Source organism: Barbatula barbatula (assembly GCF_947034865.1).
Source record: "Barbatula barbatula genome assembly, chromosome: 1".
Lineage (NCBI taxonomy): Eukaryota > Metazoa > Chordata > Actinopteri > Cypriniformes > Nemacheilidae > Barbatula > Barbatula barbatula.
The window spans coordinates 17,886,855-18,002,976 of record NC_136766.1 but is presented as its reverse complement, the minus strand read 5'-3'; the positions used below and the strand labels follow the sequence as shown (position 1 = coordinate 18,002,976).

Here is a 116,122-nt window from a genome sequence, read left to right as displayed (position 1 = left end):
TTTAGTCTGATTTATTCTACATGTGGATTTTTGCTATTTCTGTTTGGGCTATAAAGGTAACAGCCATGTCAAACATATATATTTCAGTAGCAGACCCTGGATTGAATGTCATTTTGTACACAAATGTACTTTTCTTATGAGCACTGTTATGAAGTTAATCATAGTGGCTGTTAAGTGCAGTTCATTCACAAATTCAGTTACACATTTGTTTCTTATTGGTTACATTCCCAAACACAATGAGAAGCAAGACACAGTTGTGCATTTATTCTCTTTATTGATACACTACCTCAGAAGATCCTATGCCGCACGCTGTTCTCTTTGAATAATTTCAAAAAGCACTGCAGTCTTAAAAATTACAAAATGTTACATACAAAATGTACATGAAATAATAATACAAGGCTCCGTAAACATCATTTGAACCTGTACGTTTATCTTACAAACCATCCAACCTACCCAAACTTGAGGAATGACATCCATTTCAAAGTATCAAAAATAGAGTTCTGGTGTCTGTGTTGTCAAAAATGGGAACACATTGTTCAATCTTTGGTTTATAGAAGAGAACAAAAATAGGTGCTTACCCAGGGGCCCTGCTTTATCCCATAACCCCCCAATTTTATTTGACTTAATACTCTAAAAGCTATTCCTTAAACAAACCCACAATTTCATGACACACATTTTCTAAAATGGTTTTTAAACACAAGTTAAGGCTTTCCTACTTTATATTTGATAGTTTCAATTAAATAGTTTTACATACAGTGACATACTCCTGTCACTGTATGCAAAGGTTTACATACAACTTACATACCGAATATATGCAAGAGTAACAAACAAACCTGCTATTTGTATGTTTGAAAAAGTCAAAAATTCCATTTGTCCTTGCATAGCCTAATATTTATCAATGTGCTTTTACACCATTCAAATTCAGAGTTGTTTAAAGATACAAAAACAAATATCTACAATTCATTGAATACAAACTGACATAAGCGCATACGCACAAAAACGTTAAGACGCTTGTTTTGTGCATAAACAGATACACATGTTGAAAAACAACTCTCTCTGGCATACTACTCTATGAAACAAGCATCTCTACAGCATCTAGTCTAGAGGCATCAAGGTTTTTTTTTCTTTTTTTTTCTTAAAGGCAAAAGGCAGGTTTATAGTGCATAGCATCAAACGTGTACATAACAGTCAGCATTGCAGCTGTAAGTCTCGGAATTTATAGCAAAAAAGGGTTTCATCGATTTCGCCAGTTTGTAAGAATTAGAACAATAAAAAACGTTCAAATCCAAAGCAACTGCCTCAGCGTCCACAGAATCACATTCAGGACCAGAGTCAATCTCATTGTGTTGACAAAAACAGTTTAGGACAAAATGAAAGAATAGCTATTTCTCAAACTGTGAACAAAAACACTGGCTGTAATAGTCTAACATGGTTTGGATTTTGATTTGCTTAAGCAGAGGAAATAAATATTAGAATGTTATATTAAAGTCTACTTGTTGATTATCATGAGGCAAAGGCCTAATGGCCCAAAAATGTATAAACAACCGGTTTTATATTGTTTCTAAGGTAGAAGTAATTTTCAAGACTTTCAACTTGCAATGCATATGTTCACGCATAACTGTTTCTTTAACAAAAGGCACATTGCCACATCTCAGCATAGTCAACATATTATTATGTTTGAGTTCAACGGACATAAAACTCATGACTGTTCGGTCTTCAGTCATCTTGGAGTTCATGCACCTGTACAAAACATCTTTTTTGTACATCAGACTCTGAGAACAACTCCTTTGAAAGCACAGCACTGTGAAATCTTTTACAAACACAATTCACAGCACTCAAGAACACAAGATGTAGATCTGCTACTTCTAAGTATAAAATACACAAACATGATTTGACCGTGTCCTTGTCAAAAACAGAAGAAACATGTCAGCCGAAAGCCTTTTCCATCACAATCACAGCTAGTACGTAAGGCATTTGTTCAACCTGAAGAGGAACTGGGCCAATCATTAAACAGATTATCTACAGCTCAAAAAGGTCACTAGACATGTGGAATGTTGCATATTATTATTCCTACAGACTCAGCGGAGCGCCCGAGGGCCTCTCCTCTAGGGGGCAGCACTGGGAGAAGGTGTACTTAAAAAGGCGGTGTTTACGCTGGTAAGGCGGCGTCTTATTCTGCAATGCATATTCTGTTCAGGCATGAGGGAATTGCATAGCTAGCCGATACGAAGGGTTAATCTGCAAACTACATGTATTGTTTTTTTTCCAGATGAAGCTTGTGCGCCCGGCACAAATCCAAATTTACTCCCACCTAACCACACCTGCATATGTATAATACATTACGTGCATAGACAGCCCTACTCGCTGTGTTGTTACCATATTCATCACCAGCAGATGTGGTAATTGTACATGAAGCAGTAACTGTAGGTGAAGGTTTTGACCGCTTCTGGATCCTGGTCTTTCAGGACTTGGTCTGAACAGGGCACATGGCGGGTTTAGGTGAAAGCTCCTTGCTTGGGTTCTCTGACGATCGTCTGAGCATCTGATGTGGGCTAGGACTGACTGTGTGCTGCCGGAGAACCCCCATGAGCCCCAGGGGCTTGAGACATGTCTCTGCCTATTATCTCATTCACTAAAACACACAAGAAAAAAAAGACATTCTTTAGATTTTCGAGTAAAAACTGTCTAGCATTTATGTTACCAACAAAGAGTTTTTGTACATTTTATTTCTAAAAAGCTAGGGCTGCCGATTATAACAAAAATTACAATCAACATTTTTTGCCCAATAACGACAACTCATTGACTTTAGAAACAAAGTCAATATTAGATAAATTAACAATAAATAAATATGATAAATATGGTAAATTTAACACAGGATTCAACTTAATAATGAAAATAAATATAAAAATCGATACTTATTGTATAAAATAAATGTAAAAAAAATTGATCAAGTAAAATATAAATGCATACATTTAAAAAAAGCAATATAAAAATAATAAAAAAGAAATAAGACAATCCTTGCTAAACAAAATGCAGCACAATCCTTCATCTCGGTTATTTTTTAGTATGCTGTATGTAACCATTGAAGGGCAGTATTGAGCTACAGTATGAACAACATCATCCTCAAGAGCTGATGAAAATAAAAGACAGATAGTGGTGGGCAGAAAGAAACCCGAAATAAATAAACTCAAGACTTTGGTATGTGACACGCTCAGCCAATGGAAAGAGAGTCAGAGAGAATTGCTGTGGATATCTGGGACAAGTGTGAGTGTACATGAGTTTGTGAGTGTCAGGATGTCAGTTCTGTCAGCGGCAGTCTTATTAAATTGACCACAACACAAAGGCTATAAAACCATCCTGCATTTCTGTAAAATCTAGGCTTTGCTACAGGCAGTTGCATCAGTTCATTATAAGTTTAATGGCCTTTGACTGCATTTCCTTCAGCTTGTTGGCTTGCCTTTTTTAAAGCACTATGAAAGCTTAGTATAAAATTGATCCATTGTTAAAACATATGTTCCATATCCCAGAAGGCACTGGAGCGAGTGCAGTAATTACTTTAGCAGGCCGGGAGACTGATGTTAAACACGCAGCCAAACATTTTCTTTTAACGGGACGCCCAGCAGGGTTCAGATTAATGCAATGAACGTCTCTCTACGTGCTCTAGTGGATAAGCATGTTTCCTCAAAGCTGTGTAATGACTAAGATGTAGCAGGCACAACAGCCTGATACTGTTGAACATACAGCTATGATAAAAATCAATAACAGTTCACAACAGTTCACAGATCAGCTGCTCAAATAGCGGGAGAGGGAACTAGCGCAAAGTTAAATCCCCACTTTTCATTGCTTTGTGGAAAAAATGCTCAACACATGGCAAGTTTTGACACAGCACGACATTCAATCATCAGATTTCCAAGCCTGTCATCAAAATAAAAAAACACATCTATAAAAGGCGATTACAAATCAGACATGTAACGCTGAGGAGAAATCTGAAGAGCAGGTATGATTGTTGAAATGGGGGAACCTGGGGCCACAGGTATCATTCATGCTAAACGGGTACCTGCCTCTGCAAGTGACTTAATAATCCCTGCATTCCTCATCCAGACAGCCTATGAACGGCGAGGCCGTGCCCGACTGGGATGGACCAAGGTTTCATATTTTCCAGTAGAACTAAAAAAAGGTGAGTTCAGTCAAAGAGAACAAAGAAGTTGGTCCGTTCCCACTCAACACAGGATTAAAGCTAAGCTTTTTTTAAACCACCATCAATAGCCATGTATAGCGACATGAACAGTCATTTGCTTACAAGACCTCAAAAGATCGAGAGCTGGATTGATACTAAAAATAGCATAAAAGCGAAATTAAAGAATACATGTTTACATGCGAATGATGACTGTGGTGCTAAAGGTGACAGAACACCCTATAAAGAACTATACTATGGAATAATATTTCAACTGTTTAGAATCACTTACACTGTAAATATAAAGCAACTGAAGCTCTAAACATTTAAATGTCACAAGAAAGTAATTTTAGCATTGCTGTGTCCAGTATCATTTAGGTTAAGCGTTCTCTACACTACTCATACTTCCTTACAAATTGTGAGTATTTGTGTATTGAAGATTTTATCTTGTGGTGATATTTGGGAAACTTAGCGTATTTGTTAGGTTTAGGTTTTTTCTTTTATTGCAGTACGTGTACGTGCGTCGGCTTCACGTGGTGATTCAATTTTTTTATTTTGGTGTGTTTGCCGTTAAGAGTTGTTTTGGTACATACATACGTATTTGTGATGGGTTTGTGTGCAAAAGATGTTTGAGTGTGTGTGTATGTTTCAAATGCCCAGCCTCTGTTACAGATCATCCTGTTGGCGTAGGCGGCTCTTCCTCTTGCATGAACACACTTCACACATACAGACCTGCTTTGTGCCGATTGTGACTTCTGCTTTAAAACCCACTCAACGAACCACTTGCCTCTCACACTTCATAAGCATACACTTAATTTACACACAAGCACACACACACACGCACACTCTCTGCGCAAACCGGCGTTGCACAACCTCACAAACATTCAAAGGGCAGCACAAATAATACATACACAACACGCACACACAACCAAAGTGTATATAAAGTAATACGAGATATACTGTAAGGATGTGCAGAGTATTTGAGACATTATTCTTTGGTTCACATTTTACCACTCTCTGGCAGAATATTGTAAGTCCTTAAATGAATGGAGAAAGTCCCTCTATACGGGTTATTTTCTTGTCAGTTAGATCAACACAGATGGGTCTTTTCCCAAAACAAAGTCAATTACAGTCTTCGCATGGTGAATGTAAAAATACACTCGCTGAAACGAGAAGTTGGAAACTAAAAACTTTTTCAAGAAACAGAAATAATATACAATGTTATGAAATAAATGTACACAAATGTATATGAAATTACATTATATTTGTATTATATTTCAAGTGCAACATTTAAAATATTATTCATTCAATGTGTCAAAAATGTAAGTGTTTTTATTTAAAGCAATAATAATATTTCACAAAAAAGCACAAATTAAAAAATTAAGTCAAATGAAATGGGTGCACACTTTACACAAGAATAAACAACTAAGGCAACACCATAGGCAAACATTTTAGCTTGTATATAGCTTTTAAATAGCACAGCTCAAGCTATTTCATCAGTGCCTGTGGTATTGGCAAATTTTTACGGCCGTTGAATTTAAGCAAAGTACATTTAGAACGCCCTCTGTGTTTACTCTGCTTCGAAGAGGACTTTCTTATTTCATACATTATGTACTTTTCTCCCCTTAAATGTATACTTTACTAGCAAATCAAAATGTCCCCATGTAACTCCCCCTCAAGGCATCCTAACTGAATATGGGTTTTCTACTTGAAGCATACTGCAGTCGGAGTTATAATACCACGTATCAGTTAGGATGCCTTGAGAGTATGTAAAACATGGGGACATTTTGATTTGCTAATAAAGTATCCATTTAAATCAAATGCTTTCTCTGCTTCGCCTTTTCCAATTTTATGTGACATAAGAACACTCTACTTCCTCACATTCATTGAAACATAAACATACACACTGCAGTGTGAATGCATGCTCTCTTTACTCGACATCTGGACCGTTTCGACAGCAAGTCACGTCAGGACAGAAAGGCCAAAACAAAACTCTGGACTCGGCAGTTGCATTCACGTTACAGCGGCTTACTGTAGACAATTTAAAAAGTTATGGTATATAAATCTCTACAACATAGTATACTCAGAGAGCGAGTGTCTGAGACTGGTGCTCTGTTGATATTAGCGAAGCATCTGACTCAATTAAATACGGGAAGTTACTGAGCAATATATCACAATATAGCAGCAACAGACTTCAGAGGTTTCAGCGTTGTCTTTCCCCACATGTAAGAAAGCATGATTCATCTTGATCTCTTTCACATAATGCCTGAGACACTCAGAGCAGAGCGTTTAAACAGGGGATCCTCTCTGTATGAGTATTGGGGGGCATCCCTTATCAACATATAACACACAGAGTCTGAGCCTGAAAGCTCAAAGTTAGTGATATTGGTGTATGGTGCTGCCCCGAATCTGTGAATCACTGGACTACTCGCGGCTCTGGCTGACCGTTAGCAGAGATAAAAAGAGCCGACAATCGTCAGACAACTTGCGTTAACAATGACTAACCAATTACCATCAGTTTTCACTGCTTCATTATGAAAGCTTTTAGAGAAACAAAATCTGATTTATTAGTGGGAATATTACAGTTGCATCTTCAAACATTAAATATAAAACTTTATTTCACTGTAGGTGAATTCTGATAATGAAACAAAGTGCAGCGGGTGCGATGTGATATAATGGAAAGTATTAAAGCCGGCAACATTGACCTCATCAGAGAATCTTTGTTTCCATTAAAAGAAAAACTTGAGTTGACTTGATGAAGGGACTTTAGATCTACAAAGTCTAATATATCAAATCTATTTTAAATGCTCTTGTAATATGCTCATCGTCAATGACACGAGCAACGAGAAATCTCTGGATTTAATTTGTATTATTAGCAGCGCTTAACAACTACGACCTGAGCAACGCTTTGCAGACCACTACACCACAAATCTTAATGAACTTGTTTGAAAATAAAGGCAGAAGAAAGAGAGAATAAGAGAAGCAGAGGGAGCACAAGGGAGCAGTTAGTTAGGTTGGTCTGTGAATCATATGTGGATTCCCCATTTTAAGAGTCAGTCAGTGATTCATCCCCCAATCTTTGACCTGAGGCATAAGTTAACTCTTTACCATGTTTAGTCACTGGTTTTAATGACCAGCACAGCATAGCTAGGGGCAAAGGGATTTTTTAGCAAAACTTTATGGTAATTCAGATGCTATTTTACAGAATCAGCCTTTATTTTGTGTGTCTAAACCTGTGTTCATACTGTAGATTCAATATGTATCTGTTAGAGCCATGCACTGCAGTTTTCTCATCTATACATGTTCAAAGTCTAACGGCATCTATTGTGGCTAAATACAAAACCAAAATATTAATCTTTACTTGTTTTAATGTATCGTTTCGGTTCAGAAAACGTATATTAATCCCTGAGGCCAGTTGTTTAAAAGTAATCTGATTTCATCGGATTGGATCAAATCTTCAAAATGTGTTTTGCAAAGGCAAGTGTGATTGCGAATTTGGATTAGATCACAAAATCCAATCTACTGTTCAGTTTGTGTTGTGAATTTTTTTTTAGTGAGATTTGCATATGTTTGAGCCAAAAAAATCCCGATTACACTGAGCCCAGCAGAATTTTAGGAGTATTTCCAGATTTCAGGAACAAAAAAAAGTAATACAACTTTAAAACTGCTTTTTATTAAATGCAACTAGAATAGCCTACTTTAAAAAATATAGTTATTATATAAATACATAATAGTTATATAATTAAATAAAATAGCCTATTTTTTACACTCCTCACTTACAAAACAGTATTTATTTTGCCTGCTGGGGGAACGCTATTACGTTGTGTGCAGAGTGATGTTAACATTTCAGCTAGCTAGACGGTGAGAGAAAGTGTCACTATCAAAGAGTCTAAAGAGGAAAGTTGACAGCGAAAATAGGGCATACACAGAGGAATGGAAAGACAACTATGCATTTATCCTACCTAGTTTTGTGAATGGAAAGCTGGTGTGTCTTATCTGCAACGAAGTTGTTGCTGTTTGCAAAAAGATATAATATTAGACTGCACCACGAGACGAAGCATGGCACCTCCAAAGAAAGATGAATTTGCTTTGTGATTGTTCACATGTTGGTGCTGAGGCACTTATTTATAAGAAAACGTTACAATGCTTCACTGTTAGTTTGTTCATACCCCATATTTCATGATGGCTATTTTAGACAGACTTCTAATTAAAAGCTCTCAATTCACTTAAAAACAAATTGGTGCAAAAACATTCTCATACTTTTATTTTGAAGGTAAGAATTAACAAAAAAATGTATTGTGACAGATCTATTTCAGAACCAGCTGCAGGCAAAATTATCAAAATAATGCTGCTGGCATGGGCCAGATATTATTGCTGGCGGGCAAGTTTTGGTCCGCGGGCCGCTTGTTGCCAACCCCTGGTTTAGGGCCTCCGTAGAGTATGAGCAATTCGGAAAAAGTGCGTATTTGGACCAGGATTTTCAATTTCAGTTTTGTCAAAGAAACAGGACAAGAGTAAAACGGATTACCTGATCCTAGAAAGCAAAACATTGGATTTCTAAATCCTGATCATTCTAATCCAGATAACATTTTTTGAACAACTGGCCTTTGGTTGTATGAATTAGTTTCACGACAGATATGTGCTTTTTGGAGCTTCAAAAAATGTGTCACTCTCCAATCCAAAAGTCCTGGGAAGAGCCAGGACATCTTTCAAAATTACACAGATCGTCTCCAGTTGAAGAAACCTAGGATGGCATGAAGGTGAATAAATTATGCTATAAAAAACTCATTCTTGGGTGAACTGTTACTTTAAATTACATCTAGCAGATACTTTCTTGAAAAATGATATTTAAAAAACAGGCAATTTATTCTCTATAATAATAACTATACAAAATTTGTGAATTACAAGCGTAAGCAGAAGCAGCTCATACGCTAGAGAAAAGGTGTTACTACAAAAAAATACAAAGAAAAGTAAAATAAAAGAATACTTATTAAATATACACAACAGTGAATTTAATGCATGGCAGAGAATTAATAAATCTGAGTTAGAGTTTCCTGGTTTAGAGAGCACAGTCCCGTCACATAAGTTCCCAGGGATCTTTGCACAATAATGCAACATACCTACAGCCAAACACCACAGCAATGCAAACTGGACAGCCCATAGCGCCACTGCCCGCCTTCTCCAAGACCTCAAAACAACGTTCCAGATTCAGTAATTGTACGGAAAGATGACACAAAACCAGGTTTCCACTAGTTTGCAAAGAGTTTGTTGATTATGTTTAACAAGCTACATTGAGCCTAGAGCTCTGTTTTTTCCCTTCCGCACTCTTTTCCCCTCTGAGATGAGAGCAGTTGTGTTATTCATTTGACACAGTCGTTTAGCACTGGCAAAAGACCACAGACCTGGAATATGTTGCACGACGGAGTTTCCGTACCCACAAACGGAAAGAGGGAACCATGAAGAAACAGACGGATCAGATCATTGCAGAAGGTTCTTTAAAGGACTGATTATCACACCATTGACAAATGGAGTTGTTACTCTGGTAAGGCCCATCACTTCTCAAAAAGAAGACACTGTCATCTACTGAGGGGAAATTCAAGAATCAAGCTAAGATATACACTCAGAGAAACAGTGTTTACAGGAGGATGAGATACAGGACCCAAAGACAGCAGGCTTTGCCTATTATTAACCCAGATCAGTGCACTCACGCCGGGGTGGCAGCTGCACACAGACATGGAGAACAAAGGAGCACAAGCACACGCCTGCGTACACCATAGGCCTGATCTCAAACACAGACCGCCGAGACAACATTCATTATATTAACTTAAACCGACACGATGACAGAGAGAAAAAAAAACAAGGAAGAGGGGATGAAACCGAGTAGAAAAAGAGAGGAGACAAGTCAAGATGAGAAGAGTGAAAAGAGGAGACAAGATGAGTAAAAAGGAAGAGAAGAGGAAAGAAAGAAAGAAGACTCCTGTAAGTGGTGACACACTGCTCGATCTGCTCAGCACAACCAAACCGGTCCAAACTCATCAGGGAAAATATGGCATCCAATCTCCTTATGCTCATCTCTCTCACACACACATACCCACACAATATCGCTCGCCAAATATGTGGTCTAACAACCCATATCAAGCTTTAAATAATTTAATCTTTTTCTTAACTCTTTAATGCCGTTCTTTTCTTCTATATTCTAGTCCTTCTTTGACCTTTCTGTAAGCGTGTGTATGTTTGCTTGTGTTGGATCCCTGCATTTGTTGTCCATCTGTCAGTCTGTCTGTAGCCCCTCCCCAACACCTCCTGCAAAGAGTCTTTGACATCACCTGAGCCATCTGTTCGCACACACACAAATACACCCCACCGTACGACTGAATCTTATTCGTCGAAAAACAACCCCTGAAAAAGTTCCATCAGGTTTCATAGCTCTCCTTATATTTTGTATCGTATTATTATTATTAACAAATAAAACATAAATGTGTCATATGGTGCGACAGCAAAGATTTTGAAAACAAACTATTAATAATATATATTCTTTTATATGACTGATATTTATTCTTATAATATAAAATAGCATAACATTGTGCTGTCCTTCTTAAACCTTGTTTCTCCATTTCGTGCTCTTTTGCCATAAATCATTATTATTAATCGGTTTGTCACTGGGTTTTGCAAATATCTAACCAATATAAAGTATTAAAAAATGCTTGTCAATTTTGGCAACACTGTATTTAATAATTTAAATTATAGTGTTTATTCCATTTCCTGAAAAACATAAGGACAGAGACGATAAGAGAGAGTTATCTTCATTGTATGTTGCTCTAAATGTTTCCGGTATGTCACACTTAGGACACATGTAAGGTTTATTTGTCAACTACCCAAATACATTTATATCACCTCGTCATAAGCACAGCTCCATGAGGAGATCAAATAAAAACAAAAGGACCGCAATGTCAAGTGGGATCTCCACCTACACTACCACATGCTGCTAGTCAGCACTATAAAATCCAGTTTAACCAGAATTAAAACTGCGATTGATGTGAAAGACCATGTAAACATCTGTGTCATATTGCATTACATCGCGATCTATACTGACACAAGATCACACAACTCCCAGAATGCAGTGCAACGAATAGACAAAAAAACACTGAATTCTGATGAAAAGTGATTCATCAAATGGAGCTCAAGTATCTGGGGCTATAAAAGTGCCGGAAAAGTGTGATTAAGAACTGCAGAGTCTGACTGATACGTCAACTTATATTTAAATGTAGTGAAACTTTCTGCCAGCTGCAGAGTGCTTACAGTTAACTGTGAAGAGTGATTCATGATGCTCTCGTGAAGCGACAGAGCAAGAAAGAAGAATTCACATGATGTATAGAGGTGTGTATATCTAAATATAACCAGTATAAAGGACAACAATGACATTTTGGATGTTGATAACATCAATAGGTCTACTGGTTTAATCCCTGTAGCTACTGGTCAACAGCAGCGACTGCTGTACTGTATGTGAAAGGCGGTTGACTGGAGACACTGGTGCTCTATTCTATTTGCAGTTCATTTCTGACCTCCTTAAAAACTCACAAAGCTGAAGAGCTTTAGACAGAGTGACACAGACCCTATTTATAGTGCGTGCTTTGGGGAGGACACAATCCCCGGTGGAATCAGTTCAAAACTTCATTTTAAGCAGGCTCAAATCCATCCAATCTCACACGTTGAATACATGAGAATGCCTGCAAGAGTCTAATCCTGCAGTATATATGTGCAACATGCATATGCATCGCTGCACTTGTAGGCGTTTCGTTAACTTGGGGCACCATTATTCTTATGTACTTGACACCAAACCACTTTTCTCACATTCACGACAGTCCCTTATTTCAATCTGACCAGTAACAATGGATCACAGGAGAATTTTTTATGGTTTTCAGAAAAACTGAAAATGCTGTAAAAGACTAAGTGCAGATCTAGAATATGCATCCTAAAGACAAAATAAAAATATTTCACACCTTTTGAATAGTTTAACAGATTACAGTTGGATTATCAATTTCAAAGAAAAAAACATAAAAAAATATATTGATCATGTTTTGTCACACATCACTTTTTATATTTGAAGCATATTCTTTTTTTTTTTTAAACAAACTTAAAAACGTATAGAGGTGAAACTTGTTCGTTGTAACAGAGATTATGCCACAATTCGGGGAAATTTGCGTAAAAATATTATAATGTATGTCAATATTGAAATATCTGTGTGACCAGGTTCAATAAAAGGAAGGAAGGAGGCGGAAACCGGCGAACGTAACACAACATTTAATCAAATAACCAAACAATAAAACAAACTTAAAATGCCATACAACCATACAAACATAATAAAGCACAACATTAAGGCCTCCCACCAGGCCTGGTCCTCTCTCACACTTCACTGTTGTCGCTTGTCTCTTATGCTTCCGGAGCTCCTCCGTGAGAGATGCGAGACCGGTGCACGCAGAGCTGACGCTCATTATCACTCACGTGACCGGCCTCACGCCTTTCCCTCACGGCTCTCGTGCCGCCCTGCTTGCAACAGTATGCTTATTAAAATCTATCATTAAAAACCAATAATTATATAGTGATAAAATTATGAACGAATAATACAACTTTCCGATGAAAGATCGAATTTAATCTTCAAACAACAAGCGTAAAAATAAAAACAACTTCTAGACCACAACAATAACTAAAGTTACAGTAACACCTTGCAATAGACTTCTTTAAATATTAAATGTGGGTGAATTAATTAAACATTAGTGAATTAGTCCATGAATTAGTATGTACCTAAGAGTGTGGTTTTGTGTGTTTTACACATGGCTACATACAGTGGGGGCAGTTTAGATTTTCAGACAAATACTGGATGCTTCTGGACTCACACATCACTAAACACACACTTGTCTAATTTGAGAGACTCAAGCTGTTCATTAACTACATCACTGCACATTTGAATGCGTAAACCGAAGTAAGACAGAAAGCAGAAGTGACTCCAAAGTTATTAAACTCTGATCCAGGATCTATATCTCATAAACGTGACAACATCGCTGGATCCTGTGCTGCTAAACTACAGCAGTGGCCTGAACTTACCTCTCATAAGTCAGGAACTAACAATAATCTACTATGATGCAGTGCCAGGCATCGGCTTCAATACAATACAGACTACACAGATATTTAACATAGTAAATTGCTGAGATTTCTTTTTAATAGGAAACCATTGTTTTCTGTTGTCTGTAGTTTTCACATAAACATACCGTCAGCAAGAAATATCCACATTAACACATAACATGACACTATAGCAGTCTCTCTCTCAACACGCTCTAAACTACCATTTATCTTTTAATGCAGTCTATTAAATAAACACACAAACCAATGCACGATTCAATGCTAAATACTTCCAAGCTGTACAGCTTATGATGTTGAATGATTGTTGTACATGAATGTTTAATTCTGTGAGTGCCATTTACTTATCTCTTAAATAAATAAAACTATTTTGAATTTGTATCGCAATCTCTTGTAAAAATGTCTCAGCATAATGATCACACAGCGAGTCATGTTAAATTTGGGGTTATTTCACTTGACTAGAAATGAATAATAGAAATGGATGGTCAAACATAGCACATTGCATTGTGGGATGCTCTGTTGTGTACTCTATATTATGGAATACTGCCCAACTTAGTACTGCAAGTCTGAGTATGCAGAAAACGTTGAAGGAAAAGTCTGTTTGAAAAGTTCAGTTAAACAAATTTAAGTTTACAATCATGCAAAATGTGAAAAGCGCAATAGAAATACATTTCACGAGTTCGCCCTCGCCGATAAACAGCTCCTTGTTGGGATAGACGGTAAAGCATGGGAATGCAGGTTATGCGTATTTGGCGTGTTGTACAGGGAGTGGGCTCCGAGCTCGCCGGATCTATCAGAACCCGGAGCACTCTACCCTGCTCAGAGCAAGTGCTCCGGGCTCGGAACCGGCTCGAGCCCAGAACACACCCCCCCCGGGGGTCCTGCGGGACTTTAGAGAAAATGAGAGGAGCTGGGGTGGAGGAGGGATGCTTATCTGGCAAGATGCAACAGGTAAGATTGTTTGTCCATTTATGATAGAGCTTGCAGGAGCTGATAGGGTAGATACAGTGATTGCTGATGGTGAACCAGCCTAGATAATCAAGTAAAGATAGCGTGCTCGGCTGATAGGTGATTGCTGCTGATGGAACATCGGGCTGATTTATATGGTTCGGTTCCTCCCGAACTTTGTTAATAAAACATCATGACTACACTTTTTAATAAAGCCTCGCTCTCTTTCCCTCCCCCACCGTACAGCGATATTAGATTTCACAGTTTGCTAATAAGGATTACCAGCGTAAATAATCCATAGTCATGACACTATTATCAAACAGAGTTAAGTCCTCAGGCATTTTCTACATGCAAATGCAACCATGAAGACACACAACTTCTGTTTACTCAGAAAGCATTTTCTTGTTTATTCATTACACAGTTCTGTTATATTGTAGAAAAAGCACTTACCATCATCAAGTGTAATGTCCTGCAGGCCGATGGTACGAAAGGTAGGCTCTCTATCCTCCGGCTCCTGTTTGATGTTCAGCCTCTCTCCCTGTTGGGCAAGCGGGTTCACCACAGACCCTACTGGGGACAACCCAGCCATTACAGGACTGCTAGCTTGAGGAGAAGGTTGTCCAGAGAGTGGTAAAGGTCCTAAGGGGCTGTTAGATGTGGGAGAAGTTGAGGTGGGTGAATGATAGGGGAGAGAATGGAGCTGGGGTGAAGAGGGCCCGGAGTGTGGAGATGGCACCATATGGACAGGAGCACTGGAGGGTGTCGGACAGGAAGCTGACCGCTGCCCTGCTGGATGGTACACCAGAGGATGCTGGAGCTGTGGCGCTGGCTGGCCCAGTGTGTGAGTGGGTGAGGGGACCTGCCCTGGAGTGGGGCAATGGTAACCTAGAGAGTGCAGGTGTGAGGCAGAGTGTGCCATGACCTGGCTGCTACTGGCACAGGAGGCATGGCTGGGACTGGAGCTGGGCCCTGCCGCTACTCCAGTGGTGGGTGTTGAAGAAGCAGGGCCGTACACCATCCCCAAACCCAGGGTGTGACACCCAGCTGGGTCAGCCTGGAAGGGCATTCGCTCGTAGGCCTGTGGGGAGCCTGCAGTCATAGGAATGCCGTGCTGGCCGTTGAAGGGCATGTTGTGCTGTAGGGGTGGGTATGAAGGTCTGCCGGTGGCAGCAGTGCCTGTGTGGAAGGGCATCTGGCATTCAGGAGGCGCATTCAGCCCTTGAGCCTGAAGGTGGGGCAGGTGGGGAAGAGTGGGTGAGCCCATGGGGGCGCAGGGGGCCTGGAGTGGGTGCAGGCCTGGAGCCAGGCCACGTGGGGAGTTGGACAGAAGGCCGTCTGGTGGGTGGGAGTGCTCTGGGGAGGACAGCGGCTGAGCGCAGACCAAACTGGCACCATGGACCAGAGGCATGGACATGGGTGGCATGGCAGGGGAGTCGAGATCTTCTCTATGTTCTTGCTTGACCAGGACTGGAAAGTGAAGAGAGTGAGGAAACAAACATGATGTGAATTAATTACTTATCATTTCACTTTGGCATATCGATATTTTTATCTATTCCAGTTTGACTTTTTTATTCAAAGCATTAATATCCAATAAAACTGACAGCAATGTAACACAAGGAACAAGAACGTTCAAGAATTTTGCCAAGTGCAAGTGTTCTCCTCCTTTCTTCCACAAAGACATCCAAACTCGACATGCACAAACAATGAGAAACAGCCACATAGTGTTCAGTAACCTACTTCCCGATCTGCCGTTTCTCTGGCCCGCATGTGTGGGGGATATTTTTACATGTTGTGGACGCTGCGAAAGCATATGTTGCCTGCTTGAGTGCCATGTAAACCAGTGAATTTGTTCGGGAACTGAATAAGTCTGCCCTCCAGCACTGCTCCAAATGGGAACCAAAATTTAGTTCAAGGCCCTGTTTGCTGCTACAAGGCCATTACTGCAGTTAAGGCATGGCTTTATCATATAGAGAGCAAGTGACGGCCATGTGTGGGAGAGAGAGCGAGTGCGTTTCAGTCTGGTGTCACTAACTGTGTATTCTCAATGTACTCGGAAACAAAATAACGAGTTTAGTTTCGACTGATAACTGCAATTTAGAGCATACATTTCCAGATGTGTTTTGAAAAAAGGCAGGTGGATTTGTCTGTATCTAAAAGACTTTTAATAAAGTTTATAATTCACATAAAACACCATTCACAGTGTGTGTAGTTTGAATGAAGACCATATCATCTGTCTGTCGCGTCTGGTTTATTATTTATAACTCATGAAGAGTCTGGCTCTGTTCTAAACAGCACCTCAGCCCTTCCCCCTGTCATGCCACTTTCTCAGCAGGCCGATGCCATGACAACCACAGTCGCTATGGCCCGTTCACAATATTGGCTGCATGTGCTGTCATCTGATTGGCTGAGGCTTGACGGGTTAGTGTGGAAAACAGGAAACCCTAATTTGAGTGGGTGCTTTGTGGAGCGAAGAGGGTGGGCGGGAGGTTGGCCTCAAACAGTCTCGCTCTCCCTCTCTCTCGGTCTTTATCTCTTCAACAATAAACTCAGGTTAGCATGCAACGTGGTGAAAGAGACACAGAAAAAAAAAGATGCTCACGTGTGATTTAATTACGCCGACACAGTTTTTCGGTTTGACAAGCTTTGAGAAAATAATAACAAACCAGATCATGGCTATGAGAACCACACACGACTGCACTTTATTGGAACTCTCAAAGCCATGAATAGACCAGCATCCAGGGTGCAGCATTGTTTTTTTTCATTGTATGGCAAATGTTGATTTTAGAAGCAAAATGTGCGCATGCAATGCATGTCAACCCAACATGTCACACAAATCATTATTAAAATATAACAATGTGAATCATCAACCTCAAAGTCATGATTAAAAAAACGTATGAGGAACATTTTCTTAAAATGCGCAACAATTCTATATAACATGACTAGTCAATTGTTCCAAATCTGTATAAATGTATTTGTTCTGATGAACATAGAGAAAGGAATTTGAAAGAATGTCAGTAACTAAACAGATCTAATCCCCCATTTACTGCCATACTATTTATTTTCCCTACTATGGCAGTAAATGGGGGATGAGATCTGTTTGAGTACTGACATTTTTCAAAACATCTCCCTTTGTGTTCCGCAGAACATCCAAATGTATACAGGTTTGGATGACAGGATTTTCATTTTTGGGTGAACTATCCCTTTACGAGTCCAAAGTATTCTATACACTTGCCTTCAGCCACATGTAAATCATGCTGAATCTTGTTTTATGGTGTTTTACATGAGCGGTTACCAGGTGCTTAACTGTTACTGGAACAACCTCATCCCTAACCACACTGCTGCACTGTGCACACGGGCATCATCAAACGGGAGAACCCACAAGTGTGCCATTGTGTCACTGTTAAGTGAAGTTAGTAAGAAAAATGTTTTGCATGAAATCATACAATTGCCCTGAGGCCAGACTTAATGTGAGCTCTATGCAACGTGGGTAGTTATGATGCCAGTCAGCAAAAAACATGATTTTGAAGTAAGACAATTTTTATATTGTTATTTTTGTATTTTGTTATACCAAGTATATTTAATTTTCCGGTAACATCATAGCATTTGAATGTGGATTTCAATAACATTTAAAAAGGATTCAAAAAGCTATATAAGTACAATGATGTAATAAAGATACATGTACAAGATACAAGTATAATGTACCTGGCAGATAGGTAAAACGTTGTGATTGGCTCCTTTTCCGTTTGCCGTTGCACACGTTAAACTGCACCTGCACGGCTGAGGTGACCGTCTTGCTGTGATATTGAGGCACCTCCACCACTATGTTTGACTGCAGATGAAGACATGAAACATGATTTTGTATGTTTTACTGCATCTCTGGAGGATCAAATGTACATTGTTTTTCTAGTATGAATTTAAAGCATCATAATTTGAGGACACCATCATTTTGCAAGTAAAATATATAATTTTTTGTCTGAAGCTCAGCTCAAAATTGCACCACAGAAATAATACAAAGCACAGTGAATAAACTCATAAATGACTACAATGTGTTTCACATGTATCTTGTGTTGAACATTTAAAAGAGCAAGATTCTTAATGGAGGTTGTCTTATGATAGTCAAGAGACTGGAAATAATTTTGCTCGGGAGGATCTCCAAACATATTTATTTTGTGTACTGTCTGTGTTTTAGCTGGCAAGTAAGATATGTGTTAAAAAATAAAGTATTTCCTTACTCCTTGACTCTTCTCTCGGATGACCTTTGCCTCAACCTCCCACTGCGGTCGTCCATCTGAAGAAAGAAAAGCATTAGCTACATTAGCACGACTTCTTATGGCACTAGTAAACACACACACTGACCTGAACTATGTATCACTATTTAGGGGAGCAAATTAGCTAAACTCACTCTCTCATCACCATCCCATCACTGTGGCCATTTCTCAATTGCAAGAACGCAAAGAACAGACTTGTGTTCTTGTGGAGAATCCTGCCTCGCAAGAACGAACTTGGATAGACACACTGCAGTGACTTCTGGGACTTCAAGCGGATTCCTTAGGCGCGCAAGGCTGCATACGTTGCATCCTTGATATCAACAACAAATATGGGTACTTTCATGCGTTCTCTTTTCTTGTGTTCTTGAGTATTGGAACCAGACTTTGATGGTTATTGATGACGCAGAGCGAGAACACAAGACCGCTGAAAAACGCAAACTGAGAAACGGCCCATGTCTTTGAGCATGTGAACTAGGGATTTGGATTACAAATAGCCAATTAGTATTAAACTCATAAGATTGACTCCCTTTTTCTACAGATGAATCCACAGAGAACCTTGACAAAGTGTGCCTCACGCTGAGAAAATGACACTGAGAAATTGCATTAGCTTGCAAACTACACGCTTTTCCCACACAGGGAAAGAGGCACAATTGCTTGAATAGATCAAAATGTCAGCCTAATTCGAGAAGCCTGGAAACACTGCACAGAGTCAGCCTACCAAAACAAAAGTTATTTTAAATACTACAATGAAAGAAGAGTGCTAGTTGAAATAGTAGAACGCTACAAAGAGAAGCAATTTCTTTACAACGGGCAACTAAAGAGTAACAGAAAATCAGATCAGTCTCACACTGACCAAAAATGAGAATACGCTTGGGCCTCTAACAGGTAATGAGATCGTAAGAGACCAGTTTACAAACAGAGATGAGAGATGTGTGTAATACATGTTATTAATTGTTATCAACTGTATAATGTGGAAAACATTCTGTCACAGCTGTATGGACTATTAAAAAGAGAGAGAAAGCAGAGGAAACTTGTTAACAATGATCAAGCGTGGTAAAAACGTATTAACCTAACCATTAACCTAACCTATTATTAATTGCATGTTATAGTTGAGTCAAAAAGTAGAAAAATCCCAACAACGTATAAGTATGTTGCATGTGTAATAATAACATTTGTTGTTATTATTTGCATGTATAATATTTCCGAGCATGCTTGTTTACTCCAGATGGGTGTGCCCTATATATTTATTAAGACTCACCTTTCAAAGGAGGAAAACGAAGTGTGTAATGTCTGAGGACAGTTATCAAACCCAAGAAGATACTGCCGTGAGCAGTTTTCATAATCACCTAGCATATTACTCTCCAGAGACTGTTCTGCTTATGCGAGAATGACCTTGGATGCCTGTGACTTCAGCAGTTGTAGTATTGCAGCACATGTTGACATTCAAAACACACTGGAGAGACACTGGAGAGGGCCCCACATGCGCATCATGAGGGCAGGTTCAAACAGGAACCAGACGCTAGCGCCTGGTGACAAGCATGCGAGTAAACCTCCCACCACCCTACTGAGAAATGCAGCTGTTCTGTTATTACTATTATGGTAAGCAAAGTCAAGAAAAATAAACTTTCGGCAAAATCGTACAAAGCATTAATGTGCAATTATGTGGAAATGAAATGTCCGCCTGCCAAGCGTAAACTAGCATCACCTGAAACAGATGTTTAATGTCGCTTTCTTTCTTATAATTGCATGAATCATTAATGATAAAAACATGTTTTTTCTAACTTTCTTGGGTTTGATTTTTTTAGGTGTATCATAAATCAATCATTAGGAACTTGTTTTTGACAATGCATTTGTTAAATGAACACTGTGCACTTCTGTTTGCTTTTTCACACAAAATCATACAAATAATCTATGAAATAAATTACACTTTACAATAAGGCTGTGTTTGTAAAAAATTTGTTAAGGCATTAGGTAACATGAACTAATATTAAACGATACATCTAGACTCTAGAGCATTTATTAATCTTAACATTCACTACTATACTTTTAAATCAAACATTGTTAATGTTAATATTAGTTAATAGGCCATAAACAACATGACCAATTGTATTGACATTAACTAACATTAACAAGTATGAATACATTATAATAAAACTATATTGCTAATTGCTAGTTTATGTTAGTTAAAGGGACAGTTCACACAAAAATGAAAATTCTGTCATCATTTACTCATATTGTTGCAAATCTGTATCCATTTCTATGTGATACTATGGGAGTCAATGGGGGATGTAGAGGTTGACAGAGTTTTTCTCTGGCCGATTTTTAGAAATCAGGCCAGTCGATGGCCGATGCTATAAGTCAAATGGTCATAATCTAAGTAAAAAAAAAAACTTTTAAAAGTTGGAGCGCAACAGTACCGTTAGTTTACAAGGCCATGCTACTAGGAGGATCAAAGCTGGAGTAAGCAAGGGAGAGAATGAACAACAAGATTTTTTTACATAGACAGTTATTGGTTAGTCAAATAAATGCGGAACAGGTGTGTTTTGAGCTGTTTTTGGAAAGTTGTGAAGGATGCTGCAGTTAGGGTGGAGGCTGGCAGTTCATTCCACCACAGAGGAACCGAATGAGTAAAGGTTTTTGCAAGTGACAACCTAGAAATATTAGTTTTAGTTATATTTAGCTTCGAGTCTTTTTCTATTTTATAGGACAGTAGAAAGCCTGACAGGAAAGTAGACGCTCTTGTTGTCAAATGTGTTTAAACAGCCACAAAGGACCGCCTACGGACATAATGCGTAAATGAGAGGAAACAACAAGTCAGGACCTAAACTTTGGCTGAAGACCTAAAAGTTTGGTTTAATGATGAAAACTGTACAAAGCAAGCAGAATATTTTCTCTAGATTTCAGATTTCGAACACACACTTCCAGCGTTCAGCGTGTCTCGTGGCTGTCAGAGAATTAAAAAACCCGCTTCTCTCTGCATGTTTATCTGCCCCGGTCGTTTGTAAATTGTGTGCACTTATTTCGTCCATTTGATAGAAAAATCTACCAGCAAGCATCTTAATACCAACCCTAAACAGAGTCCGACCCACAGACACATTTAAGCAGGAAAGTTAACCAGCATGTTTTAGCCAAAAGTTGTGCAGTTTAATGTGCAGTATATTTTCAGATATTTTTTAATTGATATTCATAAAGATGTTTTGTAGCTATGCCATTTGTATATGAAACCTTTTCAGCTACTGAATAAAAAAATAAAAAGGCAATTGCGACTATTTGTCTCTCAGTTCTGACTTTGTTTCGCTGCTATTCACACTTCATAACAGCCAATTTTTATCTCACATTTCTGAGAAAAACTTCCTTATTGCAAACTTATGTCACGTAATTCTGAAAAAAGAAATACTGACTTGATTTAATTTAAAAAAAGAAGGAAAACTATATTCAGGCGTACACAGTATCTCAATTATTGTCACTACAACCCACCAACATAAAAGGATAATAAGCTAATAAATTATAATTATAAACACACAATTTGATTATAATCACACAATTGTATGTGTGTTAATTGTAACAGTAATAATCTGCTGAGCAGCACTGTTTGCTCAAATTAAATAAATACAAGTAATTACTACTCCATCTTATTTCCTCATGAATTATTTGTCAAATATTGAATTGTCAATGTTTTGTGTCTTTATTCGACTACCACAGTGTATGATAATAAATTTGTATTAAAATCCAGTAATATTCAAACGAAACACTGATATGATTGTGAAATAGCACAACAATCCGTCAATCACTTCATTTACTGTCATCATTTACTCAAGTTGTTCCAAACCTGTATGAGTTTATTTCTTGTGCACAAGAAGATATTTTAAAGAATGTGGGTAACCAAAACATTTCTTGTGCTTTTTTTCTTTTTAACATTTCTTTGAAAGTCAAAGGGGACCAGAAACAGTTTGCTTTCCCATATTGTTCAAAATATCTTGTTTTGTGTAAATCAGAAGAAAGACACTAAATAATGACAGTAAATGATGGGAGAATTTTCATTTGGGGTGAATCATCTCTTTATTGTAATGAATAATCTTGAAATTATAATCTTCCTCATTTTAATGTTTGTGTTTATAAGAGCTATTTGCCAGTCTTGCTACTGTTGATTTATGAAAGCTTTTAAGGTAGATTACTTAAGGTGTAAATTATGACCCACTGTTTGCAAGTTTAAGTGGTATTTATGTGATTTAAATTGAAATGTGTTTCTGTTTAACAAATTGTAGTAAGCACTGTTTTAGTTATTTGTTTTAGTTAGAGAATAAATTGCTGTATGGGATCCCTGGCCACATAAACGTTGAGAACCCCTGATCTATACAATACGGACAACTGTAATAATTTAGCTGCCGGGGTCGTCACCAGGTTTTGGTACCCATGCATACATGTAGCCTGAACTATGTGGTGGAAGGCTCGCAAACAACAGATTTCCAAAAAGTTACTTGCACTCTCAAGTAGCATCCTTATTAATCAATGAAATATACAAGGCTAGATTAAGAACGAAGGATAACAATAAATTAAGTTTTACTGTTTTCTTGTGAAGTTATCAGGTAGTTAAAAATTTAGTAGGCAGGAGGGGACATCACAATGTTATGCTGCAAGAGACAGCGTTGTGTGTTCCACAACAACACATAGCTGCTCACAGATGCACTTGCCTGTTAATCGGCCAAATTTGCGGCACAATCGGCAGATGCCAATAAATTAAAAGATAAAAGAAATTGGCCCGATCAATCAGTCGAGGTATGACATCTGTTTGGTTACTTGCATTCTTCCAAATATTTTCCTTTGTGTTGAGCAAATGGTGACAGAATTTTCTTTTTTTAGGTAAACTATCCCTTTAATGGATTTACTAATGTTAACAAACCTTAATGTAAAGTGTTACCAAATTAACCAATATTTCTTTCAAATCCTGAATAAAAGGGCAGAGCAACCTTACAATTTAGATGTGTGGCTTTACTTATTTGACTACTTGACAACATTGTATTTATTTACTGTATCCAACATTGTTAAATACCAGATTCAACTGCTCAAGAATAAGTCAATATGTCAGTCAATTCCATTAGATACAACCTGTCAAAATAAGACCTATAATTATCAGTCGTCTTCTCCTATGTCCTCTTTCATGGCCCCTAGGAACAAATGCCTCTAAAACACACAGCCTAGTACCAGCCTACAGAAAGATCCATCTTCTCCATTTATCTACTGTACCCATAGCAGATTGGAATAAAATGGGCATAATTTTATGTATTCCAGACTTAATCAACACTCAGCCCAAGAACGCATGCCAGCTTTGACTTATTTTCCAATCTCTATAAACTCTGACTGGGCCCAGCATGGGTTAGTTCAATGTTTGCTTTTTTATTTGATTCTGTCAGCATCGACGCAAATTGATGTCAGTATAGGTCCAAGACAACTTTCATATCAGCCAGCACAAAAATTACTGAAAGCGCCTTTAACTGCCATATTCCACTGATATAAAACACAACTGGATGAGCGATGGAAAATCTACAATCAGTAATGCAGAACACATCTCACAAATCACACAGAGGCTGTCTGATGATCACCTACTCGAAAAGATATGAATTTTTCCCCGAGTTGCTCAAGGCAAGATGTGAGGGCCAATTTTCCAGCCTGCTTGTTCTAACATTTCAGAACTTTCCATTTTTATACATCGCAACAAAAGTGTGGGCAAACACCGTACAGGTCCCCTTTAGCACTTTCCTGTGGGCACGCTGTGCCAATTAGAGGAGAGGTGAGTTATAAAGAGTGTCTTTCTGACTGAGTGGGTTTGTGTTCATGTGTAAACTGCTATTGAATGAGTCACACAAATAGGCTCAAGGCAGGCCAGGACTCATATTCCCAGAATGCCTTTCATTCATTGCCTTCATCTGAGGCTGGTCCTAACTTGTGCTCCATTACTGAAGAACGAGTGTCTCCATGAGCAATGGAAAAAATGAGCAGGAAAGAAATGCAGAGACAGAAGACAAAGTGTAAGAGACAGAGTTGCTTATCAAAGTATTTCAGTACACAAATCATACTGGAACGAGTCAGGGACAAAATGATATTTCTCCACCAGATCTGTTGAATATTATAGAAATAGGAAAGTGAAGTGAATACCAAGTCTTGTGGAGATGTTTGTAAGGGTTTTGTTCAGTGATTTCAGATCACAGTGAGACTCAAAGGATCAACACAAATCTATAAAGACGGACAACTGCTGGGAGCTTGTGATAGTCTAACCCCAAAAAGTCACAGTCTAATAAAGCCTCTTGACTACTGTGACTGTGAAAGCATACTACTTTACTACAACCAAGTTAATGTTATATATCATGTGATAAATTCTCAAACAACAGCTCGCACTGGGACAGTACACTCAAAAATGTGTGCGCTGTAGTATACCCTTGTATGGTGTTCATGTTTTTGTTATTCAGCCAAATTCGTGGGTCTAGTGAACCCACAGCTTTAGATTTTCCAATCAATAGTCACAAAAAATTAACTTTAATTTATCCCAATTACAAGCTAAATATACTGCATGGCCTTAACTCTGTAAAATCACATTCATGAAAAAGCTGCTATTTGTTTTTTGAATTTTTCTTATATATGTAATGGGCAAAACAAACATATTTATCTTGAATAAATATTAACATCAATTTTTTTGTAAACGACACCCAGCGATAATGTACAGTAATAAGCATCCTTTAATGGGAATAAAGTTAGACACAATCAAATTAGCTGTCAAAATCGAGATTACATTGAATTGACTTAAATTATATTGCACTGACTAAACATTTTTTTGATTTAATAAAAAAAATTCACCACCAGAACAAACGTACACTTCAGGTGTACTGTTTAATATTAAAACTGTGGGTTGAAATAGTTTATGAAGTAGAACAAAATTGTGATGTGTATTATGAAGAATTACGGATCCTCATGAATGTTTATAAGCACGTTACTATACTCAGTTCTCATTCAGTCTTTTCAAGTCTTTTCTTGAGCTAGTGTGTGAGACTGTGAGCGATCAGCAGCCTCCCTGCAGATGCTGAGGACTACAGGTGATCTCCAGAAGATCAGTGACATGCTACTACACGGCCAACCATAAATCTACCTTGTGTGGAAAAACAAAGTTCATAAATATAAGGAAATTATGGTGTGTTTTTGTTTGTGCATCTTTTTGCCAATGTGCACGATTGCATAGGCCTAGCATGTTGTGCATGTAGGTGCGTGCAGACTGCATTTATGTGTGCATGTATATCTGTGTCTGCATGTGTATGGAGTGCGTGAAAAGTTTGTATTTGAGCGCAGTGGTATTTGTGTGTATGTAGGTGTGTTTAGTTGCATACATTCACACGCATGCACGCACACGTACACACACTCACGCACACACAATGCCTTCAGAGGAGAAGGGAAATCGTGGGAGGTCAAGACGATGATAAAGCAAAGATAAACCTTTTGAAGAAAAACAATCAAATCCTACTGTGAACCGGGAAGAGAGAAATCGGCACGGTTTCACATTTAAACCATAGCTCTAGCTTTCCAGGCAAACAGAGCTGGCTTTCTTCTCTTTAACACCAAGAATATTTTAGATTTTGTTAAAATATTCATAATTTCAACTATGTAAACTCTGTACGGTAACACCTCAGTATAAAGTCCACATTCCGATACTTCTCGCAATAATAAAAATGACAAATTAGAAACGTGGCCTAAGCAACCTCTTTTCTTTAACTCATATCTCTAAGCAACAGTTATGATTAGAGGATATAGTATGAGATGGGTCAAATGACCTAAAAATCCCTTTTTAAAAGAATATTATTGCACCACATGGACCTTGCCAAAGGTCTATTATTTTTTTCTAACATTCTCTATGATAGGCCTGGAGGACCTATCGTTTGATACACTCATGTGACCACTATAATATTGAGACAATTTTGCTATTGCGATAACACGATATCAATAATATCGTTACCAGAGCCGATTCTTCCTATACGCAGACTACGCAGCTTGCCTAGGGCCTCCAAACCCCCAGGGGGCCCCTTGAGTACCGAATCCAAAACCCTTTTGTAAACAATTAAGACGCTATTTTTATGACTCGCGGATCCAACTTTAGGTATCATTTAGAAATTTCCTTTTAGTACTTAATTTATTAAGTGACTGTGACATTCTCGGACATCTGTGAGCGGCAGGTAATGCCATTCTTATTTTGTTTTTGCCAAATTATGCAAGAACGTTTTTACAAATACACGGAAGTAAAAGACCGGCAGCCACCTCACAGTACACTGCCGGCCATAAACCATAAACACAAACTAAACATGTCCGGGCCCGGTCCTCTCTCACTGACGGTCCGGTTGCTTGTCCTCTTATGCTCCACAATCTCCTCCGTGATACGAGACCGAAGCCTCGCATCCCGGCTCTCGTCCCGCCTACCTCGCTACAATATAATTTTTAGTTTGTGCAATCAAATTTAGAGAATTATTGATGTGTTTTCGTACACTTTGCTTTATTAAGTAAACTATATTTATCGTGCTTTATTTTTGTTAATCACTCATTTAGTTGGGAAAACACACCACATTTGCATTATAGTTTTTCTTACAGCTAGATGGTTCCAAGCCACGTATTCATTAAGGAAAATAATCATTTACATGTTAAACAAAATGTGAACTTTATTTTAGAATGAATTGTTCTCACTGTCTCTTTAATGTTTTTTTTTTTTATTTGTTTAAGTGTGTAAATTGATTTATTCTTTTTTACTTCTTACAGTGTACAGTTATGTTTATATCTAGTTTAAACTATTATGTCAAGGGCCCTTCAAAAAGGTTTTCTTAGGGTCCCCAGATGTCTAGGATCGGCACTGATTGTTTCATCCTTAGAGGTTAGTGCAGGCATAACTGCAAATTCACTTTTTTAACACTGTAATGCATCAAAAAATTGTATAATGCTCCATATAATTACTGTAGCTGTATATTGTGAATAACTGTAAAAACATGGCATTATATAACACTAAAATATTTAGTATTTTGGAAGTGTCACCCTCCATAATGCTATGGTGTTAAGAGTTGCACTCTCTGCTATACAGTTTCAAGGGCACTGCTAGCAGGGGCGGACTTGTCATCTGGCGATCTGGGCGTTTTTATGATAATGACTTGCCAATGGTGTATAATGCCATTTAGCACATGGCTTCTTACCAAATAAAAAAAGTGACATATTGATTAGAAATAAAAAATTATAATATGAGAAGAAAGAGCTCACGGTGATACCAAGAGATATTATAATACAGTTTTGTATGACATCACTTGTCGGTTATTTAAACAGTTTGACCACAAAATGCTGTAAAATAAGCTGCTATTATAGTTACAGTAATAAACTCTTACCAGGACCTTTCTCCAGAAAGATGACCTTTGAGTCAGGGAAAAAGTTGGAGCCAGTGATGGCCATTTCCTCTCCTCCACTCACAGAACAGCTGCTAATACTGGCCTTCTCAACCTGAGGTAACTCCTGCGCTGAGCGCTGAGCTATATATTGACACATACAAAAAATCGAATTTACACATGGGACAATAATGTGCGTTTCTTTTGTGCACTTAAGGGTGTGTGTGCACATTAGTGTATCGGTCTGTGCGAAACCTACAGCACTCCACTGGAATAGATGCAGCCTGCAAGGAGACCACTTTTCCGTTGGGATGTGGGATGTGAACCCTAAACACCACACGAACCCGAGTGTTTTTCCGTCCAATATCTGTCTCTCCTTTCCTCAGCTCGATGTCAGAGTTCCTCAACTTCAGGATTCCAGCACAATCAATACTGAAAAACACAGCAAGAAGAAACCTCAGAGAAGACGAGTATCATAAACATATCCATCATCCAACATTCGTTACTTTTGGGATTCATTTTTTGGGACTGATAGCAATCAGATAGCAATAGGAGCATATGTGCACCATTTAACAAAAAGAGTCCAGATCTTATTTGACTAAAATGAAAACTTTCTGTTTATTGAAATCAAATCAAATATTGGCTTAAAAGCTTAAACTAAACTTTAAATGAACTGAAACCTCAAGAATGAACTGAAACAAGTTTAAAGCACTACATTTATAATAAACAAACAAGAACAAAACTAAAAGAAAAAAAAGCATGTAACAAAATTGCTAAAAAAAAGTAATATAAATTAACATAAAAATCTTAAAATATATAATTTGAAATATTAATTCAATGAATGAAAACTAACAACAAAACTATAATAACTCAGAGCTGAATAATACATTTAAATCTGTTGTTATATCAACAGATATGGTTTAGTGGCAAAATATAGTAAATATTATTTTACCAAACAGAGGTTTATCTGTAGGTTTTGCAAATATTTAACCAATAAAACGTATTGAGGAGAGCTTATCAAATTATACATTAACAAATGATCTGCTGCTTTAATTCTAACAATGTCAGCAAGTATTTAAGTGGTCTGAGAGAATCCGATTGATGTCAAAGATCTACCTGGCAGACATGTTGTTTTCAGGAAGTAGAGGAATCTCCAGAACCTTTGTGCTGGCAATGATAATTTCCTGGCTTGCTGTAGCGACGGTTTTTCCTGTGATGCGGTGAACCTGGTAGAAAACGTGCGGCCTCAGATAGCGGTCATCCGCCGTCCCGATGAACATCTGCAGATTTACAGGCTTCTCATTGTAGCCAATAAGCTGTTGGGAGAGACAATTCACAATCAGCATTTATATTTTTATTTCTGCAAGATGAGCAGCATCTTAAAAATTCCAAACCACAATTAAAAATGGTTGACATTCTGGTTGTACATAAGACTGTAAGAATACTCCAACGAACCCAAATAAACAGATAATATATAACTGCAATGAAAGTACAGCAGAGAGAGAGGGGTCACTATGCAATCATGTATATGTTTGAAAGCACTGAAAATCTACTAAATCACAATTCTCCATTCACATTACATAAATTTTCCTCTATGGGTTCACAAAAATCCTGCATGTGTGAAACTGCTTCCCATTCTTTCTCTGTGGACGTTAATATCAGACATTAGCCCACATTTTCCAATGCAAATACAAAACACTGGAGCTGGTCATTACAATCCAGACAAAAACATAAAGACAAGTTTTCAAGTCATGAGTAAGGAAAAATATAAAAGCAGAATTGAAAAGCTTGCGGGAAAAAGAGTGAGAAAAGAAAAACAAATCCTGAAAGACGTTCTATTTCTGCTGCTAAAAAAGTATAAACAGACTTTTAACATGTGAAAACGGAAATGGGAAGTGAAACCCATTAAAAAGTGAATGATTAAATGTAACACATCATTCTCTGAGGTCTCTTTCCAGAACAAAAAACGTTCACAGAAGCTTTTCCTTCCTCTTGATGCACACCAGGGTATCCAATCATACGTCAACTGGTGACTGATCCACAGCGAGCCGCTGCGACAGCATCCTGCCCTGCCCAGAACTATGTATTTTCTGTACACCCAACCTGCCAATAAACTTCCTGGACAGGTGAGAAGTTCCCAACTGGAGAGAAGCTTTTCCGCTGACATGCGTGTGTGGTTGGGTGTAGGTCGAGCACACAAGCTGCTCCTAACAATCTCTCCACTGTTGTTATGAAATGTTATGGTTGGCAAACTATACATACCAGTGGAATGAAAGAGAGAAACGTAATGGAAGCAAAAGAAGAAGGGAGGAAGAGAGAGAGAGAGAGACCATTCACAGGTAAGATGACCAAGCCAACCACAGCAAAACAATAATGAGGAAAGCATGCATTTAGATCACATAAACTGACAAATCTAGACAACCGAGCCAGATATGTGCGCAAAGGGGTAAAGACGTAGATGGTGGGGAAAATCAAAAGGCAGAATAGAATGGAAGAATTGGACACTGGTGGGATTTGGTTTGTGTGGTTGCCCAGGCAGCATAGTGTTATTACACTTAAAGACATAACTACCTGAATAATTTAAAAAAGCAAAGCCATGCTATGACTATGTTTCTAAAGGAAATTAAATGGCAGCAGTTCCAAAGAAAAGGGTATGAGCTAGATTGGACATTCACTTTCCAAAAAATAAAATGAAGCTATATGGGTAGTTCTTCACAAGAGCACCGTTTAATCTCTCTCTATAAAGCACTCTTGCTTCTTTGACCATTACAGAAGATAAACAGAACATCAGAGATAAACAGGTCTCTCTAGACAGGGACGTCCAAGCACAAGGATGGAGGATGAATATAGTGTACACATTGTTGAACTCTCGCTCTTGGTTAGGGCAGTCAGGCACTGGGGAATTCAGGAGCAAAGGCCATGTTTATGCTCAAAGACCTGAAGATGGTAGAGGGCTCGAATGAGATGAGCCATGACCTCACCAACATCATGTACATGTGGGATTTATTTCAGCAGTGGGACTCCTGCAACCCACGGTAACAGCAGCAAACTATACTGGACAATTCATTTTCGTCGTGTGTGTATTTGTGTGTGCAAGGAAAAACTAAATGAGATCTTGATGTGTATGTAAAAGTGCCCCAGAACTGTTTGCTGTCCTATATAACATTTTATTGAAATTTTTAAAAGAAAATACATGGCATTATGAAACACATATTATTGCAAATGTTTCATAACCTGTACATAAATGCCACAAACTGTACAATATATTTGTGGAATTAAGTCATTATTAAGCAGGTATGTGTGTCAAATAATGCCTCTTCAAAAGCCACTGTTGTTGGGCTATGACCGAGGTCAATCAAATGGCACTCACATCCCACATTATTTCCATTATGTGACCTATTTAAATGTTAAATAAAGCATTTGATGACACCAGATGTTAGTATGTGGAGTAGATAGATCTGTAAAGATTGAGAATTCCATAGCATAACGGATCCAGTTATATCACCAACAAAATGGATATAAAGATAAACTATGTAAATTAACCAGCCCAGAAGTACATCGTTATTTCACGTTGGCTTAAATGTCACAAAGAGGTCCTTTAAAAAGAATAATTCACACATACATTAATTTATGACTTACAAATTCAATAAAACTGTCCATTCTTTAGGTTAAAGCAGACAGAAAAAGTGCAAAACCAAAAAGTCCCTCGACTTGACAACATGATCTTTTTGTTTTGAGTCAATTTCGTATGGTAAAATGTTTTCCACAGGTCATTAAGATTCATACCGACTACCAAATTAGTTTAGAATAATTTTTCAAGTGTAAGAAAACAAGTCATTCGTTTTTTATATGACAACACTGTTTGTAATGCAAGAACTTTTTTTACATTCTTGGTGTTGCTAGACCCTACTGAAGAAGGCAGCCCCCCTAATCTGTGTTTAATACAGCTGCTAAAATCTTTCTATCAGTGAGGTCAACTGAGGTCATTTCACTCTTTATTACCAGTCTACAAAAAAACCCTACTCAAAGGTGGGAATGTTCAGCATGAAGCTCCGGCCTGAACACATCTGTCACAGCTTGACCCGTATCAGCACCTGTTCAGATAGATGACCGAGACTGAAATGCTGGAATCACTCCTTTTCACAAACCTCCTCTCTCCTACTTGTTTTCTTCTTACTAATCCCAAAGAAAAGCTTAAAGGCTTCATGTCGAGAGGAAAGAAGAAAGGAATGAAACGTCAACAACACAACAAACATGCTTAAAAACAAGAACCAGGAGAGGTGATGTGGCATCAGCAGCCACAGGAAACATCCTCTCGTTCATCCTCTCATTAGCTCACGTCATGTCGGCAGGCCTAATGAAATCCTCAGTGTGTTTGTGTGAAATTTCACAAGAGGACGGTCTCTGCACTCTTGTAACCTCCTTTCCTGACACAGGTTATATTAAACTGCTGACATTAAGAACAGTCACATGTCCCATAGCTGGAATAAACCTAACAGGAGCGAAAATAGCCTCCATGGGTTGCCTTTCAAATCCAGAGCTAAATAACCACGTCTCGCCTCCACTGTTGTGTTGCTGGGTTGAAAGATTCTGTGAGATTTTAAATACATTATGAAGACAAGGCCTATGTACAAACGAACAGCATGTGTAGGGTGTGGAGTATTAAACATTCTCTTGTTGGTGTACTTTAGGATACATGTTACCAACTCACCTTTTGCACCTTGACTTTCTCCCCAATTAAAAAAAAGTCTCCTTCCTTTATATTGTCTCTTTCTTTCACCACCCCTCCCTCTTTCTTCATCTCTCTATCTCTTGCTTTCCTATCCGCTGCTGCCAGGTTGTTTCCCTATGTTGCTCTTTGGTTGCTATGGTGAGGCCAGCCGGTGCGAGTGCATGCATGCACGAGTATGATCATGTGTGTGTGTGTGTGTTTGTGGGTAAACCCGAGCCTGAGGGGGAGGGGAGGAAACTCAAGGTCACAAATAAACATAGTCGCACACACAGTGGCCCCTGGCCCCAAAACGTGGACTCGTGCTGACATGCTCTCTGTACTTACTGGACACACTGAGAGGTCTGTTCGCATGTTTACACAACGTATGCCTGCGTCTGTTTGTGTGTGACAGAGAAAGAGAGAGAAAGAAAGAAAGAAAGAAAGAAGAATAAATACGGCACTCAGACCCATGAGGCTGGACAGCCAGTTGTTTAAATAAGGTCAATACACATATATCCCCTCTCTCTCTCCAAATAATGTATAGTGTATGTAAAAGGCTACACCAAAACTCACGGTCTCACACAAAAACAAAGACATACACACATATATATGCAAAGATCACATCCACATCATACACAGCCTCAGGCTACTGTCCATCAAAAGCCACAAACAAACAAGTATAAAGCTACCAAGACTGCTATCCAAGAAAAGATAAAAAGACAACAGTAAAACTCAGCATGACGTCATCAAATCTAAACACCTCTGATCAGCACAGAATATCAGTCACCGGGACCATGAAGGTGGTGTTTTTCCATAATGATGTTATGTGGAACTAATCCAAGTTTTATAAAACAATAAAGCTACTGCCAAAGATAAAAAGTTGATGTTTGCTGTTCTATTTAAATTTTAAGTTTCTTTTTTTGTAACGCAACACTGATGACGTAGGTACGCATAACCAGAAGGTTGGAAGCAAAGTGGAAGCCAAACAACCTTGATTGTTTACATCCAACAAGACCAAAAGCAGAGACTCCAAACCACCAATTTCTGTTCTGGTAGTCGGTCTTCATACTGTAAGCAGTAGACCATAAGAAACGTTACACATACTGTGTATTTTCACTCTTTAGTACTTATTTGCTGTGGATCGTTTCAGCGGCAACAATATAAACAAACGTAACTTCCCGTAAACCTACGCAAAGAATCAATAAGTGTTGAGAAGTTTTAAATTAAAATGTATAACTATAATATACAATTTTATATTAATATGAATGAATATTTACATACAATTAAAATAAAATAAATTGTTATACCACTAAACACAGACCGGAAGTTAACTTGGGGCCAGCATCTGCGTCTGATGAAACTGTCTTAATATGATTACTGGTACGTACATATGTAAAGGTTAATGGTCCAGTCAGTGAAATCTAGCGGAAAGATTGTAAATTGCAATCAACCGCTCACTCCACCCTCCCTTTCGAAACACTTCGACGTCTGACAGAACATGGCGAATTACGTGCAAGGGGACCCGCGGTGTATGTAGATAGAAATAGCTCATTCTAAAGTAATAAAAACATAACGTTTCATTGTAAGTACAAGTACTCTTTATACACCTCTGAAGGCGATTATCCCAAGAATTACACACTGGACATTTAATAATCAGCTGCTTATTTGTGTTCCACTGTATTATAATAGGATTTGGAAAAACGAATTATATTGCATATTATATTATTCATACTGTAAATTCATATAAAAAGTAACCTCCCCTCAAAGAGACAATCTAGACTAATGTTAAACATAAAATGTTTCTTGAACAATGAATAACTGAAATTTTAGTGAATAACTGATGTAAGTTAAAACAGGGCCTTCCATTTTCTCTGGTGACTGACCACCAGCTACATATGTTGTTGACAGCTTAAGCTGTATCTAAGCCTAAATAAGATACTGCTTTTACAAAACAGACTAATTTATTTTTCATAAAGATAATTTACACCTTATGTGGATCCAATGAGCCTTTTCATCCACATAAAAGCTTTGACTGAAAGGATAAAAATATGTAAACCGATCATACATGCAAACACTTCTGTCTTTTGTGTGTGTGTCTTTGTGTTTAACTAGTTCAATTGTGCTCTGTCCCTAAACACATACACACTGTTCACACATTCAGGAAAGTTTATGCCAGATGGGCTAACAACTTGTGCATGTCTCCTAGCAACAAGCATACTGATTTTAGTCAGTCCCCTCTAGTAATGAACCCACAGAGAGAGAGAAACCTGAGCAAGGATTGTAGGGCATTACATAGCATTCCTCGCAGACCTCAGTTCTGTGAATTAACCCAGTCCAAACACTAGCAGTAAACACTGTCACTTTGTTTCGCTGGTGTTTGTCTGGCTACTGTACTCTGCAAACCTCAGTCTTCTGTTATGGCAGCTTGACTTACTATACGCATACACACATTTCTCTTGTTTTCACCACACAGTCTCTCCTTCTCACATCTTATACATATTAACTTGTTGCATGGTAGAGGGCTTGAGGGTGTGCGTGTCTGTTACTTGTTGTAAGATTAGGCTATTTATGCACCTTTAATGCAAATTGCGTGACCTTCTCTCAACCCAACCTTACGACCTTGCCGTGTTTGATCCACCATCCGCTTAACAGACCCATTTTTTATTATACACACACAAACTTTACATTGTAAATGAGAGTGTGGGTAAACACACACACCATCACTGGCCTATGCCAATGATGAAGGCAGGTACAGGTTCACATGTTTGATCACAGCTACAATACAGAGGGGCTGGGGATAAACATCGTCCACATGCACGCACAAACGCACTTGCTCACATTTACTCATACAAACACAGACTTTTTTCACACGTAAGGCGCTTTTACAACAGTCTGTCTGCGGGTCTATGGAAAGTCAAGCCACCCACGGACTACCCACAGACTATCTAATACATACTGCACAGAAAAATGGCAACAAGCTTTTTAAAGTCTATCACCAATAATGTCCAGATCTAGTGACCAACATCAAAAACAACAACAAAAACACTTATAGTCTTTAAACCAAGGTTGGTACAGACATTGTACATTTTTCATGTTGTCATTTTTCATCAATATAATATTAGTGGTTCAGATCAAGTACCACATCTAATAAAATTAGACATCACATGCATATCACAATAACATTTAAAGTACAGCTGTAAATCTTCACAATGCCCCACAATTTGTGACTTGGAAGCACCTGCCATTGAGATGTTGCTATTCATTGTCCACAACAACATGCTCCGCAGTTCTAGTTGGGCTAGATTATGCATTCATTTATGAAAGGAACAGATGAACAGAGACAAAAACAATAGCCATTAAAATTAGAAAAATAACATGAAACGCATTTCAGAGTACTTAAACAAGTTTCTGTGTGGACTCAAAGTCTCAAACCTGGTTTCTCATAAACTGTACGCTGACCGGTGTGTAATCAAATGCATGAAGTCAGCCTGATGCAGAGGCAGCTCTCTTCCGATTTAGTGTTTTGTCTCGACCGACGACTTCTTGTGGCAGTTAAAATGTTGAGCCTGTTACTGCACTCTAGTAGTGGTGCACTTTTGTGGACATCAAACTAACGCGAGAGCAATTCAAAAGATGTGCTCTTGCTGTTACATTTCTGTAAAGATTTGTCATTTATCAAAATGATTTTGGAATTTAATTTATATTGACTTTCAATACTTTTCAAGTACCCCAAAAAGTTTCCAGAGCTTAGATTTAGACATTCCAGACATTTTCAAGTCCGTTTTTTCAAGGATTTTCCATTGCTTAAATATAACAATTCAAGCATTTTTTTATTTCAGCACCTTTACATTTGGCTTTTTTATCATTCAAGCACATTTCAAGTGCCTCTTTTCAAGGGTTTTCCAAAATGTGTGATGTACTGTACATGTCCAAATGAATCATTTCTGTAACAAATAATTTTGTATAATAGGAATTAATTCTCAATCCATTCATTTTAAAACAAGCAGATTTGCTAAAACACACGCAGTCACAGAAAGCACTTATTTATGTATTAAAAGTCACAAAAACACCAACTAAAGAACCACCCCCCTGACGGTTTTCATACTATTACCCACCAAACATACAATAAATCTACTGCTTTTAATATTAGAATTTTATTTAGAAAATATTAAAAGGCTAAATATTAACATTTGACCTGAGTTTAACCCTCAGTATTTATTCATTTATAATCAGCCTTGACTATGTGATACTGACACAAAAAAGCCTAGCAGGGTATAAGTCACTGTCCAGCTCTTTGTATCATTCTTTATAGTCACATAAATGTATACATAAAAAACAGTGTCTGTGTTCGATTACAACTGACACACAGGTGTGTATGAGTCTGTCTTTCTGGCTAATTGGCAGCGTTAAGTGATGCTGACGGCAATATGACTCGATGAAGTCTGTTCCCTGTCACTAAGATCCAGTCACCGCAGAGAGCTTTACTCCCAGGACAGATGGAGTCTGTGGTGTTGCACACTGACGTCACAAATAACAGACACTCCACAGTAGCGTACTAGGGTTCCCACAGCGCCCGCCCCAGAAAGCTTTATGGGAAACATTATGGTAAACAGCTGTTCGCTTAAAGATCTGAAGGTTTTGAAGATTTTATGTGTGTCTAAAATTTCTCGAATGGAATCAGGGATCGCAGATCAAAAATAAAGCAAAGTAGTTGAAATTAGCACCTGTACTTGCATGGATAAGCTGATTCAACTAAACGTTTTCTTCCTAAAGCTGTTTGGATCATGAATTAGCAGTATATTGACTGAACCCATTTATTATTTCTATTCAGTTTATCAGTGACAACAAAACACACTTGTGTCTATGAGCTCTCTGCAGTTTGCTAGCTCAGTATTTCCCTGGAGGTGAGCCGGTGTATGTCTAACACTGAAGAGACGTCATTATGTAAGGTAATTATGCATCCTCAGTCATAGTGTGAGGGGAAGTGAGGCCATGATGTTAAAAAGTTAGTCATTAATACTCTGAAATAGTAAAGAAAGCACGCTCACACAACACTGATTCTCATATGCATGTGAGTGGTTTAGCATGACAGGTTGGGAAAAACTAGAACCAGCCTTTTGCAAACGACAATTAGTTGTTTGTATTTTAACTCAATCTTGTTACATTTTTTCTAGACCATGAGTCAACGTTTATTCTGTCAAACTTTAGAAAGAATATCAATATTCTGAATGAACATCTGACACCTATATATTTCAAGTCATTTTTATACTAAAACCAAGCTTCTGATTTAGCATATTAATTAGGTTTAACACCCGTCTCTTGAAAAACTTCTTCTGACAAACCAAACTGCAATTAAAATAAATAGCTTCCAACTTATTACATGTTGTTTATCAAATAAAAAAATGAAAATAATATGTTTCCAAGGAAAACAAAAATTAAACAATGTGTTGTAAAATACTAATATTGGTGTGGTTGATTTACGGTGTTAATGTATATAAAAATCACATCAAATATTTTCTTCTGTTTATTTCATGCAACCTGTGGTCTGTCTGAAACCAGCTAACATCCAGCATAACCTCTGCCACACGGAAACATTTATTTTTAATAACACATAACCGATCACACAAATGTCAAAGGTCTATTAATACGACCACATGCTTACCTACAACAACGACATCTATTAAGACAAAAAAGTCCCTCTTAACCTTCATAGGTTTACCCTGATGGAGCAATCACTGATTTGAAACTATTTTTAAACTAAATTCTAATTCACAAAAGCTTTGAATTTCTAGAAAAAAAACTTTAATCCGTTTCATCAACCTTTTTAACTGAACTGCATAATTTCATCATTCAGAACTAATTTTGAATAGAATAGCTAACAGCATGCACAAATGTAATTCTAATGTCAATTTAAGAATAAATAAAACGGTTGCTGTCAGTTGATTTGCAGTTTGTTTTACAAAAAACATGTTATTTTTAAGCAAGAATTAGGCCCTATCCTTGAATGTTATGATACACATAACATATAAACTTAATATGTATCTATTAAGATTTGATGTTAGTTCAAATAGATTTAATTATATTGATCAATTTCATTTTCGGTGTACTGTCGTCTTGTGTTTTATCTTATATCAAATTAGAATTTACTTCTTGTTTTTTTATATTTATGAATCATCATAAGCCTTAAAATGGTCAGCTCTCTTTTAATACATTTCTAACTGCTTCAGAAATCTTGCTAGAGTACAATAATGAACCTAACAAAATGATTTTAACATTTTATATAATTAAACAAAAACAACAATGTACAGTAAATTACAGTGGGGAAATGCTATACCAGCCACAAACAGAGACTACGGCACAGACATTTGAACTCCTCTATTATTTGACATGTTTTGATGAAATTGTGGATAGTGTGCATGTGATTGGCTGTGATCGTTTCAAAATTCCTGACCATATAAAGGAAACTACATCAGAAGGTCAAAGACCCACAAGTATTAACTGTAAAACACATTTCAAATGCAGTCCTATAAAAATAACAAGACTTCTGTTCATGAAAGCTGATAACACTAGTAACCTAACAAAGGTCATAGACAAGAAATGATGGCCAATTAACAGTTCCCCAGATGCTAGGCTGACGTGTGATGTGGCAGAAACCCCAGGCTTGTAATTGTGATTATCTACCGGACTGTTCAAAGCCAAAGGTTAAGCCTTTAGAGGTAAGGCCTTCTTCTATTCCTTACCTTTACATTGATCTCAGTTCCAGAGTTGTGCATGTGCTTCATTATGGCTGCCACAAAAGAGGCCACTGCTCTCTGACCATAAAATATTTACCAACAAGCTCTTTCTCTCTCAGGCTCTATAGGAGAGTTAGCCTCAGTGCAGTGCCAGGTAAGCTTACCTATCTGATCAGGACAACCACATGATACAGCAGGATACTAATTGGGCGTCATTTTACATAAATGATGGCATCGCCTCCACTCAAGCGTGCTTCTGATCTCTCACAGGTAAACAACTAGCGCCTTTGCACAGAAGCAGTCAGTATGAAATTAAAGCTTTAATCAGACTTCAACACTGTTTACTCAGATCTAGCTGACACCATAACACTCACTCACGCAGTAAAAGGAATTTTACGACCAGTAATGAGGTTACTAGGCCACACGGCAGACTCTTTCTGTGTGGTCTCGCTTCTCAAGTTCTGCTTCCAGAACGTATGGTCTTATGCTCCATTCCTGCTTTTGCGGCGAACGTTAATAGTACAGAGAGAAATCAAGGCCATAAGGGTTTATGCCGCCAGAGAAACAAGTGTATTTAGTACCACTGCGGATACTCACCTTGACAACAGGGTGTCCACCGGACGCGGCTTTAACGGCCCCTCGGCTGCCTTCGGTCTCATAATGGGCTCTGTGGTGAGCTTTGGGATGAACCTCGATTTTCAACTCAAACTGTCCGTACTGATTTGGCAAGGGCCAGTCCAGGGGAGGAAGGGATGACGCCCTGCCAACAGAAACGTAAACAGAGTATGTACACAATGCATAATGAACAACTTTTTTAGTAACAACACAGGAGTCTTAGATTCACTTGTTGTTATAAGTAACACAAACCTAAAAGCAAAGATGTTAATGGCTGAGAAAATCATGAGAATCATTTCATTTATCAAAAACATAACAGGCTTGAAAAGATGTAAGCCAGAACTTAAAATACTTATCAATATCCAATATTATATCATATACAGCTGCAGAAAATTTTCTGGTTTGATATGCTAAGACTTCAACAGACACTGGACTGGAATGGCCACGGCTGTATACAAAATATCATATATAATATTTTGTTTCAAAGCTATGATACGGCTTTTGAGCACTTGGAAAGTAGCAGCATTAGGTTGCAAATTCCTTCTCTTTCACTTAACTTAAAATTCCCCCCAAACATTAAAGTTAAATCATGTAAGGATGCGTAAATAATGACTCATACGTTTCATTTTTAGGTGACATTTTGTGAACTCATTTTCATGCCTAGCTGTTTTCTTAATCTTAAAAGCTCTATGCACTTCCTCTACTTCACCTGGGCACCCCTCTCCTACAGGATTACATATTCATGCGCCGCTGTCATAGTTACATGAGCAGGAAACCTGAGATAGCTGAAAGTGAGACCTTAGTGGCCTTGTGGCCTGTGGACATCAAACAGCTTTATTTGATGGATCTTTACACTTACCTACAGTTCACCCAAAAATGAAAATACTTTCATCATTTACTCGCCCTCAAGTTCCAAACCTGTATAAATCACTTTGTTATGATGAACACATAGGAAGATAGCAATTTTCAGTTCAGTGAAATCATTGACTTCCATGGTAGAAAAAAATTAAATGTTATTCAAAGACAGGTGCGTAGCTACGGGTGGGCCCGAGTGGACCTGGGTCCACTCAACTGTCAGTCGACCCATCCAGTCAACTGCCTTGTAGGGTAGCCTTACAAGTGAATTATATGGCAATTATCACAAAACTTGACCTATAAATAAAAATGGTATGTATTCTTGATTGCCATATAAACAAATCTATCGATCTATGTACTGAAATAAATAAGCAAGCTCAGCACGAAGTGCTGTTTATAATGACATACAGGCTTATGCTCTGATTAAACTGTGGAATATTCAAGCAGGTGAAGTTGTGTAGCCTATATTAGATGTATTTTATGCTCTGCCCACCTGATTTTCTCTAGGCCCACCTAAATTGTGATTCCTGGCTACCCCACTGGTCAAAGGTGCCCCAGAACTGTTTCCTTTGCTAAATTCTTCAAAATATAAATTTTTTTTTTCAACAGAACAAAAAAAGATATATATTTATATTTATACAATGGTGTTGAATGATGTCCCAGATCTGAAAATTTATATTACCAATATAGCCTTGTTTTACATAGTCAGAAAAATTCTAGCAAACACATCATGAATATTTGATCCTGTCCAGTGAATGTGTCTTCATCTGAAGGTGTGTTATGTTTAGCTGGCTCTCCCCACTATACATTACAGCTTAATGCACTGCCATACTTTACCAGCCCTACCACAGCACACTCATCTGTTAACCAGACAAGCTTCTAGATATTTCTGTTGCTGCTGACAGATAGAGCAGCCTGCACACACACCCAGGTCCGATGGCAGACAGCATGAGATGTCGGATCATATAACAGGTATCAAGTATCATGTCTCTGTTGTATTAGGGTATGGCTGTAAAGATGTTAGTCAACACTGCGTGCTGTTTTCACTGGAGGTTTCATGGCGTGTTTGTGAAAGAGAGAGCGAGAGCAGGTCACAAGGGTGCTTGCGAGTTTATTTCTTATGTGACAAGCGAGCCAGTGCGCTTGCTATACATTGTGTTTTATTAATGATTATGAATGGGTCCGGACAGACTTACAAAGTGTGTGCATGCGTGGTCAATATCAGAATCACTGTGGGTAGGGTAACGTTTGCGGCCCTTAGCCGCATGCTCTCTTTACTGATTTATGTTGATAGAGGCCAGGGCACACACATAGAGCATCTTCATCTGACGCATACACACACAAACACAGTCATTATCTGATGTACAGATATGGATGCAGACACACATTGAACCCTTTCTGTTCACCGGCTCAGTCTATTCAAAACTTGTTTGTGCTGATCAAAATACACATGAGCTGTGTTCTGTAACTGACCCTCTGTACATAGACAGCATCAGATGGTGTTTCAATCAGCAGGAAGCATTAATGTATAATTGTACACCATTACTTCAAAATAAAATGGTCTAAATGGCACTAGTTTGTACTAGTTACAAACTAATTACCTTAAAGGAATAATTCATTTAATAATGAAAATTCTGTCATCATTTACTCACCCTCATTTCAAACCTATATGACGTTATTTCTTCTGAAGAACACATACGAAGATATTTAGAAAAATGTTGGCAACCGAATATTGGCATGACCATTTACTTGCATTGGTTTTGTGTCCGTACAATTGAAGTGAATGGGTACCGCTATTGTTTCAAACATCTTCTTTAGTGTTCTGCAGAAGAAAGTCATACAGGTTTCAAATGAGTAAGAGAGTGAGTAAATGATGACAGAATTAAAAATTTTTTGATGAACTATAACTTATATTTTATAATAATGGGAAACCTATTATAACTAAGGAATAACACAAATGTAATTATTGTTGACTGAAGATACTACCATATTTTATTAGTCGCCAAATAGTAGCCGAGGTGTTAACATGGGATGCTTTTTGAAGTAGTATCAAACTGTATTGAATTGTCCCAACTATTGTGGGCTCTTATTGGCTGCTTTTGTCATTATTTGGCCCAAGTCATCCTAAAAAACATGGCAAAACATCTCAAATAAATAAAATGTAGTTTTCTAAAAAATAATAATATTTTACTCTATAAAACAAATTTCCTATATTTAAGCATAGGTCTTCTGACCAAAATCATTAAAAAATGCCTTCATTCTTAAGTTACCCTACATTTTTTAAGGTAGTATACTGTAAAAGGAAGAGCCAGCTCTCTTGGTTTTAGGACAACGCTTTAGTTTACACATACATGAACACTTGCAGTAGAAGTATTATTGAGAAGTATTGCAGAACTTTACCCACATGAACTTGGAAATATAATAAACCAACAACAGCAATGAATGTGGCTAATAATTCTATTCTACAGTGACTGCTGATAAGAGCTCTTCAAAGCAGACGAGCATTTACCTGAAAATAGGTGTGTGTCCTGGTTTGGGTTTGTTCCACGTGAAGTGAGACGGAACAGAGAGAAACTGTTCTCCGGGTCCATCCTTCTTTAATCCGTGCATGCCGTCCTCAGCCGGAGAGTCTAGTAAGGGAGATACATTCCCAGAATCATCCATGCCCAGGTCACCCTTCCCTGCCTGGATTGCTGCTGTACAGTCTTGTGAAGTCTTCCTTGTTTTGGAAGGTATGTCGGCCTCAGATGGACAACATTGGAAAGGAGACATGCCCATCGATGGGCTTCCAATCCATGTGTCTTCAGTCACGCTACCCCTGGGCGAGTGACCGGGTGTTGCCGTCGGGGAGTGATGGGGCGATAAAGAGCCCAGGTAGCATATGTCAGCGCTGGAGTGGCGTCTTTTCCCGCAGGGTGATGTTGGCCGCGAAGAGGGCCGTGATGGTGAGCGAGGACTCAGCCAGTTTTCATCTGTGATGCTCGTACGGGGTGAGTGGCATGGTGACTGGCGCGGCGATAGAGAATGGGAGTGTGAATGGGAAAGAGAATGCGCGAAGGCCGGCTGATGATGATGATGCTGTTGCCACACTTCCTCCTGTGGTCTGGCCTGCGGAGAACACCCCGGCGAGGTGAGTGGCGACCCGAGGGTGAAACGTGCCGCTGCTTCGTTCAGTTCCGAATCCACATCGTCGTACACATGTGAGATGGATTCGCAGGATGACGCGTCGGAGAACCAGCTACGAGAGGACAGGCTGCTGCATGGGCTTGGGCTCAAGGAAGAATCTCTGTATGAGTGATCTAGAGGCAGGTACAAGTGATCACGAGACAGGGGTCTGTCATGGTAGTCTCTGTCCGGACCCTTTGATCTCATGTCATCCTCACTGGCTTCCATTTCCTGCTGGCAGCTTGGGGAGATGGAGGTAATCTGGATGCTGGGACATTCAAAAGCTTTTGGTGGGCAGCTCCCTCCTCCACCCACCCCCGTGGGAGTGTATTTGGAGTCCGGGGGCTCGTAGCTGGAATCGTAGGCCTTGTGGTGGGCCTGCAGGTAAGGAGATGTGGCAATGAATTGGGCTGCAGGTGGCCCTCCATGGCGTTGAAGACTGTGTGACTGGCTGACCACTGAAGGCGGTTGCCCCACATTGAGGATGTAAAATGAGGTGTTATCATCTGGTTCTAGATCTAAAAAACACAAGTAAGAACAGTATGAGATCAACAGAAAAATAAATTATAAAATAAAATATTTATTTTATTTTTCAAAATATAGATCAAAGGCCCATTCTTTACAATAAAGATAACTGCAACCATAACTGAATTAGTGTACACACAAACAGACAATAATGTGACTATGCAGTTTCACATTTTTAAACACAGAAAAACATTTCAATTGAAAAAGATTTTGGCTTATTTTGCTGTCCAAATTTTGTTTAGCAGCTTGGAAAAATACTGAAAACAATAAAAAAAAATCATTCATCTCTATTGTTATTGTTAGCTGTGGAGTAGATTCTGACATTCCTTTCAATTTAAGTTTTAAAACTTCTTAACAGTGTTTTCTTGGAGGATCATTTGACAGAAATGTGATATGATATGCATAAGTATGTCTTCAGATGTGTATAAACCCCTTGCATAATGTTATGTTTTTATTACATTAGAAAGAGCCATTTCTACATAAACCGCAGGTCCCCTTACATGGAATTCATCATGTTGTTTCTACAGTAGACCTAAATGGACAAACTGCTGGAAAATGTGACGACATCTTAGTCCTGTGTCAGCCACCTGACCGTAGTGCTTCGAAAGGGGGAGGGAGGGGTGTAATGAGACGTTGGTTGCAATTGCAATTGTTGGTTGCCTCACCGCTAGATGCAACTAAATTTCATACACTGGATCTTTTAATCTTTAGTAGTAACCTGTTTAGTTATTGTTTTTGATGGGAATGGCACAATTTCAGTATATTCCTGGAAACTAAACTGTAAATGTTCATTTAAATAAAGAGTAGAAATATGTTGCAATAAATAACTAAAGATCTGTTTTCCCTGATTGTAAGTTCTTGTCTGTTAGAGACAACAAAATTACCTCCTGTCACAATGTTTGTGATAAATATTAAAACAAAATAAGTAATTGTCACTGTCTGTTAGTCACAATAAAACATGATGAAATGCAATGCAAACAGACAGGTACTACATTTGCTTCTACAGATTTACAACATTTACAAGAATGCGTATTTGCCTACATTCAATGAATCAGTGGAAACAGATGAGATTTAGCTTGTGTGACAGTAAACAGATAAGCGGAATAGCTAAAAGCATGAAGGTTGTGGAAAAGCTTAATTTCAAAGGACATCTTTATGATATTAATCACAACGACGGATGGATACAACAGATGCATAAAACAAGTATATTTTAGAAACTGTAAACGCATACTGAAGTTCACAGTGTAATGGCCTGTACTGTATAACAAACACATAAATAATTACTGTCTATTGAGACACTTCAAGGCCTTTGTCTTGGTCCGCTGATAAGGGAGATGAAAGAGAACAGACTATTCTCTCCGTTCTCTCTCTCTCCTTTATTGGAGGGCTGTTCTGATAGCCTTGAATAGAAAAGACTGGATGGAAACAAGCCACTGGGGAATCTGTAGACACTACAACACTAGCAACAGGTTAACAACATGAGCATTATAGCACAACAATACTGATATCACAATGTGATATCCCAGAGAAAAGATCCATTTTGAAGCAGATGTAATGAGACAGACGGCCGTTGGGGTTGCACATGTGGGGAGAATTCTGGGTGGGGTGACAGATGGCCTCAAATCCAGAGATTTTCACATCTTTCACAGGATTCATGTAAAAACACATGGGAAACAAATTTGCTCATAGGCACATGCTTTAGCCTGTCACCACATAAAGACTGACTCTATTCATAACAGCACCTCACACAAACAAAGATATAATGCCCCGATACTATATTACAGACACACACCCACAGAGCGCATTTCGGCTATGCTCTATTAAATGTTATTGATGATCTTCCAGTGACTGGGCAGAGGGAGGCTGACAGGACCAGAGAGCACCGAGCAGTCAGTGGCTACATTCATACAGCAGTTGCGAGTCTGGTTTAAAAGTGCTTAATATCTTTACATTCATGCACAGCTTGGTTATAACCAAAAGCAACAGCACTTAGTGGATTCACTTACATTTACATTTATTCATTTGGCAGACGCTTTTATCCAATGGTGGATCACCCAAAAATGAAAATTCCGTCATCATTTGTCATTCTGACATCTCTTGTCATTTCAACCTTTATGATTTTCTTTCTTCTGCAGAACACAAAAGAAGATATTTAGAAATAATTTGGTAACCGAGCAGCACTGGAGCCCCATTCACTTGAATTGTATGGACACAAAACCAATGCAAGTGAATGGGGGCCAGTTAACAACAACAACCACTTTAAAATATCTTCTTTTGTGTTCTGAGGAAGAAAGAAAGTCATACAGGTTTGACATGACAAGAGGGTGAGTAAATGAAAGAATGTTCTGTGAACTAGCCCTTTAAAATGAACTTAGGGCCGTTTGCATAAATTGCTTAGACTAGTCTTTGAAGTTAGTCATCAAATTTTTTTCATCTAGACTGGTCATAACTTTCAGTTAGCCTCTTGTGCTTCGGATAAGCTCTCCCGAGGTCCTGACTCTCTGTGGTCAGTAAAAAGGCCAGGATGTCCTTGAAAAAGAGTAGGGGTGTACACCGGCATCCTGGCACAATTCGCATCTATACATCATCATGGCCTCCTAATCATCCCCATATGTACTTAATGGCTTCGTAACTTTGTCTCCTCTCCTCCAAAATGCTGATTTGTGGTGGGCGTTCTGGCGCGATATGGCTGCCGTAGCATCATCCAGGTGGATGCTGCACATTGGTGATGGTTTAGGAGATTCCTCCCTTCCATTTAAAGCGTTTTGAGTGCCCAGAAAAGCACTATATAAATGTAATGAATTATGATTATTACATAAAAAGGTATATCAGTCTAATTTAAATATAAAAAGTAAAACTGATTAGTCCTAACTAATTGCTAGTCAGTGAGACTAGTTAAGATGCAGCAACTGGGCCCTTGTCACCCACTTACTAGCCAGGCTGAACTGATGCCCTCCATTTGCCGTTTTAAAGCTCTTAGGTAAAATACTAAGAAAACAGGAAACTCCTACTTAATTCCTAACTTGAAGAGGAAGGACAGGAGGACTGTCTTGGAGTACAGGTGTATGTGTGTGCCTGATATAATGTATAAGTACACATTTGTCAATCTTAAACTCAGTCTCATAAATATTGAGATGTTCCAGAGAAACAACACTGATTTCATGAAACAGTCAAGATGTTGTTATACCATGATTCCCCATGTCTGCTGTATTGGGATCTGAATAAAACCATCAGCTAAATGACTGAAAGTACATTTAAATAAAAGAAGTCAATGCTGCGCTCTCAGTAGCTCTCAGCCGTGTTTCTCCTTAGCCATTCTCTCTATGCCATTTCTCATCTCTCTATTTTTACCCCTGCACCCCCCCCCCATCTTATTCTGATTACTTTATTTATAGTTGCTCCACACACTCCCTGTCATAAGACATGCCTTTTCGTGATGACAGTGTTTCACAGACAGGAAGAAGGACAAACCTATGTGTCACACAAGACTCAACATGTCGATCCATCTGTGAACTCTGACCCCCAGGGAAAAAGGCTACGAGGGTGCACACTGTCAGTTTGGCTGCAAGCTTTCCTTGCACATGCATGTACACACATGCGCATACACACACATTGTTTTTACGGTGTAAATAAGAAAAATTTAGAACAATCAGAATTCCAGTTGTGCTTTTGTGCAAAACTATTCACTGTATTCCCATTGGATGTCAAACTGACAATGTCACAACAATTGATTAAATGCTGGAGATTTTTCGAGCAGGCAGTCGTCCTTAACCGGCACAAACAAAGTCCCTGTTTTGTTTTACCCACAATTACATGTCTTACTTTATTAATGAGAAACACAGGGCCTTGATTAATCCACCAAACACTGTTTGCCAGTACATTAGCATAGCTCCATGAATAAATACAATGATGGGAACAGAATAAAGGAGAGACCCAGGCACAGATGAGAGACAGGCGAAGGCCGGGTGGTGTGTGCATGGGTAGCAGTGGAAAAGGAGCACTGATATTTTGAGTCTTAATGATTTTAGGCTAGAACCAGAGACCTAAAGAGATAGACTCTGTATTTCAGGGCAGGCAATGTAATGGTGGGTAACCTGTCATGATAACCCTGAAGACCCCTTGGAATGAGACACTCATGGGTTGCAGTAACAACAAAGGCTTCACAGAGCACATTACTATGTATTTATATTCTGTAAGTGGATAGTTTAAAGTAATATAATAGTAATTTACATTTCTTTAAATGGAAACAGTGGCCATAAACACTGTACAGTGCATTGTTAAAAAACAATGTTGTTGATGCCACACACACTACAGAAAATGCATACTGGCACTTTAAGACACATTATAAAGAAAATGGATGAAGAAATGAAAAAATAAATGAGCAATGCTGTAAGAGAGAATGGAAAACGGAAAATAAGTGTAGATCACCACAGCATGCTCTCCAAGAACAGCCTGTTCCCACAAAATACCTTCCTAGACTGCATGATAGAAGCAGGCTGGCTATCCACCGGACATCAGCTCTCATGATAAAGATAACTGCCGTGATCTGACTCATGCTTTAATTTAAATGCATGTCAAATGTAATTTTTTGGGGTGAGATGACAGCGAATACATGGCTTGTGATTTCCCAGATCCAGTTTTCTTGTATTTCTCCAGTTTTCAATCTCATAAATTAACATGATTATAAATCACATTTGAATTCCAAATTCGGATGTGTGTGTGTGTGTGTGTGTGCGTGTGCGTGTGCGTGTGCGTGTGTGATGTCTGTTGAAAGCATCAGTAAGAAAAAGCCTGACCCTCATCAGCCACAGAATCATCTGCTGAAAGGATTTAGTAAAACTATGAAAGTTGTTACACAGTATCATACTGTTTAGTTACTGCAGTAAGTTCTAATTTACCACTTAAACAATGTAGCAGCCCTGTATAAGAGGTTGTGGTTGACAGAAACCTTTTATCCAGCTGCAAACTACCTTAGAGTGGGGCCACAGTTCCTGGGTCAGTAATACTTTAGTGTTATAATCTATGATGGGCAAAGTAAAACCGATCTTATGCAGTAATGAGTGGAGTCCCAGTGTCTGCCTGTTTACATCAGACACTGTTCAGCCCCACATCAGACTGGCTATCTGGTTAAATAAAGAGCCCTAAGAGGCTTTGCTGTTCCTACGCTAATAATAGTGGGAAATCGCTGCAGTGTGCTGAGAAGCTCTCAATACCTTACCCAGTCTGTGACACCACAAGCTTTCACCAGTAAAGTCACCCAGAGGTGAGACCTGCTCTTCAAGTCTCCACCTGGCCCAGTGTGTCCCTTACAGTGTGTGTGTTACAGTATATCACATGATGGTTATGGCTTTCGGTTCAGGCAGTGTGAGAGAGTACGAAATAACTTGCCTTGGTTCCACGAGCTTACACAGGGCTGACATTGTCAACTGGAAGTACAATTTATGAAAAATTCAGTTCAGCCCATTATTCCTAGTGATACACCGAATTTGAAAAGGACAACCATGTTTTAGTGTGTGTAATTAATACAATTAAATATAAACTATTTCAAAAGCTTTTATAAGTAATTTTCGGTCTCGGTTTTCGGTCAAGTGCACCCTGAATTTTCGCTATCGGTTTCGGCCTAGAATTTGCATTTTCATTTGTAATGACGTCCACATAATTCAATTAAGCACATAAGAAGCACTAAACTCTCCAAACATCCGCACTTGTTGTGAAGGCAGAGCAGAATAGTACTTTCAACAGACACCTGTTGTATATTGTGCGTAACGCAACTGTCTGACCCCTTTCACCACTGATGAAAGATGAGCAAATGCTGTAGTAGGAATCTTAAAGGGATGGCCTGGTCTCTTTGGCATCCAAACTATAATTATCTATGCTTTGACCACAATGAAGCAATGGTGTCTGGGTAATTGATTGGGTGAGGGAATGCACTTACAAACACACAAATACTCAAAGTCTCAAACTCAACTTGACAGCTTCCTGGATTTTTAGGCTTTTTCCATTTTTGAACGATTTTCATGTCTCGCGTCACATCATTTTCCTACCTACACGTGATGTTTGGCTCTCCCCAGCTTCTCTGCCAAATCATTTGTTTTGCTGATGCTCTGTGAAAATCATTTAACTCACGGGTTTGCACCATCTTGAAAATGCTTCAAGTTTGATCCATTTCACAGCCTGTGTGAACTCCGAGGAAGGTACATCTAACAGCTCAAATAGGGTGAATTCCCGGACTGCTTACACAATATCCTGTACCGCGCACATATCGTCTGTAGCGTCGGGTGTAAGTAACCCAATCCGGAGTTCCCTATGTAGAATGCACTCTCATAAGCGGCAAGCTTCTCTTACAGTTCAAACACAGCAAGCGCCTTCATTTCCAACAAAAAAAAATAATAATATGTCTGCACAACAAAACCTGAACGATGCTGAACTTATAATGCAGCAATAAACAGAGTTGACATCACACATGATAAGAAAAAAGAGATTTAGATTAACAAGCTGCCTGTTTCTAAGAATCATTGGCAGAGTGCCATCACGACTAAATACTGATTCTGTGACGCAAGCCACACAGAACAGCCCACACCTGTAGCACCACGATGTCTGTAGTGCACAACTGCAGCCGTGCTAATCACAAGAAATGTGCGCGCGTGAATGCTTGTGGCAGCGCATTTCTGTCTGCCTCAGCCTAAGCTTGCATACGAGCATGTGTGTGGGTGTGCGTATGTGTGTCTCATTAGTCGATGCTCTCAGTCAACCACACTGAGTTAAATGAGGGCAGCTGGGATTCTGGGGTCATTTTTCTCACACTCACAGTGACTGTTTTTTATATATGAAGACATTCCTTTATTTACTTCAACTAGATTTCAATCCAATTGTCTTCAATGGCTGGTTTGGTTTTATGGTGTCAAAAAAATCTGAAAAATGTTTGCATCAATAATGCACCCTGTAACAAGCACTAAGCAAATCAAATGGTACAACTTAGCAATGAGGTTCAATTTGTGAACTATATTTACTTTATAATACTTCTCCAGCGTTTATTAATCTTAGTTCATGTTCATTTCAATTAATCAGTTTTTAGTCCAAAAGTAGTCCATGTTAAAATGTGTTAATGATAATTACAAACATGAACAAACAAAAAATTACACTGGCATTACCTTGCATCAAAGAAGATAAATAAATGTTGTAAAAAACATTTCACTCATTGTTAGTTCATTTTAGATAAAGCATTAATGTGAATGATTACATCATTGCTGGAAAGTGTTGCCCACAAAATCAGATTTGAATAAATCTGAAGGTATATTTGAAAAGTTACTGCCTAATTGACATGTAATTAGCAACTTTTTGTGAGTAGCTAGTGCATCTTAAGTGTAGCTGGACTGTAGTTCACACTTTAAATTACAGTAACTTGATAAGCTACAGTTTCAAAGTAGCTTCCCCGATTCTGAATTAGGGCTGCAACATCTAATCAATAAATTAAATCACTAAATACTTTTGCTATTGACTAATCTGTATGCTGTGCAAGAGCTGCAGCTAAATAAATTGTACGACCCAGGTTCTCAGCATTGGAGCACATTCTACTAAAGGCTGTAAGGAGGATCAGTAACATACATCTTCATGCGTCAAGTACCGCAACAATTTCTATGAGAGCTTGTGCCAATCAGATGTGTTTATGCGTTAACATGCATTTCAATAAGCAATAAGTTACTTTCAGAAGTGAAAAAAGACGGCGACAATTCAAGACAGGCAACTTCATTAGCGCAGAAGGGAGAACAAAGAACAAATTCTTACTAGCATAATTTGCCCCCAGGATAACATTTATGCAAGCAATATTCTGCATAAAACGCAACTCTTCCCTGTCCAGGCGAGCCATTGCTGCGCTTTCAATTTTGCAGCCATTTACATCACCAACAAGCTGCGGATGTCCGCTGTGCTAGGTGATGGCAGCCTAAGCCAACATGAACGTATGTTTGCGTTCTAAATAAAGCTCTCTAATTAAACCATCTCATGCTGTGATAACATTACAGGATAAACAAAGCTCAGCCAGCAGAGGGAACGCCTCAGGTTTATTTAATCCCAACCTTTTCAATCACTGCTGAAATCACCAAAGCAATATCTTCAATTCGTGTTAACTGCTTACAATTCACATAAACTTAAAGTTAGCCTCAGTCTCATTATGTGTGATGTGTGATGCCTTGGCTCTTGAACTGACAACTATAAGACGCTATGCGTTTACACAATGACATTTAAATCAGCAGGAGCGGTCTGTCCGTCTTGAACATGATCCTGTCTTTAGGAATAAGGTAAATCAGTACTCAATAAAAAGGATTTTGTTTGCTAGCCCATTTTCTTCGGCCCCACAACCAAAAAAAGAGGCAAAACGTGATGTTTTCTGCACTTATTTCTTTACTGTTTATCTTATGACTCTACTGTTTTTTTCTGTAACACTGTATAGCACAAATGCAAAACTGTGAAAAGCAAGTTGAACGGAGCATTCCAAAAAATTCCTACTGGAACTATCACCACCAAGCCCATGTTACGATTTTGACCAAACCTGTCATCCAGCCAGATGTTGATATCAATTAGTCCAATTTGCAAAAAAAGAAAAGAGTTTTTGTAGCCATGTTATAAGTAGACAAAGCAGCTGTTTAGCCCGTTTTGAATAAGCGAAACTAAAGTTGTCAAAATAGAATCAAAATATACCCATTGCCTTAGAGCCTCATCTGCGATATACCACAGCTAACACACACTCAACCATCCACCTGTCAGACACACTTTTAATTACAAAACAGCCCAGAGGGTAAATTGTGTAATGATGCCTTGGGGAGTGAAAGAAAGGGAAGGAAGTGAGGCAGTGACTCAAAGGAGAACAAGAGGACCTAAGGTACATGGTAATAAACAAGTGTAAGGTAAAGAAAGATTATCTGGGACTCCCAAACAATTCTGTAAAGGATTCTGCTTTGTATACTCTTTCATCCACTAGGTTACAATACATGTGGATTTGTTTTCTCAATGAACACATGGAAAACTGTAACAATCAAAATGTTCCATGTGTAATTACAATCCAGTGTTTCCCCTAGGTTTACAGCTTGTGGGGGGGGGTCTCTATATTTGGTGCGGCGGTCCGGACAATACTTTTTAAATAAATAATACTTAATCAATTGAGCCAAGTCGAATCTGTATATAAAAAGTTAATATCTTATGTTTTATCAGGCCATTTATTTTATATTCTGATACCCACAGTATGTATGAAACATAGAAAGGCCTGGTAACTGAGAAAATGTGTTGTAGGCTCTGGTGCGAAAGAGAAGTCCTAGTGGCCTATTTTAATATTTAAAAATTGACAACTAAATTAATTTTTAAGGAGCAGAAGTGCTTACAAAGTTACTAACACATAGCCTACATTCATACGAGAATTGATTATAAATTATCTCTGATTAAAACATGTTTTTTATTAAATGCTCATTACATGCCGATTATTAATGCTATTAATATTAATAATGTCATTCATAATCTGTCACAAACTTAAATAGCAAACAGTAAACTGACTCACAGCTAAAAATACTTTATTAGGCTATGAATGCATTCTCGTTTACTTAAATTGTAAATTTTTTGCACCCCCCTAAGGTAATGGTAGGAGAAACACTGCAATCTATTTTTTCCAATAGATAAGGAGATTTGAAAGCTAAATGGTTAAGTAAATCAGGAGTCCTGTCTTTCGCTTGAACCTGTCTTTTCTTAGGGCTAGGAGCTTCTTCTGCACTGTAGCTGTGAAGAGCAGGAAGGGTGGGCACCTTTTGTCAAACTGCTATAACATCAGTTCTGTGTCGTTTCAAAAAGGGATATTAGGGATATTCCATTGTTATGGATGTGTCATTTGCAGTCAAAACTCTCAGACTCACATATTTATTTCCCATTGTTTTGAATCATCTGTTTTTACCCCTGTTGATAGACATCAGAAAAATATCAGTCTATACACTTCTGTTTTAGATGAGGGAAATATGCATTATGGATGTGACAAAAAGGATTCATATAGAGATAACAAAATTTAGGATTTCTGTGAATTAAGAAACCAGGAGAAAAAATACCCAACAAACGGAGATGGAATGTCTCTTCACAGAACATAAAATAGTTCATAAATATTTTTTAAAATGCCATGAGACAATTATCATGACATGATTTATTAGAAATACTATGGATGTGCTAATTGTGAAAACGCCACTTACCTAACTATGGAAAATCATGCCCCATTAAAAAATATAATATAAAAGATACCTTACATTTATTTGGCATTTAAACCACCAAATGTTGTCATCTGAGCTATCAGTATGGTGAAAACCATTGCATGGAATTGCTCATTAATAATCTATTATTTGTAGTCACCAAGATGTCTTTAGAAATAAAGGTTACAGATTAAATGAACAAATCAACACAAAAACCAAAATTACAATCACAAGTGTTTTTTTTCATTGAAGCATCACACATGAGTTCAACAATTCTGACTGAGACAGTTATCTTCTCTGAGCCATTAGCTGATGAAAAAATGTTCTGTGCCTAAAATCAACTACCACTTGTGTCTGAGATGCTTCTGTCACTAATTCCTACTATTGCCAAACTCTATGAGTCTAAAAGTTCAGGAACGCTCCCTGTGTAATAATGACATATGCCTGTTTGCTGGTTTCAGTTACACTAAATTTAAACTATACAAATGCCACACATATCTGCAAGCAGGGCAAAATAAGAACAGCATCACTGGGTGAACATAATCACCATGGAGAATCATATAAACAAATAATGCCAATGTTTGCAATGTAAGCTTTTGCATTTAGAAAAAACGATCAGACCAGATTGCCAGAATAGTGTGAACTTGAAGGGGAGAACGTTATTGAACACTGGCAATGCCATGAAGTGACCACCTAACTATTTCGTAGGGCCATTGTATCAGCGAATAGCTGTTGAAGTTCATCCACTGGAAAACACGATCACATGCACCAAATATCTCAGTTTTTTTTAAATGCCATTAATGGACTAGCAATTGGCAAAAAATCACTTTGTGCCATTATCTTTGGGAGTTTCAACTTTTCAAAGCTACACTGTGTTTCTCCTCATGGTTCCAGCCAAATGGATTGACTGTGAGGAGCGAAATCACACATTGATGTTATATGTTAACATGGTGCGGCAGATTCAAGTGTCAGCACTGCTTCAAACCAGAGCAGAATACATCCCTGGCAACGGACTCAATCAAGCTCAAAATGCTCTTCGGTATCGTCTCTGGTTAGTGCAGGACTTCATGAACACAAGTAAACATGTATGTTTGAGCAGATGATGTGCAACCTTTTGAAAGTTTTACGTTTCAGGGAGGTTTAAACTATTTCAAGTGTTCATAACGCATTGCTATGTGGTTTCTAAGACGTTCCGGGTTCAAGACTCCATGACGCTGCTTTGGCTACAGGTCTGCGAGTTTTTATCATCCACCAGGCACAAATCTTTGATCTGACGGTTTAGAAACATAACAGCATAGACCTTACAAACCACATTTTGTGCACAAATAATGCAGGGCGGATCACAAGCCAAAGTTTAATATTAATATAGATCACAACGATTAAGAATCTTCTGATTTGTCAAAATTGCATTTTACCGTATACCGAAAAAAACCGTATTAATTTAAATAGTAATATCGCAAGAACTTTCATGGTCATGGTCTCTTCACACTAGCAGCAGAATGGCTTGCAGTTAGCTGTTGTGCTCTAAATAAAGCACCCTGGCTGAGCTACACCCAACAACTATCCCCTGACCTACAAGCAGCTACACCTGCAACACCTGAGCCTGCGGCCTCACCTGGGGACGTAGCACACAGCATTTTAACAGTTCTCTCCCGTTCTCGGCACACACACAGGGCGAGGCAGTGCAGGGCTGAATAGTCCAAAGATTCGTCCGGGAGTCCTCCTCTGCCGGGACCAGCGAACCTGCAGTCTGCCCTCTGCCACTCTTGCTGTGGCTCAAAATAACCCACTCTGAGAGCGATGTAATTTCAGTTCCCACGACCGAGATGGCCAGCCAGATGAGCAGATGCAAGCAAGCGCAGACGCAAAACATTGCACGTCCTGCTTTTGTCACCAACATTTGGCATCTGCCTTGTAAACTACCTTTACGCCGGTTTTATAGACTCTGTCGACCTGATTTTTCAGAACCACTAGACTGTAACTAGACAAAAACAGTAATGGCAAACGCTGCCAGTGCCTTCTTGAGCAAACTACTGATAAAAATGATGAACGAAGGAAAGCAAGAGAGAAACCTCAAATGAGAGATAGAGAGAACCCTCTTTCCTGTTTCTGCCTAGGCAGGAGGGTCCTGTGCCCCTCCCCCTGAATTCCTCTGCCATCTGAAAACCACATGCTGTGCCTGGGCACCACGCCAGACAGCTCCACACTATCTGACTCTAACCAGCCCTGAGAGAGCACCTTCTGCCCCTACTACGGCCACCTCTACAAAGGGAAGAGGCCACTTCAACAGCACAATCACTTAACCTCTGTTGTACCAACACAATATCACGGCAGTTCGTAACTATCGCATGGGATGACTAATTTGTACAATTTCATTAGTGCGTTTTAGTACGATTTGCTTTCGCACCAGAGAAGGTTGGGCTTAGGGGTTAGGATGGGGATCGGGCTTCAGTGCTTTTTCTACAAATTGTATGTCTTTGTAAGATTCATATTTTACAAAATCATTCAAGTTGTAAACCTTGTAAAATGAGTTACAAATTACTGTGAGATAAGGCTGATTGTATACAGGTTCAAAAATAAGGACGTAAAAGTAAATATCGCAGTAGACGTCTTCAGTTCCTATTACTTCCCAATCCAAGAAGTCAGGTTTTTGCCATATTGTGTCATGTGCTTGTGTGTCTATTTAAAAAAATAAAACACAGAAATAGAAAGTTGCACACATCCTCAAGTTAAGGGGGGGTCATTCAAGGTTGTCGATGAGTACTATGCAAATATTCACAGATTAGCCAAACGAACAGACAGTCATGCTAAATTCACTTTAGACTACACAACATCTGAAGAAAACGAACCTAAGCTTTAATAAAAGTAATTATGAATTTCAATGATGCCCAACTAGAACATGAACCACTACCATCCACTTCAGCACATGGCTAAAACATTATAACTGAAGAATACTTGAGCTTATAAAGTACAGGTCACCCAAAAAAGGAAATTCTGGCTTCATTTTCAAATCTGTATTAATTTCTATATGCTTGTAATCAAAAATGTCTTGGCCAGGGACTACCATAGTAGAAAAAATGCTTAAAACATTTCTTTGTTCCGTTGAACACAAAAGAAGTTATTTGGAAGAATGAAGGAAAAAGTTCTGGGGGACTTTTGACTACCATTTTAATTTTTCTTTCTATGACAGCCAACTGTGGCCAAGCACCCACCAAATATCTTTCCCTGTGAAATAGCCTGATCTATATGTGATTATATATGATTATCTATTAGGGGTGGGACAACTTTTTCTGCTCAGTTTAAATGCTGTCACATCAGAAAGCCAGAGCGCGTTCTCGTGCAGAACTTCAAATATGGGACACAGAAGAAGGATTTACACACGTATGCTGCGTCTTAATTTGCCCAGTTATACTATGCTCTTAAATTATGTAGGCCTACAGTTTTTGTATATACATTTTAGTGCTTAGCAAAACTGTATGCACGCACTGAAACGCGGTGTTTGTTATTTCCTAGAGGACACAGTGTTTCTTAATGGTCACAAACATCAAAATACAGCTCTTCCTTACAAGTATTTATTTTTAATTATTATTTTGCATATAATCTTTACTGTCCATACATTTATTGATTTAGCTTAGCATCTTTTATTTAATTTTATTAATGCAGTGTAGGGTCACTAATGATTTGGGACATACTAATTCTATTTTTGAATACTATTTTGGATGGATAGTATGCGAATTGGGATGCAGCATGTCAATGGTAATATTCTATCGCTGTTCTTCAAACTTTTTCAGGTACTTTCATAATAATAATAAAGTAGGTTATATTTATAATGATGATGTTTGACGAGTGTTGCTTTTTCAAATGCACTTTATAAACAACTCAATCTCGTAGTGATTTTAGATTGAGCAGTACTTTCAACTGAACACAGAGCCATAGTTCACGGAAGAAAAATAAATAAACCTTTGCGATTCAGAATCTATTCTAGACAGGTATAATGAGTGTGAATCCAGATACATCGTCCCCAGTCCTATTATATATGATTATAGGTGAAGTTATGTCATTTTTGGGGGTTGTAAACAGGAGAAGAGTCCAAAAGAGTTCCATTTTTCTTTCCAATTAAACATGATCTTTTCCTAACCAGTGCATCGCGATTATTCAAAACACAGGGCTTTAAGGTAGTAATAATACAAAATAACAATTCTGTTCATTGCTCTTTCATCAAAACACTGTTCTATGACTTTTGTCATTCTCAACAGTCCTGGGGATAAAGGTGGTAGGGAGTGTGGTGCCAGAAATGTGGTTAAATAAATCATACAGTCACCATAAAAAAAATCATAATTTTAACATACCACCTGCGTGTCCAAACATATGGTAAAAATTACACAAAGCAATAGGATGACAAACACTTAATTGCACAGAGGTTCTTCTTTTATTTCCAGCAGTTAGTCCAAACACATCTTCTCGACTTCGATCTCACATTAAATTCTTTCTCTTTTCTTCTGTCAGTTTAAGTTAAATATCTCAGATGGTTGTCATGTTCTTCAACGAAAGCACAACAGTGATGATTCCACTGATTCCTTAAGTTTATGAAGTGGCAAAGCCTCCTGTCCTTATTAGGTTACTAAACACAACAGTACAGCATTTAGCACAATAAACAAAACCTAATTCTTTGAAATACGCCAAAATTGCTCTGCAATCACCATATCTGACCATGCAATACTTTTTTTTAATCATGCAAAACTTAAGCAAAAAACACAGAGGTCCACCCACACAGTGGCATTCTGCTTTCACTATACCCAAATATTTTTCCTTCACGACACACTCGAGCACACTGACAGATGCTGATATGGTAGCTTCTTCTCACACACGTTTTTTCATTAGCCGACACACAAACACACACGCGCACACACACGTCACAAGCCATGCATGTGGCCATGCCTGATGGTCACAAACTGTGGACTATCAGCACTGCTGATTGCGCAGCTGACATTACAATCACACACAGTTCAACAACAGACTTATCAAATTACTAACATCGAAAAGATGAATAGAGCAGCCTTTACTAGTGTCGGCTGAATGTACATATTTTGTGATCCAACGATGTAAAGTTACTACATGGAAAGGCTTGTTGAAATATTTAACAACATGTATTCAAATTCTACACGATCCTTTCTAACATCTTTTCATGCGTAGGAGCATTATAAGGTTGATTGCTTCATAATGTTTACATATACCGTCTTAGATATGGAAACGTTCAATAGCAAGAACCAACACAGCATGTATATGCACAGCACGATTAAGTAATGCAAGTCAACAAATGTTTGTTCTGTTACTCAATAACACATATATTGAGAGATGTATTTTCATATGATTCATATTTGATGGTTACCCAAGAATGTGCAATCCAGAACTACTAGCGTTACCCCGAACAGCTAAACATTCCTCTTAACTCTGCAGAAGACTAAATTATTTGAACACATCAATGATTCAATAATACTTCTTTATTTCGTGCACTTTTAAAATACGTATGGAAAATGGAAAACAGCAGTCAGTAACAAAAATAGCTACAGCTGAATACTGCACTGTTTTAAATATAAGATAACAACACAAGAGTATTAATGGAAACTCATGGGCTGAATCTTTTTCCATGTGCTGAAGTTGAAAGCGTAGCAAAGTGATTTCAGAAACTTTTATAGCGTTTCACTCTGTGCACCAGCTGTCAGATTCAGCCGCATCGTTAAAGACACGGTGGCTTTGACTCAAACCACTTCAACGCGCCTGTGATGCCCAAAAACTGTCTGGGCAGCTCACAAGGTTTTGAGCCGCTGTGAACGGGCGCTCCGGTAGATTTATCCGAGTGAGGATCTCATTGATTAACGTTACACGAGCTCACCGGTTAAATGCTCGCATCGCCTAAACTTACCGTTTCTCGTTTTCGGTGGTTTAATTTACGACGACGCATGAAACTAGAAGCAACAAATACAGCGGTTGTAAAACGAAAAGCCGGCGAATGCTGTCAGTTTCGCAGCACTGCACTAATGCATTTGTTAATGTGCGTGCGCGTTGCATTTCTTATCGACCTCGTCGCTTTTTGGATGCATTATTTAGAAGTTCATCTATACCGACGAAGTGTGTGTAAAAGTATCCCGAAGTAACGCACTAACCTGCGGGGCCTAGCGGGGGCTGCTGCCCGTCCTCCCCAAAGATCAGTCTGAAATCCAGCTCTTCATTCCCGGGGCAGTTTGCAGTAGTCATCGGGTTTGACAGCTCGGGCTCACCCGTCTACGTACGCCTACTCTTTAATAAACTCACTACATTGACTGATAATGAAGGCAAAACTTTTCAACTTTTCCTCCGTGCTGTCTTTCTCTAACTCCGAGCAGAATATTATTCTTGCGTGAAGCCTCTCTCTCTCTCTCTCTCTCGCAATATAATCCGGACTTCTCGACCTTCCACGGAGTTTGAGGGGACTCGCTGCGACTTTTTGCCCGTGGCGTGAAAGGGGAGGTGAGCTTCGTGCGTCAGTCCGACGGTTGATCGAGGTCTCTGTCTCGCGCTCCTATCCCAACTTTTACTAACAGCGCGTGACAGGGCAGTTCCAGCGCTGACGTCAGAGTAGTCGGCAGACAACAGAAGCGCGCGCGCGAGCACTCACGCGCATACACAAACCACTGGCGAGTGTGTTTTGAAGAGGGTTTATGGGTCTTGTAGTTTCTGTGTGCTGGTCGTAGCTGTGTCAGTGCGAGCATGAGATTAATCTAAGTTATAAGAATAACGTTAAAAGCTGTCTTATAGGCCGAAATATATATAACAAAAAAGTCAGTGCAACAAGTAATTTTGACAAAAATATTGGAGGTTATGTTATAAAAGCAAAATCCTAATCATCATATTTTTCAAATAGTTGTTGGGTAAACAAGTGGATGTAATAAACAGTAGCCAGAGAATAGGTTGAATTACATATTTTTTCATGCTCACTTTTACATTTAAGAAAACACTATTTCTTATCTCCTTCACACTTAAAGGAAGAGATTTTTTCTGTCACTCACAAATGCATGCGCACATTTATTGTTTATGCATACATATATTTTTCAAAATCATACACAAATTTACTGTCCTCAATTTAGCTGCCTAAAAACATACACCAGCAATAATATGCAGACTACTCAATGAGCAATGTTCAAAAATCATGTGCAATTCAGTGGCATTTTATAATTTTACTTTTTATTCCCTGCTTTCCCCGAGCCTTTTTTGAATAGCCTTCACCTATGTTGTGAAGGCTATTCAATAAAAAGAGAGAAGAATAGACTTATAAAAAGAGAGAAGAATAGACAATGCTTCAAAACTCAAACTAACTCTACAGCTGCATGTTTATTTAATATTTGTATATATCATCCATTTTTATTTAGAGCAATGTGTAGTGATAAGCGAGAAAAGCCTCTACAAATAGTTTTCTTTTCATACACGAACCTCATCTGCTCCTGTTGTGCACTAGTCAGCAGTATGCTGTGTTGCAACTATACAGTGACAGCACCTAACACACACTAAGAAAAGTTACAAAAAAGAAAATACATGAATGCTGAAATGAATGACAGTGGGTCAGCAGTTTTCCATGTATTAAAACCAGACAGAAAATGTGGAGAGAGAACCTTTTTACCAGTATCGAGTAACATGGAATTGACAATGCTGAAAAAGAATGTTCCTTGACGCACGTGGGCGTATAAATGCATATGCACGTGAAAGCATAAATATCACATTTCCTGTCGTCTTTATTTACTTTGATGTCAAAGTTAATCTACGGTATACATTAGAAACTATCATTCATTAAATTCTCCCCTTGCTGGTAGACTTTAATGGCTGTAATTAGAAGAATTGATTGCTGTGTCAGATGTACTTTTTCCTAATGATGCCAGTCACTTTAATACAGTATCTTGGATTTTAATGTTGGATTTGGATTTTAATCATAAAATTTTATCATAGTCTTAATATAATAATCTTTATAAAATCAACTTTTTGGACAGTTCTCTGTCCTGCTTTGCCCAGATGTTTACTAACAATGTGTAAACACATATACAAACAAATAATACCAATCAAAACCCACACATACAGTATTCTTGCAAATTTGAAATCTTTTAAGTGAAGCATGAGACCTCATAAAGTTGTTTTATAATTACGGAGGTCCCAATCAGAGTATATTTTTTATTACTATTATTCAACTGTTATAAATCACTTGATTTATCTACTTTAATTTTATAACTGTCAGTAAACATACACATCCATTGTAAATAATTCCAAAGGACAATGGCATTAAAGGGATTGTTCACTGAAAAATAAATATTCTGTCATTTTATTTACACTTGTGTCATTCGAAATCCGTGTACCATTTCTGCCGTGGAACGTAAAAGAAGATATTTTGAGAAATGTGGTTTGTTTCCATACAAATTAAGTCAATGGGGTCCCAATGCTGTTTGGTTACCATGAACTACAAAATATCTCCTTTTGTATCAGACTTGTTAAAAAGACATGATTTTGATTAAATGATGGGAGAATTAAATTGTTTGGGTGAACTGTCCATTTAATACTTCAACACACTGTTGAAAAGATCCTGCATAAACTCATTGTTTACTATTCAGAATACCTGTGTTTCTTTTCATCTCTGATGACCTTTGTGGGAGGAAGACAGAGAACACGGTATCCGTGGATTGTGTAGGAGGGGGACGATGTGGTTTTTGATACTGTGTTCTCGTAAAGAGAGTTAAGAGGAACTTTCTACCGTCACCCAAATCCGGTTCAAAATTAGTTTTCTTTTCAAGGATTTGTGTTAAAGTAATATGCAGTTTATTTATATGCAAATGTGCACATGCATGTGCAGTATTAAGTGCAGCTAAACAAAAGTGTGCATTGCTTTGGATGTTTAACATGCTGAATTAATTTGATAAGTATTGTGATTTTTTTTGATTTTGTATTGTTGCCATAAGTGGGATGTGCATCCCCTGTAAACGATATTTAAGATTTCTGCATCGATATCTGCTTTAAAATTCTGAACAGCATTTCTTTATAATTCATACTGAATTGTTTAGGAACAATAATGCACAATCATACAGTCATTTATTATCTTTAGCTTTGAAAGATACATCTTTCCATCTAACTTACCAAATAAGCAGAGCTAGACAACATTTGAAATTAGGTTGCATTAATCTAATTGCATCTATTATTTAACACAATGCATACTTTCAAAACCCATTTACATTCCTAATATAATTTGACATATCTGATGTAGAAGCAAATGATCTGTCTTAAAAAATGCATTCTCAGAAAAAGAAATGTATCCAATGTCCCCAAATGGACACGTCAAAGAAAGAAAAAGAACAAATCTCATCAAATTCTCTTACTGACTCATAAAACAACATATTCAACTGATGCATGCTGCCCTCTGCTGTTCATTAAAGAAATGTAGCCATAGAACACCAGCTTTGTTTGAATTCCTCAAGCACACAATGCCAAAAATATTACTCGAAGGACCTTTATGATGCTGAAAAATATAATTAAACATCAGTGGTTTCTGTGATAAATTGTGTCATGTTTATAGTTTGTATAAGACTAGATCGTTTCCAAAGCTCAATTTTACCACTACTTGCAAGCGTAATTACCTGTGTTGGAAATTGTACACTTTTTTTGCTTGCTTTGATAAGAATATTTTTTTTCTGAAAAAACAACTAATCATGCATGCCAATTGCCTACTATCCTGAACTGCTGTTTTGGTCTCAACACGAAAAGTCATCCTAGAGGACTGCTTCATTATACATAGGTTGGCAGTGTGCTTTAGAAAGCAGGGTTAAAAACAGACAGGATGGACGTCTAAATAAGGATTTATCTGACTTTGACCCTTAAATTCATGGGCAGGCCTTAGAGGACGCACAAAGGCCGGATTACAAAATTTTAACACCAATACAAAAAAAACCGGCAATACTAAATGCTCGTGTAAAATTACATTTAAATCTTTTATCAAATGTAGTTTGAAAAGACCATAAACTTATTATGGTGTCATGTCCAAAAACAAGTGACAACAAACAAAGGCAGAAACCCCAATGCTTGAACAAACATTACACCATGCAAATGGCTATAGCTCATTCGGCTGTACCGCAGAATTGTCAACAGGGGGTAATAATGAGTCAAGAAACAACTTCACTTAAACTCTGTGTAACTGCTCTCAAAATAAAGTTCACTCTTTGAGAGTCTTAAGCCTATTATATTAGCATATTATATTAAATTACAAAAACTAATAAACCACTACACATAAATGTAGATGACTTGACTAATTAAACTCCTCTCTAACACAGAATACTTCACTAGACAACACTAACTATGACTTAAAATTGAAAAGATTTATATATTATGGTGGAAGAGTATTTAAGCAGCATTAGGCATTTTTTTTCTTTCATAACTTCTCATGGGAGCACAATGGTCCGCTAAAATTTGTCCCAGTGGTTTTAATGCAAAGCTCAGGCAACCCTACGACCATTTTCTACAGAAGAAGAAAGAACATCAGCATTGTTGTAAGGTTGAAACCCATTAAAGATCATTTTGTTCAATGTAAAGAGATTAAAAGAAAATGTCAACTTTACAAAAGCAGACATTTATTGATGTTTAACATTTGGTGCCTTCCTTATTGAATAAATTATTGACCGTAATCTGAAATCCTTCTGTTCCATCAATTGTACTGTACAAATGAATGAATTATTTGTCTTACGATGCAGTCTATTTTATTTTATGGAAGAAGAAACTAACATTTGTGAGATTCACCACATGGCACACAACGTACAGTAGAACAAACAGAACAATAAACTGCGTATTTGCCAAAGAAATGGCCAGCTGAAGTTTGGATTCTATCAAATCCAATATAATCCTCATTTAATGATGCAGTCTTGAGTCCTCTGTGTTTGTTTGTTTGATCTGTGTCAGTGTTTTTGTGCAACATGACTTAGTCATTAGTTGGTGCCACACTGCACAGAGAGAACATCAATCAGATAGCTGATCGATGCAACATTTGGGAATGATGTCAGAGGATCAATACTAATCCCCCTTAACACACACACACGCGTACGCACAAACAAGCCATTAGCCACGCTCTGCAGTCTCACTGTGCCACAGGCTTCCAGAGATACTCACCTTCAGTTTGTTGCATCTGAACCCTGTCTCCACAAGCAGTGGTAAATGAAAGCCAGTTCTCCTTATCAGATAACAGCAGGAGAAGAGCTCCAACCATACGTTTTTCTCCCACAGCAACAGAAGGACTAAACGGAGTGCAGATAACATCAGCTAAAACAAAAACAGGCCTTTACCTGTGGTACCTTATGGAGTTATCTAAAATACAATCTTATCATGCTTGCTTTAATCATATGTAGCATAAGCTCCTTTATGGTAAATGTTTAACAAAAAGTCATTGAATAAAGTGTAATTATTGTATGTGTCTGAATCCGCCGCATTAATAATTTATGTGAAACTTCAACACAAAATGCATCGCAGCTTAAAAGCGAAGGCTGTTTGCAAGAAAAGTGTGCTCTGCCAGACAGTGTGCCTCCTTGCCTGAGAAGTGATGCCTCGGGGAGATCTGCTGTAAAACCACAACCATCAGTGTCTCTTGAAGCAGCAGGGTAAAGCCTGTTTTGTTAAGCCAATAGCTTCCTGTGAAAGACTCGTTAATATTCCATCGTGTTATGATTTAGCACTGTAATTTTAATATTAGGATATTTATCACGTATTGTGAAATCCACAGAGGCCACACAGACATACAATACAGATCTTCTTTATCTTGTTCCCCATTTCATAGTCAACCACCTTCAATATTATTTTATGACTAACCTACAGGCACACTGATTAAAATATATATTTTAAACATTTTGCTTATTCATAGTCAGTCTTGATTTAATAAAATAAATTAATTGTTTTTGTTAAAATCTTGAAAGAAACTTTTAATTAGGCGATTTCTTTCAATCCCTGACATTTCAGGGAGCTTATCCATTATCTAGACTTGTCAATTGACCCAATAAATTGTGTTTGGCTGTGAATTCCCCATCAGCCCCCCGTGGTTACTCTCTATGCACTGCTCACTCAGTAATAATTCTGTGCACGATGCACAATTTGATTTGTTCAAACTATTTCATGCAAAAGTCATTCGGTGATTGAAAAATAGCTCCAACCCAGTGCCCAACGCTGGCTTGACTAAACATTTAAAAACCAAGTTAACAGATTTATTTTGAAGTATACAAACCTTTACTATGGATATGGAGAGAAGGATGCAGAAGGAGAAAAACAGATCATGTCACAGTGACCAACGAATTAAAGCAAATATCAACTCTATTTCATAAAGACAGAAAGAATTAGAAGCTAATCAAGGGAAGCAGGGTTTTTGTAGTGCAGAGTGAATCTATTTCTAGAAAGAAATGTATCTTCAGTCTGAGGGTTAGATTCTACACTAGAATGAGGAGATGATGGTATTTGTAATGTTTCATCGGTCTGACAGTCACCATCAGATAAACACAACTCAAAGAAACACAGGACAGTTAATTACAACATTGAAGTCAATATGCCAGCTGCTTATGTGTTTAAATCTATAAACAGCTTAACAACACTTCTTTCATAGTAATGAATGGAATACATTACCAACTGCCTCGCGTGTTAAGGTATAAAAGATTTCCATCAGATCAACAGTGTAAAATAAACACCAGTCGGATTACCCCGAGGATTAATATTTTTATGAACAAGCCCTTTTCAATGCAAATTCTAAATGTCTGCTGTCTTCTTAACCATGCAGGAGATTACAGGAGTTATGCAGTGACATTTATGAGACAAAAAAAAAACTTTTCAAAGGAGGACATTTTTTTTTCGCTCCGGAGTTTCAAAGAACTGTTGAGCTACCAGTTTATTCTGCAAAGAAATGGGAAGAATTGTCAGACAATACACAGCATTTACTGTCAAGTTACTTTTAAAAATAATGTTACGATATTGTGTTATCCCTTCCGTGAACCGCCACCTTAACGTGGTGGAGGGGTTTGAGTACCCGAGTGACCCTAGGAGCTATGTTGTCGGGGGCTATATGCCCCTGGTAGGGTCTCCCAAGGCAAACAGGTCCTAGGCGACGAGTCAGACTAAGAGTGGTTCAAAAACCCCATATGATGAAAAAGAACTGAAGGACCGTGACGTCGCCCGGTATGGCGCAACCGGGGCACCACCCTGGAACCAGGCCCGGGGTCGGTGCTCGTATGCGAGCGCCTGGTGGCCGGGCCTTTCCCCATGGGGTCCGGCCGGGCTCAGCCCGAAGGAGCGACATCGGGCCGCCTTCCCGTGGGCTCACCACGTGCGGGAGGGACCATAGGGGGTCGGTGCGTAGTGGATCGGGCGGCAGTCGGAGGAGAGTGAAAGAAATAAGAGTTATTGGACTTCTGTGCTAGTCACAGTTTATCTATAACGAACACCATGTTCAAGCATAAGGGTGTCCATCAGTGCACGTGGCACCAGGACACCCTAGGCCGCAGGTCAATGATCGACTTTGTGGTCGTTTCATCTGACCTGCGACCATATGTTTTGGACACTCGGGTTAAGAGAGGGGCGGAGCTGTCAACTGATCACCACCTGGTGGTGAGTTGGATCCGATGGCAGGAGAGGAAGCTGGACAGACTGCTGGGAACGCCTGGCCGAGTCTCCTCTCAGAGAGATCTTTAACTCCCACCTCCGGCAGAGCTTCAACCAGATCCCGAGGGAGGCTGGAGACATTGAGTCCGAGTGGACCATGTTCTCCGCCTCCATTGTCGAAGCGGCCACTCGGAGCTGTGGCCGTAAGGTCTCCGGTGCCTGTCGAGGCGGGAATCCCCGAACCTGGTGGTGGACACCGGAAGTAAGTGAAACCGTCAAGCTGAAGAAGGAGTCTTATCAGGCCTGGTTGGCTTGTGGGACTCCTGAGGCAGCTGACAGGTACCGGCAGGCCAAGCCGACTGCTGCCCGGGTGGTTGTGGAGGCAAAAACTCGGGCCTGGGAGGAGTTTGGTGAGGCCATGGAGAAGGACTATCGACTGGCCTCGAAGAGATTCTGGCAAACCGTCCGGCACCTCAGGAGAGGGAAACAGTGCCCTACCAACGCTGTTTACAGTGGAGGTGGGAGGCTGTTGACCTCAACTGGGGATGTCGTCGGACGGTGGAAGGAGTACTTCGAGGATCTCCTCAATCCCACCGTCACGTCCTCCATTGAGGAAGCAGAGGCTGAGGGCTCAGAGGTGGACTCGTCCATCACCCAGGCCGAAGTCACTGAGGTAGTCAAGAAACTCCTCAGTGGCAAGGCACCGGGGGTGGATGAGATTCGCCCTGAGTACCTCAAGTCTCTGGATGTTGTGGGGCTGTCTTGGCTGACACGCCTCTGCAGCATCGCGTGGCGGTCGGGGACAGTGCCTCTGGGATGGCAGACCGGGGTGGTGGTCCCTCTTTTTAAGAAGGGGGACCGGAGGGTGTGTTCCAACTACAGGGGGAACACACTTCTCAGCCTTCCCGGGAAAGTCTATGCCAGGGTACTGGAGAGGAGAATACGGCCGATAGTAGAACCTCGGATTCAGGAGGAACAGTGTGGTTTTTGTCCAGGCCGTGGAACGCTGGACCAGCTCTACACCCTCTACAGGGTGCTGGAGGGTTCATGGGAGTTTGCTCAACCAATCCAGATGTGTTTTGTGGATTTGGAGAAGGCATTCGACTGTGTCCCTCGTGGCATCCTGTGGAGGGTGCTTCGGGAGTATGGGGTCTGTGGTCCTTTACTAAGGGCTGTCAGGTCCCTGTACGGCCGAAGCAGGAGCTTGGTTCGCATTGCCGGCAGTAAGTCGGACTTGTTCCCAGTGCATGTCGGACTCCGGCAGGGCTGCCCTTTGTCACCGGTTCTGTTCGTAATTTTTATGGACAGAATTTCTAGGCGCAGCCAGGGGCCTGAGGGTGTCAGGTTTGGGGACGACACGATCTCGTCTCTGCTATTTGCGGATGATGTTGTCATGTTGGCCTCTTCAAACCAGGACCTTCAGCATGCACTGGGATGGTTTACAGCAGAGTGTGAAGCGGCTGGAATGAAAATCAGTACCTCCAAATCCGAGGCCATGGTCCTCAGTCGGAAAAGGGTGGCTTGCCCACTTCAGGTTGGTGGAGAGTTCCTTCCTCAAGTGGAGGAGTTTAAGTATCTCGGGGTCTTGTTCACGAGTGAGGGAAGGATGGAACGGGAGATTGACAGACGGATCGGTGCAGCTTCTGCAGTAATGCGGTCGATGTACCGGTCCGTCGTGGTGAAGAAAGAGCTGAGCCGCAAGGCGAAGCTCTCAATTTACCGGTCAATCTATGTTCCTACTCTCACCTATGGTCACGAGCTTTGGGTCATGCCCGAAAGGACAAGATCCCGGATACAGGCGGCTGAAATGAGCTTCCTCCGCAGGGTGGCTGGGCGATCCCTTAGAGATTGGGTGAGAACCTCGGTCACCCGGGAGGAGCTCGGAGTAGAGCCGCTGCTCCTCCACATCGAGAGGGGTCAGCTGAGGTGGCTTGGGCATCTGTTACGGATGCCTACTGGACGCCTTCCCCGGAAGGTGCTCCGGGCCCGGCCGACCGGGAGGTGACCCCGGGGAAGAACTAGGATACGCTGGTGGGACTATGTCTCCCGGCTGGCCTGGGAACGCCTCGGTGTCCCCCCGGAAGAGCTGGAGGAAGTGTCTAGGGTGAGGGATGTCTGGGCATCTCTGCTTAGACTGCTGCCCCCGCGACCCGGCCCCGGATAAGCGGTAGAAAATGAATGAATGAATATTGTGTTATTCCCTAAATAAGCAACTACTGTTTACATTTTACAGTTTACAGTTTATATTTTATATTCAACAGCATAGAGTCAAATATGTACCCAAGGTGTCACTGGGGTGGTACCCTTTCAAAAAGGGTGCATATTAGTACCTCACAGGTATATAATGCCATACAAAAGAGTGCCAATTAGTACTGTACTTCAAAGGTAGTTCCATGTTAGTACCTCACATACACTGATACCAATTGTATACATATCTTTAAACAGTACATATTAGGACCTTTTAAAGGATACCATCCCAGTGAAAGCTTGGGTACATCTTTTGACTTTTTGGTGTACATAGACTGTTATTATGTTCTAACCACTTTAAATATTTCACAACACCTACAGTATGCCATGATAATACTTCTTAATACAACATTTCCATCTTAGAAAGCTCTGGGTTTCTGTTTTTATCTGAATATAAAGCCTGTTCTCACGCACACATGAGTAAGAAACAGAAATAGTTTTGATTGGGAATTTTTATTCAGCGCTTAAAAACTATTCATACAAATTAATTAACCTAAAGAGTAATGTATTACTTCTACAAAAGCAACTTAAATATTGTGCTTGTTATTTCAGAAAACTAAACTTATTATGTGTGTTAATTTTATTACCCCAATACTGGTTATCAGTAAAGCCTAAAACCTTTGCTTTATAGCTTCACAGTTCACCCATATTCCCGTTACTAGTGACTGACAGACTGCAGTTAATTCTGATGAACAAACTCTGTCTTTAACAAGACATCTGATGGGGTTAGTTACATTTATTCCAAACATGTAATCCTTTTAAAGCCAGATTAGAAGGTTGTGGATAGAACATTCCTAATTTTAGAAGTCGAATTAATTAGTATTCTTAAACAATCAGTTCCTACCAGAGAGCCCTTATACATGGATTACTCTTACATATATTTTCAATTGATCTATTATTGAATAATGAATAATGATATATCATAATGTATGTGTGATGCATGAATATTACAGTCGCACGCTTACTGTAAGTATAATGCAAATAAAAATTGCATTACTACGCTTAATTCCAACATTGCTGGGTTTCTCAAAAGTTAAATCAGGCTGAAAAGAACAAAGCGCAGAAAACTAAGTACAAGACCTCTATGTATAATATAATAAATGCTGTGATGAAGAGCTCACCAGAGATAAGATTTAAAATATGTGTCTCCGTTAGTAGGTGTACAATGAGATCATTATTGGTAAAGCTGACAATAAAGCTGCAAGAGATGATGATCAGGTTAATGTATCCAGAAGAGAGGAAACTTATCATGACAGACTATCAAGATGATAAAGCATGACTGAATCTAAGATGTCAAATTGTGAACCAACCGACATGATATTAGTTGCATGATTGAGAGTTTCATTTCAAAACAATATTGAAGATCGATCTGTATTAAATGAAACACACCGATTTTGTTTCAATTACAATCATGACCATGACAAACGTACATTTTATTGAAGCTGTGGCCAATTTAAATGCACTTTAAAACATTAAATTTGTAACAACTCCCTGAGTTGTGTCGCATGCAGCTGACTTGTGGGTTGTCCTGGGGACAAAATATCATGCAAAATACCGTTTGCAAAGGAATGACCAAAATCTTGTGGGAACCGGTTGCGTTCAGAAACGACAACCAGCAAACAACACGAGAAAGCCAGGCTTTCATTAAAGCTACAAAGCAAACTGTGCAACGATTTCCAAGCCTTTTTGTAAAAAGTACAGTTTTTAGGTGGCAAACAGAAAAGAAAAAGAAAAACAATCTCAACAGTCCTTCAGTATGGCTTGAAATCATGTTTTCTTTAGCACCTGATACATGGAGACGACTCTTAATAGTGCTGTCACGTCTCCAGATAGCGAGATCCAAGTTGCGGGGCTCTGTGGGGATATGGCTGTGGAAAGCAGGCCAAGATGTCACCTGCAGCACTCCGGTGGGCACTTAAGACCATAAAAACTGTGCAGCAGGGTCAGACTGTGGTAGTCACAGGGAACATCTGACCACACCAACACAACCTGCACACATACATAAGCATAACTTACAGCACAACTGTGGTGTTCTAAACTAAGTGAACTTATCTGTTAAAAAGCATTTGCCTCCGTAGAAGAGTCCATCACAGCCTCAGTCTGGCCCAAGGCCCCTTTACTCTACTGAGAGCAGCACATAACCCATTTCCCATTAAGACAGTTTGCCAGCTGGCAGTGCAACCACACAAAGAACCAGTCAGCTGTGTTGGTCCTGCTCTCATGTTATCAGCCGAAGCCAACCAGATTTTATACAGTCATCTGTGCTGCTGGGCATCTGAAACATTTGCAGAAAAAAAAACAGAGCCTGGGGTCTATCCCACTTGCTTATATTTCATACTGGTAACACCTTATAATAATGAGGTTGTATTTGTTAACAATTAAGTTATTTGCTAACATAAACTAAGAATGAGCAATAACGTTTAGTAGCATGTATTGATCCTTGTTAATAGTAGTTAATCTTAATTGTTAATGTTAGTTCATTGTGCATTTACTGATGTTAAGGGTCCAGTGTATGAATTTTAGCGGCATCTAGCGGTGAGGTTGCAAATTAAAACCAATGGCTCCCTCAACAACTAACCCCTCCCTACTGTGGCTGACACAGGATCTAAGATGTTGTCAGGTTTTCGTTTCTTTGCCGAAGTAGATAACATATTTTTGAAACGTGCTCTGTAGAGCAATTTGTCGGTTCAGGGCTACTGTAGAAAGAACATGGCGAATTCCATGCAATGGTACACGGTGTATGTAGATAGACATAGCTTATTCTAAGGTAATAAAAACATAACGCTTCATTATGCAAGCTCTTTATACACCTCTGAAGACATAGTTATTTATATTATATTGCATTTCTGTCTATATACAATATCTTCCAAAAGATTACAGACTGAACCTTTAAGAAAAAGCTATTCTCTGCACACAGCAACCAAAAACAAGTGTTAAAGCTCTGTGTCAAACAAGCTGCATTATCTAGCATCACAAGTGGTGTTTAGCTGCAGCGCAAAGGCCAGAAGGGGTCAAGGAGCTTTCCAACGAAGCTGCAAACAAACAGAGATGGTTTATTTGGGACATAAAAGCCTTTTTGGACTGTGAATGGTAAGAGCTGATGTGTGAGGTGCTAGGAAATTGTATGAGTGGGCTGCAGCTTCTGTTCTTTTTGAGCGAACAATGTGTAACGGTATAACACAACAGCAATTGTGTTGATGTAGCAGACATCATTACTATGAGGTAGTCATTAAGTCACAGCATCTCATGGGGATATTGTGTTTAAGCAGTAATTGCTATCAACCTTAACACAAACAAACCTTTTCAGAGCCATCACTGTTAATCCAAGCATTTATCATGCTTTTGTTGTTGTCTCGTTGCAATAAAAAAATTGTTTTTGGCAAGAATGTTAACGAAAAGAAAATACGGTAGCCTGTGGTTCCCTCTCGTACACATATGGAGTCCTCACAAACCTTTAATGGGTTATGTGCTGGGTTGTTGATATGAACACAAAAACACATTCTGCCAGCTTCAGATTATTTACGGACCCAGAGAAATACAAATATTTGTATGACTGTTTATTTAAGTCCAAGGGTGGATTTTTCATATTAAATAGAGAAAATAATGAATGCTGGTGAGGGTGTAAGTTTCCTCGCCCCACTCGGTGACTCTGACTGTGTAATTAGCTTGAGTGTTGATAAAAAAGCCACATGGGAAAGCAGATGGAAAGCAGAATGAGATGAAGGAGAGAGACGTGGAAGTTCTGAAGACAAATACTCAGCCAAAACTGAAGTGCTTCAGACACGCATCTGATTTTAATCAGGGTTTGATTATAAAACAAACTAAGCCAATCAAACTAAGAGACGCGTTAAACTTAATATAGATTAATATTAAGAATAGTGCGCATAATTGAAAAAGATAATGCAGCCATCACAATGATTGCCAAGCACACAGAAAAGTAAACATATGGCCATATCAAAATGTGTTTTTTCTGCCATTACAGAACATTCTATCTAAATTATAGGGAGACCGAAAGGCAAGTCTGAAGGACTTTGCATTAAAATGCACAATGTATTCAAATAAAGCTAGGCATTGTTTTTCTGCATCTAAAACGCATAAAGAAATGCTGTTTGTGTTGACAATGTAACATTAAAATGTAAATGTGCTGTGACAAACCTGCAACAAAACTAGCCTGTCTGTTTTGTTTTTCCGTTCTGGGGAATTATGTTTTTTCCTCTCAAACAGACAATACTGTATGTGGCCAATAACAGCCTGAAGTAGGAAGATGGCCTTGCAATTCAATAAATATTCATTATGTTTTTCCAGGGTTGACAAACAACACTGCTATTTCTAAGGCTGATAGCTACATGATGAGAAATCCGAAATATGTCTTGATGTCTGTTTTGCAAATAAAATGAAGAATATGAAATCTGTAGAAAGCTACGATGAGTTGTTGTGTAAGATCTTCACAGGATGGAGTAAGAGCCTTGAAGAACTTTACTGAACAATTTAACTCTGTGCAAGTTCATTGAGAAATGTATTTGTTATGCTATTAAGCTTTAAGGTTATTTTGGTTTTGGTTTAGTCGTCGGATGTTGGTTTATCACATTACAGAATAGATCTCACACAAAGACAAATACAACATATGAATCCTGGCTTATGAAAAGGTGAGAATTGTTTGGCTGGTTTCTCATGATGAGAAAGTGCTTCCATCTTTTATCAGGACCTTAGATCCGTCACTGTGAAAACCTGCCAAGTTTGTGGGGAAGAATCTGTCAGATGAAGCGATTGTTAGTGAGTGAAGACACTTTCAACAAAATGAAAAAAAAGACCCCAAATCCAACTACAAATTCCTGTCCTGAAAACATCACTTTCACCAAAAGATAGTTTTGATTGTGTAGCCACACGCCTGACCACTCGGCCCCTCTCATGTGCTTCTTCTAAGGTTGTTAACAGGGAATAATTAACCTGCACATGTCACGACTGGCCAATCAAATTCAAGCATTCCAACGAGCAGTGCAATATGTTAATATATGCTATGTTATGATATTATGCAGCAGGTGCATATGGGCCCGGGGGATTGGGTGCTGGCATCCAAGTTTTATTCATAGCCGTACAATACAGTAGAAAATGACTAGATGACAAATCTCAGATTTAAGGCACGTATTTTCAATAAAATTAAGAAAATATTATTACTTAACTCTATGAGAAAGATTTCCACAAAATTGCTAATGAAACCAGGTTGCACTGGATTCGTGGAATCTCCAGTGAGTCGCATCCATGTTCGCATCTCATTTACACGAGCACACGGTACCCAAAGGATTGCAAGAAAAAGGAAAAGTACATATGTGATAATGTATACGTTACAGTAATCCATAGACATTGCATTTACTGCATCACTTTTTTTGTTCCTTGATTATCCACGACAAATATGTCTACACCCCCCCCCCCCACACACACACGCCCGCACACACACATTAGAAGGGAGTTTCCTAGGGTTGGTTGTTAAAATAACACTAAACAGACAATACAACATTTTTCAACAGGGTTTAGTTAGTTAGAGCATGAATGTAAGACACTCTTTGCATGTCTGTGGTGTAAAGACTACATAGCAAAAATATTCAAGCAAAATTTAATTAAAACACAAATGCCTAATAGAAACTATTTCTTCTCCAGATATAATTCTCTATAATAAAGCAAATTCTGCTTTCACAATTGAGTTTTCATGAGTGTTTCACCACCCTCTGTCTGTGTAGAACAGACGATGTGTCATCTTAGTAGTTTATCGTTTTAATGGTTTATATCTGTGCTGTAGGGGGCTAAATTATATTATGATTATGTACCATCCCCACCAGATTTAAACAAATATTAAAACAATCAAATATCTTTACAAAGGGCAGGCAGCGCCGTTATCTCCCTCCTGTTCAAAAATGCAGAAGCACTCAAGATGGATTTCCTTGATTTCTATTGGGAACATTCGCTTCAACTAGGAGACCAATAGGATTGAATAAGCAGCGACGTAGTCGATAACCAACCTTTTTCAAGTGCTTCTCTGTCCATCAACATCCATTAAAGTAGAGACAAGAGCTCAGTAGAGTTTTTTCTAACAAAGTATTGTTAAAGGCTGCGACATAACTATTGATTAAATGACAAACTCACTCTAGTATCTCTCTCTTTCTCCCGCTCACATGCACAAATCACATGGAGATGTATACGTGAATACACTTGGCCTTCTCAAACTCAAACCACAGGAGTTTGTTTATCTCCCTGTGCAGACACAGCTGAATGTCTGTGATAAAGTGAATGCAGGTCAGTAGCAGCACACCTCTGAGGCTTTATAGGTTAGAGCAGAGATTAATGAAGCTGTCAAGGGGTTCATAATACATTTGGGCAAATTGCTGATTACTTGTTCCTTCGACTTAGTGTGTGAAGACATAGTATGTGAAGACAAACATTTGAACCTTAAGTGGTGAACATTTAAAGGGGTGATTCACCGTGTTTTTCTTGGTCTTTGGTGTGTTACAAGTTGCCCATAAATGTATAAGACTCGTAAAATTGCAAAAATGTAAGTGTCGGAACAAAAGATGTATTTCATCTAGAGGCGAATGCTCACCCAGACCTGCCTGAAACGCCTCGTGTATTGCTTGGCCACTTGAGAGTGCATGCATTCGACAGGATGTCTAAAAGGGGTCATATGCCATGGTGAAAACGAATATTATCGTTTATTTGAGATGTAATGCAATGTGTATACGATTTAAGGTTGTTTTTTCCACATTCCGTGCATGTTTCTATCTCCTCTTTCCCCCGTGTCTCTGTAACGGGCTCTGAAAAGCGAAATGCTATGATTGGCCAGTTAATCAGTGCGTAGTGATTGGTCGAATACTGCAAGCGTGTGACAGAAATGTAACGCCTCTTACCTTATTTGGAACATCAGGTTTCAAAGCAATTGTACTGACAGGTATGCCCACCTTACTTGCGTATACATTTGGGCGGTTTTAGTCAAATCATACCACAAACTGACGTAGACATTTCAGGCAGGTCTGGGTGAACATTCTCTTTTATATAGAATCCATCTTTTGTTCCGACACTTTAAGTTTTGCAATTTTATGTGTGAGCAACTTAAAACACCAAAAACACAGAAATATGACGCCATATGACCCCTTTAAAAATGCCGAAGTGCAGTGCCCTAAATGCACACTAAACCCACACTATCTTTAATAGCCTACTGCTTCCGAGCGGTATTCAGGGCTAAGTGTATTCACGTTCTGGATATATTATGGGGGTTAAACATGTGTTTTTCTTTTGTTTTTCTTTTTGGGTACAGCTGCTTTGATACAATACAAATAAAACCCTATAAAAATAAATCCGACTTGACTTGAATATATAATGAGTTATTACGTATAATTTCTTAGTAAAACGTAGTGTTACACATTTGATCGCTGAAAACTTCTAAGTTAAGTATTGATCACATACTTAGAAACATCACATTAATTAACGTTATATATGTTTGCATTTGCTAAGTGTGTCCCATCGTGTTAAAAATACTACATGCTCACTTGGGATCTTCCCACCCACTAGAACACTTGGGCCAAAAACAGGAAATACGTGATGAAAGTAGTCAAGTGCAAAAACGGCAAGTATGTGTGGACCCTTCGCAGTTTCGAAAACTCTCCTGCAGAGTGATAACGCTTCAATCTGATGATGACTAAAGTAATGATGGCAAAACAGATTATCTCTACATTAAATGTTGATTTTTATTCACACGCATTGTGCCATGAGATTGACGTCCTTTGCGCTCTACTTCCGGTTAGAATAAAACCGTTTAGTATTCCATTTGGTACGATACTACCCTTCTAAAGCGCAAACAATACATGTTTGATTGAATGGTGCATAGTCATGTGGGACACAGTGCGAAAGGTTAAAGCCTTAGGCTTGTTTGAGATGAACAAAATCTGCGCAGAACCGATCACCGGTGATCACCGTGAGATGCATGCCGGTTAGAAAAGTGTCCGAGTTACGTCCGCCTTGCTCTGACCTCATGCTGACGTGTGCCAAAAAACTCTCGCGACAGCGAGGCGGCTGTGTCGGATTGAGCAGTCGAGCGCAGTTGCTCTCCACCGACTGCGCCACTCAAAAGCATGATGGGAAACGACTGACTGACGACACAGCTTCGTGCTCATTGGCTGAGAATGTCAGCTGATATTTTTTTCCCCTTAATTCTAAGAAGTCCATTACCTATAGCCTAATACGATTTACTTTTTCTATAGTACTTAGTAATTAGGACATGTTTTATTTTTATTTTCTTGGTTTGAAGTGAAGTCCTGTTTGTTTTTTATTTTCTCTTTATTGAGAGATGTGTATTCTCTTTATACAATGACATTTTTGTACAACATTATTCCATTAAATAAATTAGTCAATCCATCAATACATGCATACATCTAATGTGACTGTTTTACAATTAGGCCTCATGTTTGTGTTTTTATCCGATATCTTTATTTGGATATGTCTGATTCCAGGAGTGCAATAAACAAAACCCACACATGCTCATTTCTTAATTTAGAATGTGTTGTTGTTTCATATTATTTTTTAAGAATAATTTGCAGCACACACTTTTCCTAATCATTAAACATGAATTGAAACTTACATTAAGGTGACAAACAATTGTGTAATATATTTATATGGAATATTTGTCATGTAAAAAAGGGATAGTTCACCCAAATAACTTTAATAATAATAAAAACAATTTTCTTTGGTGCTGAATTATCTGCAGTCAGGACTGTTTATTTTTTACTCGACATTAATTTCATTAGATGCAATACCACTCTAGATCAGATAGATTTATATCCCTACCATTTACTGAATAAGCCATTTTAAGTAATGAGCACTGTTCACCTTCGGTGATTCTCCTCATCATAACCATCTTCGTGTAAAAACAGTGGTATTTCAACTGCATCAACTTCGTCTGCGATAAAGAACGCGATCTCTTCCATTGTTGACGTTTGCAGTCCACAACACAGCGAGATTCAGGAAGTGTCCGGCTTGCCTGCACTTTTTTTCACTCCTCCCCTCACTGTAGCCGCCTACTCTCGCCTATATTTCAGGCGAGGCAAGGCGCATCTCAAACAAGCCTATTGAGACTTTTATTTTGCCGTCACGACGTGGGTGTACGTCATCATTCCACGCCACGAAGTCCCAAGGCTGCATTCACGTGTATTTGTCACGTGAAACTACAAACCAATGTATGTATTTTAGAGGTCAAGCGATAAGACCCGTAACTTTTGATTCTCAGATATCTAACAAGAATATCCGCGATGCAGTTCGTGAAGGTCGGAAGCGTCGCGGTTCTCTTTTCCAAACAGCTGCCAATAACGCGCAGCTCTTCTAACGCGCGCGATCACGTTCCGTTAATGTGTGGACACGTCGATGCGATGTTTGCGGCGATACGCAGAATGACAACAACTGCCTCGCCGTCTGTGGTGATCCGCATCCCGAGACGCATGCAAGAACGCATAGAAAACATCAAACAAGTGCAGAGCAAAAGAACTAACAAGCTCCCTACAGTCAAGGCTGGCAGAATGCTGATCAAGAGCAAGAATCCTCAGCTAAACCAGTCTGTCGGCTATACCCTTGGGAAATTTGAACAGCCAGTGCTTGCCTCTAAGGGATGGAAAAGCAAAGAAGCACTAGGGGATTATTTCACCATAAACAGCACCCAGAGCGCACCACCATTCACGGTGACACACGAGGGTGAGGACAATGACAGCGCTGGTCACAAGACATTTGAATGCTTTCATATTTGTCCAGAACTGGTTGAGACATTACAGAGTGTGAATATAATTCACCCCACAACAGTGCAGATGCAAACCATTCCTAAAATACTGAAGAGGCAGAACATTCTCTGTGCTGCAGAGACGGGGAGTGGTAAAACATTGGCTTATCTACTTCCCATCATCCACAAGCTGCAGGCGGAAAAGAGGTTAGAGGGGTTCACAGACACGGAGAGACGGATTCAAGCTGTGGTCATGGTCCCATCACGGGAACTAGCGGAACAAGTAACATCTGTGGCTCTTTCAATAGGCCAGCGGTTTGGTCTTGTGGTCAAAGTCGTGGGTGGTGGCAGAGGTGTAGGAAACATCAAAGCGACATTCTCACACAGCCAACCAGATGTGCTGGTGGCCACCCCTGGTGCCCTTCTAAAGGCCCTATGGAAGCGATTTGTCAGTTTGAGTGAACTGAACTTCCTAGTGATCGATGAAGCTGACACCATGTTTGATGCTAGTTTTGCAGGCATGCTTGAGAAAATTCTCTCCCATACCCAGGTGGCATCCAGGCTCTCGGAGACTGTCGGGTTCACCCGTAAAGCTCAGCTGATTGTCGTGGGAGCTACGTTTCCTGGTGGTGTCGGTGAGATCCTCAGCAAGGTGACTGATCTGGGCAGCATGGTCGTAGTTAAAAGCCAGATGCTACATTATCTCATGCCACATGTAAAGCAGTCGTTTCTGAGGTTGAAAGGTGCCGACAAGATCCTGGAGCTTAATCAGGCCTTGAAGAAGGCCGAACAGGAGCATAAAGGTGCTCTGGTGTTTTGCAACTCAGCCTCCACCGTCAACTGGCTGGGCTACACTCTGGAGGAAATGGGCGTTCGTCACATGAGGCTACAGGGAGAAATGCCTGCTGCAATGAGAGAAGGTATCTTCAGAAACTTTCAGAGAGGAAATGTTGATGTTCTCATATGCACTGATATAGCTTCAAGAGGCTTAGACACACAGAGGGTTGGACTCATCGTCAATTATGACTTTCCAGAATCTCACACGGATTATATCCACCGAGCAGGCCGTGTGGGGAGAGCAGGTGGCTCCAGTGGAGGAGAGGTGCTGAGCTTTGTTACCCACCGCTGGGATGTTGAGCTTGTGCAAACAATAGAGACAGCTGCCAGGAGAAGAACGTCTTTACCTGGGATGGAGTCGGAAATAAAAAAACCCAGCCATAAAACAGACTTAACAATTGAGTAAAATGTAATTTATTGTATCATCACCTAATGCGCCTTACATAAAAATGGAAAGATTTGAGATATTTGTTGTACTTAAGTCTTTAGAATAAACCATTTAATATGGAAGTTTTCTTTTTTACCCTTAAGTTTACATTTATTTAATATTTCTGTTCATTTTACAATTTATTTTTCTACGAACCTCTCAATGTCACACCAAGACTTGCCATGATTCAAACATATTTACATTAGGCATTCTAGCGTTTTCCCATAGCTGATATGACGCAGGTTATTTATGTGTTTGTTTTAAACCAGCAATTGTTATCTTCTCTGTAATGGGGGTTAGTGTGATTGAGAGGTCTGAAAGTAGGCTACATGCATCAGTAACGACTGTTTATTATCCCTGCACAACAGGAGGGTTGCCATGATATAAATTTGAACTTTGCAGCAGTGTTATTGAAAAGAGAGCTTTTCATAACATTGATTAGAAGAGGCATAAACAGTTAGCCGTGAGGTGCTCTGATGGGCTTAATTCAAAGAAAAAGCTATCTGGTCATCTGAACGCTCTGGTTTAAAGCAAAAAGAAATATGCATAATTTCTCCATTTTGATAGTAATATGTTTTATCTGATGCATAAAGGCAAACCATCAGACATGTGATGTATTTGGACAGTGACTCTAATGTTGTTGACTTTACTAAGTGCTAACTTTTTGGGTTCAAAATGCAACATAGACTGTTGGGTTGAAATCCAGTGCTTTTATTCATAGGGACATTGGTTTACCGGTAATGCAGGCAAGGTATTGAGAGATGTCTGCTGTGTCATTGTCCATCTTTATTTTTCTATACAATACTTATATTTGAGATTACTTTTCAAAAGTCTACTCGCCTGCAAATCCCCATTAGAAGTTTTTTTAATAAATGGCTCAATGCCATATCAATAGTGTGGAACATAGCATTGTTTCTGATCCTTATGTCCAATATCCAAAACCTGAAGTTATTAATCTGTATTCTGACTGTGTTAATGTGAAATGAAATTTCTAGGGCTCCTTCGCTATTATGTCAAATTATTGTGAGAGCTGCATTGTAACGGAGAAGTATTCTAAAGGGATCAAAGTCATGAGTAAAAGACAGTCTTATGCAGGTGAATATATACAGCTGATAAGAAACTGACCTGTTAGAAAATGTGCCATCCAGCCAGGTCTATGCTCCTTGTTACTTCAAAGGGAAGCTTTAAAACTCTCTTGACTCATTGCTAATGCTAAAAAATCTGTTTATAAGAGCTTCTGTCCTGGTATCTCACAGATGGCGTGAGTAATAGAATAGGTAAGAGATGCACACACATACACAAGTTTCCATTGGTCTTATGTTTACGGCCCTGTCTGGTATTTCAAACAGTTACCCATAAGCATTTACATTAGTTACAGATACATCCACTTTAAACACTCTCCATACTCTTCAAAGACCGAACTTGCTCATGCTTTTTGTAGTTCAATGAAATAGATATTTTATTTTATTCTTTTCTCTCTATACATAACATATAATCAATATAGTAGACATTATACACGTGAACCAATGTTACAGAATAAATACAAAATTATGGCACTACATCCCGGTGTACTGTATGGCATTGTTCAACTAAGACAAAGTGTTTGTTCAAATACATAAACTGCACAAATGGTGTTCAGATCACTACTTTAGGTCATCCACAAACAGAGCCTTATTCTTTAAAAGTTGAAATTATGCCATAATAAAATAACTGAATTTCTAGAGAAGTTAATTATTTCCAAAAAATATTACACAAACATTAAATATATACATAAATAATCAAATAAAAAAAAGAAGTATACTGACAAACACTAAAAACATTTTAGAAGCAAATGTATTTGATTGATGAATTGGGCTTTTCCGCGTCATTGTTACTTAAACTGTCCTTGTTAGTCAGACCTTGGATGAAATAAATTACATGAAGCAGAAACAACAAAACTATCTCTTTCCTTCTAGTAATATCTAAACATTGATAAAAGGTTTCCTCCCTAACTCATATGTTAGTGGTAGAATGTGTCGTGGAGAAATTCTCCATGCGAATCCGCACCACTTTTTCCACAGGAGGAGGAGAGTAAAAAAAGCGGCATGTGAAGACCTGCTTGCAGGCATTTCTGAAGTTTTCAGAGAGGAAGGCGTAAAGAATGGGATTGACACAGGAGTTTCCGTAGGCCAGGCAGTGTGAGATGATGCGGAACGCAAAAGAAGCATCGTTCAAGGGGAACTGGCCGAACTCCACCCACATTGCTATGATGTGGTGTGGCATCCAGCAGATGAGGAAGGCAGTGACGACCAGCAACACCGTCTGAGCTGTCTGCAAAACGAGAAAATATGTTGGTTAATGCAAAAATCTGCACATTAGAGTTATTGTTTTAAAACATCCCAAAGAATAGTTTAATATGTAATAATTTACACTCAACGGTCTACAGTCTGTTCATGAATATCATTATTGACCATTTTGCAAGATGTAAACAGCACTGGTCCAGAAGCAGTCCCTGCTTAAATTTTTTACTGCCTCACAAGGACAAATACAAGCAACAGATCATGCAGTTCCTGTCATGATCCTGCCTCTCCTTGTCTTGGTTTTCGAGTCTTGTGGCAGGATCATGTCAGTCCCATGTGTTTTGTGTGGAGAAAGAGCATTGTTTTGGTTTGAGAAGCCATGCTCTCTCTCCGGTGTCACGTCTTTTAGCCCCGCCCCCTTGTTTCCCTGTTAGCAGTCCATTAGTGTTAGTCTTGTCTCCAGCCCTGATCCATCTTTCCCTTAGTGTTTCAGTCCCCTCACCTGCCTCGTGCAATCCTTCTGTTAGCTTTCCCTTAGTGTTTCATCCTTGTCACCTGTGGCCACTCTCCCTGTGTCATCAGTCCTTGTTAGTGTTTCCCTTTATCTAGCCCCAGTTTTCCCTCTGTCCCTTGTCTGTTCATTTTGGATTTTGGATTTTGCACACTCACCCTAGTCTGTCTGGATTACCCGTGTTCCTGGTCAAAGTTTGTGGATTATTGATTTGTTACTCTCAGGACTTGGTTTGTTTTGTCCCCTTGAGGGAGGCTTTAGTTTACTGTCTTGTTTTAGTTCATGTTTTCCCATCGAGGGTCTTTTCTTTTAATAAGGTTTTGTGATTTGTATCAAGTCTGCCTGCGCTTGGGTTCTGTCCTCACAACCGTGACAGAATGAACAGACCAAGAAGAACCCAGCAGGCAGCAGTGTTTGCTGCAAGGTCCTGCCAGCCTCGTCCCCTCTGCAGCGTTCGCCAGGATAACTCAGACCTGGCGGACTACCTTGATAGGTTTCTGGAAGCTGCAGGAGAGGTGGTCCTCGGAGAGGAGGAGGTGACCGCAGCATTCATCCACGGCCTCAGGGTTCCCCTATCTCCAGCGGAGACGAGGAGGCTGAGACCGCTGGACTTCGAGGGTGTGCTCAGGTTTGTCATGAGCCGACTGGAGCCCAGGGTCTCAACAGCTCCATGTTTTGCTTCTCCGTTAGGCCCCATCCCTGAGGGTCTTGCCCTGAAGCTCGGGGTGTTGACAACCGCCGCGCCACCAGCCTCTGCTCCACCACCAGTTAGCCTCCGTGGTAGGCGTGGACGGCGGGAGTCGTGGGACTCTCCGTCCGACTCTTCCAGCACGGAGATAGTGGGGTCCCCCACCGCTACTCTGCAGCCGGCCACACGTCCTGTGAGCCGGTCAAAGAGGAAAAAGCAGAGGAGAGTGGCACCATCCTGTCCTGCCCAGCAGCCGGTGGTCCCGGTGGTCCCGTCAAGTCCGGTGGTCCCGTCAAGTCCGGTGGTCCCGTCAAGTCCGGTGGTCCCGTCAAGTCCGGTGGTCCCGTCAAGTCCGGTGGTCCCGTCAAGTCCGGTGGTCCCGTCAAGTCCGGTGGTCCCGTCAAGTCCGGTGGTCCCGTCAAGTCCGGTGGTCCCGTCAAGTCCGGTGGTCCCGTCAAGTCCGGTGGTCCCGTCAAGTCCGGTGGTCCCGTCAAGTCCGGTGGTCCCGTCAAGTCCGGTGGTCCCGTCAAGTCCGGTGGTCCCGTCAAGTCCGGTGGTCCCGTCAAGTCCGGTGGTGCGTCCTGCACCCAGTCCTTCTCAGCCGGCCCTCCAGCCGGCGTCTCAGCCGGCCCTCCAACCTACAACCCAGTCAGCCTTGCCCCAGCCGTTCCCTACTACCGCCTTCCTGTCATGCCCTACCCCTTCTAGTTCCTCCCACTCCAAGAGAGGTATCCCTTCCATGCCCAGACCTTCCTACCCCACCCCTCCGCCCAGCTCTAGGAAGCAGGGTCCTGTCCCTCCTAAGTCCCCACCCAGTTATTATGTTCCTAAGTTTGTCCCACCCATTCCACCTCCCCCCTTCCCATTGATGTTTATTTTATTGTCCAACCCCAATCCCTTTTTAGTCATGTTAGCCCTGCCCTTAGTGTGTTCTGTTCTGTCTTTATGGTGTCTGTCCTCCTGTCTGTCAGTCTTGTCATGTTTAGTGTGATCTTGAAGAACTCCTGGAGGAGTTCTTTAAGGCGGGCGCTCTGTCATGATCCTGCCTCTCCTTGTCTTGGTTTTCGAGTCTTGTGGCAGGATCATGTCAGTCCCATGTGTTTTGTGTGGAGAAAGAGCATTGTTTTGGTTTGAGAAGCCATGCTCTCTCTCCGGTGTCACGTCTTTTAGCCCCGCCCCCTTGTTTCCCTGTTAGCAGTCCATTAGTGTTAGTCTTGTCTCCAGCCCTGATCCATCTTTCCCTTAGTGTTTCAGTCCCCTCACCTGCCTCGTGCAATCCTTCTGTTAGCTTTCCCTTAGTGTTTCATCCTTGTCACCTGTGGCCACTCTCCCTGTGTCATCAGTCCTTGTTAGTGTTTCCCTTTATCTAGCCCCAGTTTTCCCTCTGTCCCTTGTCTGTTCATTTTGGATTTTGGATTTTGCACACTCATCCTAGTCTGTCTGGATTACCCGTGTTCCTGGTCAAAGTTTGTGGATTATTGATTTGTTACTCTCAGGACTTGGTTTGTTTTGTCCCCTTGAGGGAGGCTTTAGTTTACTGTCTTGTTTTAGTTCATGTTTTCCCATCGAGGGTCTTTTCTTTTAATAAGGTTTTGTGATTTGTATCAAGTCTGCCTGCGCTTGGGTTCTGTCCTCACAACCGTGACAGTTCCATTAAGACTGAATGAAAAAGTAAAAAATATTTTATACTTAAAACGTGACTCAAAACCATATAGTCTTAATGGTCAATTTGTTAGAATTTTTATCTGGCTTTCCATGGATATATGGTTAAGTAGGATCAGACAATATGTCTGAGATACAACCATTTAAAAATCTGGAGAAAATCACCTATGAAGTTGTAAATCAGGGGCGCTGTAGCAGGCCGTTGCTAGGAAAAACAGGTTTGTTTTAACGCTCCTGAAAGCTTCTTAATAGATCTCCATACTGCACTCACTTGTTTTCCTGCATTTGGGCCATGATATAAGATATTCCTTAATGTGAATTACTTTCGTACCTATCTTTCCAAATTTTCTGCCAAAATATACCGCGAGTGGTCACATGACTTTGACTCCACGTTGACTCCCATTGCATTTTTGCAAAATAGGCCTTTATCGTATTGCCTGAAAAAACACATCATGTGAGCAGGATAACTTGTTTGCGACACATGGGAGTTTTTGCGTAATTGACATCTTTCCATTGGGCTTACTTTCAATGCGCTATTTCAATTTGCGCATTTTGAGGAGTAATGGAAACGCAGCTATTGATGTTTAAGTCTTGCAGTGTGGTCTAAGTGGACTGGGAATCAGAGGCTGGTCAGGTCATTGGAGACAGCAACAGCGATGGAGACATGTCGTTTCTTGAGGCAAACTGTTAAAAGGCAGATGCCCTGGTGAACCTCCCTGTGGGATTGATAATACACAGCTCATGTGGCTACATATATCCTTTGAGTGGGTAGATGAAGCACCATACCAGAAGATTGATGAGAGAAGAATGAACTAAATTCAGCAGTGATATGTAGAGGTAGGAGATGTGTATCAAATGTAAATGAAATGTTACGCCCTGTGCTGCCTTGAGAATGGGTGTTATGTAGTCTTTCTATTTACAACCTGTAAAATAAATGGTGCCCAGAAAAATTAAAACTGCTGACAGCTCAGTTGTCTGCTTTCACGGAAAAGAGGATGAAACATCACTTTCTTTAGAATATTTTCCTTTGCACAAATCGTCACTTTAGAATTATAAGGTTCTTTCTGACATTTTTATAAAAATCTAGTTTTTCTCTGACAACTTATTTACAATATGAAATAAATGTCATAAAAGCATGTAAATGTAACTTTTATACATGTCAACACATAATTTTTTTTAAAACATGTTGTAATGATAAGTGAATTGTTTGTTTTGCTTGAGAATTCATTGATTTTATTAATATTTGACAGATAGAACCTTATAATTCTAAACAGAAAGTGATCTTTCAGAATCAGAAGGTTCTGTCTGTGTTCGACAATCACCTCCACTGTTTATATAGCCTTGTTTTATTTGTTAGTCTTGGTCGGGTCTGGTCAATACAGTGTCTTTGTCCTTATAATTCTAAGGCTACAAAATGTATTCATATTGAATTGTTGATGAATGCATACAGTATATATTGTCGTTCTTCATATGTTATATGAGAGTTTTCTTCATACAAACTGGTATGCAGGCTTATAAATGTTCTGGGAAAGATATATTTAACAAATTTAATAATGGGCAGTAATATCTAATACAATAGGCTAAATATAATAATCATTTACACTCTAAGACTAATATTTAACTCTAATATTTTTGCCGTTTCCTGGCCACGAACAAAAACAATAATGCAAAATAAATCCATCATGCAACCATATCACATTGAATTGTTTGTGCACAACTGACAATGATGAATGCAATTAAAATATATTTTTGTGTCGTTTTTGGCTCTTATAAGGTGCATCATTTATTCAAAGGCTTCTGAAATGTATTTTTATTCAGCTGGTTTTCAGAATAGATTACATACACGCATAGTGATCATGCATGTCCACTAACATTTCAGCTGGCTAAGCCAGTGGTAATTTGCCACCAATCGATATTGAAAAAACATTCAAAAACCGACAGCGCACTGGCAAAACATTGTTAGGTGCATCAACAGTCAAGCCTCGAGTAGGTGCAAAAGTTTACTTTTTTTCACATTTGTGGATGTATCTTAAAAAGTATAGCTTGACGGCTTTCCTCTTTTTGTTTGTCAATGTATGATGTAGTGTTTGGATAATATGACTCACGTCGTTGACTGTAATCCGTAGTGCATCTTTGAAGTGATCAATTGAAAAACGTCATTGTTCCCTATGGATGCTACATGCGCTGGATGTAACTGAGCTGGCTGAGAAACAACGCGACGATCATGCGTCTATTAGGTTTTTAAGATAGAATATATAGTATATCACTGCAGGGATTGGTTATTAGAAGATTAATGCATCATATACTCTAACAAAATTGTGCATTCCAATGTAAAGAACACTAAACAATGCCTGACCGCTCGATCTGGATTTATCAAATCTTCTTATGTGTTTGAAGAAAGTAATTAACAAGGGAGGAATTATCACTATAAGAAGAACTGAAATACATAACTTTAGCTCAGATGTATTAAGCGACATACAAAGAATGGGTTCCTGGAAAGCAAATATTCAACCTCCTTGTAATGAGCTCATTACCAATGGAGAAAAGCACAATCAGACTTGTGCAGAGATTATACAGAGTAAAGCCCATTGCACATTAACTCTGACACAACGTGTGGTTGTATTTTTTTACGTGCAGAAGTTTCAATCACATTTATAAACTGCCTCTGATATTTTTGTCCGTCATAAAAAAAATTCGGAATGGGTTTGATTTTCTCTGTAGCAAGCATTTTGAGAGGCCTTTTGACAATTCAGAGACATCACACAAACGAGCGCCAAATACGGAAAAACTGCATACGAAAATTCCAAACTGTATGTGCAAGGACCCCAAATACATTTTTTCAAATAAGGAGGAGTAGACGACAGTAGAGAGCATCTGCTTCACGCAAATCACAACCCACACATAGTAATTTTGTGAAGGTTAAGTACTGCCTGTAACTTAATAATTCTTAATAAGGTGATAATTGCCAAGTTAGCATCACTGTATAAAAGTATCTTAAGTGCTTGCTGTGGTAGAACATGAAAAGGAAACAGTGAAATGGTATATTAGATTTGAATACTTCACACAATGTGTGGGTGAGTGATGGATACAGAAAGAGAGAGCGAGAAAGAGAGCGAGAGAGAGAGAGAGGGAGAGAGAGGGAGAGGGAGAGGGAGAAAGAAAGGAAGATAGACGGCACAACTGAATTACGTTTGAAAAACACGATCACATAACCCAAATGTTATCAACCCTTCACTGGCTACCCCTTAAGTATCTTATTGACTTTAAAGTTCTTTTAATTACCTATAAAGCCTTAAACGGTTTAGCCCCTACCTACCTAACAGAGCTTCTATCACACTACAAGCCATCACGCTCTCTAAGATCTCAAAACTCAGGGCTTTTGGTAACCCCTAGAAGAACTAAATCCACCAAAGGGGGTCGAGCTTTCTCATACGTAGCACCTAAACTCTGGAATAGCCTTCCCGACACTAAATTGGGAGAGTGTGTCTGACTTTCGAATAAATCTAGATTAAAGACACATCTTGTCAGCCAAGCATGCACTTAATGCATGATATGCTAAATACGTATACCATCGGGAGACTGCTGACATTAGATATAATTTACTAGAATATAAAAACTTATTTACTAGAATAATCTTGCTTGTTCTATAAACAGCACTTTGGAACAATACAGATTGTGAAAAGCTCTATATAAATAAAGTTTAAATTGAATGACGCAAACTAGTTTAACCACTATGATTTCTCAAAGCATGTTTAAGTAAGTATAACTTTTTTGATAGATTGGCTCTACTGAAGCAATTCAGTGCTTTATAGTCTTTGTGCTTTGAGCTATGGAATGATTTAATATGAAAGGTTTTTAGATAATTAATTCTTCTATGTGGTATGTGTATAATTGGATATGTTTTGTAGAGAATTAAACAGTGATTAAATGTTATAAATATTATAAGCTCAAAGAAATCTTGCAGAAGTCATGAAACATGGAAGCCATGTTAAAGCTTGTTGAATCTCGTTATTTGTTTAGATCACATCTTTCTGCTACAAATCCTCCAATCCATTCGACTGTTTATCAAATAATTATTCACTTTAGTTAATTACTAACTAAAGTCAACATAAAACAAATCATGTTCCCTACATATTTTCGAGCTCAAAATTATATTCACCGCCTGACCTCACTGAAATTCACAACTGTTTTCTGAAGTGGCTAATTTGTATGAGTTTGTACGATGTGAAACATGATAACGTACAGTATGATTATTAGAAAAAAGCAATAGTGAAGCCCCACCCCTACACCTAGCTGTCACTATAGCTAAAGCAAATCGCAGTAAAACACGATACAAAAAATACAAATAAGCCACTTTACATAATACTTAGTTCCAAATACCTGTGAAATGTTGTGAATAAATAGATGGTGTATGGAAGACCATATGGATTACAGTGACTTCATGGATTACTTGCAATGTTAGATAAACTATCATTTTATGTATTGATTGTAAGGAAAACAATGTCCAACCTGCATTGCTATTATTTTAAAAATTTCTAACCTTCATATTTACAGCAAATGCAAGAATGAGGTTAAAAGCAACTAGGGCCATTAAAATGAAATATCTGATATAGATATAGAAAAGAAAGAATTCTTTATATTTGTGATTATGAAATTCTGCAGAGGAACATGGACCAATGCAGGGCTCAAAGTTCACCCACAAAATGAAAATTCTGTCATCATTTACTTACCCTCTTATCATTTAATACCTTTATGATGTTCTTTCTTCTGCAGAACACAATAGAAGTTATTTTAAAGAATATTGGTAACCGAACAGCAACGGCACCCCTTCACATGCATTGGTTTTGTGTGCATACAATCAAAGTGGGTGCCAGCTATTTCATTTATTTTGGTGAACTATCCCTTTAATGTCTTAATCCTTAAACTTAACAACTATAAACAAAATTTCCTATACTCTTCATTCTGGCATCTGATGACCGATCTTTACCCTGTCTACTGTTGTACAAACTGATGAGTGAATGTGTACATTTGGATGTGAAGTGAATGGACTGTAGAAAATAACGGGAGGGTAATAACGGCTCTCAGACTGATTCAAACATAATTACTATTATTTTCCCACTGCTACTTTCCACATATCCAGCAGCATGGGCTAAAGACAACAAGGGCTTTATTCAGCAAGGCTGGAGAAGGTAACAGTTAACTTTGCAGCTTGTTATGAGGGGCTGAAAGAGTTTGTCAGCTGTCAGACCACTGCTGTGAACTCTATTGACTACTACTGTGTTTCAAATCCATTTCTTTATCTCACCCATGTTTCTTATTCTTGCTCCGAATGGACTATTTCACTTTTAAACACATATATTGCTCTCTCTTTCTCCTGTTGTTTTCACTTCGTCACATTTTATTAAATGCCACATTGGGACCATAAAAAAGTGAATCTGCAAAGAAAATGGCAAATATCTTTGACAAGTAAAGGGTTTAATGCCCCATTTAAAAAGCCATTAAAAGTGACTCTGACAGTGTGTGTTGTGTGAACTATATTGAATAGCATCTCTTACAACTTATTGTAATAAGATAAGTTAATTTCTAAATGGCAAATCTTCGTCACCCTAGTGAGGTTTGTTGGAATATCTCTTTAGTCTGGTTTGTAATTGGAATCTTGGTCACGGTCTAATAAATCAGAGTAATAGATTGTCATTTGTTGTTCAATATACATGCAAGCTGTGTCATGATTGATCACGAAGTTATTTGCATCAGAGATGGGCAGTGCCCAATATGTTTTGACTATACTCTGCATGGTGTCTTATGCTCACTCAAATCACAACAAATACATAACCACACAGGAACAGAGGTTTGAATAAACAAGGTTGTCATGACTTAATTTTCTCATGTTCATTTTACTGATCTCACAAATCCAGCTAATCTTTTACAGCCACGGATATTCATTACAGTGAAATCTGTATTTGAATGGTCTATATTTTAATTAAAGCCACTGCTGAATATGGAGATAGGATGAAGGTTTCAGTTAAACATCTGGTGTGATGTGTAAATATTTTGTTTATTCGTGACTTTCTCAATCTTCTAACTGTGTGTTGATTTCAAAAGTTTGAAAGCTCAAACAATGTACTGTGTAGTGTAAATTTAACACTAAATTGAGTGTAAATTTGGATAACATTTTGAATGGTATTCTTGAAAGTATTTGATACATTTGATTCTTTTTCTGTGTTTTCTTTTTTCATCTTAAGCTGGTTTGAAAAAATGCAGCACCGTAAAAGAAAAGTGCTCTATAAACAAACCTGAACCGAATTGAATAAGAATGTGTTTGGTGAGATAAATTAATTACACTGAATGAAAATCCATGTTGTTTGTACTTGAATATTGTCAAGAAGGTATTTGTTCACTACATTTTAGATCTATTAAAACTTGTTGATTTATCAACGTCTGGATTTATTTTTTTACTCAAGTACATTTCTACACGCATTACCCATTTCTGAATAGAAAATTTAGATTTGTTTCTAGCATTAAGGGAGTCTTTCTCCACACAGAACGACAAGTTCAAGTATGCAGGTATATTTACAATTATAATGGAATCAATTGTAATTGAGGTTTGAGGACATTTTGAAGTAAAGCTAATGTCAGTGCTGTGACCCTGATACTATTAGATCCATTTAGAGAAGCATTCCTTTGAAAGAAAATGTGTTCAGAAGTTAGTTTCATTAATTCAATAAACACATGTATTCTTCAATGTCAATTCAATATTAATGTATCATTTTTTAAATGTCATTTTTGGCACTGCCAAGGAGTCATGAGAAACCTTTCTGTAAAAACTGTATGGTGCTTCCAACACAAAGGTAATAGGTTTGGTTCCCAGAAAATACTCACAAAATGTTTATATTCAGTGCAATGTAAATCGTATTGGAAAAAAGTGAATGTAAATGTAATATATGTTAACCACTAGCTCTGACACGTTTAGATTTTATAGCTTCTGGTCATTTAAAATGGAGATGCTCAAGCTCTCTGCAGAGAAAAGTTTAAACCGTGAAACTTGTCCATTTGATTTGTAGTGTATCCTTGAGAGACATCACACATCTCTCTAGTTCAATTACAAGCAAGCTTTTCCTTCGTAGCATGCTGACTCCTTATCTGCAACAAAATGAGAAAAGTTAGTTTGGCAGCAACATCAATCAAGTGATCTCAAAGGAGATCGAATCCTCGCTGAGGCATGCAACAGGCTTGTAATGTCTCTCCCTTTGATGCATGTAGTAGCAGAGCGTCTTTTCAGTTGACGCTTGTTTTGTTGTTTTCTGCCTTCATTAAATTATGCACTTGAACAAAGATTTTCGGAGTGATGAGTATCAGAGAGGCGGGGCAAAAAGTATGGTTATAGTATGGTTAGGCTATTTTTTTATAAAACACAGTCTGAATCTGACAAGTGGAATTCAAATCTGTTGAAAATAGTATGTACATATATTTAGGGATTGTGTGCAGCGTAAGAATATTTATCGCCATTACATATCTCATAGATTATCAATAAAGCAATCACAATCAGAAAGTAGCAATGTTCTTCTTTCCCTGCTGTCACACCCATTTTTAAAAAGTTCAAGGCAGAGTGGAAAAGTTTGACAAAGGAGACTTTCTTTTGTGGAGGTCAACAAGGAAAGCATATTTGTCACCCATAAATGCCGGTTGAAGAAAGCATCCTTTTACCTGGTATTAAAGGAACAGTTCACACAAAAATTAAAGAAATCCATCATCTGTGTTGTGATAAACACAGAGAAATATATTTCGAAGAATGTTTGTAGTCAAACAACCCTTGGACCCCACTGAAAAATTACAATGTCAAATTCTAGTCAAAAGTGCCCCAGAACTGTTTGCTCTCATACATTCTTCAAAATATATTTTGTGTTCAACAGACATTAATAAAGTGATTTTTCTACTATGGATGTCAATGGGGGCCAAGAACTGTGTGGTTACAAGCTTTCTTCCAAATATCTTTCTTTGTGTCCATTAGAACAAATAAATGTATACAGACTTGGAACAACTTGAGGGTGAGTAAATGTTGACAGAATATTCGTTTTTGGGGGAACTGTTCCTTTAACAAAGCATCTCAAATGTATGTGTGTGCCGCGCTGCAAATGTGATATGCTCTTATATATTTTTTTCTCCAAACCTGGCAGCTTTATTTCGTTTCTCTTTCACTGTGTTACTGTCCCCCGCTTAAATGAGTCACAATCAGAGATAAAAGTAATTTTATTGACAATAGATTGTAGCAGAGATCACGGCTACGCTTATCTCATGTCATATTGTATATTTTTTTTTAAATGTACTGCAAGAAAATTTACATTTCAGTCTGCAGTGTCTAAAGTTTTGGCATGGTGAAGCCTGGGAAATAGATTTTCGAAGGAATACACAGAATAACCCCTCATTTGGGAATTAATTAAAGTATTTTGTCTAGTTCTCCGAGATGTTGATACCATAAAGAAATGTTTTCTTCATTTGTCTTCTTAGGTTTAATGCAACCATGGGGTTATGTGAACAGCAGATTGCTGATCCTTTCCCCACATACAGTGCGCAAACATTTATATTGTCACTTTGATATTAATACACATATAGTCTCTCTCTTTATTGAACTTTCTGTTTATATTTCAGTTCCTTCTAATCCAGCTTTATTTGTTTCACCGAGGCAGGAACAAAAATCATCTCAAACCTTGTTTATTGCTCTCTAATATAGTTTTAAATGATTTTAGAATGGGTGAAACATATTGTTTTGCATTCTGTTTCGGTTTGTTGTAACCATGACATTTATTTTGACAAAAGCCAAATGTTATCAAATAAAAGGTTGGAAACATAAATCTACAAAGGTCTTGTATCACAGAATGTTTATGAGTTAGGACCAGTGCTGTCACTGTGGGAGGGCAGACAATCAGGAATATTGTTTTGTTATTCTTAACTTGTATAATGTTTGGATATAAATTCTCCATAGCCTATTGGGCAGTGCTCTGACGATTGGTCCTTTCCTGAACCTTCCCACTTTGCTTCCTGCCTCGTCTCTCACTTAACTGTACAAATAAAGTAAAAATGCCAAAAATATATAAACTGTACATGTTTTCCATTTCAAATGCATTTTGAAGACGTTTGATCTTAAAACTGGAAGAGTTTGTTAAATGGTGAAAATCCAGTTTACTTATCCATCAAGCAAGAGGAAATGCTATTATTTGAGACAACTTCACACTGTGATCAATTATTAAAAAAGCTATTGTATTTGTGAGCCAAGCAAAATACATAAATATGAGGAAAGAGATAAGAGGAACATCATTGGAATCATATCTTTAAACATAATGAGAAACGGATGATACGAAATCCACTTCAGACTGTCCTCTCTCACACTAATGAAGACCTACACAGCAAAATCGCTGGTCTAATACTTTCAGTGATGGTGTTGAATTCCCAGTGTTGACATTATTTCAACATTATAAAGTAACAAAACAACACTAACATTGTTTTCTGCAAGACAGTGTGTGTGTGAAACAAGAGTGTATTCTCAAATCAAGCCACGCCTCCACTGAATGACTGCCACCTGCTTGAAGGCCGCCATTTTATTTTGCCTTGTGTCACATTCAGCTGTTTCCTTATAATGGACTTCTATGTGGGAAACCGTCACGTACTACAGTCAAAACTGTGAATTAAATAAATACATTTTATATGTTAAGACATACTACTTTTATATCAATTTAATTAACATGGGATAACAATACAGACTGTTGAATGACCTTGGGAAACTGATATTACAGTTGTCGCCTAGCTGGAGACTCAATCAGATGCAAAAAATGTCGCTAAACGACTCCTGCAGGCCATTCCGTTGGGTCCATTGCATACTGAGCGGAGTCTCCCACCCAATAAGGCTCGGAAAAAGTGGTTTTATGTAGACCATAATGTCTAACGCCATGCAGTTCCAATGAAGCTGTATTTTTATATAATTGTGTTTTTTAATAAACTGTGAATTTGAGTGTGAAATTCCGGTGTACTTCACCAGTCAACCAGTGGCAGTGCTAGGGGGTTGCCAGGGGGCCCCCATGGACATAATCATTGCCGCCACACTGGCTACCACCATCATGATAGCATTTTTTTGCGTCAAAAACAATTTATCAGATATTGGTGAAGGTAGGAGAACTGCAATCCTGTCAATATGATAATATCCCTACAGTGATACTCTCATCGCATGAAAATCTAGACTTTCGATAGTGCAGGTTCCAATATTCAAAAACAATGGGGATAGAGACAGGGTGAAGCTGGATCTCGCCTCGGTGACCTGGATCAACTACGAGTGATTGAGCAGTGAACACGGAAACACATCTTTTCGGGTGAGTAAAGAAAAAAAAATATTACTTCAATTCTTTTCAGTACTTTTAAAGATAAGTGTCAATTCAACGCAATTGTATCAATATCCTGTGAAACAGGTTTACAATAGCTGAGTTAGAACTAAGCACTATTCTGACATGATATAAGTATTACTTGGGGTCCTCTAGTCATTTGTAATAATTGCAGAGGTTGTCTGTGATCTTAATCCCGTGCGAATCGGCCATGTCTGTAATTTATGCTACAAATTATCTAACGTTAACATGTTTTGACGAACACCGAGGTCCTGTGATAATATTAGTCCCATGCCAATCGCCATCTCTGTGATTTGGCGGGCCCATATATCCTTTTTCAAGGTTTTATCCACCGTTTGCGGATAATGGAGGCTGGGTCTCAAATGTTGAGAGGTACAGTCATATATCATTATACACCATACTACTATAGACAGATTATACGCAAAGCCTTACCATCATAACTGGGAAATAAATTCGTAAATGTTAGTATAATCTTCATTTATCCAAATTAAATACAGATGTGGGTAGGTAAATTCTAAACCACACGAGGTCCCCAGATAATAATCCCATGCAAATAGGGCCCTAGTCATGTTATCTGTGAGTTTTGAGATATTCATTAAGTTATATTTTTATCTGTTTTAAATGTAAGTTGGTTGTACTAGTTGTACTACTCTCATGGTTTTTGGAAATTGCTTGCGAGTTTTCTGAAGTTTTATTGTTTGCACTTGAAATAAAATTCCAAAACCCACATAACTGACAAGATTTTCTGGTAAATTTTTCCTTCAGAAATGGGAGCTATGGATTTTGGCTTAAAAGTGAATGTCATAAATTTTATTTGATCAAATGGTTTTGAACAACATAAGGGTGACTATAATTTTAAAATTAAAATATTTTTGCAATCGCACATGATACATAATTATGATTTGGGCACCTATAGAGTATCTTTTAAGTGTTTTAAGGTTGAATGAGTGTCACCTTGGCACTCATCCAACCCTACCCAAAGTAACTGCTGTGCCCTACCCGGCCACCCCTATAAAAAAATCTACTGCCAATAATTAGGCCTGGAGTTGTTGAATTTACATTACACTGGTGTTGATGTTAAAAGAGGAATTTTAGTTTGTAACACTGTATTTGTATGCGAACACAAGTGTAGAGCAAAAACAACATTGAATAGTGTTGAGGTGGTTTAACATTTAACAACACTTGATGTTAAAGTTAGTGTTCACTTTTTGACACCCATTTATTCTATCAAAAGTGTATAATTTACCCCCCATAGTGTGGACACATATAGATACTTTTCATGTGTTAAATATGACACTGTGGGTGTTCCTTTTACACAGTCGATATTGCTGAGTAAGTTCCCTTAATGTTGAATAAAGTGAATAAAGAAATGGCAGTCACTTCATCAACAAATACAGAACAAAGAACCACTTGGCAAAATCTTTAAACTCTTGCTTATTACAATAGATAATGCTATAAAATAAGTATTTCATAATGACATCCCATTTAGTCTTTTTCATAAGGTGTGACATTTCGCTCTGTTATTCAAGTCAAAATGAAAATCTTACTTTCCAATACATTATAACAGGTAAGGCAAAAATGTTAAATGCTTTGGATAAAAGTGTCTGCCAAGTGCATGCATAAATGAGTATATGTAAATGAATTTAAATGTCAATGACAACAGTAAAGAGAAGTGGAGAAAGCAAGGCAGCATCAATGCATAATACCATCTGACCACTGGTTTGTATTATGATGGTTTCATATCTAACATCAGTTCTGCAGCAAGAACATCACATTCTCAGTCTTGCAAAATACTGTCGTATAGGACAATACAATAATTTTATATTATGATCAGTGGCGGATGCAGAACGTGACAGATGGGCCTGTATTAAGTCGAGGTGGGCTTGAATCGGTGTTCCGAAATCAAAGCAGTTGTCCCGAATCCAGCAGGGCTGGGTTTCCCGAAACCTTCTTAACACGATGTCGTTCTTATGTTACACTGTATCTTATCGTATATGTGCACGTCACGTGTACATCACTTTTGAATAAGAAACAATAAGTCTATAAAAACATCCTAATACATGCAATTTCAACTATATCTGAAGTGATTATTTTATAAAGAACACCGCTCTCACGTAACGCAGTGAAGTAGCCCGTGCATGAGAGAATTATTGATTTTCGAGCTGTCAAGATTTTCGAGCCACAACATCGCCGCACACAGCACCTGGTAGCGTTGCACGTAAGAAGGTATATCTTAAACAGCTTCCTAAGGTGTTGTTCAGGGAACACGCCTAGAAATGGTTTACCTTTAGTTAAGTTATACGTTAGGAGTCTTTGTAGCGCGCTAAGAGACAACGTTATCAGCCCTGAAATTATACTAGAGCAGCATAGTCTTGGGTAAAGGTATCGTGTTCCCCGAACAATACCTTTCGTATTGCACTAGGTGCTGTAGCCATTAAAGAAAACGTATTTAGGTTCATATACCTTATATGTTCAATATTATAATATTTTATTTTTATTTTTTTTAATCTATTTTGGTTATGAAAAGTGAACATTGAACAGCATTATAAGAGTTGCAATATGACATGCCAGACATGATTATGACCACTTCATAGGTTTGTTTAGTAGAAAGACTTTTGTATAAATTGTATCTTAATTTTAATAAATGTTGAATCAAACAATTGCCTCGATTTAAGATTTAATAAATAAGAAGCAAACCAAGAACGTCGGGTGTGGATACAAACAAACCCACTATAGGACCTATGTTTCTGCGGCCTAAGTCTTTCTGCCTTCTGCCTCAATTATACAGTATGCTTATAGAAAGTTATGATAGGCTATTTGACAGTTATTTTGTGGATTAAAAGCAATATGCTATATTGTTTAAAAACAATAAACGTGACGTGACTTATAGTGCTGAATTACAGAGCTGGTATAAACATATCAAACAACATCACTGTGATCAGACCAGACATTTTCTTTGTTTTTTAGTTTTTTTACCCCGCTGTCATTATTGTTGTGTGTTTATATCATTGAGAGGAAAGCGCTCAACACATATTTAGGTTATAACGTGGTGTTATTCAAAATACGTTTTCCACTTGTCTAGTTCAGGGTGCTTGCAGGAAAAGTCCTCAAAGTGAATATAGCTGAAAGCTGCTCGGCATTATTTTTCTCATTAGAACCATACAAATAATTATTAATCTCAATACCAGGTGTTTTAAAAAAAATGAGTGAGAGTAACTTGTTTGGCCATACTAAAGAAAAATCAAGATACCATGTACACTTCTAGCGAACGTTAGCCGTTGGTTGTTCGCCTCAGATTGCAATAATGCGTGCTACATTGATGTTGCATTGACCAATGAAAACACATTACCAGCACACTTACATTTTAAATAGTTATCAGGCTTACTTATAACATGTTACAGATAAAATACATCACATAAAGTAGTATCCATGTTTAACTATACAGAGTAGTATTTTATTTTTTATTTCTGATTGGTCCCGCCCACAGCTCCGCACCTGATTATGATTGACCTTGATTGATGGTTTAAAATACATGTTTACGACATTACACATTTTTGCTCTTGCATCCTTTTGTTTCTGTTTCATCTGTACCAATGTGTAGCATTAACATAAGCTGTGAAGGCGATGGTGTAGTTCAAACAACACTGAAGAAGGATATGCTAGGATGTAATTTGTAATGAAGAACAAACACTAAACTAAGTACATAGTCCCTGTGACAAGGTCCTAAAACACTGAGAATGAAATAAAATATAAATTTCCATAACAAAGCTTCACCAGGTGGAACAAACAACTATGAATTATTTATTACAAATACCTTAGACAAGCTTCTTATCAATTAATGACATTTTCTCTAAACAAATTATTAGTCTTAGTTATAAATGATAAGATTTAACAGTTTTGCTGTCAATCCCACACAAAAAGCAGAAATGAGCAAACTTTTTGTAAACACATTGTCATTGTCACATTGTCATTAAACACATTTGTCTGGTCTTTAATCATCACATAAACTTAAATACAGCAATTAAGCAGCTTTGTGGAACTACACTATGATCAAATAAAACTTTTGCAGAACAGGTTGTATAAAGTGCATAATAGCGAAGAAAAGCGAAGTAGAAATCTCACCAGGAATCCTATAAGAAAAAGTGACAATGTTGTGCAGCCAGCCCAGGGTCATCTGGGCCCAAATATATTTTTTCTAATACTTAACCGTATTCCATTTTCCCTACTGCACCGCTGCTTCATTCAGAGGTAGATAATGAGAACGGCAAAGAATAGAATAGCTCATACATTGAGGTATCATGGTAAAAATATAATTGAAGTTTAAAACGAATCAGGAGAAAATCCATACACTCTCAGGCCAAAGGTTCAGATGAGACACAAAAATGTGCAGAGAGGCGGTTGCAATCAATAAGAGTCTTAGAAACTAACAGTTAGTTAAATAACATCAGCCATATCACCCAGTATGCCCAAGACTGGTTGCCCACTGGAGACAGGGTTGAGACTGGTCAGTACCCGGATGGGAGACCTCCTGTGAAAAACTAGGTTATGGATATTTGGATAATAGATTATTCTACTAAACAAATGCATCGATTTGTTTTAGAAGTCCTTGGAAGACCACGGAGCCGTGTCGAGCAGTTCTTTGATCGATGGGTGCACTTTTTGAAGCCCCCCCATTCATTTCCATTCTACCGCTTGGGAGAAAAATTATACGTGGTATTATAACAGCATCATTCTTCTAGAAGAAAGTCATATTCAGTTTGGATGCCTTGAGTGTGAGTAAAACATGGGGGTTAATTTTCTCTGAAATATCCCTTTAACTTGATATTGGAAACGGAGCTGCCTCTGTGCTTTGCTATCAGACGTGAAGCAGCCCAAGGTGATTGTGAAGAGCTCTTATCTTGCTCCTTAAAAAGCCTTGAAACATTTTCTGCAGGCTTGAATTAAGGCAACTGCCCACTTACCAACCAAACAGCTTGATAATGGTAGAGTCTTCAACACACCTACAGTAGTTGCTCACTTAGTTTTGCCAACATTTTTCAGTTACTGTATTTTGTGTTTAAACTGAAATTAACATTTTGACACTCCTGCCAGTGGCTATATACCAGTTGTCGAAAAAATAAGATACCATTTGACATTTTCTTTAGTGTGAATTAACCACTAAGGTATACACTCAAGGATTATTAGGAACACCATACTAATACGGTGTTTGAACCCCTTTTGCCTTCAGAACTGCCTTAATGCTACGTGGCATTGATGCCCATATTGATAGGATAGCATCTTGCAGTTGATGGAGATTTTGTGGGATGCACATCCAGGGCACGAAGCTCCCGTTCCACCACATCCCAAAGATGCTCTATTGGGTTGAGATCTGGTGACTGGGGGCCATTTTTGTACAGTGAACTCATTGTCATGTTCAAGAAACCAATTTGAAATGATTCGAGCTTTGTCACATGGTGCATTAACCTGCTGGAAGTAGCCATCAGAGGATGGGTACATGGTGGTCATAAAGGGATGGACATGGTCAGAAACAATGCTCAGGTAGGCCGTGGCATTAAAACGATGCTCAATTGGCACTAAGGGGCCTATAGTGTGCCAAGAAAACATCCCCCACACCATTACACCACCACCACCAGCCTGCACGTAACAAGGCATGATGGATCCATGTTCTCATTCTGTTTACGCCAAATTCTGACTCTACCATCTGAATGTCTCAACAGAAATCGAGACTCATCAGACCAGGCAACATTTTTCCAATTTTGGTGAGGTCGTGCAAATTGTAGCCTCTTTTTCCTATTTGTAGTGGAGATGAGTGGTACCCGGTGGGGTCTTCTGCTGTTGTAGCCCATCCGCCTCAAGGTTGTGCGTGTTGTGGCTTCACAAATGCTTTGCTGCATACCTCGGTTGTAACGAGTGGATATTTCAGTCAAAGTTGCTCTTCTATCAGCTTGAATCAGTCGGCCCATTCTCCTCTGACCTCTATCATCAACAAGGCATTTTTCGCCCACAGGACTGCCGCATACTGGATGTTTTTCCCTTATCACACCATTCTTTGTAAACCCTAGAAATGGTTGTGCGTAAAAATCCCAGTAACTGAGCAGATTGTGAAATACTCAGACCGGCCCGTCAAGCACCAACAACCATGCCACGCTCAAAATTGCTTAAATCACCTTTCTTTCCCATTCTGACATTCAGTTTGGAGTTCAGGAGATTGTCTTGACCAGGACCACACCCCTAAATGCATTAAAGCATTGAAGTGTATTTAGGAAAAGTTCAATAAAATAATTATGTAATAACCTTAGTTTTATTTACTTGTAATGTTGTCAGTCTTTCACATTGCTGTTGGATGACTTAGTCCCTTCTGAGGTTTGATTTTGTTGAAATTCACACTGGACCCCGGACTGTATTAGCCACAGTATAAAATGCTGATTAAATGAAAATTTGGAATGGTCTCAGATTTATTTTCCACAGCTGTATATTAATAAATGTATATAAAATTATATAATTACAATCTCTATTCATTTTAAAAGGCTTAAAAATTATTTTTTTGTCTTTTTGACAGTAATTATTTTAGCAGGTTATATTTTATGTAAATTAGAGACAAACAGGACAGGAGTAGTGTGCATCTAACCCCATGTACAACATCATTCTTTGTTTTTCTGTGCAACTGCGTCTGTCACACACACATGAAGACACATTGTGTTTTTACTTCTGACATAATTAATTTGAATGATTTAATGCATGGAAAATTACACATGTGTCACAACAGAGAGACCAAGTGGCCTAGAAGAAGAAGTTGTACTGACATGTAGCACTTATGCTCAGTAGCATTCATCACTTGAATATTAAGTTCCCTCTTCCATGGATTTATATAGTGTTGATACAACATTACAGTTGCTATGGCATTCATATTATCATCTAGCTGGAACCCAGAAATATGATAATTCTGAGAATGGAGGAAAAAAGAACAAAGAAAAGGGAAGGTAACCAATCAGGTTAACTAAAGTATTATCTGGCTTTCTTATGTGTTTGTATATGGTACTGTTATTGACAATTTAAGAATACATCTAGAATTGTTACAATAATGAAATACTCGTACAGAGTATGCACAGAGTATGTTTAGCTTTCTCACTGCACGTTTGACTGCAGCACATCGTAAACGGGAACACTGAACTTAAACAACAGCTCTGATTAAGTGAGTTATTAAATATCTGAAACTATTTTGTAACCAACATTCTTTTGTCAACATTCAAGCAACACATATTAAAGTTTGCCAAATTATATACAACACTTTCACTCCGAAAAGTGCCGCCTTTTGTGCCGCTGTCTTGCCATATGGCGGCGTAAAAAACACTGTTTTGGTTGCACAAAGCGCGTGTTATTTACAGCGTTTTGTCTATTGGATAATGAGCTCCTCCCCAGTGCAGTGGATGAGTTATGCAGCTATTAAAGGTACAGTGCAGTATATGAGTTAATGTAGTTAATAAGTTTCAGTCCAGATGATGAGTATATGCAGTTAATAAGGTTACAGTGCAGTAGATTAGTTAATGTAGTTATTGAAGTTACAGTGCAATAGATGAGTATATGCAGTTAATAGAGTTACAGTGCAGTAGATTAGTTAATGTAGTTATTGAAGTTACAGTGCAATAGATGAGTATATGCAGTTAATAGAGTTACAGTGCAGTAGATTAGTTAATGTAGTTATTGAAGTTACAGTGCAATAGATGAGTATATGTAGTTAATAAGGTTACAGTGCAGTAGATTAGTTAATGTAGTTATTGAAGTTACAGTGCAATAGATGAGTATATGCAGTTAATAAGGTTACAGTGCAGTAGATTAGTTAATGTAGTTATTGAAGTTTCAGTCCAGATGATGAGTATATGTAGTTAATAAGGTTACAGTGCAGTAGATTAGTTAATGTAGTTATTGAAGTTACAGTGCAATAGATGAGTATATGCAGTTAATAAGGTTACAGTGCAGTAGATTAGTTAATGTAGTTATTGAAGTTACAGTGCAATAGATGAGAATATGCAGTTAATAGAGTTACAGTGCAGTAGATAGGTTAGTGCAGTTATTGAAGTTACTGTGCAGTGGATGAGTATATGCAGTTAATAGAGTTACAGTGCAGTAGATTAGTTAGTGCAGTTATTGAAGTTACAGTGCAATAGATGAGTATATGCAGTTAATAAGGTTACAGTGCAGTAGATTAGTTAATGTAGTTATTGAAGTTACAGTGCAATAGATGAGTATATGCAGTTAAAAGAGTTACAGTGCAGTAGATTAGTTAATGTAGTTATTGAAGTTACAGTGCAATAGATGAGTATATGCAGTTAATAAGGTTACAGTGCAGTAGATTAGTTAATGTAGTTATTGAAGTTACAGTGCAATAGATGAGTATATGCAGTTAATAGAGTTACAGTGCAGTAGATTAGTTAATGTAGTTATTGAAGTTACAGTGCAATAGATGAGTATATGCAGTTAATAGAGTTACAGTGCAGTAGATTAGTTAATGTAGTTATTGAAGTTACAGTGCAATAGATGAGTATATGCAGTTAATAGAGTTACAGTGCAATAGATGAGTATATGCAGTTAATAGAGTTACAGTGCAGTAGATTAGTTAATGTAGTTATTGAAGTTACAGTGCAATAGATGAGTATATGCAGTTAATAGAGTTACAGTGCAGTAGATAAGTTAGTGCAGTTATTGAAGTTACTGTGCAGTGGATGAGTATATGCAGTTAATAGAGTTACAGTGCAGTAGATTAGTTAGTGCAGTTATTGAAGTTACTGTGCAGTGGATGAGTTAAACACGCAGTGTTTGCTAACATTAAACAAATCATTCCTTGCTTTCTAAAAAACTACTTCTCTTTGGTAATTTAAGGTTACACAATGTGGTCAGCAATTGTATATAGGCCAACCCATACCATTGTATGTATCCTGCTTATTACATATAGCGTATTGCTTACGTGGAAAGCAAAAAAGCAATCGGTTGAAATATTGTATAAGCTAATTTCTAACACCAGAAATCATTCAAAGGTTCTTAGGTGGCCAAGTCTGGAACTGTGGATGTGAGCCCGGTGGTTAGCGTGATGGATTTGTCATCGCTGACTGAATCATTTGATGGTTCGAGGCCCTCTCGGACCACTGGACAGATTTTACGTTGTTGGTCTTGTTCTGCTTATTTGTATCGCTGGGTAGTTTTTAGATTTATATTTCAGTACTTAATGTGTGGTCAGTAAAAAAAGAAAGATACGGTTTATCAACCGTATCAATATTCAGTTAACGACTTGCACTTGACTGTTGCTGCTTAACTCACACATCAATGGACTTTCATGCTATAAACAGAACGAACAAACAGTAATTATTTATCCAAAGCGACTTACAGGGGCATTTTAGTTCATGCATGTTTTTTTTCAGTGCCCGTGTGATTTTAGTTTCCATATTACAACTATAAGGAGACGCAATAATGTTGCGGCGTGATTGTAATGTAACAAGCATGAACTTATTAACTAAAATATAACAAAGCCCAAGTCAATGTCAAATGCCTTGCCATTTACCTCTGTGAAGAGACTGACGCTATCTTGTGTGGAACTGCAATAAAGCTTACAATAAACAGCCACGTTTCCTTTTGAAATGCAAAAAATATATCACACCGGCTGATGTGAACGATTCTGCATGATGCATGTAAAAAAAGAATAGACTTTTTAATTAAAAAGCATATCATATATGTTAACGTACAGATTTTTTGTAGGCCAAATAAAGTGTATTCATTACATATTACTGCAAAAGCTGCATATCAAGCAGAGCGAGTCTGACTATTGCGTTAAAGGAATGAAAATACTGTACTGGAGGAAATAAAGTGCGGGACTTGATTGATGTTAAGGGTTATTCAAAGATGTTTAGGCACAAAAATGATCTTACTCTGACTGAAACATCCAAAGTGCACACATCAGAATGTATGTGTCTCGCAAACATAATGATGTCTCAAGTGAATGCTTGATGAACTACCGGGGGAAATATTTGATCCGTCCAGATCTTAAGGCCTTAACTCTTGGTGTCTATCTAATAAATAAAATAAACAGATAAAAAAACATATGCTGGAACTGTATGCAGTAATGTGATTTAAGAAAAGTTTTCAGATGTGCGATTTTATTCATTTTACATGGCGTTCTAGAATGCCATGGGCATAGTAATGACATTGCAATGTATTTCCAATGTATTTTTTTGGTCTTTTTCTAATTTATTTACATCTAAAACCTCTATGTAAAACCCCTATGTAAAATAGGTATTTTTTACGTAAAATTCACTTAATAAAAGGATTTCCATAAAACACAGTAATGGCCGCAACAAGGATTTAGTATCAAGGCCATGGTGAATTAGATCAGGTCTGGCTCAGCTCATCAGTGATTGGGTGCGAGCAGTTCAAACATCTTTGTGAAAATCAGTGGGAGAGGCTCATTATACAACAGACAAAACGCTTTAAATGACACGATCTGTGCTACCAAAACAGCGTTTTTACCCTGTCATATAGCAAGACAGCAGCGCAAAAGGGATCATTTTCAGGTGCCTTAAAACTACGTTAAATACAGCGTTATGGACGGCTTTGCGCATGGTTTTTATGCTGTATGGAATCGCGACGCCGTATTTTGCAGCACAAATACGGTTTAAAATGACATCAACAACAGTGTTGGGACATAAATGCGTTTAATCTATGGCGTAATTGTGACACCATCGGCTTGCCATATTCCATCCAGCCCTATTACGACGTATTAATCCTGGTTCGACATTTCTTGCACACTGCATACCTTTTATAAAGTAACCCTTTCTCGGTCGCTGCTCACCCTCCGCCATGTCCCCTACTGTGTATATACGTACATCTGACATATGTGCCACACTTCCGAAGGTCAAAGGCCATTTTTATTACAATTTTATACATACTTTATATTTAACAGAAACAGCAATGTATGGTGTTATTTTATTTACATTTTTAAGAATCGATTATGTCATTATATGCATCGATGCAGAAACGTTTTATGTCCGTATTGCGATGCATCGTGAAAACAATTATTTTCCACGGCTCTACATTGAACAGTTCTCCCTAACACCCAGCACAAGTGGTTATCACGGAAGATGCCAACATCTTTTCATCTTTCATGGAATTTGGATCATCAGATGACATGAAAACTCACAAGTCTGTGTTCTGAAACAGCGTTTTCCCATAATACACAAGAATAGGCGTGCCATCTACTATGAAAGGATCCAAGGTTAGCGATTAGTTGCTATAGATACAGACCTAAGATTTGTAGTTATGCTCTAACAGTGATCTTTGTCACATTAGAGGTCAGTTTTGCTGCATCATTACATTTACTGTCGTCCAAGTCAAGTACATTGTGTGTGTGTGACAATAGGACTTGGGTAACAGTAAAAATATTGTAATTCTGCTCTTGACTCCAGTCCACTAACATCCACCCCCAGTGCTACAGATCGAGCTCAAAAAAGGTGTCTTGGTCGTCAATGGTTACAGAGACCACTCTCCTGCATATTGGCTATTACAAACCATTAACTTAAGTGAAGAGCTAAGCCACAGATGCATTGCTTCTGACATGCATTTCTTGATTTAAATGGACTATTTTATGCATCTAAAATATTTAATTTGAAAGTCTGACTATGAAATGCCCAGACTGCACTGTTAGGACATACAATGTTTCTTTCTGATAAACACAAAAATGAACCATTTCTATCGTACGCGCCTGCCCCCCAGTTTACTTCCGGTTTGTGTTTGGCTAGTGTCTGATAATATAATTATTTATATTTTATTTTATGTTAATATTAATATTTATGACTATTTTACTGTATAATAATTGTATTAAATAAACTATTTTTACAATTTTATTGTATGTTCTATTACTATTATTGAATATGTCCTGTAGTTTGGTGTCATTTGTATGGCTTACTAAATTAACAATGGCATTGATTTTGTTTTTTTATTTCACATTTATAGTGTAACGGTCACTGTATTCATAAACTTTGAAAAATATTGTTTCTCTGAGGTTGTCCATTTTTTTGTGACAAAAACCGTGACATCAAATCGTTGCAACCTAATCCTGTTCTCTTAAGGTTACAGAGAAGCACACACGTTTTCCATATACTTTATGAAAGTAAAATATGAGACGTAAAAACATAAGATCAGATATATAAATACACAGGGACACTAGGTGGCAGTATGTCCTATTGACAAAAGCCAGCCAGCCTGCCTGCAGCCATAAAAGAAGAATGCATTCAGTAGCATCCGTTCAAGGTAAACATGCATTAAAACATATTATCCAACCACCATTATCGTATACTTTATACATTATGAGAAAAAACTGATTAACACAATAACAAGATGCTTATTTGAGAGACAAGTTTGGCCAAGTAACAGTTATTCTGGTTTCTTTTGCCTGTAGATTATTTCTGATAACAATCACTATTGTTTGTGAATGTATACCAGAAGTTAAGAAGGGGTCACAAAAGTGCGCATGCGCAGTAATGTTTGTTTATGTTGTTAAGATGAAACCATTTATATCTTAATTTTGTCAGACATTATCTTCAGTGAAAATGTACATAAAATACAGTCTTCTGCTTTAAAGATGACAGCTCATTTTATTGATTATTTTTACGAATTACAGATTATTACCGAAACCAATTTAAGGCAAGCAACAGGTCTTAATTTTCCAACCTAATTAAGGTAATGTGTGATAAACTCCAAAAAAAGTTTATGGTAATAATCAAAAAGTAAAGCCAAACATTGAAACAAAAAATATCCCTGCTACCTGGACCATGTAAGTAAAGTATGATGTGCAGATGAGCCATGAAGACTGCTATACCTTTCATGCCCTTTAATGGATTTTTATAGCAAATACCCTTCCAAATGCTGGAATTTACAGTAAGGAGGTCAATTTCACTGAAGGACATCGCCATATCCATTAAAATTATAACAAAATATTGTCTAGAAACCACAAATAAATCAATTCTCTTACCTTTCGCTTTGATCGTTCAGACTTCTTGGACATATTTTTCATTTTTTTATGAAGATGATACAACACCTGAAAAATCAAAGACAATACGATATTAAAAGACTGTAGACTTTTACAACAGTCTTCCACCAATAAACCAGAGGTTACACATTGAATGTTTTACAATGTATAACAGAAGCGACGTAAAGAAAGCTATTTTAGAATATTGTTTTCAAATACTGGAACTATCAAAGGAATTTCAGTTATAAATCATGTTCCTGTCCCGTTTAAATAAATAAATAACTCCCCAATGAACACTCAAAATAAGCAATCTGATCCACAATTATTCAAGCTTTGAAGTAGTGGTACCTGGTTTTTCTCCAGTTTTTGGTAAAAATAATATTACCCATTAATCACAATCTTTGCTGATTTCTGTTACAATTAGCCTACTGTGATCGCGAACTGGTGTAGAACTGCTACACTGTTGCAAAGGAAACTGTAACACATGAATTGAGTAATCAATTACTTTTAAGTGTCTATAATGGTTTCCCATCTTGGTTTCCAGACACGACTACAGCATGAACTCTCGACGTGGGCTATTTGCCACCTGTTGCATCCTTGACATGAACATGTATGCTTAAAACACGTATGTTTTCGAGTGTAACGGTTTTGTATTTAAATATGGAATGTTATTAATACAGTAATTTGCCTACAGTGATGGCCCAACTCATATTTTCATGCTCAAAAGAATCGGCAGCCTAAGCGTAATGATGCCTGACATTTTCAACAATTAAAGTAAACCCTTACCTTGGCATAACAACATGTGATCAAAGCCAGAGGTAACAGATAACCTATCACGAGAATGGTGACTTTATAAGTGTGCTTGGCCACCAGTTCGGTCCAAATCTCCCAGCAGAACGAGCTGTTAGGAGCCTTGTGGTGATCTGTCAAAATTTGGTGCTGCGCAACCGGGACAGCAAAGATGAAGGAAAGCATCCAAATGACACAAACGCCTATTAGCGCATTCCTCCGGTTACGAATACAGGGGGACTTTTTAGAAAGAACAACGGCAATGTACCTGTCCACGGACATGGCCACGAGTGTGAAAATGCTCACCAGCATGCTGACCATGACAAAATAGTGCACGAATTTACAAAGGAACGCCCCGAATATCCACTCGGGAAGAGAGTATATGGTAGCTTGAAACGGGACGCAAAACAGAAGAAACGACAAATCTGCTATACTGAGATTTAGGATGAAAATGTTAGTAGTACTTCTCGAGCGCCTCGGCTTTATTTTCCCAATGACAACCATCACCAGAGTGTTTCCAATAATTCCCAGAAAAAATATACATCCAAATATTACTGGCACAATCACCACCTCCGGACCGAAAGTGTCGGTCGTTTGGTTTGCGTCCATGCGCTCCTCTGCCCAAACGGTCGTTTCATTTTGGGATAGCCCCATGTTTCCTTGGATTGACGATTCAAGTCCAGAAGAAATAGTATGACATAAGTCCCTTCAAAAGCAAAAAAAGGGCTACGATCATTCCTTAGATGGGGTTATTGTCCTCCTCCACTCGAAATTTGTCCAAGTTAGCGCACACCTTCAAATCTGTGCCGTTGCGCGCTGACTCGGGTAGGCTGGGAAACGCACCGGCTGGGTGTGAAACACTCGAGTGACAGCGCATCATAATACATTTCTTCCAGGGAATAACAGTGTAAAACGCCCCGTAACGAAAATTCCCGGCCGGAAACGTTTGCGTGCGTCGTGATGTTCTTGCGCCATTAAATTTTATAACGCCTCTCTGAAGTTTAATTAATAACGACTACATGTCTGCCATAATAGACTTTGGGTCAAAGAGCACTGTTTGTCTCCGTAATTACGAACTTGGCTACATCTGAAAAAAAACTGTCTGAGGACCTTGACACTTGTTTTCAGATTATCTTAAAGCGTCACGATACAGATAACTTGTCTTGCGCAGACTCATTGTAGCAAGGTCTAATTTGTTTGGTCTCCGTTTAGTGCAGTGCTGCAGCTGAAATATTTTAAGCAATAGCTCACCTAGAAATTGTCTTCTTTTATTTACCCTCCTGTCAATAAACCTGTTTTTGACTCTTCTGTGGCACACAGAAGATGATATTTCAAGAAATGTTACAGTGGTTTTCTGTAAACACAATGTTCATCGAATTATCTTCTATAACTCACAACGCCAACAACAGAGTGAATCATAACTCTGTTTTTCATGTGGTCAAGTCTAATGTATTTTTTTTATCATCTCGGTACTCGTTTACAAGTAGCTTAGAGCAGGCAGCATGCCACACACACAGCTAACCTTAATAAAATGATATTACTGTTCAAAGAACTCTAAAAAGACATGTAAACCTTCACGGTCACTGGCAGCTGTTACAAGTTTTTTTATTTCATATAGTCATGTTCAAAGCAGGTTTCAAAAAATGGTTTGGTAAAGACATGAAGCTGATTTAAAAGGGGTATTAAGAAAACAGACCTCTACTCTCTTTTGTTCACCTACAATGTCATACTATATAAAAGGGAGAGAACCAATATAAGCCAGTCTTGCCCTGCATGTCTCAACCACATCTGCAGATGTTACACCTATTTCCAGTGAGAGCTGGTGGGTTTCATTTCCAGGCGGTAGAAATAGCAGCCCTGAGGCACTCCAGTGCTCATAATGGGTTTTAACAGGTTGTACCCCAGCCAGGTGCTTATGAACCATTACCAAGGGATGATTTAATGTTTTCTTCTAACAGAGATAGAATTCGAAGACCGGACATTTATGTGATTGTGTGTCAGTAGCAGGTGTTGACTGCACCCTAGAGGCAGAAAGTCAAGACTGATATTGGTTCAAGAAAGAAGGTTGTGTTTTTATAAAAAATATTTAGTAGTGCTCACATTTTAAATTAGTTGGATGCTTTGCATAATGGTTGTACTGCCAGATGAGCTCAACAGTGTTTCAATGTGCCTGCTTACATCATATCCGGCCTCGCAGCTTTCCTGAGGTTTTGTCTTTCGTGGATCATCCTTGTTGATATGACTGGGAAATAAAGTGGCATTATAAAGAAGGATTAGCAAGGCGACAATGTGGTAATGTGAGATTGGAAGTTGATGGATAGGGTGCAGGAGAGGGTCAGGACATAAGTCATTCAATAGATCATGAAGACTTTCATTAAAGTTCTAGTTAAGCGGTTATATCATGTGATTGCAAAGTACATATTTCAGACAGCAGTGCCCACATTTGCACCAAAAGATTCAAACAGACATATTAAATATGGTGGTGGAGAGACATTAATATAATGTGGCAGTTGGAAAGATTGAGACAAATGACTGTCTGTGAAACACTGGACATCAGATAATACTTAATTGTTCTCACCAACCTAAAAAAAACAATGTTTTAAAGGTTAAGAAAACAATATACATGTCTCAGAACATTTGCCATTATTTGTAGATTAAAAAAGTCAAGGTAAGAATAATTAAAAGGGAAAATCTAAAGTGGTTGTAATTTCACACCAATGAGAAGTCCTGTACATTAAAAGAAGTCAAAGAGAAGCAGGTGATGTATGTTGCCATGAAAACAAGTGTTAGTGAGGGTGATGCTGACAGTAGAAGGCTGAATCAGAGTAATGGGGTTGTGTTTTTGTAAATTGGCCAGTGCCAGGGGTCAGGGTTTGGCTGGTTTGTTTGGGCAGATAACCCCTGCTGGCAGATGACATAACTACGCCATTATGTGGACAAAAAGCATGTTTTTCCATTGAAGACTGTTTAAAAGCTGCTGCATTTCTGTTAAAATATAAAACGCATAATATGTCATATTTTACAGTAGATGTTACACAGCAGATAGAGATGTTTTTGAATGATCTGAAAACATGTTATCATATTTATTTTTTGTTGTGCCAGTCTTATATGGATGACAAGAAGATATCCTGTTTAGATCTTTTTCAAGACTTTTTTGTGAACTCCTGTATGCTTAAATTTTAGTGGTGCAGTATGTTTGTTTTTAAAAGCCCGATCTGGACCTTCTGCTATTTGCCTTGCGATCAAATCTTCAAATTGATCTGAGTTGTGCGTTGAACTTTTAATGTGAATCTTTGTCATTCTTATTTCCCATTTTAAACTAACTTTAATAAGAACCAGTTTTATTATGCTTAAAATAAGATTAATTAAAGGAATGCAACTGCAAGCTACACAAAGCTAAAGGTGATAATACAATACTTGGTTTATAAAGTGGCAAACTGATGACTGATGAAACCAATGTTATTGTATTCTGTTGTACCATACACAATTTAACAGACATTTTAAAAACACATTAAGAAAACCTATACACATACAAACATAAGCTCAGACAATGCATATACTCTTTCAGAAAGCTAGAACATACTAAAACATTACAGATGTGTTTGATGTTTTAATGAAGACCAGGGGCCTCATTTATCAACAGTGCTTAGAAAAGTTGCTATATTTTGTTCTAGGAATGAAATTTAGAATGTGACCAAGTTAAAAGAAATCCGTATTTATCAAACGTGCGCAGAAGGTCCTTACGCACACCCTAAAGTAATCATTGTTGATAAATCCCACATGCTCTTAAGCACCATGCTCGTTCACGGAAACGCCCCCAATTAACCATATGTAGAGACCTCCCTAATATAAGTCATGTGATTGCTTTCTCCCCTTACCGCAATAATGGCAAAATGAGCAAAGAAGATAAACTTTACAGACACAGAAAACTAGTACATGAAGTTGAATCCAACCAAAAGATATTGTTTGGTTCATTCAGTGCAGGAGGAATTACAAAAAAGCTAAATATACTGCTTACTTTCACTTACTGTGTGCGGTTAATGTCCAGAATCTTTTAGCGCTGGGACCACTGCTCCATCTTTCAGTTTCAAACGATCTCCAATTCCAGCGTTATATCCACCTTTTATATAACATTCATCACCCAAAAGCAGCGAACAAACAACACAGCTGAACTTCGCAAACAGAGTTCTCTCTCTCCATGGTTTATGCGTGGGTGTGTCGTGTGCTTTTCCAGGAGAATTGTCCAATAAGGAACTATGGAAAGTTGTTAAGTAACGACTTTCCGAAACCTGTACAAACACTGGGGGAGTGTATTGAGCACAGAACGTAAGTTGACAAGTTGACCATGTTAAGCATGAGAAGACAGCACATTTAACATTGTAAAAAAGTCAGAAGGCATGACACACTGTTGAACCACCCCCTTTAAAGTATTGGCTAAAAATGAGTCACAGCATACAAACGAGAAGTGTGCGCAACTGGGGAAGGACAGACAACAACGGAACTTTGCCTCTTGGACAACCACATAGCTAGCATCATCGGCGACACAGCTCTGTCCGGGATTATTAAGGGACACAGACGCTCTCGAAACCGAACAAGCCGGCCCATCTTACACCCAAAATGATGGTAAACACATCCAAAAAGAGTCTACGGTTTTCAATAAAATGAATATGAACATGTGTGTCCCTGATAGCGAGACCCATGGGGCCAGAGGAGCTTGAGGAGATGGCCCTGTCCATTGCCTAGTCCATAGCCCCTTCCATGCAACGTGCCCCATGAGTGTTGAGCGAGGCAGTGCTGCAAAACATCTCCGGTTACTGTAGTATCCTCGGTCTGGACCACATATCCTCAGAATCTTACGACTGAACGTTATAGCACGACGATCTGAGCATGCGAACAGGCAGTTTATGCAATGTCTCATTCCCTCCTCTCAGGGAACCGAGGTTACGACAGTAACTGGAGACGTTCCCTTACGAGAGAGGTCTCTCAACATTGGGTGAAACGCAAGAGGAACCATATAACATAAAGCCGTGAGAGTAGCAAAGAGCAGAACCGAGTGCTCTCCCAACATAATCACAAGGCAAGTGTGAGGAAAACCCCCTCAGCTAATTAACGGTAGAAACAAGGTAGAAACAAAGGTAGAAACAAAACCTGAATATGCACGCA

General features: G+C 38.6%; 3 protein-coding genes across 6 annotated transcripts; 1 reads left to right on the top strand and 2 right to left on the bottom strand.

Moving 5' to 3' along the window:
* Positions 1-258: 258 nt before the first annotated feature.
* Positions 259-61,328, bottom strand: nfatc3a (nuclear factor of activated T cells 3a). The gene is made up of 10 exons (XM_079453510.1): positions 60,907-61,328; positions 43,345-44,518; positions 39,963-40,125; positions 29,037-29,236; positions 28,180-28,352; positions 27,924-28,064; positions 18,490-18,545; positions 17,960-18,086; positions 14,708-15,724; positions 259-2,632 (listed from the first exon to the last, which is right to left on the bottom strand). The coding sequence occupies exons 1-10, from the start codon at positions 60,995-60,997 to the stop codon at positions 2,553-2,555; spliced, it is 3,222 nt and encodes a 1,073-aa protein (XP_079309636.1). The 5' UTR covers positions 60,998-61,328; the 3' UTR covers positions 259-2,552.
* Positions 61,329-79,727: 18,399 nt separating this feature from the next.
* ddx28 (DEAD (Asp-Glu-Ala-Asp) box polypeptide 28) lies at positions 79,728-82,529 on the top strand. Of its 4 annotated transcripts, XM_079454809.1 has the most exons (3): positions 79,728-79,836; positions 79,915-81,286; positions 81,401-82,529. In XM_079454809.1, the coding sequence occupies exons 2-3, from the start codon at positions 80,005-80,007 to the stop codon at positions 81,607-81,609; spliced, it is 1,491 nt and encodes a 496-aa protein (XP_079310935.1). In that variant the 5' UTR covers positions 79,728-79,836; positions 79,915-80,004; the 3' UTR covers positions 81,610-82,529. The 4 variants fall into 4 exon arrangements, with proteins under 4 accessions (XP_079310935.1, XP_079310933.1, XP_079310934.1 ...); XM_079454807.1 differs by having other exon boundaries at positions 79,915-82,529; XM_079454808.1 differs by having other exon boundaries at positions 79,789-81,286.
* Positions 82,530-83,066: 537 nt separating this feature from the next.
* galr1b (galanin receptor 1b) lies at positions 83,067-111,913 on the bottom strand. The gene is made up of 3 exons (XM_079454850.1): positions 110,957-111,913; positions 110,174-110,239; positions 83,067-83,940 (listed from the first exon to the last, which is right to left on the bottom strand). The coding sequence occupies exons 1-3, from the start codon at positions 111,611-111,613 to the stop codon at positions 83,623-83,625; spliced, it is 1,041 nt and encodes a 346-aa protein (XP_079310976.1). The 5' UTR covers positions 111,614-111,913; the 3' UTR covers positions 83,067-83,622.
* Positions 111,914-116,122: the final 4,209 nt, after the last annotated feature.

Excerpts from the sequence above, each read along its gene's own strand:
- ddx28 (XM_079454806.1), top strand. The coding sequence starts at position 79,909 with ATGCAGTTCGTGAAGGTCGGAAGCGTCGCGGTTCTCTTTTCCAAACAG.
- galr1b (XM_079454850.1), bottom strand. The coding sequence starts at position 111,613 with ATGGGGCTATCCCAAAATGAAACGACCGTTTGGGCAGAGGAGCGCATG. Across the intron at positions 110,240-110,956 it reads TCACATGTTGTTATGCCAAG|GTGTTGTATCATCTTCATAA; the intron begins GTAAGGGTTTAC and ends TTGATTTTTCAG. Across the intron at positions 83,941-110,173 it reads CTGAACGATCAAAGCGAAAG|ACAGCTCAGACGGTGTTGCT; the intron begins GTAAGAGAATTG and ends CTCGTTTTGCAG.
- nfatc3a (XM_079453510.1), bottom strand. The coding sequence starts at position 60,997 with ATGACTACTGCAAACTGCCCCGGGAATGAAGAGCTGGATTTCAGACTG. Across the intron at positions 28,353-29,036 it reads GAAAACAACATGTCTGCCAG|TATTGATTGTGCTGGAATCC; the intron begins GTAGATCTTTGA and ends TGTGTTTTTCAG. Across the intron at positions 18,087-18,489 it reads TCCGAGAGAAGAGTCAAGGA|TCAAACATAGTGGTGGAGGT; the intron begins GTAAGGAAATAC and ends CTTCATCTGCAG.